This window comes from Gallinula chloropus (assembly GCF_964237585.1).
Source record: "Gallinula chloropus genome assembly, chromosome: 1".
In the NCBI taxonomy this organism is placed as follows: domain Eukaryota; kingdom Metazoa; phylum Chordata; class Aves; order Gruiformes; family Rallidae; genus Gallinula; species Gallinula chloropus.
The window spans coordinates 106,135,274-106,279,452 of NC_140085.1; positions in this window are offsets into that span (position 1 = coordinate 106,135,274).

Here is a 144,179-nt window from a genome sequence, read left to right on the forward strand (position 1 = left end):
ACCAAAAGTCAGTCCTTGTACTGCTAAGTAATTGGCTGTGAACTCAGTTGAGGAAGTAGGTTGTTCACAAGGGTCTGTTTCTGGCAAAACCACCTTCCTGCTTCTCCAGAATTTTCTTTCTTTTTAATTTTTTTTTTCCTGGGGGAAATTAATTAAAAATGCTGAAATATTTGAAGGCCTCCTGGAAACGTTTAACTAAAAATCATAAAACCCAAAATAGAAAAAATAGGAAAAAAATAATAATTAAAACCCCTACCAAATATGAAGCATGTGCTGACATTCAGGTGTGATTTTCTTTCTCTAGAAATACAAAATGTTGCTGGCACGTGCAAGCACAAATCATAGGTAAATTGCTGTTAATAATGAAGTGCTCTGCAAAACTACAATAGTTCCAGTAAATGTCAGAACACATCTGCCCTATTTAAAAATTAACCATATCATTAAAGTTATATTACTAGTTAATTTCTGAAAATGTTTAATTATTAGAGAATTATCTTTCCAGTTTCTAGGGAAGAATTAGAAATATTGTGCTCCTGTGTTTAAATCTTCCTCTGCCAAGCACTTTAAAGTTATAAGAGGTGTATTTTTCAAGTTTTTTGGGAGATATAAATAAAATAGTTTTTATTATCACACTATAAAGTCAATGAACCTTGTGGCATGGCAGATTTTACCCAATCTCGTGAAGTATCTTGAAAGAGGTTCATTTTTCCCCTACTTTCTACGAGAGCTGAGACTAAAGGAAAGCTGCCACTTGTGACAGCAGCAAATCTGGCCCCAGAGTGTTCCTTGAGAAGAGCCTTGCATTTGGTTTCATCCTCCTCCACATCATGTGTCTCTCTGGTTCTGGCACCGGCTGAGTGTAACAAGCCACTTCTAAATTAGACATGATTAACACAGCCAAACTAACCTAACTTTAGCCTTATTACCTGTCCTTAAATGCTTGCAGATTCAAGTTACATGAGGTTTCAGTTTGTTATAGCAGCCTGTAGTTTAATTGGCACGATTCTCAAATCTGCAACAGCCAAAGCCAGAAGCATTAGAAGCGAGTGCTTAGGGGGGTTTCTATGAGCTTTATTTTATGATTTCCCATAAACATTCCTCTAATAGGTCTCCAATCCACAACACTTTTTTTTTCCAAGAGACCTGCTTATCAGCAGATGCAGAAAGATGGTTATATCGAGTCAGACCAACCACAATCCAAGTAAATCAAGTCCTTTCAGAGCCAGCCAGGTATTATAGTAAAATTTTACTTGTCTATCTGTATAAATACATTCAAACAGTTAATTGCCTAATTTAATGCATGTAGTAAACAGACATTACTCGCAACTGACAGCACCAGGTGGACTGAACATTCCTCATTCAAACCAGACATACAGCATAAAACTGAAATGCAGAAATAAGCGTAAAAGAAGAGATAGCGTGGAGGAAAAAAAAATGCAGTGTCCACTTTCTGTACCAGATTGTCCTCCTAATTCATCCCAGCTTAATCAACCTGCCAACTTGCTTTGGAAACAAACCAGCAGTCACATACCCAGAGCTCTGCTTATCTGGCGTACAGGTGTCCTTGTTTGCATATTTTACTTATCCACTGATTCACTCTGGTGTCAGAGGGTGTGCACTGGAGGAATATAAAAAATCCTCATTGCACAGAAGGAAAATATTCTGTCTGTTGTCAAGACCGACTGCAGCTGCAGGTCAGAGGGATAGAAGCTGTTTTAAACTATTCACTGTAAGCTTTGTGAATAATGAAGTGACCTTAGTGACAAGTTCCTGAAAGCATCCGACAGAGTTATGCAGCTGTACTACACTGGCTGGGATGTTGCATTTTGAGGTACAGTGAAAGAAGAAAATCAGGTTCTCCAGCAGTGTTTGAAGGAGAAGATAACAGCCCCCCACCGTACATCACCAAAACATATAGGGAGACTGAGACATGCACATTACTATGGATGATCAGTAAAGTAGTAACCACAAGAAAACCATGGTTAAAATAACAAGGATAATTCCTAGCTAAGCAGAAAGGCAGTAACTATTTACCATAAATGCTACAGAAACAAATCCTACCTGGAAATAGAGCTAAATTTTCATAAGATGAAAGATTTTGAATGACTCAGAACCTCATTTGACCACAACGGGGCATTAGCTCAACCCACAGGAACAGATCAGCAAATGTTTCAGTTCACGGGTGGCATTTGCACAACAGATGTAAATCCCATATACCCGTTAGAGAAGAAAACAAAGGGTTGATTAATTTGAGATAATCATCATCATGACCATCATCCTCATAATCCCAGATTTATACAATCTCACCTAGAAACCAGGATTCTTACTTCAAGCTAAGTGACCTAAACAGGTCATGTCTTAAGATAGAGCTGGAGAACAAACTTTAATTTTGTCTTGTTACAAGTGAGAAACATGGGCTCCTATGAAGGTGTTTTGGTTATCATACATTAGTGGTACAGGTGGTTCTTTATTTGTGCTTGTTACGTTCTGAAAGAGATGGCTGTCTTTCCTTTCAGTCCAATAAAATTATAAGTACTCAAAGAACAAAAAATTAAATATTTTTCAAAATAATTGTTATAAGAAAGTTCTTATTAAAAACTGGTGATCAAATATTTCTCAAACAATTATATTCAGTTAAATTCATAGATCTCTAAAACATATAATTAAAGGTTCATAACCTGATAGTCACTCACACATTTGTCAGAAGTTTCTAATTTAATTCATGTAACTACTGCTTAAGAAGAAAGTCCAAAACATTTTCAAGGTTGTGATAAATAAAACTTCTAGCAGACAACACTCCAATACATAGTTCTAGCTTTTCAGAACTCAGCCGAGTGCTCCACTGGAGCAAAGGCAGTTTTCTTTGGCAGAACGGGCTGTTCAAGCCACAGCCTACTGAACTGGTTGTTAACATGCCACCAGCCTCCCATACCCCTCGTCATGCTTCCAGGAGCTTCTTGGCACGGTCATGCTCTTCCCAGCCATGCACTCATCACAAACAGCAGCTGCCTGCACCAGGATGGAAGTGCACAGGCACTTTCAGTACAATCTGGAGTAGGAACCACAGGTGACATGGTGGGGGAAACATTTTGTGTTTTGTCTGAAAGTTTTCCATACTTTCTTGCAGCAGGTCATTGACATTAAAAATCAGGCAACTGAGGGCAGGATTTGAAATTAAAGGGTTTGAATAGTTGGATTATTCTTTTTTAAATGCGTTTTTTTCTTAAACAAGCCCTTCCAAGTAGGAGTGTGACTCTGGCTGGGATGTCTCTACACTTCTACAATACAGAAAATATAACACCATGACCTCTTGGAATACAAAAATCAGTTATTAAATTTCTTGAACTTTTGAAATGGCTTGGATGGGTGCCCTTACTCCCGGAAACAGGCAGCCAATGTTTTACCCAGAAATTCTCTATACGCCTGTTGCCTGTCCACATCCTGTGACCCCTAGATTGGGAGCCATCTCCTATTATAGTATGCTACTTAAATAAGCAAGGAGTTACTGCCTTGTGTGTGAGGTTCCCTTACTTCTGAAAGAGGCCTCAGGAAAATTAATATATATAAGCTTTACTAAAGATCCACTTGAGTGACATAGGTTGGCCATGCAACAGAAATTGAGGGTGTAGAAATGGGGTACAGCAAAGAATACAGCTAGGCAAACAATGTACCTTCAAGAAGTAACATGCTTCCAAGACTGCATAAAAGAAGCAGAAATTAATTGCAATAGGAAACTGAAGGGAAAGCAAAGGGAAAGAAGGGCTGGACAACAATTTTTAATGATTTTTTCAACTAATTTGGAGGCTAATAGTAAGAAAAATATAAAACCAGCTTGAATCATAGAAAAACGATGCCTGGAAAGATATAATCCTTCATGTAGATGAGGACTTCTGCTATAAAATCAGCATATTTAAGTTTGAACAGCATAGTAGAAAATGAGGTCAGCTTGGCATGTTCAGTAGCAATCTGTCTCGTAGGCAGTCTGCAATTTGGAAAAAGCTACTCTGAACCTACTTTAGTTTAAGACTCAACTTTATTCCACTTGTTTCTAAGACAAGACCCAAACTGCCTTATTTCATTTCTAATCCAAACCACAGAGCTGTTCTGCCAGTATGAAGAGAGTTAGGAAAAAGCCTAATTTATATTCAGGTTTTCCTGCATACCTGCCAATGTGGTTATAAAATATTCACATGCGCATACACACATGTACAGATATCTACTGTTTATACACAGACATATGGTCTCTGTGTCTGTGCAGCTGTGCACACACAGACACATCTCTCAGGAGTACTCTATGTGTCTAACAATGGCTGTGCAGTTAGCTTTTTAGTTTCATAGTTACATTGAAAGATACTTCTTATTTAAAATGATACTTGGGATGTAGGTCTGCTATAAAACATGAAGTGTTATTATGATGTGATCATTTGGGATTTTTTCTTTGTGTTTTCATTATGTTTTCCCTTGTACTATTTTGTTATATTGCAATTTTGTTTAACCCGAAATTAATTTTTTTGCCTAAATCTGAAAAAAAAATCTTATTTTATAATTGAAATTCATCTTGTACACATCCTGCTCAGTTTCTTCACAAATGCAGTGACTTGCTGGAAGCCACTAAGTTAAAAGGAATCCCATATTGGGCTAAAACTAGAGCAGAGGTCGATGTCTATTACGGTTGATGGCTGAAGTAACTGAGGCTTGGGTTCTGGATGTTCAATATTGCTTGGCAGTCTCTTGGTGGGAAGGAAGGCACAAAAAGGACGAGCAAAACTGTTTCCTTCCATTTGCTCAGTTTATGCAATACTGAATTTTCCAACTGTAACTATGGAAGAAAAGAGTGTTTTGACTTCAGAGACGATTTACTTGTAGGCAATAGAAAGGGAACGCTGCAAACTACCTACTTTCTTTTCTTTTTTTGGGTAATGAGCCAAAACACTATTTAAACAGATCCAAGATGGTTTCCACCCTTTCAGAGTGCATAACCAAGCTCACAGATCCTTACCCTCTCACTTGATGGGATAAACTTAGGAGAAAATGTAAGTACCGTTCCAGTTAAAACCAATCTCTCCTCTGTAAATATAGACTTGCTTTAACAAAGGCTTCTTTCAATAATATAAATAATGATAAAAATAATGGAGTTGCCGATGCTGACTTGGTTCAATATCCGGGACAAGTAACCCCTCAGGTAAAGCCAGTAAGCCTTCTGAAGTCAGCTATTACATTATTAAACTCATCACTCATAAAATGCTTTATTCCATTTATTACTTATGACAGCATGCAGCCCACCTTCGCACCTCAAGCTGGTGATCTAGCATCAAGTGTTCTGTAATAGTGTTTAAGCGCAAGGGATTTAGTTTGCTTTACTTAGCCTGTCAGAGTCTTCTACATGATTCCCCATCCCCAGCTGCGTACATGGATTGAAAACCCTTCCATATGGCTTGGAGAATAAACTGTTATCTTTGTACTTCCCAATATGCCACTTGAGAATATCTTGTTTTAAAGTTGTAGTTGCTAAAGAACTTGGTTTTTTTTTTAAAGAAAACTGACTTATATAAAGGCTGTCATTTTCTGGGGCAATATTCCCCCTTGCCATGCTGAGGAGCATCAGACTGATACTGAACGTAGCCTGAGAAAGGGCAGGCAATTTGCTTCCGAAGTTTCTGTCTAGTTAGCTTTTCTAAAAACCCACCTAAAGACATTTATGCTCCAAACCTTAAGGAAGTTACGTGGTTTGCACTAGGCATGAGTTCGAGTAGGACTCTGTGAATTTCTCTGGTCAGGAACTAACAGAAAGAAAACCACTCCTTTAGGGGAAGATTTAGTAGGTGATCCAACCTGCTCATGGCAGAAGAAATGCTTTGCTTGATTTCCCTCCATGCATCTCTGTTCCTGGGAGACAGCCCAAGGGCGTCAGGCCAGCAAGATTATCGGTAATCTCCTTCTTTGTGATAACAGTGATGAATCACCATCCAACGGTTTTGCTGGGGTTTATAAAGGAGTTTTTATGACAGGGAATCCCTGGCAGCCAAAGCGGCCACCAGTGCATCAGCTCTCTTCCTTTGTTCTCCTTGACTCCGGGCTCACCACATGACATATTTTAGAAAGAGAACTTCAATGGGAAACACAAATGGGAGGCAAATGACAGTAATTATTTTGTGGTACTCATTAAATTCTTAGCCACAAAGGAAGTGGTGATATATTGAAAAGTTTTCAAAGAAAGTATGTGGATGTACAGCCCTGCAAAACACGTGGAAAGAACTGTTCAGCCAGAAGACAGTGACTTTGGTCTAGTAAACTCATATATGATTTGCAGGCAAAGCTTTTGCTCTCTAAATCTGCAAAACCAGAATTTCTACAGACACTATCTTTCTTAGGTGAATGAAAGGTTTAAGAAAATGCTGGCAGGGAATGTACATGGAGGGAGAGGTTGCAGAAGGTTAGTATCTCTAATATGCATCCTGTGCAGGTTTGAAGCAGAGAATAAAATTTTTTAAAACGAGACTTTCTCAAAACTGTGACAGTGGCAAAGACAATGAAATTAAAACGGGTTTGCAAGTGTTTCCTTCAGCACTCAAAGCAGAATATTTTATTGCAATTTCGATTATATTTCAAGGTTTAAAAGACTGTTAAAATATGCTAATTGAGACATTCAGAACAACAAAAGTTTCAATTGTGAAATCTCCCTTACTTAGAGTAAAGCAATATTTGGTTTCTTCTGATGTGGGTTTAGATAGTTAATATCAAACACCAAATTAAACGTCAGTAATCCTTTAGGAACCTATTTTAGCCACACTTTTTTAATCGAGGTTTTCAATGGGATCTTAAGGTCTATTTGTTCCCGGAATATAATGGGAATTGTACAAATCGCATGCATTTTCAGGCAGAATTCATTATAGGGATTTCATTTATGCTTATTTAAGCTAGATTTTTAAATGCTTCATATGAAGATTTTGGTTCTAAGAAAGGGCATAGAAGAAATAAGGGACTGTGCACGTTAAAGGCTATTCAGCTGTAGCCTTCAGAAAAACAGCAGCCAAACAAAATCCCATCAAAAAATTCCTCATAAGCTAAACCCCAAGAAACAACATAGATTTTGAAACATTTTCCTGAAAAGTGGCAGCAAGGCAAATGTGGGTTTTATTCTGTAAAATATGACTCGCTTAATGATCAATGTTTTAAGCAGGATATCCCTATTGGATGATGATTCATTAGTGTTAGCTCAGGGAAGGAGGTTATTGATAATTTGATACTGCACATCCACTATCCTAATCATTATTGTCAGAAAGTCTATTAAAGATCACAGGTCATGGATCTAAAATTAAGTATGCCATAAAAAAAAAAAAAAAAAAGCAAGGGACAAGGACAGACATTCTTATAGATTTAAGGACAGCACTAAAATGCATCATATCAATTAATTTTGCTAAGAATTTTTTTTATAAAATATAGCTACTATCTTCAGTGAAGCATTTCTTGTGTAAATGAACTGGAGGTGGAAGTCTGAATATTAAGTCCCCCACAACTCTGACTGTGTTTTTGCCCTGCAGTATCTGAATCTGCCTTCAAAGTGTATTTCTCCTACAGGTATACCGGAGCAGTCAACAAGGAATTAAGGTATGCTGCTTTTTTTCTCTTTCGGTGTTGAAGTACTCTAGGTTTTGAACAACTTCTCTGACTTTTTTCAATATTTATCTAAATGAGGAGTTGAGAACTGCATGGCTAAATGGCATTTTGGATTCATCACCGTGAAAAGAGATGCTGTTGTCAGTGCAAGGGAAGGGACTTGTACACCATGTTCCAGGCTGCGTGAAGGAGAGCTTCACCCTAAGGACTGGCTAGCTGTACCAGATTTTAGCTTGGTTGCTGCAAGGACAAGCCAAATCACAATCTCGCTTTATGTAGTGACCTTAGCCTGGGCCAGCAGACTGTCAGCAGGCCTGTAATGCTCCCCGAAGTGACTTGGCAGTGACTGTTTCAAAAATCCTACTGATATTGGGCACATGTAACATATATATGACTTTCTTGTAACTTTCAAAACTGGATGATATGGCTCAATTGAAGTAAGCCATTTGATTTTGTATATTCTGAAGAAAGGAAGACATTGGTATGTTGGGCATCACTGAAATGCTCCCCAAAATTCCTTTGTAAGGTTGAAGGCAAAACCAAAAATAAGGTGTTATCATTCTCTTTTAAACAAAATAAAACATTGAAACAATACAAATTACGGTGTCTTTTGGTGTCTATTAAGACAGAGATGACAAAGGAAAGAAAACCATGCCTTACACCAGCCTAAAACCCAGAAGATTACTCTCTTTGTCTTCATGTTCCAGCTATTAACATATATCGCTTATTTAACCCACTTAGTATGGGGCTCAAACAGATACCACACCCTTTTCCACAAGCTGAACTCATGGAGGACAACATGTTCTACTAGCGTGGCTATGAAAGATTTTATATGCCCTTCCTTCTTAGGATTCCCCATGGTTTACTCTCAAGTCCAAATCTCCTTGTACCCCGCCTTTCCACTATTCCCCTATTTCCTGATCTCTCTCCTTTAACATCCAGGAAGAGGTTTGAGCTCTCGCCTCACTGGCTCTTTTGGAAAAGCGTGGATGGCCACCTGCCCAGAGAGATGGAGGAACTGGATGCTAAGCCAGGTTTGGCCAGGCTGTGACCAGATTGACTGTTCTGAGGCTGAGGGACTGGCTGAAGAGGTGACAGTGCTGATGCTTCAGAACCAGGCATTTTCACATCACAGCCCTAAGCTTCTACATAAGCATATAAAAATTACAGATGTTGCACAGTCGCGTGGCTGGCATTAAAGACGGCAGCTGTTGTCTGAGTGCAGAGGAGGTGGTAAGCAATTTGCTTTGCGTATTAATGTGCTTGAGCATGAACAAATGCAGTCTTTGAAGGGAACTGTGGTGAGTTTCAACCACAGAGAAGGCCTAACCACAAAAATGCAAATAAGTTCTAGTGTATTTCATCATCCACTGGTATAAAAAATGTGTTACAGCATCCTGGTTTTCTTGTATTTGGTGAGATAAAGTAGCCCAAGCACCTGCCAATAGCCAGCAGCAAAGCTAAAGGAAGTTGATGGGTGCAGGGGCAGAAGAAACACAGGGAGATTCAAGCACATGCTGAAGGAAGAGCTGGAGAGGTAGAAGTAATGGGGAGACCAGCACTTCTCATTTTAGTAGCAGCAAGCTATGAAATCAAGCCTCAGTGACTGCAGTCATGTCTTAGGGGCTGACAGGACACGACTAGCTTCTATGTCTGGCTTGTACTGGAGTCATCAGATGCAACTCTCTGGGCTATGGTTGCAAACATCCATTTGGCTAAGGAGCTATAGGTTATGACATTATTAGGAAATGCCCATTGAAGCCACACATAGCCAGTTTTGCCGAGGTCTGTTGTAATACTAGGAGATGGTGACAGGACCCAAGCTGAACCCCACAGACATTGTGGATCTGGGGGGTGTTGCGAGCCCACAGGGTATCATGGTCAACTGATGTTGGACCTAGATGTGTAAATAATGCCATACAAAAAAGGTCTTGTTTCTCCTATCAATGTGCTTTAGAAGCACTGTGGAAACTAGGCTACAGTCTCTGCTGCTGTTTTCTTCCACTTCAGTGTCACAAAGGTTATTGTTCTTCAACAGGATGGCAGCCTCCAGCACTGACTCGGGAATGCCAACTGTAATTAAAGACTTGGAAAAAACAATGCATTTAATGGCTTATTCAGGGTGACAAGTGTTGTCTTACCTTGGGAATGTCTATGAGCCTAATAGGTGTAGCTTTCCATTTGGCTTTCCCTTGCTGCATCACTCGACATTAGCTTTCTTTTGCAGGTTTTCAAGACCAATGTTTAAGATACGCATTTGGTAATCTTGTCTTGAAATCATAATAAAATGTCACACTAATTTATTCGCTGGGAATATTTTACTAGCTCCTTGTATTAGTTCCCCTCAAAGCTAATTTAGATGCTTGTTGCCTGTGTATTCCGCATCTGTCTGTATTAATAATTGTGCAAGTGTCTGAACAAATTAAGACATTTTACAGCATTTAAACATCCCAAAGATCTTACATTTTCCGTGAAAGTGGAGAGGTTGTACTATAATTTATGGATGTTTTCCCATTAATCTCTGAATTGTTTTGGCAGCTAATGCCTAACAGCAGCAGCTACCTGGCAAGGACAGAATATCTGTCAGACCATGAAGGGTGCTTGCATTCACTGGAGAGATAAATGAGAACGCCGAAAAAGAGTTAAGCCCAGAGAAGGAAGCTCATCCTCAGACAGACTTGCCAAGCCTGTTTCATTATAGCTTATAGCTTTCATTATAGCTTAGCGAATGCTGTTAAGTATTCTGTCAAAATAAACTTACTTTTCCAGACAAGTAGCACTGCAAAACCCTAAGGTGTCACCGCTAACACTTTAACTTGTTTACTGGGGTTTTTCTGCCTATAAAATACAGATGTTATAACAGAAAATCCAAGTTTTCTTACAATGCATTTTCTAATCCAAAACATATATGGGTGCTTTTATAATTTGTACTTATTCTGTTCAGTCCTAATGAAATGACAGATTATTTCTTAAGGTGTGTTATTTATAAAGCAGCATTTTCTTCCTTCTTTTGGAGGGCAGGAAAGTACAGGTCTTTCAATTTCCTATGGTTCCGATAATGTTAGTCTCCAGAATCATAGATCACCACTGGGGATGTTTCTGCAACTTAAATGACAACTTCTTTAATTTCTAAAAAAAAAAAGAATATTAGTGTCTATGTTTCTTTCAGAAGAAAAAAATGAAAATAAAATCAGAAGTCTGTCTTAAAAATACAATTTTTTTGTACCTACTTATTTAAAATGTATTCTTTTAGCTTCTTACCTACTTGCTCAAAGTATTTTCTATTAGTTAACTATTGATAGAAATAGAGAAGATTAAAACTTGGAGAAATACTTAAAAATATTCTCTTACAGAGAAAGGAGAAAAGGGAAAACAGAAACCATAACAGGTTTAAATTATGGATTTTTTTTCTTTCTTTACAAATTATTAAAATTTGACATGAGAAAATGAAACCTTCCATCTCTGCATATTACACTTATGATGAGAACTGACTTAAAGACCTTCAGTTCTAATTCTTCAGAAGACGACATAACACCTCCAAAGCTTCAGGAAGTCTGCATGCAAGATTTAGTATCATGCTGGACAGATGATGGCCAAACATTATTCAGGCCTACTTGGAAGTAAGGAAGCATGTTTCCTGCTTCCACTGTCTTGTTTATTTATGGTAATGATTTACACTGGAGGGAAAATAAGACCACAGGTTCTACTCATACGAATCTTTGTGTACGCCACTGTGCATATTTGCAATTGCATTTTCCCAACCATAGTCAACTGGGCTTTAAATGTAATATAATGCACTGAGGCCAGCAGCCTTCAGAGATTCCCTCTCCATACCCATGTATTTACAATCCATATGCTTAATTGGATTTCACTTAACAACTGTATTAATGGACTTAGTTGCTAAACATTTATACATCATGTAACTGTTATTTCATTATATGCTAAATGAAGCTTAGTTGTAAAACTCAGATCTTTAATCCACGATCAACTCTTCTAGCTCAACAGAGGTGTTATTCACACTGTTTCCTCTTAGGATCATCCTGAGATCTGCCTACAGACCTAACAGCCCTTTTTCTCCCTCCTCACTTCCAAGGGATTCAGATGCTTTTTTTGCTCACCACAAGTCAGTGAAAGTTTTATTGCTCACCACACATTCACCAGCAACATCTACTAATAGGCAAGTCCAGTATTGCCTTTTCCCTCACACATATTTGCAACAGTAATGTGGCCTTTCGAACTGATGAATAGGCATAATAAAATCACCAGCAGAGAATGAACTAGTTGACCTAAGAGATCTTTTTCGTCTCTAATTTTAATGGGAAAAAAATACAAAAAGCACATTAACCTCATCTACAATGTTCTCTGTCAAATAATGATCCTGTTATAAGGTCATTACAGAAAATATTGAGATACATTGTAATACTGTTTACAAAATTATGCAATAAACTCTTTGCATTTGCAAGTTATATTGAACAGTGAACTATATAGAAGTATTTGTATTTAAACTGTTCACTTGAGAAGGCTCTATGAACATACTAAGTGCTTTGAAAGCCATTACAAAAATCACTCCCATTATACACCATGCAGTAACGTGAGACCTATCAAAATCAAGTATAGGCTTTTTCCAAAAATGATTGTAAACAAAAGTACAGAATGCCACTGAAGCTTATTTTAGTTAATATTTTGGGGATTAAAAAACCCCACCACCTATACAGATCAAACAATGGTCCTTAAAAGAAAAATAAAAAAGCAATCATTGAATTGCATCCTGTGAGAGGAAATTGGGCCAAAATTGATCTGGATAGCCAAATTTATTACTACATGCAGTGAATGTACAATAAAATGTGATTAGAGCAAGTGTGCCATCAGTCCCTTTTGCAAGATCAAGCACAGAATAGCACAGCCTTGATGAAAGGAATCGATAGCATTGAAAGCAAAATTGGAGAGCTGTCAAATCATCTTAATTCCTATTTTCTGAATGAGTGGAGTGAGATTGCTTGATGCACATGCTAATAACCAAATTAGTGTGCTTTTGAGTTAGTACAGAGTCAAGCTTCTATAAGACTTAAATAATATTGCTGAAAAAGAAGAAAATATCCCCAACCTACATGAAGAGGAGATACCACAAAACACATATGTTTCACTCTGAAATCTTAATTAACAGAGCTGCATTTCTCCTAATTTTGTAGACATTAAGACGTGTAATCTACAACTTCACATCTCTTAATAGGCATGTTGACTAGCAATCTTTGCTCTCCCGTGACTGGAAATATCATCTACTCAACAGACACACAACCATATATGCACAACACACATAGCAAGAATTGACCTATGAGTCTCCTTGAAATCCATCACTCAAAATTGAATAATAAAGATTTCCTAGGAGATATTTTTCACAAAAGTTCATCACAAAGGGTTGAGGGTAGTTTCAAGGTCATCTTAAGCCAGGCTAAAACTAAATTTCCCTCAAGTTCTGCCTCCCCCTGATGTTTCCTCCCAACTTCCCTCATGCCCAGCAATTCAACTGTTGATGTGGCCAAAAACTGTGGGGATGAGGTGACAGGGAGGTAAAGGTTATGTAGTCATGTGTCACCCACCACACCTAGAGGAAAAATTCAAGACAAACTCATAAATCTGCAGATTCTTCAGCAGCAATCTGAAATCTATTCTGATTATATTTGTATCACATTTAGAAGCCTTTCAGTGGCTCCCGTAGCAGATGCTCAGCTTCATACCGTGTGTATGCAGAACCCTACTGAAGTTCTGCGTGGGGAAGCTCAGAGGAGCAGAGTGTCTCAGCAGCTACAGGTTAATTAATGAAGTTCAAACTTCCCTCTGACATTTTTAAAGGCATATTTGAAATATCATGGCTCCCTTTCCAGCTTTGAGTACTGCTGTATTTTCACAAGTACAAGCTTTGAGACGTATATTCTTTAAGTATAAAGAAATCAGCTGTGGTTGCAGCACAGAAAAGGGTCAGGACAAAACAAAGGAAACAAAGGACAAAACATTTCAGCAGAGGGTCTCTGCTTCTCCCATTTTCCTCAGAATGTCAGCACCAGAACTGCCATCCAGCACCAATATTGCATTATTCTCCACTCAGCAAGTTAAACATGAGCCAGCAGTGTGCCCAGGCAGCCAGGAGGACCAACTGCATCCTGTGGTGCATCAAACAGAGCATTGCCAGCCTGTCCAGGAAAGGGTTTTTTTCCAATGTACTCTGTGCTGGTGCGGCCTCACCTCGAGTACTGGGTGCAGTTTTGGGCACAACAGCACAAGAGGGACATAAAAATATTGAAGAGTGTCCAGAGGAGGGCAACGAGGATGGTGAAGGGTCTGGAGGGGAAGTCTTATGAGGAGAGGCTGGAGTCCCTTGGTTAGTACAGCCTGGAGAAGAGGAGACTGAGGGGAGACCTCACCACAGTCTGTGGCTTCCTGACAAGGGGGAGCGAAGGGGCAGGTGCTGATCTCTTCTCTTTGGTGATCAGTGGTAGAACCTGAGAGAATAGCTGAAGCTGCAACAGGGGAGGTTTAGGCTGGATGTTAGGAAGAGGCTACTGAGAGGGTGGTCAGGTGCTGGAACAGGCTCCCCAGGGAAGGGGTCAGACCACCCAGCTTGGCTGACCTCAAGAAGCGTCTGGATGATGTTCTCAGTCACATGCTCTGACTTGGCTGGCCCTGTGTGGAGCCAAGAGTTGGACTCAGTGATCCTGATGGGTCCCTTCCAACTCAGGATATTCTATCATTCTATGATTCTTAAGCAAACAAACAAATGAATCATACAGTTACAAGGGCACAGCAGTAAAGGGTGCTTTATAGGTACTTTATATATGTAATTAGTAAAAAAGGCAGCAAATAAACCAATGGTTCAGGAGAAATAAATAATACTAAAGCTTTAACTGCATGTGCTATTTTTTACTATTTCTTTTACCAATGGACTTTGAGAAAATTTCTCTTCATACAGAAACTGACTTATGTAGAATTAAAACAAAATTCCTAAATGGTGTTTCTACCCATATGGTAGAGGAAATATCAGAGCACTAAGCATAGTAACAGTCCAGCACAGGTGGATAACATCGTCAACACTGGTTTTCTCATGATGAAGCCAGTAAATGGGCAGAGTATCACAATGTATGAGACAGTGCTGCTGTACTGCAAACCTGGAAAATTATAAAAAAATTACAGGGCACCTTCAGTTTTAACATTCAGTTTTGGCCACCAGCATGAAGACTCTGATGTTTACTGTGAGCCAAGCACTTGTTTTTAATTTGTGGTTCCTCTGTAATAATAGATCACTGGGTATGGTTAATAATATAAGGCATTAGCCTAAATGCTTGCTAGCTGAGTGAACATGGTGTTCGGATTTTTAGCCTGTCAGGAGGCAAAGCAATTTATTTTATCTATCTATCTATCTATTTCTAAATAAGATACAGGTGTGAGCAGCCTCACATTTGTTGGATTTCTAGTACAGCTGTGCACTTGTGACCTGTTCAGCTGCCCTTACAGGAGCATCTAGTGAGAATACCAACTTGCCAACTGTCAGGGTGCATTTTGTACTCTGTTTTGCACATAAAAGAAAATTATCTTGCATAGCATTAGTTATTTGTATCCCCTTTTGTCCAAGTCCTTCCATAACAGTGCTACCAAATGGTGGTGAGACATATAAAAACCTGCACCAGTAAGTTCTCCATCCCACTTGAAGTTTTCACAGAAGCAGGTATTTCTTCTTCTCTTAGTTCCACTAGGTGTGCTTGATGTCAATACAGTGCAAATTGCTTCTCCAAAGACTTGGGGTGATAGGACTCCAAGTCTGAGCTATTAATAACCACTCTTGGGTCCCACTCAGGGTCCATGAGTATATGGGAAAGCTCTAACCAGCTTCCAAACTACGAGCCTCTGGGGTTTCACAGTCTCTGTATGGATGAAGTAATTTAAACCAGATGTTACACAGATCATGCTTAGCCAGGAATATGTTTTCTGTACCATGATGAGAAAAAACCTACTACATAATCCTGAGAATTCCTTGAGTAATGATTTTAGCAATTGAATTGACCCAGTGGATCAAACTTTAAATCTGCTAGAAAGCTCACATGACAAGAATATAACATCTTCCCTGCTTTCTGCTGGCCATATCAAATATATCTGGTGAGCTACCTAAAACACAGCATCACTGCTTGGGTAACCTCTCATTACTGAAGAACTATGGACACTGGTCTTCCAAAACAACAAGTAGGTGTGACTCCCTGTAGCACAACTTCAAGTGGAAGAGCTTATCATGGTCATTAACTGACATCTGTTCGGATTCTGTCTCCCTTATTAACACAGCTCTTAGTTTAATATGTCTATTATCAGTTTTAAAAGTTTTTTATCTTAAAATTTTACAAATACATAGACATGTAAGCAGATAGCTTTTAACTGCCATGATGTTCTTTTGCTCCCTTAAGTTCAGTTAAAAATGACTTTTGTCAGTATTGTCATTAGACCCATGAAGTCATTCAGAGTCTTCACTAATTTAATAATAAAGTACTTGTCTGAACTCCAGATTTAAAGCATTTCACAATGAAAGGGATAGGTAGAGCACACTCTGTTGTACGGAGTCAAGTTTTAATCCTGTGGTCAAACCTTATGGAATCAAAAAGTTCCTTGACTGCATCTCCCACAATAGCTGAAAAGAAGGTTTACCTTGTAGTAGTCACTGACAGTACAAAAGTAGTGCACCCTTTAAGTATGCGCATATTTATTGCAGCAGACTTATACTGATGTCTGCAAAAGCACTGATATGCACACTACAGGTCTCAACATATAGGCAAGATAATCACACACGTTTGCATATAGGCAATGACAAATACAAATGTTCTCTCTAACTAGCTCACTATGTGTAGCTTAAGGTCAGTAAAAGAAAAAAATCCTTAAAAGTTCCAAAATCAACTGATACAGTTAACACAGAGGTGGTAGAACCTCTGTCCATTTTAATGGTATTTGGCTGTTCTGCTGGTGTATCAGAAATAGAAATAGTATCAATTTTTGCAAGTTCACCGTGTTCTTATCCGCAGGCAAAATGTTCTCCTCCGCAGGCAAAACCAGCCGCTCTGGGAAAGTAACTTTAGGTTCCAATTGTTTACATGGAGAACTGCTGGAGCCCTGGGGGAAAGGTTCATTTTCCTCAGTTGGCTTGCAAAAGAATCCAAGGGAAGTCTGCAATAATTTACATCATGCCATGTTCTCTGGTGGCAGAGTTTCAGTCTGGCCTCACAGTCCTGTGTTTGCAATATTATACCTTTTCTGTGGTTGTGGTCCAAACTATGTCTGTGCTTACATGGTTTCAACAATGCTCACCATGCTCTGATTTATCTTTTTTTTATTTTTTTGCATTGCAGAGTCCAGGTCGATCAGCTGAGGTGATAGCCTTCTGTAATACTATGCCTGACTGGAACAGTAAGCCTTCTCCAGCGATGGAAGAAACCGTTTCATCTGAGTTCTAATACCTAACAATTTCTTCTGTATTTTCACACTTACATGTGACAATTGATTCTTTTAAAGATGCTACCTGATATTTGTTAACTCACAGGTTTTTGTAGCTTTTTCACCAGTTTTTTTCCATACAGGTGAAACTGGTGACATTCAGTTCCAACATTTACCTTAGGTCCCCAAAAGTTCTTCTGAGCTGGGAACAAAGCACCGTATTTCATATCAGCATTGGGAACAATACCAAACTCATGCATGTATTCTTCCTCTCAAAAAACTCATTAATTATGGGCATATACTTTTGAAAAACATGTTTATTCATAAAGTTAAATAAGAGACCTTAAGCTCACTCAAGTTTTGGAAAGCATGCAGCCGAGCCCAGCCTCAGAAGAAACACTCTCATTGCCAGTCAAGTGTGCACAGATAGAAAATGAGCTCTCAGAGCTCCTAAGGACAGAGGAGCGGGAAGGGCAGAGCACAGCAGCAGCTAGAGGCACAGCAAAAGCAACTCCTAGATCAGGATTCCTGACTCCTCCTTTCTTTCAGAGCATCCAAGAGGCACTGTCAGCTATCCGATAGAAATAATAGACCCGAATGCATGTTGTGTTAAAAAAACCTGAAAACACATCTGGCCTTTTAAACATCCCCACTGACTTTGACAGATTTTGCATTAGCTATGATACTATTACTTTGCCTTGGTTCTTATGTGGGGCTGATAAACACAGTTTATCAAGTTATCATTACCGTGCTTGGAATATAAGGTAAGTAACGCATGGCTTGTTCTGCAAGCTGCTTCAAGCGACTTGTTCGGGAACAACTAGGGGCAGAATTGAGAACTCTGTTTATTCTTGTCTTAGTCCACCTTAGTTATCAATTCAGTACCTTACTCACTGAAAACACAGCTTCATTATCTGAAGGCCCTGTCTTCTTAGCATCTCCTGGCAAGACTTCTGCTCTGAGACTCCAGGGAGAGGCTGCTTTGTCCCATCTGCATTACTGATAAACCTACTGAGTGTTCAGAAACTGATGCAAGCTACTGAAACTAACACTTTTGCTGCAACATGAGGATATTGAAACCAATTGCAATAACAATAAGCAGAATATCAGTATGAAACAAGTCACAGTGGCTGTATTTAAGATTTTAACATTTCAAAAGGAAGAGCAGATTCTGATACTGGATTCAAGTATGTATGCAAAAATAATACAGAAATGCAGAATATTGAAAGATTTACAGGTCAGAGTTTTTTACTAGTTTACTTCTTAAATCACTTCCCCCTTCCTTCCCCACCTCTGAAAAAGCTTTAGGAAGCTCCAGTTGTCTGTTCTCACCAAACCTGTCCACCTATCTGTGCACTACATAAGCATGCACTTAGAAATACCATCTTACCCTGGTAATACTGTTAATCTAAATGCTCAATGGAATTCACAACAAGGGGAAAAAAAATCTCAAATGTGTAAACGTTTTGCATTCTTTCAGCCAATATTCTGAACTGCTTTAATTACCACACCTGCCTGATGTCTTGCCAAGCTTTGCTCTGACGCTGCGGTTTATTGTTACACAGATTTTATGTAGGTATTACAGTGACAACACCCAAAGTTAAAATGACCACTTACATTGTCATTCTAAGAGACAGCTAATAATATGGTGTTCTGATAAAAATGGCTCAGTGGGATTAAAATGCCCATACCCAAAATAAACAGATACTATCCTGATTTTCTTTTGTACTCATTCTTCAGTAGCATGCTCTTGAAAGCAAGTAACTCTTTAAATGAGACCGTTAGTAATGCACACATCTGTGAATATCATTATTCACTGAGTTTCCTTTGCTTCATTGTCAGGACAAAGATCTGGGATCAGCCTGGCTTCTCTTCCTTAGTAATTTTATGAAAGATTTGAATTGCACAAAGTACACTGGAAGAAGAAAACTATTTTGAAGCAACTGAAGAAATGGACTTGACTTTCATAGTGAAGATCTAACTTCATGAAATGAGAGCACTAAAAATATCATGCCGTGGTTTTCATTCTTGCAGTTATTCAAGGCAGATATTATGGAAATCTTGACAGACATTGTAATTTCATTATCTAAAGTCTCATGTGTGTAAGCCAGCCGCCTTGCTATTGAGGTTAAGCTACATAACTGAGAAAGCAGCTATTCACATATAATAATATTTATTTTCACCGTTCTTTTTCCTTGTATTTATCATCATAATATCATTTTTCTTTCCTGCCTGCTCTTCGCCTCACTGTTTGCACTTGGGATTATAAAGTAGGGGATGTCTTAGGACAGAGATTGTGTTTATATTTAGTGAGTTTGGGCAGTAATAAGTCCTACAGCTTAATAATGCTGTGATGTGGTTTTTGGTAATCTTTTCTTTGGTTTTCTGTATCAGCCCAGTCCAGCTAAGATTAGACGTTCTTCGCAAAAACAAGGGCTATTATGTCTCCACTGTCACCCTCACCAAAAATAATTCATAACTTAATGCTGCTGTTAATTGGTGAACGTTCTAAAATATATCAGGACAAGTTTATATAGGAGGCATTAATTGGGATCTGTCCCATATGGGAGCCGTCTCGGGCCTGCACGAAGAGAGAGACAAATGAAAAGGCTTCTTTCCCGTTCAAAACGTGACCTCTCTGGGCTTACTTGGGCTCTTGATATAACAGGCACTGAACTAGCTAATTAGCTTGGCACCATTTCAGACAGCTGGATTAGAGTCAGTGATAAAGTGCAGCAGAAGGCACCTCTTGGCACAGGTCCCTGTAACTCATCCCGCCAGCCTGGAAATCCAGCAGAGGAGAGGGGTCCGCCAGGCTGGGGCTGGCGGCTCCTTCCGAGTCCGCAGAAACCGTGCCATTTGTCAAAGCTGCATTTGACTATACGTGCTTATACTGCAAGCACACAGCAATATGCCTAACATACCTAAGTCACAGGACTGGGCCAAGCTACTGTAAGTTACTCCCCCCATGGGCAAATACTCTGTCACTCTTTTGCAAACCAAAAGCCAAATTACAACCCACAGACTTGGTTGCAATGCGTACCCTTTTAACTAAAACTCTCTCCAGGTACGCTTACTTTACACCACGGAATATGAATTTTGCGTGGATGGGCTTGAAACTACATGGGAAACATGCTTAAGGGTTTAAGCCCCTGAAGTGGTGTGGCTACCCGGCGTTGCAGGGAAATGTTTCAAAACAAGGGGAATATAGTACTTGGGTAACACAGCAGCATGAGATGTCTCTATATCAGACAGGAATAAATTATAGGAATGTTCAGAAAATGGTTTGCTGATTAAAAGAAATCAAATTTTCAACCATCATAATCTCTTTGCTGACTTCACTGTTGTGTGTTGCCTTGCAGGGATAATAATTGAGAGAGTATTTTTTTAAACAATGCTTTAAATTTAACTACAGCAAGACCTTCGGCTAAGCAGCGGTCACATGTGGCATCTTTGTGCATTTTACAAGATTTTTATTAATTTAAAATAGTCTTGAATGTTACTAGAGAAATATGGTACAATATCAACAGAGTAGGAAGTAGCTTATTTGGTTATTTCATACGACTGAGTCTACTTTGACATTCTCATGTTCATATACACTTTCTAATAAAACCCAGGCAGCTTCCTATTCCCTTTTTCTCTTTCACACTCCTCCCACTCTATGGCCTCCTTTGAAAAATAATATTAGTATGAGCGAGTATATTTGCAGATAGAGTGCATACAATAGCGAGAACATTGAAGAGTATATTCCTACACCGGGGAAGATAGTTTTTAACCTAACTTTGCTATTTATATGGTCCCTGAAATACATCTTGGAATACAACTGTGGCAGGCTTGAATCATTTCCCATCCATATTACAATCTATATGATGTGAAGGGATTCATGGAGCTTTCTTTTCTGCTCTCATTACAATCTTTGTCACTAAGAATGAAGTATCCAAATTTTAATGCCTCATATATTTTGTCAGCTGTAGTGGTGTGCTATACTACTTTGACCTTTTTGATTGGCCTGCCATTTCGGTTCTTCCTATTTACAGCTTCATTAACCTGTGGGGGAGAGGTGGACCGGCTAACCAATCAACGGACGGTGTACTGAAAAGGTCAACGTAGTCCAATGTATTTACAATCCCTTCACAAACCACACGCGAGTTGAAGATGTAGAGTTCCCCGTTTGGGCTGGCAAAGTTACAGCAATAGGAAAAATGAAATTACATTAATTCAGTCCGAGTCCCAGACAGTAGGAAAATGAAAGGAAGCAGAAAAAAACCTTCTAGCTCAATTTCAGAGAAATACTGTATTTGTCAACTTGCAGTTCTTAGCAGAAAACATTTGATCTCGACTAGATGACACTACCCAGATAAGTGAAATCTACAATTATTACTATTTTGAATTAGTCTTTAAGTCAACTCTAAAAAACATTTCATTGTCTGTTTAATATAATCCTGGGAAGAAAGAATGAGAACTGAACTAGCTCTGTTGCACAGAGAGCTTTTTAAACAGGAAATATCTGAAGTTTGCCAACATTCTTTTCTATAGACTTCACTAAACATCATCTTCCATATGAGAAAACATTAGTAATAGTTATGCAATTAGTGACATTTTAAGATAAATAATTCAAAACTGGTTCATAAAACAAACTTCTATTTAGACCACAAAGAGATAGGACAAAATTTAGACTAAACATGGAGTTAGATAGCAGAGGGCACTGTGCTATAGGAGGCTCTGTCTTTCAGATAAGAAGAAAAACTAAACTAATGGCCACTTATGATCACTGAGGCTGTTTAGGCATGTTAATCTGAGCAACCTGGCCACATTCCAGCCTCTGTAATTACAGGTCTCTCAGCATACCTAATTTTCCCTAAACCTAATTGTTTTGGGGCAGCGGTGGGTGAGGGGGAAGGTAGCCTCCCTTACTAAGTACCCGGGCGTTCCTACATGAAGCAGAACTGCGTATCTGTGGTGAAAAGGCAAAGAAATCAGTTTACATGCAGTGGATTGAACAGAGGTTATAAAACTACTTGGGAAAGTAACATACAGTGGAGAAACTTTAAAAAGCAAGATTTCTACCACATTCTTATGAATGAATAAATAATGCCAGGTCCAACTAATATTTTGTCTGTCTTTCTTGAAAAAGGCTACCAGAACAAAAACAAAAAAACCCAACAAAAACCCCAAATCAAACAAAGCAAACAAAAAAAAATCATTAAAGAAGTGGATTAAATAGGAAATAATTAATTTGTCTGTTTAGGTTTGTAAGGTTGGCATTGTGTTTTATTTTATTTCTCCTATACACTTTAATTCTTTTGGCACACCTTCTTCAGTCTTCTCAGTTTCCCACATTCACTCATGGTACATGTCCACTGGCTGTTGCCATTTACTTATTTACCTTTTATCCTTTATTTAAATTAAAGCAGCATTTAGAAAGCAACTAATTTCACAGCCATGTTATATATATATTATATATATGTATAACAAAAGATTGCAAGGTCTGAGGAGCAGGGATATAAAGACAGACATTTCTATCACCAAAGCATTAACTGAAAGATCTCCTTAGAATTACACAAGATGCTTGTGGCACAGGCAGAAAATAGCACAGGCCTCCTGAATGCCTATGCAGGCTGATAAAAACAGCAGTATCGGCCATAAAAGCTCTGCTAATGCTTCCATCTCTAAGCAAGAGAAATTTTTAATCTCAAAAATAAAAGCATAAATAAAATTGAAATTGCTAAAAAATGGCAGAGCAGTAAGCAAAAATAAAGTATGAATTAATTTCAATATTAATGGTACCGTGGGAGGCTATACACCTGCTCCACTGCACTTAATAGCTACACTTGGACTATAGACACGTGATCTTACGCACCTGAAGAACTCAGTGAGTTCAAATGCTTATACTTATCTTCCTGTGAAACACAGAAAGAATACTGAGATCCCACCCACTTTGATACTGTTTATTGTACTTCTAATACAATGATTATATCTTTTCTCCAAAAAAAACACCCACCCTTTCAAAAGGGAGTTTCAGATTCATTGATTGCAAAAGAACATGCATGAAGTGAAGAAGCAGAACACAATAAAAATGACTGGCCTTAGGAGAGGGAGACTATCAATGCAAACTATAAATAAACAAAATCTTAGATTGTATTGACATATCCCTTAGATACACACGCACACCCCAGGATTTGAAAAAAATCTTGCCAATGCATAATTTCCTTCAATGTGTTAGTCACACAAAATGGTTCTGAGAAGTGTTATACTAAGTGGTCATTTTCCCTTTTTTTAACCACAACATGAAACCATAAAATTAATTAGATCCTATTGCTAATCAGAGGGATCTTCTCCAAAGATAGACTCTAACATACTGGTAACTTAGGAATGTGTTAAATTTCTGTAGGCCCGTAATTTTTATTGGCTTCCTCTACATAAACATCTAATAGTAAAAAAAAAAGTAAATCAACACAGTTTTATTGAAGTCTGTGTTGATTTAAACCATCTGAAGTTAAGTCTCAGTACTGAGAAGATATTATTTATTATTGCAAGAAAAGCATATGTATAATCTAGGATATTTTATCTTTAGAGGCTTGGCTGGAAATGTTGTTCTTGGGTGCATGAAGAAAACTAAACATGAACATTTTGAACATGAAAAAATTTCCTCAGCTTTTATGACCTCTGAAGAAAAAAATCTGATTGATTTATGTAATTTAGTTCTACACCCATGGTTTTATTTGTGTTGTTGCTTATCAAACATGCTCTCTTCCTTTATAAACTAAGCCAAACCTTTGCTTGGTTTTTTTTTTTCTATATTGTATTAGCTGATGCCATCATAATTAAGATTTCTTTAATTCCCTTGTTCATTATCTTCATTGAGTCCTAGAAATGTCTTGGATAGATCAGAAACTCCTGAACCTACCCACCTGTCTTGACTCTAAATAGTAGACAGCAACAGTGGACTCAGGCAAAGCCAAGAAAAAAATAATCAAACTAACCAATCAAAACAAAGCAAAGCAAAAGGAATTCTAATTGTTAATAAAGACAAATTTTTGCTCAGCAAAAAGGAGGTAGCCAATTGCAAAGCACACCACAGTGGGCTTTGTGGGTTTTTTCTTACTACTGCAGTCCTGAAGGCTTTGAATAGCCATACAAGTATTTAATATCTTTTCAGGACAAAGATCAAATTGAAAAGAAAAAACCAAAACATTCCAGGAAAATTAGTATTGCAAACAAACATTTAGGAATGCAGTTCTATCCTGGTACTGTGTACCCACTTGATACAAGAAGAGATTTTAGAAAGATGAAAATTGAGTTTCCTTTATTGTTAGGAAGCTTATATGTTAAGGGACACAAATATTTTCCCCCCACATTATAATAATAGTAATAATAATAAAGGTAGTTGAACTGGCTCTTGATTTAAATTAATATTGCAATAGCTACAACTGGCAAAACTCTTGTTCTGACTACATCAACAAAGGTATCACTACCTGACAGCAGCACTAGCACAACTTTATGCCCACAGTAACTTGTAGAGTCTGCAGAACCATGTACCACAAAGCAAAATTCTGTAGAAGTTCTTAGTTTGTGGTTTGGGTACAAAGGGGCACCCGTTCCCATTCACATACTCCCAATGCCTTGGCCAGAGAAGGGTAAGCACTACAGTTAACTGGGTCGCAGTTTTCTTAGGATGTACTTGACGACACCCATACTGACAGATGAGCTGGAAATCACATTTCCAGACAGATACATGTCAAGTTAACATTTTTTTACAGGCATATAGTTAGTTATATATTTTATATTTGCATATGGTTATTATATATATGTGTATAAATATTTGTAGGCATACACAGGTACAGACTTCATCTGAGGCTGCTCTGAAAGGTAGAGAGTCCTAAGTGAAACAGCTAGATAAAATTATTTCATTCTTTTTGATATAACTTCGCCACCCCCCCCCCCTCCCCCAGAAAGTTTCAGCTTAGTATGTGGGATTTTTCAGGTCAAATATATCTTTTAAAATAAGAAAGAACAAAAATAATGCCACTGCTCTTCCTTCTTCCTTTCCATTCCCCAATTCCATAACTGTCCGGTAAAGCCTGAGATATATAACCCAAGTCAAATAATGTAAAATATTTGTTTGATAAGCCACAGATGTAGGAAACCAAAATTTAAGGTCCCCCCACTCCTTTTTCTTTACAGTAAGTGTCTCCATCACAGAACTGGAGTCAGTAAGTTTATTTCACTTTGCCATCCACCAGAAAAGACCCAATACAGCCTGTAGCCTGCTGGCAACAGATTCCCCCAATCTGAAATACAGAAGATGAGGTTCACATTCATACCTCAAGTTAGGTATGCACAGGGACCTGGACATGACTTACCCAACACAGGTACCTGCCAACTCTCCTTCTGCATCATCTTCTTCCCTACACCATCCCTTGGAGTTGCCAAAACATAAATAAATGCTAAATACTACCATGTATCTAAAAGGTTTAGAGAGGTCAAAGCTTTTAAAATGAATTGCAATGTAGGTAAATTGCAGCTTTTTTAGGGGAGGGCTGTTTCTCACAAATCACTGTTTCTGAGGCTTCAGGAAGTATATCAGAGCTGGAGGGACTCAGGTACCTCAGACAGACAGTTTTTGGTGTTACTTGCTCATTCTGGTGAAACAACAGTTTTCCCTGAAGACAATTTCTCATATTTAAGAAGAAATTAACATAGTCTACAAACAGAGAGCTACTGAGAAAAGATGTTTTCCTAGACCATGCAGGTGACTGAAAGAAGTTTTGAAGCATGGGTTCCATTAAACCAATATACTGAGTTAAAATGAAGCTCCCTTCATATTTTATGAGCATCCCAAAAGCAAGGCCAGGAACACTGTTCACTCATTGGACATATAACACAAATAGACATGGGCATTCAGATTTCAAAGTTGGAGAAACACTATACAGAAACCATTGCCATAAAATTTCATTTATTTTCTATACATACATGAACATGGGAGATTAATTTAAAAATACAGTCTTAAAGCTGACCTTGTAAGAAGTAGTCAATTGACCATTTGAATCAGGCCAGAACTTAAGAGCCATTTCACTTGCTTAATTGCAAAGATCCACATCCTTGATACATTTTTTTCAAAAGGAAAATCTAAAGTACTTTTCAGAAAACAATAGGCTTCATTCTGTTTGCAAATGCTTATAGATAGCTTCATAACACCTGTGACATCTATATGACTTTTTTTCATGTTGAGGGAAATGAAGTAGAGTTTGCTAAAGCAATCAACTGAATATCAGACAAAAATGAGCTTTCAAAATGAGAACCATTTCCCTAGGAATGAGTAAGTAGAGAGGTATCTGCAGCCCCTTTCCCTCCATAGGTATGAACTGAGACTGGAAAATGCCAAAGGAATGAGTATATTGCACCCATGAAGTGCAAAAGACAATACACAGTCTGTGTGTGATTCCCCACTAGGAAGACTGCACACATATCCATAGGCTTGTGTATTTATGCACGCACACACAGCCACTCCACAGTATACACACGGAATAACTTAACAAAAAGGAGGTGAACCTAAAACTGTAAAAATTCGGCATAAAAGGTAAACAGAGCAATTGTGGAAATGAAGTCTGCGATAGATCTCAGGTAACATAGGCATGCCTACAATAGCAAGCAGAGTGCTCAGCAGGAAAGGACTTGCACAACAAAGCGGTGGTTGCCAAGGGCCCAAAGCACACACTGGAAGCATTTGAGGGCATGCAACTAAGGTGAGCTCTAGTCTGGTCCTGTGGACCTTCTGGGGCTCCTGAAAGGAGCTCAGTTCATGTGCTCCAAGACCGCTTTGCAAAGCGAGCTGAAAGACAGTAATCAAGGCAATGCAGAGATTTTTTTTTTGCCGAAGGGAAACCTCTGCTGTGAACTGAAATGCTACTGCTGGCACAGCACTGTATTCTGGGTTGTGTGGGGAAGAGAAAGAGCAGATGCTCATCTCTCTTCCACAGGGATGATGGAGTTAGTTAACAGGCTTCCCAAACAGCCATTGTCACATTCTTTCCATTTCAATCAAGTATATTTAGTTGACATTATGCTTGCAAAATGCAATTTAGACCTACCGCACTGTAGAATACTAAACTATTGCATTTATCCTTCCGTGAAGAGTTGAGTGCAACCTGAGTGCAGCGGTTCAGTAGGTGAGCTTTCAGAAAGGCAACAGAAGTAGAACGCATTAGTATCACTTGTTAAAAAACCAAAAACATTAAGACATTTTGGAGTCATTTTCATACAATCCACAGCAAAATAAACTGCTGCGGGAGTTTTTCTTAACTGAAACATTTCACCAGTTCCCATTCCTTGGGAAACAATTTTTGTTTGACAAAATGAAGCATAGCCACCGCTTACATGGTTTGTCTCTAGGCCAAAGAACGATACCTCTATGCTGAGTGGGCACGGGACTTTACATAGTTGATGATTAAACGATAATGGCAGCATTTCAACAATAGCAACGTTAGCTGCTTGTGAGAGATGCGGAGATCACGCTGGATCATGGTAAGGGTTCCCAAAAGATGAAAAGCATTTTCCTCGTACTTCCTCTCCATCACAGAGATGAAGTGAGAGATCACTTAGCCTCTGTGTCTTGCCACTTTTATGTTAACTTTTGTCAGCATTTCTTATTGATTTTGCTGTTACTTGCTCCCTTTATTTTTTTACACATCTCCTTGAAAGGGCACATATTATTTGGGATTTCTTAAAAGGTAGAGTCCGGGCATTAATAACAGCATGTCTGAAGCAGCCAAGTTATTGTTAGAGAGTATTTTTACATCAAAATACCATAAAAAGTGAACCCCCAGGGGTTCAGCTGTAGTTTCTATTGTATTTCACTTCTTTACTTTTTATGTCCATTTGAATTTGAAAATCAAATAAAGTTTTACAGAAACAGGAGAATAAATACTGCATAAATGCTGCACATGAAGGGCAACATGAATTTGCATCACTTGCATTTGCAAATAAATTCATGAGAGTGCTGTAGCTCACAGAGGACAAGATGGTGGTCATAATATCCAAAACCATATGAAAAAAGTTGTGTCATAACATGAATACAAAAAGTGCATTGCATTTCATTTTAAAACCTTTTGGGGCTTAAAACCCAATATATATAATAATGCTCCACAGATAATTTTCTTGCTGAGGCTACCCATGAAACAATAGAGATTTGCAAAAAAACTTCGTGAAGATGGCAGCAAAGGATGTGGAAAAACCTCTCCATAGTTCATTCACTCTCTAAGGAAAGAAAGTCTAATTGCGAGACATTTGCCACCACTTCCTTCACAGTCAGCAAAACTTGTCTCTCAAGCAAAGAAGCAAACCCAGGAGTCAGCAGCAGAACTCACTTTCATATTCATATTAATAGTGTCTTGGAATAAATTCAATTGCAACATCAAATTTCTCTGCTTTACTCTTTGGTAGCTGAATAAAAACATGCTGAGATCTAGGCTTCATACAAAACTTCATGAAAGGCAAAGAAATAAAGATAATCATCTGAGAATTAATAGACGTCCCCAGTGATGCCTTACAAAGGCAAATAATGACTAAGCCACTTATTTATGTGCTGTTTGTGATTTTACACTGCAAACAAATGTGAACTTATAGAAAAAAAGATTATGATGGAGCAATAAACTGACAGGGAAATTTTTTTCAGTGTAATCATGCTGTACGCAGCAGGGAGATATTATATGCCCAGATTACACAGTTATTTCTAGTGCCTCCTGCCCCACCAAGTGGACTAATAGTGTTATTTTTTATCATAAATTTGTATATTCTCTTTCTTTCAGGACTAAATGAAGTATATGTTCCCATAGCAACAAAAGCTAATTCTTTCCAAATTTAGCCCTGAGCTTTTAGCATTGAATTCCATGTAAGCTTACTTTCATATGGATCTTTGAAATGTGCTATTACACAGGCAGTTTTAATCTGCAAAGCTAAAACATGGGGGGTGGGGGTGGGAAGGGGCGGCAATCAGTAATCTACACATGGCATAATATGCACATACATAAATGTACCATAAATTTCAATTTCTTAATCCTTTACATCGTCTGAAAAAAATCTTTTTATCATGTCTGCTGCTGCTTTTTGCAAAATTTTTTGTTCCACAACATAACTATGCTTGTTAGACAGTTTACAGTTTTCTAAGAGAGCCTTGCAAAATGTGATATACAGTGCATTCCAGCCTTCTAACAATAGATACAGGGAATATTTAGTTTAGACGAGCAATTAAATACTGTTTCATCACATGAAACTAATATGACTAGAGGAGACTTCCAAGGACAAGAGCAACAGGACTAAAACAAATGTCAACTCATGCTCCAAAACTGTAAGGAAAAACTTACCGAACTGTTTCTAGGGTGGGGAGAGTTCCAGGTATATAAAAACTGTCCTCAATTCAATTCATCAGGAATCTTGAGCACTAATTCATGTCTCCTTTTTAAAAAGGAAGACACCACATCAACTCCACCCCTGTTTGCCCCCAAAGTGAGTTAGATTTCTTTCCTTCGTAGGTGAAGGTGTCCCTTCACTCTCCTTATAGGAGGTTATTGCATGGTTTGTCCTTTCCCACCTATGGTTTCATTCCAAGTTTTCAAAGACTATGTTGCCCCTTTAATACAAATTGCTGAATTCTTATCTGCATTTCTACTGCCTTGTTATATGATTTTAAAATAGCTCACAAAAAGGCTAAAGATTAGGCTCAAAAGTAACTTTAATTTAGGACTACAAAATTGGAGAACAAATTATCCTTGTAGAAGCTGAAATTAAGGTTAAACTGTACTAAATCCCAAGTTTTTAGCTACGAGGGTCTCACTCATTTCCATAAATTTTCACTACATTCCTAGCAGATAAAGCTAAAGTCCAGCTATCACCACCTTGTATGAGTGAGTTTTATAATACATCAGTATACCACAGTGTTTGTATTAAAATTTCACGATTTCTCAGAAAAATCATCTCCATTTAGTTTGTAATGCCCATCCTTTCCAGGGACAACAGAATTCACTACACTTCTATCTAATGACCTCTGTCCATTGATACTTGAAATATTATTGATCCTATAAAGCATTAGTATATTTAAAAAATTAAACACTGAAATATATATTCAAATACAATATGAAAGTATCTGCTATATATTCTGATATCGGTGCAATTATGGCTGAAGTAGCTGGACATTAACAACCAGTATCCTTTGTTTTGCTTTTATTGAGACTTTGTTTGGCTTTTGCTTCATTTGGCCCAACTGAAGAAGCAACAGATTTAGTAAAAACACAAAAACTGCAGAACAGCAGTAGATATGGTGACATACGTAGCTGCATGCAACCAGGAAAAGACAAAATAGCACAGTCCACAGGAGAAAAACACTAGCAGCAGGCTGCTTCATAAAATTCTCTGAAATCCCAAAAACATTATTTTCCTTATTAGGAGGAAGAGTAGGACCATAGCCTAGTCAGCATAAAATACGGAGCAGGATTCCCACCGCAATGCATTCTGTCTACAAAGATGATATTTTTCCAGAAAAGCATGATATCTAAGTAAATTTGCAGAACTGCAGTCCTTTATGAGGTTCTGAGACTTTCCACAGGAAAAGTTATTGCAGTTCTGCAGAAGCAAAACACATCCCTTTAAGATGTTTCTATATTGCATGCCTCTTACCCTAAAATGAAGATACTGATTGGAGGCTCACCCTATTAAAAATAATTGCTGAGATGTTTAGAAAAATACTTTAGATCACAGAAATACTTGTTTTTAAAAAAAAATTCTTTCCTGCTCTTTCTCAAGATATGAGTATTTTCATCTCCCTAATTATGAGTACTGCATTCAAGTGACAGCTGCCAAAAATGTACATCATTCATGCCCTCACAGTCCAAAACATTAGGAAGGATGGGCCCAGTTCTGGTCTGAAACACCTAGATAAATCCACCATAAATCACATAGCAAGGCTCCAATGTTTTTTTTACAAGGTATTCCTCAATATATGCTTGCACTTCAAAGACTGATATGGGTATATATGCAGTATAAGCCTGGAAGACATCCAAGGTGTTATTTGATTTTTAAAAGTCATCACTAAGTCAGTCTCACAGAATTATGCAATTACACCAGGAATGGCCATTGCAAAGCATCAGCTGCTTTAGCACACACTACTATAATCTTTCTTACATAGTACAAGGCAGAAAATCCTGAAATAGGGGGTGTTATATACTGGAAGTATTTTTGAAGAGTTGGCAATTTTTTAAGACCTTAAAATCAGTATAATCCAAACTATTTCCCTGGTTACATTTCAGCTCCTCTGAGACGATTAAACTTTCCAGACAAACCATACAGAATCATGGAGATATACTGCTGAAGCCTTTCACATTTTTACTCCTTTTTCAACATTCAGTCCTGAATTATGCATTTAATGTGAACTCAGAAACTCTTTAAATATCTCATCATCTTTTATTTAGAGATAGCTTAACATGAGAAGTCCTGTTAGGAGGATTTGTTTTACATTTTTAAAGAGCAATATTTCCTTTACAGCCAAGCCTTAAGTGGTCTTACTTAAAAGCAGCCTTAGCTTCTTTCAGGAGATTTTATTGGATTTGCACTAGTAGTAGTAAAAGCTATTTCTAAATGTCTAAATCAGGACCAATACATTGTGTTCATCAGTGTTTACCCCAATGTTAATAATTCTTCAATCTGAAAAAACCCCAGAAAATAGACCCCCCGAAACCCCAACAATGCACATAAACATTTATTTGTATGGATTTCTCTTTCTTTCTATATATAATGTTTCCAGAGATGATCAATAGCGCAATTTCCTGCCAACCCAGAAGGCTAATTACCCCTCATTTTCAGAGGCTGTCAAGGCAGAAGTATTAAAGTGTTCTGAAAATAAGTCACAGAGACTCATTAAAAAGCCCTGGAGTATGTTTCTTTGCCTTTTCCTTAGGAAAATTGGCATATCAGTGTGGTTTATATGAAGAAGTTGGGTGGTAGCACCCGTGAAATTCAAGCGGCTGTGGTGCAAAGGCTGAAAAGGCTCACTATTTGGCTGAAAGGGGATGTCTTATCATCATGAATATATTTTGGTTTGTGTACTTGTAATTAATTTCTCTTTGCTTGAAATGGGTATTTCAGAAGTGGCTTTCTATGGCAGGGTCAATGTCCCTTCCATGCACATATTCAGGATATTCCTTCCCACACTACTTTTATTTAAGAGTAGAAGAGTTTACCTATAGGACTATTTCTTAGTGCCTCATAAGCATGGAGAAAAATAAGACTGTTTATCCCTTCTGTAGTCAAATCATATTGAATGCATATGCTCATCACATCATCCCCTCAAATCAGATGGCCTGTGCTGAGCTGTGGGTTTTTTCAAAGAAATCTCCACCACCTGTGCAAGCTCTCATGCACTGGAAATGCTGGGCATGGCTAGAGTAGCATCCAGCAGATTTTTCTGGCCTTCTTTGCTAAGTATCCTTAAGAGAAACGGTTGTCCTCTGAAAGCACCTGCTTAGCATTTACTTAAATGTGTGTCGGTTATCCCATCCTTAGAAGAAAAAAGGTGGGTGGTCTGATGGAAGAAAGGTGTTTTACAAAAGGGATTTGGCAAGGAACAGGTGAGGAGGAGGTTGGTAAGGCAAAGGAAAGAAAAAAAAAGACAAATGATGTTTGCAAAGGAAAGAAGTAAAAGCTTTTAATAGGCTATTAAAAAAAAAAAAAAACAAAAAGAAAAAGAAATAAAAACCTGTATCATTGAATCCATGATTTTTTGGCATTCTGCTGTAAATTCCCAAGGAAGGAGGTTTTTTAGGTTTTCCTTGAAGATCATAAACAAGAGATAAAAGATAGTGGAGGAGAAATGTTCACCACTGGCAGCTGAGGACTTTAATGCATCTTGGATTCTTGTAGAGCTGCTTCTGGCACACATTTTTTCTTTATGCCACATACATAGTCATGCAGGCATTTAATCTGCTGGATTAAATGAATTACAGGTTCTTATGATACAGGTTCCCATTGCTCTGTAATAGGGGGCATTTGCTGCACTGCTACTGGAGAGATGATGGCAGGTTTAGACAGTGCTAAGGCACAGTCTAAATCTACTGGGTACATATTAGGAAGCAAACTAGAAATGCTATCAAAAAAAAAAAACCCAAAACCACCCCCCCAAAAAAATTTACAACATCAGATATCTTGCATAGCTTTCCTACAGACCTTTATTTTGCTCAGATGCGTAGCCCATTGCAATGCAGCAAAAGGCAAGGTTTACCTGGATAAGCAAGGTGGGAGATCTCTATCACTATGGGTCTTTCAGAGGAAACATTTGACAAATTGGCAGGAGAAAAGTTTGAAGGAAAACTCATGGGGGTTGATGGGAGAATGCTGCTATGGATTTTCTCACAAGAGTATCAACATGAATTTTCCATTTCCATCTTGGTTGAATCCAGCAGAGATCCTTGTTGTATCTGACATTTCAGAGGCTCCTCAGTGTAGTGGGAACAGCCCACATAAATAAGATGGAAATTTCATGTAACATTAACTATTTAAGACAGTATTATTGCTGTCAAATCACATATTTATTAGAAATGGATCAGTGGAAATGAAATCCTTCTATTTTTCTCATTTTATCCATCTCATAATTTCTAATTAAGTGAAGCCTGTATCTCAATTGCTCTGCTTTTTGGAATTAAAGAATTGCAGTTCCAATGATAGGCTCTTCCCTCATCTCAAAATCCAAGCCATTTAATTTGCTTAATATACTTAATATGATAATACTTAAAATTGTAATTTAAAAATAGTAACATAGCCCTTTCTTTTATAATGTGTTCTGAAACTAAGCATACAACACTTTTGTGAAATTTTTTTCTAAACTGCTTGAAACTTCCAATATCTGGCTTGTATATAATGTCAAGAGTCCATGAGGATGTGTACAAACATCTTCTAGATCTGTTGTGTGATATATCTATTTTTTTCTAAATCATAGGGTAGATTTTACTAAGAAATAAAACCTGACCTTTGAATTACACTGTATTTTAAATACAGAGAGATAGCTGAGGGGAACAGTTAGAGACCAGCAGGTATTATGGAGAAAATCTTCTGCCCTGATATCAAAGCAATGCCATGCTCCACATCTTCACATCAAGCAGGTTAAAACGCAAATATCTGAAAATAGCTCCAGTCTCACCAAGTGACCCAAAATCACCTTCAAATAGATTTTTTTTTAATATTGCCATAAGATGCTCTTCCTGGAGAGCTTTTTAAAAAGTAGGCTCTCAGCAACTTCAACAGCTTCCTTTGAAAGACCAGCCTATGTACAGCACTCGACTTCAAAGAATTTGCAGTTACATTTACATTGAGCAGAGTTCAATAGAATATGCCTCGTCCAAAATTCAATAGGATTTTACTTGATTGTTTTTACTGATAAGCTTCATTTAAAAAATAGAGATTTTAAGATTTCCAAGCATGCGAACATCTTTGAAAGCAAAACAAAAAAGTTTTCTCTAGTCAGATTTTTTAAATCGCTACTTAAAAGGGAACTAATCATATGATAATGGAATATGGTGAAATACTAAATATTCTGAGTGACATTGTTCTTAGCCAAGGAGAAAGTATGACACGTCCATTAAATAGCAAAGTATCAAACTGAGTATCCAGTACTTGAAGGAAATTTGAGGGTTTCTGAAGTACACATTAGGTGACAGCTTTCCTGAAGAAAAAAATAAGTAACCTTACATAATGAATGTTTTAGAATAAAGTTCATCTGTTGAAAAAATAATATGTCCATTTTTGAGCAACAATTATTACTTTTTCTGGAAAAGACCTAAAGTCTCAATTCCCATTAAAAAAAACCAACAACACAAACTCAAACAAAAAAACCCCAATCTTCTAACTAGAAGTTTAAGTTTTGTACTTTTCAGAGAGACATGCCTGTTTTCAGCAAAGGCCCTCCTAAAGAGCCCCATGAAGCAGTTCCTGCACACCTCTGGTTAACTACTATTTCAATATCAGGTTTAGGGTTCCTGTTTGGCATGCACTTATATGTGTTGAGATAAATTTAAAATTACAAAGTGTGCCAGCAATGCCAATCACCTGCACAAAGAGAAATACAAGAAGCTAAATAGATGATCTTTGAGTTAAGCCACATTGCCTGCCCATTTGCAGTCAGATAAAAAGCACAGAGCAGAGGAAGATTTACTGTGATATGCTATACCTGTAATATTGGCATAGGTGTTAACAGTCAGATGACACCTCAGACCGTCAGTCCCAATACAGCAGCATACAATATAAAGTGTAGGGTTGACAGAAGTAAGACCTTCTGAAATCTAACAGTAGCAATCATTTGGGGGACAGGAAATGGTCCTTTAAGTAGTGATGTACCAAGGGGGACTCATGCTTCGGGGTTTTATTTTTGTAAGTGAAAGTTGGTTCACCATTGACCCAGCTAGCCTACTTGAGTTTGGATATAGTGAACCACTTCTCAGCAGTACCAAACACAGTGAGAGCACTTCAAAACACACTTCCAAAGACACCGCTATTCAGGTCAGAGGGAAATGCACTAGAACCACTAGAACTGACATGTACAGAATGCTGGTGAGTTTGTCACATTGTACCTGCTGTAGAACAAGTTGTTCCAAAGATGAAACCATGTTCTGCTGGTTTGTGAAACAGTTTTGGAAAAAGAAGGGGGGGAAAAAAGCCTTAAAAAAATCACAGAATCATTGAATTGTCTTGGTTGGAAGAGACCTTTCAGATCAAGACCAACCATCCACCTAACCTGCCAAAACCACCATTAAACCATGTCCCTAAGCACCGTATTTACCCATCTTTTAAATACCTCCAGCGATGGCAACTCCACCACCTCCTTGGGCAGTTGGTTCCAAAGCCTAACAACCCTCTCTGTGAAGAAGTTTTTCCTAGCATCCAATCAAAACCGCCTCTGGTGTAACTTGACACCATCTCCTCTTGTCCTATCGCTTGTCACTAGGGAGAAGAGGTCAGCCCCCATCTCTCCACAACCTCTCTTCAGGCAGTTGTAAAGGGCGATTATGTCTCCCTTGATTCTCCTTTTCTCCAGACTAAACAGCCCCGGTTCCCTCAGATGCTCCACATAACATTTGTCTTCCAGTCCCCTCACTAGACTCATTGTCCTTCTCTGGACATATTCCAGCACCTCAAGAAAGAGCAATCAATGGTATAATTCTCCAGCAATTTCAAATATATATATACACTTATATATAAATATTATATAAAAATGTATATATAAAATGTATATATAAAATGTATATGTAAATTGTTATAAATATATATATATAAATAATAATATATTCTTATGTGAGTATAAAGTGTAAAGATATGAGGGAATGGTATCTGTGGAAAGGTAAAGCTTAGCACCAGTACTAAGTATCATAGCAATTCATGAGATTATAAATTACTGTACACGAGAGCCAGCCAAATCCAAGTCCCATGTGGTCAGGATGAGATGATGTTAGGTTAAAGTTATTCCTGGTTGGCACCTGTTCATCCTCTGTGGACAAGGTAAGCCTGTGAGTGACTGCTGTGGCCCGCACATTGCTGATCCTCAGCTGGCCAGCTAAGGATGTGACCAGAAGCAACACAGACCCCATGTTGCCTGGCTAACATACCCATCCCAGGTAAGCATCAAGGCTCTACCCATGCTCAGTTTATAAGATTTATGTAACACTGAAATGCAAAACCGCTGTGGATGAATTAATCCTCAAACTAAATTTGATAGCTTGAAACACTTTTCTACATTTTTCCAAGCTTCTTATCCAGTTGGGGGGGGAAATTAAAAAGAAAGAATCACAGAATGATAGGAAAGAATATGAAAAGAAGTATTCTGTCACCTTATCCATTTTTTACGTGTGTTAGAAGGTTCCCAAAAGAAAGGCTACAAAATTTGAAATATTTCATGGTTGTTTTTCTCCATGTTAAAAAATATTTGGTTTGTATTAAAAACACAGCAGTTAAATCTGACGTAAATTGATGAGGCATTTTTGTGCTGTTCAGTAAAACTTGCTATTTGCCATAATTTATAATACATATTTTTCCCTTAAGATTGCAGTAGAAAGAAAAAAAATTAATAAAATATTTACAGCCAGTAAAAATCTAGTGACAAAACCTAGTGACAACAAAACAAAGTCACTTTTGTAGCAATGCAAAATTTCTTTTCCAAGGAAAAAACCACAACAACCCATTATTTAAAACTATACATTTACAATGTGTAACACACTTCTGGCAAACATATGGGCTCTGATTGTCAAACATATGCCATAAATTCATAGGCAGAGTCAGGGCAAATCATTTGACCTTTTTGTGGCTCAGACAATCCAGCTGTAAAATTAGATGAAAGCAGAACTGAAAAACAGATGCTGCTGCATTTAATTTGAGCTTTCTTGGACAAACACCACCTTAAGAGAGCAGAATTAATGTCTTGTATGAACCGTAATACTTTATTTGATGCTTACTGGCATAATCTGTATATTAAAATAAAAATATGAAAGATTCCGCAAGCCTGCTGCAGCTATAATATTCATTTTCCTAATTTATAAATTCTTTACATGTATCCAAAGACAGGCAGTAGCTACCTGGAGAACTGAGCTTTCTGGCCTTTGGCAAGGAAGGTTTGCCTGGAGTGAGTTGGGTAAAGTCTAAACCATCTGTCACATCCACTCTGGACACACAAGAGCTTAGAGAGGCATCCAGAGAGAAGGCCAGACCAAAGCACATGACATATGCACTGATCGAGTTCATTTTCTAGGCAGTCAGCCACCCCAGAACTCTGGTTGGAATTAGAAATTCCTCCTTCCCCTCATCAAGGCATAGCAAAATCTACTTCTTGCTCATAGCTGGGTTGCCAGCTTCTGCTGGGCTCCTGCATGTTGGCAGCTGATAATATAGTCAGTGCACCGCAACATCCTACCCAGCAGGCCCTGCCTTCCCTGCTAGGAGGAGTCAGGCACTCCTATGCTGCCAGGGGTGCGCACTGCTTGAGCTGCATCTGTGCAATCCCAGGTGGTGGAGCCCTTGAAAACCTTAAAGCCAGAGCTGGCTCTCCAGCAGGCAGAACGTGAGCAGCCGCAGTTGCAGGCGCCCATGTGGGAATATGAATTTCCATCTTGATGGTTTTGGACTTGCTAAGTTTGTATTGGGAAAGAATTTAAAAATCATGAAGACCATTTACAAAAACGGTGGGGGGGGGGGGGGAGGGGGAAATCCACACCAGAACACACACCCACAATCCAAGCCTGCTTACTCCAAGATGAATTTGGGAATATACACTGCTCTTATCAGTACCATATTTATGAATATGGTGGAGGCTGTTGACAAGTGGTGTCCCCCAGAGGTCTGTCTTGGGACCAGTGCTCTTTAACATCTTTATCAATGACATCCATGATGGAATTGAGTGCACCCTCAGCAAGTTTGTGGATGACACCAAACTGAGTGGTGTGGTTGACAACAGAAGGAAAGGAAGCCATCCAGAGGGATCTTGACAGGCTGGAAAGATGGGCCCAGGTGAATCTAATGACGTTCAACACTGCCAAGTGTCAGGTGTTGCACTTGGGCCGGAAGAATCCCAGATATAGATACAGACTGGGAGAAGAGCTCCTGGAGAGCAGAGCCCTGCTGAGAAGGAATTGGGTGTCATGGTACATGAGAAACTTAACATGAGCCAGCAGTGTGCTCCTGTGGCTCGGAAGGCCAATGGTATCCTGGGCTCCATCAGAAGAGGAGTGGCCAGCAGGGACAGGGAAGTGATTGTTTCTCTCTTCTCTGCCCTCGTGAGGCCCCATCTGGAGTCCTGTGTCCAGATCTGGGGCCCCCAATATAAGAAAGATGTGAAACTCTTGGAGAGGGTTCAGAGGAGGCCACGAAGACGATTAGAGGGCTGGAGCACCTCCCCTATGAAGAGAGGCTGAAGGAGCTGGGCTTGTTCAGCCTAAAGAAGAGAAGGCTGCGGGGGGACCTCATTGCAGCCTTCCAGTCCCTGAAGGGAGCATACAAACAGGAGGGGAATCAACTTTTTAAAAGGGCAGACAATGGCAGGACAAGGCGGAATGGATTAAAACTAAAGGAAGGAAGGTTTAGATTAGATATTAGGGGGAAGTATTTTACAGAGAGAGTGGTGAGGTGCTGGAACAGGCTGCCCAGAGAGCTGGTGGATGCCCCATCCCTGGAAGTGTTCAAGGCCAGGTTGGATGGGGCCTTGGGCAACTTTGTGTAGATCCAGGCCTGGAGGGTGGTGGCCCTGCCTGTGGCAGGGGGGTTGGAACTCTATGATCCTTGGGGTGCCTTCAAACCCAGACCATTCTATGATTCTGAGTCTAAGCATATCTGAATTTGCACCTCTTCTGTTGACCTCACTTTTAGAAAGTTTCAGTTTGATTACTTTCAATATCATAATTTAGAACAAGCAAATAAACACCCCCCCCGACCCCCCTGAAAAGCTGCATCTAAAGAATAGTGAAATGAAGTGATTTTATTTTTTTTTATCCCTTTCCATCTATTGACTACCTAAAGTACTCAATTAATTCAGCCAGAGCTTGAGGCCATGTTTGCCTCATTTTTTCAACCTAAAAAACTAGTCCCTGCTTAGTAAGTGAATTGCCTTTCCCTTCCCCAGAGGCAGAAGGTGCTTCCTTAAGCCGGACAGCCACAAAACAGGTTCTGATGTTGCTGTAGATATTTCAGAACAATAAGTACAGCAGTACAGGGTCTTCACTGATGACTCTGAATCTAGGACGTATAATAATTAAACACAACGTAAACAAGTTTCAACTCTTCTTTTTGTCCTTTTTTTTTTAAAATAATGCTGTTGGACTGTCTTGACAAGTGCAATTGTTATTAAAAATAATACGGAAAGTAATTGGTGTACTATGTTTTTCAGTGAGAGGAATGCAAATAAATTCTTCCTAAATATATTAACCCTGTTTTTTCCCTACAGGATTAAAGCTGATGGAAATACATTTCTCCCATAAACACCTCTTCATACCTTTGGAGCTGTTTATGAGGAGGGGCTTACTATATTAATTATCCTGTCATGCTGAAATTTAATTCATGTAGTAATACCCAATATCATGTCCTAACAGCACATTATATTTTCAGATAAAGATTCTTTATTATTATTTCAAAAAGCCCCTTTATTTTTAACAAATTTGCATGAGTTCTTGTCATTTTATCTGATTTGGTTCTTTCATGGAACTAATCCATCACTTGGTTGCTAAGATAGCTTTTGCAATTGAACACTGCTTTGCTTGGGAATGTATGCATATTTCATATCTTCTTGAAAACAGAGTTTAAAGAATAATGTGAATTCCCTAGAAAGCAAGCCAGAGAGAGATGAAGCCAAATTCTTTGTTACTAAATGTCACAGTTTGATCAAAAAATAAAATAAAGGGAGGAAAATTGCAAGCTATATAACAGTAACCAACTGCACTAGAAGGACAAAGAACACATTACATTCCACTGGTGACACGAAATACTAGGCATTTGTTCTTGCCTGTTTGGATTATATAAACTCTCACAAACCAACTTTTTATCAGTTTTGATTAAACGTGATCTAACACTAGATGTATACAAAGATACTTTTTAGAGAATGAACAAGCAAAATGACAGCATTACTTATTTTGAAGAGAAAGAAGACTGCAGGAGGTTCAAGGATTAAACCCACCCTTAATTCCCAAACACTTTGAACACAGTGGATAGTTAATATTTGCATGTTTTGAGCTGTCTGTGAATTTTAATTAAACGTGAATGTTTATTTTAAATGGAGTGGAACTTCACTTGATGTTCCAACACAATCCTAAACTCTTAAACATCAGGTTAAATGTCTCAAGTAGTTCAAGGGTTCTCTAAGTAGAGAACAATAGCATTTCATTTCTTTGTAGCAATACCTCAGTAGCAGAGACAGCCTGTTCAAATAAGAGACACACTAGAGCAATGACAGAATGTCACACGATACGGAGCTGTGTTTTTTGGAGGGCAATTCTTGGATTCTCAGCTCCAGCTCAACCACTTCAGCCTTGGTATCTTAGTTCAAATATTTATCTGGACACAGCTTCTTTGTGTAACAGTCATTTCTGAGACACTATTTAAAGCCCTTCCCCAAAAAATTTAACAACCTCAGCAAAAAAGTTTAAGTCCCAAAAGAGGTCACACTGTTAAGTCATATTCTTGGAGGGCCAAGAAACAGCTTGCAGCTGAGAAGCTGCCGAAAAAGAAGTGTGCCATAGCAAAATATGGATTAGTTACACAGAGTATATGATCATAAGGAAGCAAGTGTAGAGCTTGCCTACATAATTCTCTCCATCAGACATTACAAAATAGCTTATGTGCAAGGCAGGGAATGACTCTTGCAATTGTGTCTTCCAGGGTAGGGTAGAAAACAGGCTAAAAAGGGATGAAGTTAATAAAGTGTAACATCCTTCAAAAGGTTTTAGTCTTTTCCTTTGTGGTTAAGATCTGTTTTGCACTTGCAACCTCTTACCTAGTTGAATGACTGTGCCTGAGAAGCTAAAGGTTTGTGTGACAAGGTTTTTACAGCTGCAGGGATACAAGGGTGGCTTCTGTGAGAAGCTGCTACACACTTCCTCCATGTCTGAAAGACCCAAAGACAGCAGGCTCCAAGACAGACTTGCCACTGGGCATGGCTGGGCCCATCAGCAACCTGGGATAACGTAGTTAAGAAGGGGGAAAAAATCCAAGGAGCAGTTTTGGCAGCCAGAGAGAAGTTTGGGGGGAGGTGTTCTAAGATTTGGTTTTGTTTCTCAGTACTCTCCTTGGGTTTGGTAATAAATTAAGTTATCTTTCCCCAAGATGAGTCTGTTTTGTCCATGACCGTAATGGGTGAATAATCTCTACTTGTCCTTATCTCAACCCTTGAGCCTTTTGTTATATTTTCTCTCCCCTGTCTGGTTGAGGAGGGAAGATACAGAGTGGCTTTGGTGGGCATCTGGCCTCCAGTCAAGGTTAAAGCACCATGCTAATGTAGAACAGACTAGGGCCATCACCTTCAGATGCATTTTGGCTGTTGGTTTATCCGCAACAGCAAAACCCACCCAGAAAATGTGAGAAATTTAGTTAAGACTCTAAAGCTGCCATGTGGAGTGGAGTATTCAATAATGCTTATTGGAAAGTGGTAGTCATCTATACAGAGCATGTCCAGGTACTCCTTTCTGCTAGAGAAGGCAGCAAGGGGTTACATAGCACTTCAGTACCGTCAAGGCTCTGTGTTTGCAGCAAGATGCATGTGGGTATCCTGTGTTGTATGGAAGAGAACCATGAAAAATATTTTCTGTCAGAACTTTTTCAATGTAAAATTTGAAGTGATCGTGGTTAATGCATTTCTTAATCTTGAAAAAGTTAGCCAATAAGCAGCCAAAAAAAAAAAAAATCCCCCAAATCAGTAACATGTCCCAGAATGTAATTGGATTAAGAGTGCAAGTAATTTACTGCTTTCATAGTCTAAGGCAGAGACCTGCAGCTGATCTTGGATGTCCACACAGGAGAGAAGAATACACAAGAAAAGGTGGAGACTAAGGAAAACCTTGGAAAAATAACTTTTTATATTATTTGCAAGATTCCTTCAGGAGCCTCTGGAAAAAATTCCAGCTAAGTTGCAGATAAAATTCAAACTCTTTAATTTCATAGGACCATGCTAAGTTTTTTGCATATCCCTAGCTCTTTCTCCCCACTAAATTTTTAGGGAATCTGTTAATTGATATTAATTACGAAAGTTATCCTCACAATATGTTACTGTACAGTATCACTTTTGTTTTCCTGAAGTGTGTTAGTGTACAATATTACACGCATTTTTCAGCCACCAAATCAAAAGAATAAAAAAGAAGCAGACTTACTTTAATGGCCAACAGTTAATACTGGTTTGGGTCACCCTTTACACAAATATGAAGACAAGGCAAAAAAAAATACAAAGTTCAAAAATCTTTAATTCAAAGTTATTGTTGATTTCCAATTATATGAATAATTGATAACGTATTTTTTAAAAAATCAGTATCAGTTCATAAAGGAAATGCAGATCAAAGTCTTCCTACATTAATAAAATATTGAGCCCTATAATACCCCTGAACTGAGCACAGTTTTGTCGGGAAGATAAGTTAATTGGTATTCTGACCTTTCACTTTTAGTGCTGACCTGAGGCTAACAAGAAGGACAGTCGTTCTGGAAGTAAGTATGCAACAAGATCTTAAATTTTTTATCGTCTCAGTCACTTGCTTTCTTAGTCAAATAGCCTGCAACAGAATTAAGCCCATCCGTGGCTATCTAGTGCACTGAGGCAATGTCAAGGGCACGGGGCGGGGGGGGGGGGGGGGGGAGGAAGTTGGTTTTTTTTGTTGTTCAATTTGCTGCTGTTTGTTTTGCTGAGACCTGACTGATCTCACTGAAAACTGTTCCATTTATCCAGATACGACAAAGTTCAAAGACCGTATACACGCGAGGGGTGGCAATCAGTCAGTAGAGGAGAGTTTTCTGCCCAATCGATACCCCTGGCCCCATCCAGTATGCACCGACAAGCAGGATAAGCGTCATCTCCCCTTCCCCCATTCCCCATTAAACGTACTGGCAAAATGTCACATACTGCACACTCCAGAGATGGAAATGTTATCACAGCACAGGTCAGTAAACTATTGATGGGACTAAGCTATGTCTACTGATGTTCAGGGGAAGATGTGTGGCAGTTAGATCTAGCAAGGGGGTTATTTTGTATGCCAAACACAACTCTCTTCTATTCATTGTCTTTTTGGTTCCCTTTACCATGCTTCAATGTCAAAGCTTCAGCAAACTTGGGATCATATTGTAGGGATGTCTGCAGCACATGTTTAAAAAAAAAGAGAAGGTGGGTTTTGTATGCTGCGGTGTCGTAAAAAATTAACTTGAAGTTTGGCACTCCTTAAAGTGTCAGAGCCTTCATACTGCTGTAATTTCATCACGTACACAAATGATGACTTGCAGTGACTAGATAGCCAAGTTTACTAACGTTCTAATTATGTCACTGTGAATTAAATGTATGGTAGTTTAAATTGCTTTGATAATGCCCGTAGGGTGACTACTAGCAATGAGAGCAATATCAGGTCAGACATTTGGGTCACAGTGTGTCAACCTTTCCTAATAAAGTTGGACTTCTTTCATCTGATTTTAGCTTTGTCATAGCATAAGTTTTAGATCATATGTTCAATTTGTTTCAGGGAGGAAAAAAAATCAAAACCATTGAGAGTATCCAAGTAGTATAGCATTATATACTGTATATTTTAATGAAGGCTATTTCTCCCTCTACATATGTCTGATTCTGCATGCATATGTTCAGTGTACTGATCAAATATGGATACAAACCACTTGAAACTGCAGACTTCGAGACCACACTACCACTGCAACGCCCCAACAGGCTTGCAGCAAGACGCCGTAATCTCCCTATGGAGTTGACTACGAGTTTCCATTTTAACTAATCAAGGGCTAGTTAAAATGGAAACTCATATTCTTGCTCACATTGCTTTGACAAAGAAAGTAAAAATCATTCTGACCTATTTCTGAAAAATGAGTTGTTACTGAGTACCTCCTGTGCACTAATGAATAATACAATATGGGTAGTCATGGGACAATCTATATTATCCTTGTAGATATTACAAAGCCCAATCACCATATGCCACAAGGAATTCTGTTCCTTCCAAAACCCACTCTTCAGGGCAAAGTGATTTCAACACCCTCCTCATCAACTAACTTTTCTGCAAATGAACCAGCTTGGACTTCTAAAATATATGCTACCTACAGTATATAGCTCTTACATTTTTTAAAATGTGTGTTTGTAGGCACATGTGCATGCATATGCATATACACGTAGTCACTTTGTATGCAAGCTTTTTTTACTATATATTTGAGACAAAAGCTAGAAGAAAAAAAGAAACAAAACCAAACACTTTATCACTTTATCATGTATTTCCACTGATTAATGAAATTTAGCCTCCAAGGCCATTCACCTGCACACCAAAATGATCAGGGACTCCATAAAGAGGTTTCAGGGATGAGGATTTTGCTCTGTGCAAACACACAAATGACTATTGTTACTATATCTGCTAATGAAAAGATAACAACAGATGGTATTCTCCAGGCAGATGCAAGAGAACTATGCCTCCTCAGCTAATAGAACATAAGCCAACTTGAAACCAGAAGTTCTGTGAAAGTGTAAGTGCAATTCTTAGCTCGAAATAATAAGCCTTCTGGATATTCAGAATATATCCATTTTGGCTGCACTGGGATTGCCACACAGCTTTTACAAGTGTCCTGCCACTCCTTCTATGGCTGAAGCTGAGGTTGTGTCTACTTGCAGTCTCCCATATGGATACCGATCCTAAAGTTGTTTAGCTACACCCGTGATGGCAAACCAAGCATGCCTGTAATAGGATGTAGTGATACCCATTGTTGGCACTCTCTTGACACAAGTTTAGCCCATACCAACTACTTTCATCCAGAAAATACTTAGGGACATTTTGGGGGATTATCATGGATCAAGAACCACTCTCAACCAGCAGAAGAGACCAAGCCACTCTCTTTAGGAGAAGGGGACAAGAAAGGAAAGGAGAGAAATTAAGCATGTGCAATAAGCTGTGCTCTGAGTTTTATCTGCAGGGCCAGATGACAAGATTTTCTCCATTTATTTGCTACAATGGACTTAGCCTCTGAGGTCAACCTTCCAGACTCTGACAAAGGACTTACAGTGACAGTATAAAGAATATGAAGATTCAGCAGTACAACAACCTGCTTCCTTCTAAATACAATATTTGAAACAGTTAATGAAGTGAACACCCACAAAACTATGCCAAAGGAAATAAATAAGAAACAGGTATGTGAGAAAGGATCTGGTCATTATTTTGCTCCTGGATCCCAAATGTACCTTATTTTGATGCTCTGGCTCTGAATCTCACATTTCAGCTACTATCCTGCATAAGGTGAGACTTACAAAATGACCCATTGGAAAAGAAACAATCGAGTGGGTTTATTGACTTTGAACAGATGGTTAAAAGAGGCATCATGAAGAAATTTAAATGTTCAAAAGAATATTGATTAAATGTAAACCAGATATTTTTGAAGTGTTCAGATAGCCCAGAGTAATTTTTTAGGGAACACGGAGAAAATAAATTCAATCAGAATATATATCACATGGAAAGAGTGGGAAACATTAAACTCAATTCATGTAGAAGTAGGCAAAAAAAACAAGTGACACAGGAAATTTGCTGACTTGGTGGAATTTGATAATAGTAAATTTGCCTACTGCCAGACTTCACCTTCTGAAATCTAGTGCTCCGATCCAGAACATAAATTCTTCTGCATGTGCAGTCAGATGGCAATTGTAAGAAGCCTAGATAGTGTGAAGAAAATTGTGCAGATGTACTTTTACAAAGAAAAGCTGAAGGTTATGCTGGAAAGCAAAGAAGTGGCCTTTTCTGTGGTTCAAATGTTTTTTTTTAAAGTTATATTCTTGATGTGTTCAACCATTGTTCCCCCCCATCTACTTCATTGGAGTGTCTGAATCTCTTCCTCTATGTGAATGCCTCATATATCTGGCTAAATTACATTCTGGAATAGGTATGTGTTTTTTCTTCAGAGTGACTGCAAATTTTCCTTTGGATTTACTACATTTTTTTGTTTATAATTTACATACATTAATGATAAAATAAAATAAGAAAGAGGGTGTTATCAAAATATTTCCAAGAGAGAGTTTGTTCAGATACCCTGGAATAGGGTACACATCACTTTTAGATGGAGAAGAGGGAGTTATGTGTGGTTTACAAAAGAAATAAACACAAACTACAAAGCCTCACCAAAAAACAACAAATGTATTGCAAAATTTCCTTGGGCAAAATAAAAAAGATGGAAGTTACAGTTTCTGTATTCAGTCCTGGACCACAAATAGACTGAAGACTGTTTAGAAATGAATTATCCTGGATTTACATCTTTGAAGCCTCTACTGTACAATGACCGTAAGCTGTTACATACATAGGGGAACTCCAATGATAAACAAGTTAATTTATCATGTTCTGCCTTCAAGCTACATGTTTTTTATGCTTCCTTTAATAACTTCAAAGTAGACCTAGGCAATGAGGTTACTTGTACAGGTAAATTCCTTGAGACTTGCAGGAAAGAGCCTCGAAGGCAGGGAGGGAAAGAAACTACAATAAAGGAGTTCTGAACTTGCTGTAATTGTCCATCACTTGGTGTGATGCAATTATGATTGTTAAGAAGATTTGGCTGGCATTTATTTTGGGTCTAAGTGGTGCAAATTTGCATCTTGCTTAGGGACCACCTCAAAATAATTTCAGTGAATATTTGGTATCACACTGCTCCATGCCCCTTGTTTCATATCAGAGTCCTGCACAGGGCTGCAAAAACCAGGATACAATTTATACACTTGCCATCTGTGCAGGGTATGACTATCATAAAAAATGCACAAACACCTTCTGGGGTGAGATTTCTTGGCACTTATTACATAAGAGATACATATTTAAATGCACACTTTAATCTATACGGGTCTAATGCAGAGCTGCTGGAAGTCACTTAAGTAGTAATCATGTATTTTGCCAGGCCCTTGTGCTTAGCTACGCGTTTGTCCAGTCCAGTGATTTTGAGACTCAAATCCCAGCCAGGTCATTCTGCTCACTGCCTGCTTTTCATTAGTAACTATCAGGGCAAAGTGTTTAGGAAACAAAAGAAGAAACCAAACCAAAATGAGACCACTCTACGAATACAAACCCCTCAAACAACACCAACCGCTGCCAGCAAAAAAAGCCCACAACCCCTACATCCTAAGAATAAGACCCAGAGTACAAATAAATAAGTATAAATAAATGTCAGCACTGATTACGTGAATACTGTAAATTCTGGAGCTAACCAGAAAAGAAAACCAACCAACAAACAAACAACCCTAAAATCCTGGGAATTCCAATATGTCACAGGCTCGAGATTTGCATTTTTTAGAGTAAATGTGAAGGGATCTGATGAGGCAGCATCTCTTGCACAACCTCCCAAAAAAAAACCCCTACTGCTACACCAGACTATTTATTGTCCAGACAGAGCATTGCTGTCTGGTTAGGGTGGGACAGCTCCAGTGTCAGGAAGTAGAGTGTCTTACATAATTAATAGATAAATTGTCTTTGATAACACGCCAAGAAAATAATAACTTTGCTACAGCAAAATGTAAAACTCTGACAAAGAGAGGCATCTATCTGTTTCCACAAGTCCCGTGGTGATTAGTTTGGCCCTAATTAACAGTAGCTTTCTAAAGTGAGAGATAATTGCTGGCACATATAATGCAGATTTCAATAGCTAAAACGAGCAATAACGAACATTCACTTTGAAGCTTGCCTGACAGAGTGCTTAGACTACAAAAAGTTTAAAAAGTACCTTGAATATAGCTGATAAATGAGATTCCTTTACTGTCCCACACTTTCCATCAGTATTTAAGCACTATAACTTTTAATGCTTCAGGTCTGGAGCTATCTCTCTTAAAGTCAGAGATTTATGGCGAGTGAGAAATGTCCGTATTAAAAAGGTAAAAGGAGATTCAGATTATATCCTTTTCTGACCATTATAATTAATAGCTGGATCTTCAGTTGTAACTAATTGAACAGAGGTCAGTGTGTTGCCATGGTAATGTCCTAGCCAAGCAATTTTACCCATTTTCCAGTCTACTGCCCCTTTGCATAACTGCAAGTTATAAAATGTTTTAATTGCAAGATTTGCAAATGATGCAACATCTGGGCTACACATTTACATATAAAGGAAGAAGATTAATGGGATTATTAACATATCTGTGCAAACCCTTGAAGTGCTGAATATAATTACTGAATACCAGCATTTTCACTGATTGCCTGTGTGACATGTTAGAAATCCATACAATTCCAGAATAAAATTGCAGATTTTCTTCCTCTATGACAGTAATATTTAGGAGAAATGTCATTCTCTAGCTGCCTTGGAATAATAGAGGAATATCCTTAGTCACTTTACCATCCAAAACTTTTTTATTTGTGCTACTGTTTCATTTGATTGATTAGAAAAAAAATCAGGTTAGTGAATTCTTAAAATTCTGATTACCTATTTTTACATCACTGTAAAACCAACTAATAGCAAGCAACCAGCTTTCCACTCTGGGTAGATATAAACATATTTTTAAAAATGTAATTTATTTCTTACTAATAAAAATCAAATTGTTCCCTGAAAAAGTCACCACTGTTAACTCATCCAGGTTATTGATAAATATATTGAATAGGTAAACTTAATAGGTGAATATAGACTATAGGTAAATTTAGAGAAATTTCTTAAAAGTTTGAGGTGCCCTCAGATTTACTAAGTTATCATGAACTACTCTTGTCTCAGTACAATATATTTGGGAGAGACATACAATCTCTCTGTTCCCCACATCTATCAAATAACCTCCTTTCACCATTCTGAGAAGCCTTCTCCCTTTCACATATTTATTTGATGAAAATTCCAGGATATAGTAAATAACATATTTTTCCTAGATTTTCAAAAGGAATGACTTAATAACTTCTGGATCCTAGAGAATAATGGAATATTCTAAAGTTTTCTGAAATGCTGACTCAAAATTGTCCCACTCATGCAGATCTTAGTCATGAAGTTTGGAGATATCCTAGATTTCAACATATTGGTACCACCCCTGGTTGCAATATTTTGGTACCACAATGGGTTTTATTAAATCCAGATAGTGCACTTCCCTCCCCTCCTCCGCTTCCCCCCCCCCCCCCAGTCCTTGGTAACACAGCCCTAATATAATCTTCAAAATCACCTGACATTTATTTGAGTACTTACAAAGTTCAGGAAGATAAATTAAGATGAAAATCAGGTAAAAAAAATTAAGGTGTTACCAATTAAGCTAATAAAGAAGAATTACAATTCTAAGACTAACTGTGAAAATAGTGATAAAATAATTCCCAAAATATGTAGGAGCTAGGTAGTGTGATGTAAAAAATCCTGTACATATGTAGCTGTGTTCAGATAATGATGGAAGTGCACAATCTTAAAAATCTCATGGTGGAAGAAATGTGTGCCTGTGAGCAGCCTCCATCTTTTCTCTGCGATTGTACACCAAGTCTAAATGCTGCTGCTGCATGTAGATTATATGAGTTTTATTTACAATGTATATCAAGAAACATAAGTGTTCTTAATTTTCTACATTAAAAAGTAAAATGTGGTGTCTGTCCTAAATTCCACTTTGAATATGACCAGATCAGATACATCCTCTTCCAACTCAAAGATCTTTCCAAGATATGTCCCAGAAGATGGGACAAATGTGGCAGATGAAAAACAAAAAACAAACCCCAAAACCCCAAAGCAAAACAAAAATCCCTGAAGCAAAAGAAACCTAACTTCAAGGCCTGATTCTTTACACTGTGTCTCTCTGAGGGTGCTACAGAAACGCATTCTTACACAGAACCCAAAGCAAAATACAGACAATAATTCTCCTGATAATGCATTATTTCATGTTTAAATTAGAAACTAGAATCCTATTCAAAAAGCAAGAGTCCAGATCCCATTCTGATGTGCGTGTGGTCCAGTACCTGAAGGGACCCTGGAGAGAGAGTGTTTACTACAGCTTGTAGTACAGGGGTTAACGGTTTTGAACTGAAAGAGGGTTTCATTTTTCTGAAAATAAGTCTCTTCAGAAAAAAATAGATTATATATTAGGATTAAATTCTCCACTATGAGGGTGGTGAGGCACTGGCACAGGCTGCCCGGAGAAGCTGTGGCTGCTCCCTCCCTGGCAGTGTTCAAGGCCAGTTTGATGGGGCTTTGGGCAACCCAGGCTCATGGAAGGTGTCCCTGCCCATGGCGGGGGTGGGGGTTAGAGTTGATGGTCTTTGAGGTCCCTTCCAACCCAAACCAGCCTGTGATTCTATGTCGATAATAAAAAATCTTTCCACTGAGAAAGTGATGGACTGAGTACTTTCTGCCTAATTCCACCTCAGTGTGAGGATTTTGGCACATTCTCTATCCTGCCAATTATCATGTCAGAAATCATTATATGATCTAAAAAATTGTTTATAATCAAAAGTGTTGCCAAATTAAACCAAAAAAAGAAAAAGGGAGGGAAACAAGAGAAATAGTACAAACATCTGCACTACACGCTCCTGTCCTTTAAGTTTCTAAAGATTGCTGAGACGTGCGGAAAACAGGCTTGTGTTACCTGAAGCTTGGCATCTAATAATTGAAGCACCAAAATAAAGCCTGGAACAAGTGTGGCTTAAATACTTTTATCCAGTAGTCCCCACACACAAAACATTGCCTTCTCACTAAAAATGAAGTTTTACTTGTTTATCTTTATTTGAATGCAGTGTAGGTTGATTTACTAGTTTCGGTTAAATAAGAAACTTACATGGGGATATGGGGCTGGGCAGGGTATAGAAATGATGTATGCATGAGGCTGATATTATTTAAATAGCTTTTATGTTCCTCACATTGCTTTTGAAGCTGTTTTAAAATAAATTAATCCTAATCTTAAACGCACAAGATTTTCTAGATAATATTATCTTTCATAGATTATTTTTTCATGTTGTTTTACAATGTTTTATTACAGGAATTATAACAAAAAAAAAGAATGATTAATAAAATATCACTATTCTCCCAGTGGCATTTCTGGCCTCATCAAAAGTGTCATTTTTTTTGCATAATAGATTGACTCACACTTCAAGTGTGAAGCAACACTTGAAATTATCCATGCACATACTGATACATGTCCATATGTTTTTCCATCATTTTTCAAACAATAAGACAAGGGCAAAAAAATTATAATCTAGGAAACCTTCTAGAGTAATTCTTAGACGTGTAACAAATGTTTGTTCCACATCATTTAATATCACTAGATAATAAGCAGCATACAAAGGATTTAGCAGCATGCTGCAAGTTTTTTTTTTAAATGTATGAAGTAAAAGATGCAAGAAAGTTAATAGTTTTTCTCCCTCTGCAATTTAGTCTTTGGGTTCTTTCTGATGCATTAGGAATTGGTGGTTATATACTTCATACTACTTAGCATGAATTGAAAGTGACAGGATAAAGAAGTCCAGAAAAAAAGGATAAAAATATCTAGCCCATCATCTACTACAAATACTTCAGTGAAGCAATAGATGCAGGCTGGCTTTAGACTCTAATAAGAATGGAAAATAATCTTGCCTAGATACATTTACCAAATACCATCCTTGCCAGGTATCTAATAGGCGAGGTGTGATATTTAAAGATTTAGCAGTAAACATATAAAAAAGCCAATTCTAGCATACATTTACCAAAAGAACACCTGGAAGTACAATATCATGAAAAATATACTCCAAACACACTTTATTATTAAGCAGACTATTTCAAGAGAACAGAAGCAAACCAAGATTAAAATTAAATAGTAAATTAAAAGTTGAGAACATGGTCCATACATCAGTGTCCTGTGCATAAATTGGGAAAATTCATTTACTCTTAAGAGGCCACACAACAGATTATAATGCTTCTTTAACCCCATTTCTCATCCTGGCTTCCCGGAAGAGCGTTTGCTAATTACAGTTCACAGTTCAACAGCTTGGCTGATTTGCCGTGAGACCGTGGGCACGGGTTGTCACAGACACTGCAAGGGAACCCATTAGGGAGCAGCTCGAGGCGCACCCTTCCACTCGAGGTGGGTTGGAGGAAACCCACACTCTGGTCATGCGTGGGTCTGAAGGTGACATGGCTGCCCCAACCCCCTGCCCACGGCCTCCCCTTTTTCACTTCCAGTGCTTGCAGAAGCCCAGCACCGCTCTCCTGAGGGCTGCAGCACTGAGATGAGGCGGAGCTGCACCTTTAGTATGTTTTTAAACTCCTCCTACAACCCTTCCCACAGTGCTTTAACTAAGCTTCTGATTGTGCCCTATCTCCTCTGATGACTTCATTCTCTAGGACACTCAGGCCAGAAAATTCAAATTTCACCTGTGCTGGTGTATAAATCTCATAAAGCAGCATGCACTTCCTATGCTGCATAATTCTGTAGGAAAAAAAGTTGCTGCAGGTGTTCATAATTCTTTTGTCAAAATAAGAGTCCCCACAAAATTAGAAAAAAATATTTGGCAGTGTTTTGAGGGTAGTATAGACTGGGTAACAAGTTAGAAGGGCTCAGAAAGGAAGGTGAGAAAAAAATCTCAGTGTTTAAACACTAGAAATGGAAATAGCTGAGAAAAAAATATCTGAAAACATTGCGTAATGCAAGAATGATGATTTTTTAAATTATTATTATTATTTCTTCCAGCAGTTTGTCCATTCCTGTTCAGTTATTTCGCAGGGAAAGAACCAGCTACCACCAAAAACACAGGCAAAAAGGTTCACATCTAGCAGCTGAAAAAATTCACTATGGTTCTCATGCATGGGCACCTGCTCTGGTATGCAGTTGTGAATGTTAACTGATGAGAAAAAAAAAAACAGGGAATAAACTGCACATAAGACTTTTGTAGTCACACCAGGATGGGCAGCAGCAATATCCTCTGATTTCTGACTGAAAAGAAGGAGAACTATGAGATCTTTCTGAAAAATGTTAGCTCTTTATATTTAAGACTGACTGTATGTCATCTGAATAGTCATTTACTGGAAAACTGTCAGCCTTGATTCAAGATTTTCCAGAAGCTTACTGAGAATAGGTCATGTAGAATACAAGCAGTCATGCATTTAAAAAAAAGACAAAAAAAAAAAAAGAAAAAAAAAGAGAAAAAGAAATGGAACACAAAGGAAACCAGAAAATGCATGTCCTGCTTCTCAGTAAGACCACTTACTTGAAGTATTGTGCTGAGGAATATGCAAGAGCAAACTGCAGATTTGAAATATCAGAATATTTAGGGATTTTTAGTTTCTGTGCATTGTGAGGTTACAATGACTGTTATCCTTATACTCTGAAATTGGCCTATATATAATTGTCCCTTTGCTATAGAAAACAACAAAACACACTCAGTAAAACAGATTAAGAAAGATTATACAGATCTCACAGTCAAGAAAAGTCTCATGAACCCTAAATTTGGCCACAAAATACAGGCCTTTACATGACCTAAGCCATAGGTATTTGAAATTTACGCATGATTTCTATTCTGGGGAAAATAGCAATTTTTATACTCCTTGAAGGAGAAAATCATGCAAGTCGTGAAAAATCTATCCTGGATTTTCAGAAAACCAAAACCAAAAACAAAACAAAAACCCCATACCACACAATATTTATGTAGTCTAGTAATCCCCAATATTTTAAGTTTGGGGACTTAAAAATCATCAGTTATCAAATTCTTAGATTTTTCACCGCAGTACGAGGCTGGATTTCATGTGGCCTTCAGTCTCCTGTTCTAAAACTAGTTTAATTTTGGCTAAAATGGCAGAGCTACAATGAAACCATAGAGCATGTGTATTTGATCCAGAACAGTGCTGTTATAATCTCATTTGTCACTGGGTGTACCAGCACAGGTGTGTTCACATGCTCATGCTTGTATGTATGCCAAGTAAAGGAACTTCTCTACGTAACTAGTTTGTTAGGTATGTAAAGGAGTCATTAACAAGCAACACGAAGCCACATCCACATCAGAGTGACAATTGCCTCTCTGGTCAGTGCAGCATTTCATCTCTCACAACAGATGATATGGGTAATATAGTGGGAACTGTTATCCATTATTATGAAATGTTTTTGTGTACATAGTAGTTTAGACTTCTTTTTAAATTGATGGAGGCTTTTACAAGGAGGCAAGCAAACTGATCTTGTGCCTATGGAAGTGCCTGTTTATCCCTGTTGACTAGATGCAGATTTTAGGTAGCTAGCTCAAACTCGGTTGTAGGCTCGTAAAAGGAAGTAAGAGGATTCCCAGCCAAGACACTTCAATATAGGCAGCTTTACCATGCACTTTTTCTACTCCACGGTGTATATTAAAGTATGGTCATGCTCCTTTCCCTAAAGGTAGAGTGCAAAATTAGTTTGTTTTAAATCCCTAGTGAGACTCCAGTTACACGTAATTAAAGTTCACGTTATAATCTCATAAACGATAATGAACTTGGAAGGCAGAAGAAAATTAAGCAATATTGGGAATGCAATAATCAGACTGCTTGTAAAATTTATGACATGGAATAGAAAAAAATAATAGGATATAGTGTGGCGTCAGGAGTTCAAAAAAAATTGGAACATCACAAACCATCTTTTTAGGAGGAGAAGAAAGATGTGGGTTTAATTCTCATATCATGCAGCACTGAACAAACAGTAAACAGAAATATGACCTCAACAAAATGACTACACCTGGACAGTGCAGTGCAGTACTCTGCACAACAGATAATTTCTGTATCATTACAAAATATCTAGGGTAGGAGTTCTTATTAAAAATGGCTACAGTATTTTCATTTTTTTTCTTGTTGGGTGTTGGTTTGGTTTAGTTTTGTTGTTTGCTTGTTTCTTTTTTTAGTGATTATTCAGAAGCTGAATCCGCAATATCACCAGATGAGAGATCACTCACATCACCTTTAGTTGAGGATAATTCTGCACTCAAGTGCAGTAATGTATTATACTTTACAACTGCAATGAACATATTCTCAAAACAGTTAGAGCTTCTGCACTCCTTATTTGAATAAGAACTCACTCTTGAAAGGCATCTTAGTGCCTTTCATTGGATGCAATTATATTTGATATCTGATCGACTTCGTCTTTCTCAAACACAGTTTCTAGTTACTGTACCTCAACAGTGTATCTACAGACTTCTTTTCCAGTGTGGATTAAAACATTTCAGTTTTAACGTATTTTAAATTCCTTTAAGAGATCCATTACAGATGGTGATGAATGTTGCTTTTTTTCCCTCTACACCTTGTATTATTCAAATACTGTACTGTGAGAGAAAACATTTGACTTCTTGTTTCCTACTTACAGGCTGATAATTAAGTCATGACCCAGACTTCAGTAAATATTTTTCTCCAACATAAGAACTGGGATCTGTCTCTAACCACTCTATTACATCTCACAAGACTTGAGCATTTCACACCTGGAGAGAGCTGATGGAACAACTCTCTCCACGGCAAAAACCTCCATTAGCTATTACAGCGAAAGTTTACCAAGCAGACTCAGGATCACCGAGAAGCATTACCTTCCAGTCTGAGAACAAGTAAGCTTACAAGCCTCCCAGCTTTGTTTGCCATCTATTTTCTGACTTTAGAAAACAGATACTGCAACCTGTATGATAAGGTTCAAGAACAGCTACTGTTGACCTTAATGGAAAAGAACAGAGGAAATATGTTGTTAGCCAAAGGAAAAGTGAACTGTGTCACATGTAGGTTTTAATATTTAATGAATCTATATGGCTGCAATCCATTATGTGACAATTTAATTATATGACAAAAAAAGTTTGATAAATAATATTGTGGTAGGACATCTAATTCATTATTTAACAAAAAAATCAATACTTTCATAAATCATATTTCTACACACACGCACACATGCCCCCCTCCACACACAAGCTTGGTTCCAGTAGGCAAAAATCCAGACTCCACAGGACATTTATTTTCTGGTCAAGACAAGCTTGAACTGAAGTTTAATCAGGCCTGAATGGGAATAAATTATATTTGCTTTTTTTAAACTGGTAGATCAGAAATAGTTGCTGCTAGATATTTTCCCTCTGATAGCTTTCTGAAAGTCTTGTACAACTAGAAGGACTGTCTCTTGTATTTAAAAGACAAAGATGAAATGCCAAATTCCACTACTCTTAATCACATGAAACTGCTTTTTAGTCAATGGGATCACTGAGGCGAACAGCCAGGCAGGCAAATAAGTGTTTTCAGGATTAGTGCTCCAGTTTAGACAACATTACAATCAATAACAGGCAACAAAGGAAGCCCTCCTGAAGAAAGAACCATGGTAATGATTTACAGTAAAGGACTGCTTTTTTTCCTCTACAAACCATTCAGATAAAAGCAGCATCAGGGGAGTCATCCCTGTGGCATATCAAAATTTTGACACGAGAAAACGGAAAGAAGGAAGTGAGCCAGGAGGAGCACTAGTGAGATGCCAGGCATGTGGCAAGGGAGAAGTGGATGCACCACAGAGTGCAGTGAAGTGCAAAGTCCTGCATTCAGGAACAAAGATTAGGTGGAAAAGAGTGAAGGGAATGTATGAAAGGAAATTGGGGCTGAGGCATGTGAAGAAGGATGGGCAATTACCAGTTTCCTGAGATCACTGCCTGTGGTTCACATAATTCACTTATTAAGATTGGGTAGAACAAATGCATCTTCTCCAAGAACCCAAATTCTCCACACATTTCTGTATGTTTTATGTTAGTATCTGTTGGTTTGTCACACTGCTCCTGACGTTTTGCAGCTCCAGCCCATGTGGCATGACTCAGTGTCTTCAAGTTATGCAAAACCATCCTAATTCAATTCAGCAAAATGATAGCCTTGATATTTAAGCCCCATTCTGGTCTGTAGCTCTACTTGCTGCCATCTTTGAACTTGAATACTGACTGTTCACACACTGGTATTTCCAGGAAATTTGCTTCTTAATAGTTTTTAAAAATTGACCACTTTCTTACAGTTGTCGGTCTACTATTTATGTCAAGTATTTATCATAGATTTTATGTCAAGTATTTATCATACATTTTAGGGCTGCCTAACATACTGAAAGGTTTCTTTCATTCTGACAGTATTATTGCTTTAATGGTTGTTTGTCACAGTAGTTTTGTCACTTTTTTTTTTCCCTCCTGCAAATGTAGTTGTTACCCAGCTCTTGGCCAAGGGACCTAATTCTTCTCTCCTGAATTTATGCAATTATGTTTTCATTATGTTGAATCTTTGCTTTGGCTGCCTGGGATTGCAGAATGCCACTCAGTGTTAAGGCTTTGTGCTTTTTCAATGTGAGTTCAAGGAATTTTTGTGGGTCCATGTAAAAATAAATTGATGGGCAAAGCTCTTCTCTCCTGAGGTTTTCTGAGGAAGTTATTAATGATATAAAAATATAAATATTATATATATTATATATATAGATGTGCATCTATACATACATACATCTAAACAAGCCAAGTTCCAAATACCAGAAGAAAAAAAAATATAGCATCATTATTTCTTGGTGCACAAATTCTGAATTTGAGATTTGCTAGCAATATTCTTCTGAAAATTGGAAACTCTAGAAAATAATTTTGCTGTTGAAAGCAAAATTATTCTCACTCACCACCATATATCTGATTAAGTCTTTTCCCCTCTATCCTGAGCTATCCATAAAGACATCTGCATTTTGAACTATTAAGTTGCTTTTGTAGGATAGCGTCTTACATTAGCCTTAAAGTAGCCCAACTGGAGTACTACCTTAGTACTGTGAGGATTTTGAACTATTACAGCAGGGGTTGGTCACTGTTGCCTTGATAAGGATATTAATTTGTCTAAGTTGCTACAGTTTGCTGCAGGCCTGTTTGGTTGAACTGCATGCAGAAATGATAGAGAAATGCCTGTTTGCAGTCAGGATTGCTGGTTTATCCCACGGTGCCCACACCTTCTCTGCTGGGAACAACAACAGAGGTGTGCATTACCATGGCTGGGAGTGACCCTCCTCTAGCTTGTAGTGGTCACTTTAAAAGCAACTTGTGCTGCTGTTACAGGGTACAAAAAGTTACATAAAAGGTTTTTTTTTTCTTTTTTTAGTTGATTACAAATACCAGAGGAAAACACTTTCTTAGATACAGTTAGGTTGCTAGGTTGGTTTTTTTTTTTTTTTTTTTTTTAATGAAAGCATTTGTATTTGGAAATACCAAAGCACTTCAATTTTATTTCCTGAATATTTAAAATAAATATTTTCCCAAACTTCGGGCATGAGATTTTTGTTTTAACTTTTTTTACCTATTTTAAATTGGGTAATACATGTTTTCAGTTTGTTCTTGAATTCTCTTTTATGGTTTAAAATGTTTTAAACAAGATAATAAAAAAAAATCATTGGAAGTTTATTGCAGTGAAATATTTGCTTCACTAAGTATATTTTTGTTTCTTTATAATCACTGTTTTTCTTCTGTTTGTAAACAGTTTGCTTTGATTATTTCCTTGTTTATTCATTACTGAATCTTGATCAGCTAAATTGCACAGTTCCCAGTATCTGGCTGCATCTCTATAGTTTAATTAGAAAAAACAAGAATTATCCAGAGACAAAGGTGGTATGAGAGTCTGCCATTTAAACTGTATCTGACATCCATAATTAAAAAGTTTTAATCTCTTTTCCATTAAAACAAAAGATGCAGGAAGGCTGGTTTTACTTGTGAAGAAATCATCCTACGTGCTTGGTATGCCATGATGAGTTTAGTTCTGCTTCTCCACTCTCATGAACAACATAGGATGTTGTGCATATTAGGGAAAAGTCTAAACTTACAAAACTAAAGCATGAGTTTGCTGTATTTCTATAGCTTTGAAAGGATTATCATATTGGGGAGCATATTGTAAGAAGTCACACATCACGTTCATAACATCCCTACAGGTGCATGCAACTGAATATGCTTCGGTAACATATTTCACACTGATAGAAGCCATTTCCTTTTGCACCTTGTCTTGCTCAAAGTAATTATCAACAAACACCCTAACACTCCTTTGCATATGTACTATGATATTAAAAATTAAATTAATTAGCACCCGGATAACTAATGATGAATTCCCCCACTAGAACAATGGCACAGCTGCACTGCATTCTTGAAGAGGGACAGCAGCGATTCTCCTGTGATCCGAGTGTTAGTGATTGATAAAGAAAAAGAAAGGACAAAGATTATCATCAGGCTGCTTGACTGAACCACGAATGGCAGTACTAAAGGCACAAGACTCCTTTGTTAGGCTAGGCATGAAAGCATGTTGAGCCAAACATCACCTGAAAAAAAGACAATGCCAACAGGCATGTTTTTCCATACACCTCCTGTACTAGCCACAGAATTTACATGTCAAAGAGAACAAATTACTAAGTTACCCTGGCAGTGTAGATTTTATAAGAAAAAGAAAAAAATTAAAAAGAGCAAAACATTAAATACAGTCAGATCTTTCAGAAACTGAAAAGGCAAATTCAAATTCTAAAGTCTCTTTCCCAGGGAAGAAACTTATCCGACCACATAAGCTTCACCAGTCAATCGGTATTCAAAATACCAAAAACATTTACTGAATTGAACACCCTGAGCTACTAGAGCTTTGTACTTACTTCTGGAGGTGAGCTGAACTTGGCAGAAGCCCCAATTCCATTGACATACATAAGACACAAGGCACAAAGGCCTAAATATTTTTCCTGTGAAAACTGTAGGTGATGTTAACCAACAGGATGTGCCCAGAGCTCCACTGGGTGAAGGCTAGCTCTCCCCCAAGTTGTATACAACCCTGTGACAGTTGCATGTAAGAGGTGGTGCCCGCTTCTCCCTTATACAAATATTGCGGATGGAGACACACAAGATGGGCATGAGCAGCAGCCAGAGGGAGTCTTAGAGTGGCAAGATGGCCCTGTTTTGCCTAGGGGCTGTGGAATAACCAGATAGGCACAGTTTCTGTACAGAACCTTGAGCCCACAGTGCCTGCAGTAAGACACTTTGCTTCATTATCCATGAAATGAATATTGAAGTTGACACCCCAAAACATGATACTGAGCTAAAAGGAGTACATGCTAACCATATACAACTACAGTACTTGAGTCTCCACCCAAATCATGTTAAACGTCACCCTTGGGAGGGGACAGCTAAGGCTAGGCTATGAAGGATATTGAGGAAGTTAACCCTGGGTGGTGAGAGAAGAAATTGAAGACCACGAAAAGGTGGCCAACGGGCTGTGCTCCTTCTCCTTTACCCAAGACAAGGAATCCCTCTTGGTAAGCAATTGTCATTTCTCTGCTTGGTTAGAATACCCAGGATAGTATTTTGCTAGCATTATAATTATAATCGTATATTAGTGCTATTGCAGTAAGAGCACTTATCAACAGCAATTCCAAACTTCTTGTATGTGTTGCTTTAATAAACTTTCTATCTATTTCAAATGTTGACTCTGACATGTGGCTATAAATATATAATCCTTTAGACATAAACTGTTGACCAAGTCTGGGACTAAGTTTGGACCTAGCCACACCTAGACTCCTCTCTGAGAATTTTAGAAAGCAAGGGGGTCCTCTCTGAACCTTGTGACTCAACAGAAGGGACTCCCTCAGCCCCACGTTAGACTCCCTCACCTTTTACATGATTTACCCATACTATCAGTATGCATGATCAGTGAAGAAAAGTGCTACTTTAAGAAATGTTATGTCTATCTGTAGTTTCTGATTAGGAATGTATATTTTTCTGGGTTTGGCTATTGGATTTGCTGATCTCCTCTGAGTACATGTCGATCAGTCTAGTTGGGTATAGGTAAACAAGGGTTGCCTTCCCTCTCTCTCTATAGGGGATATAACTAGGGCTCTATCCTTACCTCAGATTTGAATAATCTGAGGTAATTCTGCATTATACTAAATACAGACAGAGGTCATTACTGTCTGATGAAAGTTTGTATTGACATCACATTGGCCAAAAGGGCAACTAGAAATAAAATATCAAAACCCTTCTGGTGTATTTGAATGGTGCTCCACTAATCATCTAGAACAACTTCAGAAACTATGTACTGACTTCAAGCATCCTAAGTCTGTGTGTGTCTGTGGGTTGTCTAATAAAATACTCATCTCTTTCAAAGCAGACCTAATTCTCTTAGAGAGGAACTGGGTATGCAGCATAAGAGAAACTAATGTGTCCCTGTACAGAAAGGCAACAAAGTCCAGAACCTCAAAGCTTATTCCAAGAAAGAGTTGAGCAGGCCCTTATCAGCCTGTGATAAGGCGACTGTACTGTATGACAATTTTTCTAACCACTGTTTCTGGATGTTGCATTTCTAGGTGACTTAATCTCATTATCACTTTTTTGACTCATTTCCGTAGAAATATAATTTTTCATTCTTAAGAGAGAACCTTTTTTTTCACTGTAATGTTTTGCTTCTTATTTTTAACGTTTGAAAACCTTTCCCTTGCTAGCTAAAAGATAACATAAACCTTGCCTGCCTGCTCCTACACAGAGACACAATACAGGAGTTTAACATCAAATAGCTGATAAAGTGAAGGCCAACTGTTCCAAATACTCTATCATATCTATATCTGTTTAAGTTAACAGGTTTGGAGAAAACATTCAATTTGTAGGCTTAGCATGTGAATATTCATTTGTATTCTGAATGGACAGTCTGGGTGCATTTCATTATTTCCTGGGCTAAATATTTATTGTGCTTAATTTGACTAAGAGGCATATTTGGAAAATTCTGTTTCTATTTATCAGCTTTTGAAACAATCTGTGGACATAAATATACTGCAAATTTAACAAGGCAAAAATTGCTGCTTTTACTCAGTTCTGTGTCCGTGAGATGGGACTAAGGTGCAGTGAGAGAATATGCTGAATTTGCTTCAAAGAAAAGTATTGGAAAGATGGAGATGTGTTTGTGTGTACTGGTGTCTCCACCTTTGGATGCTGTGGTACTGAGGAACATATCAGTACTCAACAGAAAAATCAGAGCAACAGATACATAATGGTGTTCAAAGGCAGTAACTCAAAACCGTAGCTCATGTTTGATACTTCATTTAAGACCGGTCCTCAGCAATATCGTATCACAGCCCTGATAATAAAATGATATTGAACTTGTCTCTGTCTCTTTTTTAAGGACTGGGAATATAGATCTGCTTTCCAACAGTTAATGCTTTATTATCTTATCTACTACTTGTCCCTTACTGCCTTGCTCTTAATTCTTCAACTTGCTTTGCCATAAGGAATAGATGAGAAATAGCATATGGAAACATTATTTATGTCACAAAAATTTAGTAGTAATGAAATAAAATATAAAACTAATTAAAATTTTGCTTATGATGATAAGACATTTTATTTTGGTAATTTCTTTTAGGCTGTTACAGCAGGATTAGGAATGGTAAAAGCAACAGTGTTTCAATTAACTTCACTGAGATTGCAAAGGACACTAGATATTTAATTTGGGATTTAAGTCTTCTATGTGCAGCTGACAAGCTGACCAATATGAAGGCCTTTCATGAAAATTACTGTATGTATCAAAGTTTTAAATTATTCATATGGAGAAATGAAATGATCAACAAAACCACTGGATAATTAATGAAGTTGTCATCTTGACAAGACTAATAATAAGCTTCTCCTTGATAAATCATCAGTGATTCCTCTGCTATAATCACAAAAGCAATTCTATGGTATGTTTACTAGCTAGTGGAATAGGAATACTAAAACTTAAAAGCACTTCATTGAGTTTTGCTGATAGTTCAATGATTCTACATGATTTCACATAACTGGTTACTAAGTCAGAAGGTAGCTGGTATGGATGTGAATTCACCAAACACTGTCACAGTACATATATGGAAAACATTTTTTTTTCCTGATAATATTTTTAGGAAAAATACTAAGAATAACAAGAAGCAGCACCAGCAGTAATAAGATGCTTATACCTAGTAAATCTAGTACCACTGAAATGGGTGAATGATCTGTGGGTGGTTTATTCTTTAATTAAAGTTTCTGTTGGTTTAATCACACAGCATCACAGTAATAATGCCATACTGGATAAATGAAGACAAAGGACATTAGCATAAGGCTATGGGAAGTCAGATGCTGCAACACAACCCGGTCAGAACTCATCTGTATCGCTTGGAGTCCCCATGTCCCCCACTCCTACTTGCAATGGCAATGACTTGAATTTCCTTTATATCTTTTGCAAAATATGTCATGCAAAGGCATTAGCACCTATACAAAGACTCTTGACAGTCAGGGGGGCTGACACTGTGTAAAAACTCCACCTTCTTATTAGCACCTGCAATAAGCAGAAACAGTTGAAAAAAACCCAAAAATATTGTTGGCTCACTTTGCAGATGCATCAACACTGGTGATGCAAGAGAGTTACATTTTCCTTCCTGTCTTAATGCAAGAACTGCCAGTTGAATAAGGGAAGGTGATTTGTCTCTGATATTAAATGTATTAATTTAAAAAATTATTATAAAAACCCAAAGACTGTCACAGATCAGTGGCAAACAGAAAACTGTTGGAAAATTAGCTAAGAAATCCTCAATAAGGTTTTATTATTTTGTATGTGTGTGTGTGTTAACAAAAGCTGTACACATTTAGTTTGCAAAGGCCTCATATCTGTATTTCCTCGGAGCTCCTGGAATAAACATCTGTTGAAGATCCAAACTTCCCTCACAACAAAGATGTACGACACTCTATCATTCAGACATTGCCTTCTCTGTTTTTATTTCTCACACTCGTATTCAGAGTAATATCACGGTATTTATTTGTGGTTCTGCTTTCCTAATAGCCTGTGCAGCATGTGCAACTGGATAATTATAAACGATCTCTTGAAGTCCCTTCCAACCCCTACAATTCTGTGATTCTCTGATTCTTTACAGTAAGAACCAGCTCCCTGAAAAAGTTCGGCTGTGACCTCATTTTGTCAAAATACTGAAAAAATCGACCTCAAAACTTCTTACTACATCATTCCAACCTGTATAATGTAAGTAGGATTGGAATATACTGTACTGTTCTTCTCCCCCATTCCTTTGTAAACTGCTCTTTGTTCACACTCAAACAGCGTTGGCAGTTTCCCATATGCACAGAGTGCAGTTGTGTACTTTATTAGTAGCTCTGCAGGGTAATTAACCAAGTCAGTGTAGCTGCCTGCCCTTCCCTGACTCCAGACCACCTGTCTGGGGCTGCTAGGACACCTCATCCTGCCAGAGCAGTAGGGAGCCTGAGCCCCTTCCCAAGGTGAAGGACACATGGCTTTGCTGGTAGGAAACATCACCCTAAAGAGCTGCACTCTGGGGTCAGCAGCAGCCTGTGGGGCTCAGCATGATCTTCTGCTCCTGCCCACTGGCACTGGCACAGCAGAGCCCAGCTGGTATGGCCACCAGCTGCCTCCTCCCCTTGCAGGTTTCAGTCCTCAGTTGCACTGTGCCTCTTGGTGTTCATCACAGGGAACTGAAATACTGCTGCAGCTCAGAGCAGTTCTGACATTGGATGGCAATGCAATGTCCACTTCAGGTGCACGGGGCTGATGCATGCCAAAACCCACATGGCACCCTTTTGATTTCAATGGAGAGACAATACACAAACAATGCAGTAGTGGATCGAGCTCTGCATCTTTAAACAACAAAGGAAAAGAAATAGGGAATGGTCCCAATACACTATTAGTTGACAACAGTCACATATTTTCACACAAAATCTGAAAACTATAAACTCTCTGGGCATGAGTATTTCCATTTTGGTAATGGAGGCATTTCTTGTTATCAATAGGAGGGCTTGGAGAGGAAAAGCACCATATTCTAAACATTTCCCAAGACAAAAAAAAAAAAAAATGCAACCTGTTGTTTAAAGATGTCTTGCTAAAAATGCAGCTTTATGTCTTTCTCATTGATTAAAGTCATGCCAAGATTTTAACTCCTTACACTAAACCACCTAAGACGAAGTCAGAACTGCAGAACCTATAGTAGTATCACTACAGGCACTCCAGACGCTCTCTGTGCTGTCCCAGGAACATCTGCTACTTTCTTCTGGGTAAAAATATGTTGTTTGTAACTTGTCTTCTGTCTACCCAGAGGCAGTGAACATTTTCCATTCCTTTTTAACTCTTACATGGCAAGTTTCAAGGCCTTTCCTAGTCCACACCAATAGCTGCACCATAGTGTGCTCACTAACTGTGTAAGCAGTCTCAGAGTTCCATGGATCTAAGCGTGGTTTATTGATGATGCATGCAGGAAAATACTAGGCAGACTTTTTTTCAAGAGTCACACAGAAAATTCATGGTTTGTTACAAGGGACATCCCAAACCCATTCTGGGTGCTCTTGGAGGCTGAAGGAAAATCAGCTTCCAACCAAGAGCGGCTCTTGCTGGGGAAAGAAGCAACAAGAAGGCTGCTGCTGCACACACACAAGTGGGGTCTCTGTGCCAGGCCCCTAGCAGTGCTTTGGGAATAGGGATAGGAGCACAGATGCAGTTAGCTTCTTACCTGGGAAGCTGCCATGTACAGATTAACAGCTACAATCTCACCATACTGAAAAGAAGTAATTTGGTCCCTGCTTTATGGAGAACATCCTGTTCCTTATCGGCCCAGCTTTTATTCTCACTACTGGATCTGAGATTTGGGCTTTGAAATGAGCCTATTGTTGGATTCTAAAGCAACCTATATATTCAAGGGGGTTTTTTACAAGTATACTGTAAAAATACTGTTGGGTACATGCATTTATGATGCTCATTCTTCCAAAACTTAAATATGCAACTTATAATTAAGCTTAAATGCATTAAACTTATAATGCATTTAGAGGGAAGTAAAAGAGTCTTGGCAACATCATCAGGTTGGTTCTTCTTTGTGGTATCAGGCCAACTGATTGCAATTGAAAAGCAGTTAATGCACCTTTTGCTTGAGTATTTCTCTGTTTGTGAAAACATATTCTAAGCATGTATGTTAAAAGTGATAACTTGGCATTGCAGTGGCAAATCTGGTTTCATATCATTTGGATCCCAGATTTCACAATACCGTACGCTCCGCTCTTACAAAAAGCCAAAGGCAGTGTTTTTGTCAAGTGAGAAGGAATGATATGCTGAGAGACAGACGGTGGAGAATGCATAGCTGGCTGATTTTTTTTTTGGAGATAGACTGCAGGGATTAGGGTACGAGGGTTGCTTTTTTTCCCAAAGTGCAGAGAGCTAACAAACCCCGCCATTTCAAGTTTTCTTTATTTCTTATACAAAATAATAGTTTCCTGATTGCCATGAGACAGCACGCTAAAGTGTGAAAATACTGTAGCAGCTGTGGTGGCAACACATGTCATTTCTGTGCATACGCTGAGATTTTTCTCATGAGACTCTTAAACATATGCAATGAAGCATTCAATACACACGGTTAATATCTAACAGCAATTCCTGCATGTATTTGTGTACTATACTGCCAGTGTCTGGAATGACTGCCAGCTTTTACAAATAAAAGATAGGTATGACAACATCCTGCTAGAATGCCATTTCCTAATCAAAATAGAGGGACAGATTTTGTTCTTATAGTCATTGTTTAGCATTCCTTACAGAGGAAGTAATTAATAGGACCAGGCAGGAGGAGGACTGTCTCACGGGATGCACAATCCTTTTGTAGCTTGATTCAATTATTTTTTTCTGTTTCTAGCTATAATTCTTCAGTAAATTCTCTCCCTTCTCTTCCTCGTGTTTTTTTATCAACTGAAGAAATGATAAGAGATGCAAGAATGAAGCAAAATGACAATGACATTGTCAGCGCGACTGTAAACTTTCTGTTGAAAATCTGTCCTTCTGCGCGTTAAGTCAATTCCTGCTGGAAAAGGGCAGCTGATCCTTGGCGTTATTCAGCAAGCTCCATTTGTATGTTCTTTCACTGGAACACATGCTGCTGTGATGGATGATTAAAATCATACAAACCCTAGTGTTGTCCCTAGACTCAAATTCTGCTTTTGTTCTTCAGCTTCCAGAGGATTTCAGGACAAAACCAGAACAGTTGTGTCAGAAAGAAATAAATGCTAAACCAGGTGCTGAGTGCCACGCTCCCTTGAACAGGTGAAAGAGAGGATGTGGGGTAGCCGCATGGGTCACAGCTCAACGTGAGACACACTGAAGCTCTTGGGGACTAACCATGTCACTGAACTCAGGATTTGGCTCTAGCATCACAGGCTTTTAACTGTTTGTTTTTTTTTTTTTTTTTAGAAATCTAATGGTAACCTCTGCTTTGTGCCAAACTATTTTCTGATTTAAAAAAAAAAATCAGATCTAGCATATAAAATGAAAAATAAACCTTTGTACCTTAACGTTTCTTTTTCTGTCTCTACTCAGAGGTTTTGCTCTTTAAAGTCATATTCTCATGCCTGTGCCTTCACTTCTCATACAGTTAAACCTGAGCCTGTAATCTATTTAACTTCAGATTATTTTAAAACAGGTAGAAAATTATCACTGGCTTGAGTTTGTGTGCCACCATGTATTTCAATCTACTTTGCAGTTAAGATTAAATCCCTTTCATTGTCTTAAATAATTCAATAGTATTCTTTCCTCTTCTTTTTAGGAAAACAAACCAAAAAAAAGTATTAAAACATAGTAATTAAAAAAGCCTCATAAAATGCCTCTGTGTCAAAGAACAAACAAATAAATTCTAAACCTAAAAATAATGTACTGTAATGGGACTGAGCTGTCATTATTCTGATTTAAATTTGTAAAAATCATGTTATATTAATATATATCTTGCTGAATTGGTGCCAGTCCATTCACACCACAAAGCATACAGACATCCTGGTCACACTTTCAGTACACTCTATAGATACACATATTTCATGTGAATGAAAAAATCAAAATTTTATAATTCACAACAAATGAACTGTGGATGCTCATGATAAGAAAACCATATTTGAGTGTTTTTATAAAATGCTTTAATACTTGGCATTAATGTTGCAAGTGGGAGCACACAACAGAATCCTGTGTGACTGTTTTGAGAATGACCAAAATCACAAAGGCTTTGAGTAAAGTGACTTGCAAGAGTGTTCACTGCTGGCTGGTTCAGACTGTAAGTCAGCAGTAAAATCACAGTGAATATCATTATTATAGCCATACTTAATAAAAAAAAATACTTCTTTTATTCTCTAGCATGCCTGCCAGCCATCTGTGAATTGATGGAGGCTATTGAAAAAAAGAGAGGGGAAAACTGAGCTGTCTGTGAAAGCCCATCTTAAAAAGCCATGAAAATAATAGGCCAAATTTTGGTTCTGTCTCATTTTGGACCTTGAAAAGCCCCCTTGGTTTCAGTGGAGCTACACTGACTTTCATCTGCTACGCATCCATTCCTTAGTATACACAAAACTTCTGTAACTCATCTGCATTCCTGGCTTTTAAAGCTGAAACAGTTTAAGAAAAACCACAATGAAATCCAAATGAAAGACATCCTGCTGAAACCACTGAAAGTGCAATTAATAGTTTACCTTAAAACTGTTTATTTTAAAAAATATAAATGTTATTCTTAATTTTGATTATAAAGTTGGATTTGTATAACAATACATGTTCTAACACATTTGCTAATACATCTGCCTAGATATCTGTTTTAATCATTTTTTTTATTATTGTTATTTGTAGATGAATCATAGATAGAAAAGGGTTTTGACTAAAGCCTGGAATTTTACCCATGCATTTTTGGGGGTTTAGTGTGCAGTTACAGAATCAAATAATATTCTTCCTTGGCTTTTCAGTCTGGGAAGAAAATAAAACATTTCAATGTAAGGTTTGAAAAACATCACAATCAAAACAGTGGTTTTGTAATTATTCTGTGTATTTTACTGGCAGGCTACATTTCTGAAGGGTTTGTGAGGAATGCAACTCAATGACAAACTGAGCCCTGTCAATGAAAAATCAATTATTTTGATTGGATTTTTAAAAGGTAGTTCCATATGGTACCATTGCACACCACTTATGAGGCTTGAAATGCACCAGAGCACAGCATTTCCCATTTAGCAAGCCAGGAATATATCTTGTGGACTGTAGAAAAGTATTTCACCGCATATGCAACTACGGTTTTCAGCTGGGAGAAAGAGGATCATTGATCTGATTCACAGCCATCTCTTTGGAATGGTTCCATCCTTCATGAAAGGTTCTTCCCCAAGTCTGCACATCACCTGGAACTCACATGAGCTCCCAAATCACAGTCGTAATTCTGCACACACATGCATAAGTGCTAATTTTCCTGTCAGCAACGCTATCAAAATAATTGATTATTCATAGCCAGATTTTTCACTGGCACACACTGGACATGACCTGTGTAAGTTTTTGCAGGAAGAAGATGAAGGTGTAAATAGTTTGCAGAAGGATACATTTCCTTTTTGACAGAGATTTAAGATTAAGGATAAGCTGAGTCCACATAAAAAAAGAGAAGAGGGCTAATGAAGGTCAAACTCTGAAATACCCAGCCTGAAGTATATATAGGAATTGATATAAGAAGATGTCATTTGTCATTTGTATTTGATAGTCGATAAAGGACTAGCATTCAGATTCTGTAATTCACTGTCTCCAGATCCTAGATACTGGTGCAATAAAACTTGAAAGTATTAAAATATATGTAAATGTGGCCTTATTGTCTTTTTAAGTATTGCACCCTTGAAGTTCACATTTTCAAGTTCACTGTAATCATTAGAAGAAGATAGTTACTGAAAGTATAGATTTTCACATTGCAACAAGCCCTCAGAGACTTCAGGAAAATACCAGGTTCTGCAAGACTTATTACAGAACCACTGGAACCTGGCTTGTAAAAGAAACTTGCAGAACAAAGTCTGATCCCCTGTTATTTCAGGTGGCCATATCATAGAATCTGTTCAAAAATAGGATTTATCTCTATCTTAAAACTAATTAACTTTTTGCCTCCGTGACTCTCAGTGGGAGACTCTATCTTCCAGCATCTTGTGACTGCCAGTGAAACACTTCCTCGTCTTCAAAATGTTTATCTGCAGCCATCTTATACCTATAGTATACTTCTCTAGTGATATTTTCTCTTAACTTTTTTCCCATTTTGTTTTTCCTGCTGTGGCAGTTACAGACAGCAATGCTAAAGCCTCTTTCCTATTTTTCTTCTATTTTGTCTAAGAAAAAATCCTTTATTTTCCTCTCTTGTAGTATCTGCTATCACTAGTCACTCTAGTAGTTTTATTCTGCATCTCCCCAGTTCTGAGTTTCCTTGTGTTGAAACTGGGTGAAGAGGACTGCAGCGTGTTCCAGTGAGAGCCTGCCAGTGTGTCCTGGTTCTGGTCAGGATAGCGTTAAATTCATTTGTAACAGCGGATGGAATGCTGTGTTTGAGAGTAAAATGGGAGTAGTGCTGATAACACCCTGATGTTTCTAGTTGCTGTCAGACAGTCAAGGACTTTCTCAGCTCTTCATGAGAAAGGAGGGGCGAAGCCAGGACAGGTGACCCAACTGACCAAAGAGAGTATTCCACGCCAATTACGTCCTGCCCAGGATATCGGGGGGCTGACGGGAGGAAGGCCTGGGGTGGCTCCGGGACGCGCGGTTCTTGGGGGACGGTCGGGTTCTGGGACGGCTCTGGGTGGCACGGCCTGAGTTGTGGGTTCGGTGAGAAACTGCATTGTGTATCAACAGCTTCATATATTTTTGCTTTGAAGTCCTGTTAGTATTGTTACATTGTATCTTTCTGTTATCTTAGTAAACTATCCTTATCCCAACCCACGGGCCTCTTAATTTCTTGATTTTGGGGTTATTTGCCCCTTCCTCTTCCTTTTCCCTTCCCTTACTTCTCATCCCCACCCTCTTCCATTTAACCTGCTCTTTTCCTTTAAGGAGCAGGCAGCTGCGTGGATCTTGGCCCTCAGCCGGGTGAAACCACGACACAGTGCTCTGCACAATGGCAGAAATACCTCTCTACTAATATGGTACCTAGTCACATCCTAGGCTCACAGTTTTCATTCTCAGGGCTACATCGTACTGGTGGCACAAATATTCTCATACTGCTCAGAAGAACCAGAGTTCTCTTCCTCAGATACGTCCTTCTTTTTGTGGATCATGCAGGTCTTTCCGCATAACAACTTTGTCAACAGCAAATTTTGCCAGTACTTTCCTATTTTTAAAGCTGAAAATATAATTTTAAATAATGCTGATCCTAATTTCTGAAGAACCCCACTAATGACTGTATGAATCTTCTAATTTACCCATTAATATTTGCTTTTCATTCAGTTTCTAACTGCTTTACAACTGCTCTGCTAAGTCTTTGTCTTCTCTTGCTTCACTAATTAAGTTATACCCAGTGCTTTAGTGAGTCCAAATAAAGGATGCACGCATGCAATAGAACCTATTTATAAAAGCATTACATACAATATACCCAGATAATTTTGATCTCCTTTTCCCCTTAATGTTTTGTTTTTCATATTTTTAATCTATATTTGTTCCAGAACCTTAAGTATATTGTGATGCAAGCAGCATCCCTGTTTACTTTCACATCTCTCCTGTTGAGGTCTTTATTCATGGTTCATCTGCTCACAGAAGTTAACTTCCTTTGTCGTTCAAATTTTGTGTCTCTGACAATATTTACCCCTCCATTTAATTTTGGACGAGTTAACCCTTTCTCAATTAGATGCCACTGTGGCAACAGTCAAAGAAAATAAAACATTTAAAAAATAAAACCTGTAGAACTGACTGACAATTCACTAAAAAAAAACGCTGGCTGCCACTTGCAAGCATAACTGTTACCATTACTTTTAATAGTAGTGGTACACAATGGATTTCAGGAAAGTTAAGATATTTCACTGATGTTGGAATGAAGCAGTTCCAAATACGTATCTTACTAATAACACAACAGATGATTCATGCCTGTATTCAGATTTGCCCTGTGAAAAACACCAAAAACTCTCCTCCCACTATACTTCCCCAAAACAATCTTGATGTTAAAGAGATTCTGTTTTATTCATCCTTCCCATTACTCCACAATAAATAATGATTTAAATTTTTACTCCAACATATTATTTCTGTCTTCCTTGACAGCACATCATGTACCATATCTTTATGTTCCCCAAACATATCTCTACCACAGCATGACTGGGGCAAATCTGACTTTTTCTGGACCTCAGCTAAGATCTCTTTTGGAATGCTTATAAACACAATTCAGCCAGACAACAACCCTTGGCTGTTTTTTTTCATTAAAAAAAAAAAAGTTACCCTCTGAACAGAAGAATTAATGAAGCCCCATTACTTAAGATTTTTGTCTTTTATGTTACCTCCATTCCCTTATTGCCTACCTCTTGAGGGCCAGAAACCAACTAAAAAGTACCGGACCCAGAATGGCACAGATAAATTAGCAAGACAACGTCCCATACCCATCACATCCCATTCACTAGTTCACTCAAGAGTGTGGACATAACAGTCCTTCTACAGCAAGTCGACCTCACCCTTCTGATCCCACCTGAAATCCTGCATCCTAAATTTTGGCCTTTTGTTTTTCAGGCTTTGATCACAACATGTTTCTGGTAAGTTCTTCTGACCCAGTTTTCTACTGGAAATAAGAAGAGCACTTCAACTCTGTTTTATTTATCCAGCTACTGATCTAGTAAATTTAGCACTTGCTTTGTATTTTATCTATCTTACACTCATTTTCTCTTCTTGGATCTTAAACTAGATGAAGAGATTACACAGTCACTGCTGAATACCTCCTCTCTTTCCTTAAATTAAAGCTCTTATCAACATCGCAGAATTTGGCAGTAATGCTAAATCTTTAGACATCCATCACAAATTATCAGTTTAATCAGAGATTAAGAGAACTATCTTGTAAGAGAATACAGTGCCACTGGGATTTACCAGCAAGAATTAATTATATTACAAATTGTGTTAAATGACATTGGGAGTCCTAAACTTCATATTTCTGTGTTGAACAAAAAAAAAAAAAAGTAACAGCAAAAGATTATGTTCTTAAAAACTCTCAAGTGAATAAGAAGAAATAGCAAGCTCAGAAACATGTTAGAAGAGAACATACCAGGACTGACCGTCTCTGAAAGTTACTTTCTGAATGATCTCTGGAGCACGTTTCCTACTCAAAGTAGAGTTAAGTAAATGTCATCTAGAAAATGGAACCGTTACAGAAAGACATTATACATACAGTGAGACAGATGCATATCAGTTGATAATACTACACTCCTATTTAGAGCTTCAGAGTTGAGATCTCCCATGCAAGCTAAAGGAGTGCAGCAAGGACCTCTCATTTAGTGTATGGACACCAGAATGACTTCAGTGAAGACAACCTCATTGCTAGCATCAGCTTTTCACTGACCTTCCCAATGATTCCTTAGGAGTGCTAATACAGGTGAAAGAAAGGTTTCCTTCTAGGTATCTTCTGAGGAAGAAAAGTGAGCTGTTTAAGGACTGTCTCATTTAAAGATGCTTACTTCCAGACCCCAGGATTACTGCAAGAGTGCCACACTATACTGAGAAGCTAATATGACCTTATTTTAATTTGCTATGAAAGAGGAAAACATGCACTGACTTTTGAGGTATGCTGCTATCTTAGAAGACATAGAGAAATGTAAGTTCAAACATTGCCTATAATTATGCAAAATATGAAAAGCAGGCTGGAAAAAAAATGGAAGGGAAATCTGGAATTTTATGCTGAAACCTGATTGCTTGATATATTTTGAAAATGAACTGTAGGTCCATAGACCATACTGGACCCAAGATATAAAACTGTAGTTAGTAATAAATAACTGTTCATGTGAAAAGATTTGTCCCTCATCAAGGGTGCCACCACAGCTTCACTGTTCACTGTGGTAACTGGAGTTGATATGAAGATCATGTAGCTTGTATGTTTTCAGACTCTTCCATATCCTGATATATGTTGCAGCATACCTACCACAACCTAATTCTCAATTGTTTCTTAAATTTTACAGTCTAAAGGGGAGGAAAATTGTCACATTATATTTAAAACTGACTGAGACATATGTGATTTAATCTGCACAACAACTGCTACCAAATGATTCTTGCTAAATAGGGAAGACATTTATTCTGTCCCATTCAATATTCATATATACTACAAAGTTGCTAATATAATGATACTACAAATGTTACGCTTGAGTATTTCAGGCCATGTTATAAGTGGAAACCATTTTAAGCCATTGGGTGCAAAAAGAAGAAAGAAAGAACACAAAATCTCAATTAGTGTTTAATTATTGTAAAATTAAATCATTAAAACAGGGTGGCATGATCATCTTATAAATAGATTTTGCTTTGCTTTCATAAAATCATAGGATGGTTTGGGTTAGAAGGGACCTCAAAGATCATCTAGTTCAAATTCCCCCTGCCATGGGCAGGGACACCCTCTACTAGACGAAGCTGCCCAAAGCCCCACCCAACCTGGCTTTCAACAACTCCAGGAAGAGAGCAGCAACAATCTCTCTGTGCAACCTGTTTCAGTGCCTCACCACCCTCACAGTAGTAATTTTCTTCCTTATACCTAATCCAAATCTCCCCTCTTTTATTTTAAGGCCATTACCCCTTGTACTATCACTACACTCCCTGATAAACAGTCCCTCTCCAGTTTTCCTGTAGGCCCCTTCAGGCCTCAATAAGGTCTCCCCCCAGCCTTCTCCAAGCTGAGAAGAGAACTCTCAGCCTGTCTTCATAGGACAGGTGCTTCATCTCTCTGAACATCTTTGTGACCTTCCTCTGGACTCACTCCAACAGGTCCATGTCTTTCTTGTACCTGCACCAGGGACCCCAGAGCTGAATGCAGTACTCAAGGCAGGGTCTCAGGAAAGCAGAGTAGAGGGGTGGAATCACTTCCCCTGACCTGCTCTTCACGTAGTTTTTGATGCAGCCCAGGATACAGTTGGCTTTCTAGGCTGCACCCTCAAGTCCTGAAAGTTAATTCTAAATTCATATATTTATTGCAAATGACTTCTATTTACATACTTACTTAGAATTCCAGTTAAACTGTGCTCTGGAAAACACTGTGGAAAATGCACCCTCTACTGGCTCTGAAAAACATTTTATGTTTTTGGAAGTGTTCTAAATTTTTTTATCTGAAAAAATGTATTTTTCATTCTTAAAGTCTTTTAATTCCTATCCAGAGAGGAGGCAGAAAATTAAAGACTTTGCTTATAAAAATGTTTTCTTGTAAAAGAGTATTTAAAGAGATTAAACATATTATAATTTCTGAAAGGACATGAAACAGAAGAAAGTATTTTAAGAGTATAAAGTACATTGTTTTAAAGAAGTACTTCATATTGGTGCAAAAGGGTATGTAACTCATATCTTATTAATATAACATAATGACAATGACCATGAATATAGATAGAGAAGATAAATGCCTCCTGTATCTATAATAGGCAGCAAACTTTGCTTTGATTCAGCATACCCAAGGAGAGTATCACAGGATTATACAGTCAAAGGAGAAGAGAGAGAGTGTGTGTGTGTGTATTGGAGAATCTCAATCTGATTCCTGAGGTATAGGTGTGACCATTCTGCACTTTCTTGTTTCACCATGACTAGACAGATTGTACAGGTTGTATGTGTCCTGTTTTCTCCCCAGCCTATTGTTTCGGAAATGGAGCTATTTTCATTACCTGGTGGCATAAATAAGACAGCCAGGTGTATCCATTGCGCTGAGTAATGGGAATGCTTTGTAGCTGTAGGTTCACCTATTTATTGCCTGCTTGTTTCCCATCACTGTGCACGCCCCTTGTGAAATCTATATGCAATGTACAGGCACCTGAGGTATTTCCCTTTCTGGGTGGTCACTTCAGCACAGAGATGACAGGTCTGAACCCCTTGCAACCAAGTAGGGATCCTGTCAAAAGGAGTACTCCAACGCCAGTGGGAATTTTCTTTTTCGAAGATGCCTGGGACTTATCCTGGAGCAACTCCCCCTATTTAATAAGTGGTAGCTAAGAAAAGATGCCAAGAGGAATCACAGACATAAGTAACCCCTGCTGAAATAAATGGCCAGACTGACTTATGTCACTCTAGAGAACTGTCATGTTATGACTGTACCCTCCTCAATGGGCTGTGCAGCTAAAGATACTGTCTAATGATGTGTTACCACATAATGATAATGGTCTTCATGGAGCTTCTCTTTAATGATGTTACTTTATAATGATAATGGTCTTCTTGGAGATAGACTATAACTTTAATATCACAACCCCACTGAGGAAGCTATACTCAAAACATTACCACTCCTGTCCATGACCTCTGTTAGCAGCCCATTAGTCAGCGGGTAGTCATCAGAAGGCAGAAAGAGTCTTCATACAGAAAAATAAAATTCAAGTGAGAGGGCATAAGCCTTCTCAGATGATGGGGAAAAATATTCAGCTAAAGAAAGATGCATACATATGTGTGTGTTTGTATATATGTATATATATAGGACATCTTGTGATTCCTCCACTATGCGTGCTTGTTCTTCCTCAAAAAGTATTTAAGAAATCTTAAGGGTCTTTTGCAACAGCAACACATTAGGTGGTGCAGCTGAGACATGAGAGCAAATTAGTATGAGCCTCACAGGAGACTTGACCTTTTGTCTGTTGGAAAATCATAAGAAGCCTTTTGTGCTGGTTTCTGTTCTCCTCTGCTCAGTGAATATTTTGGCAATACGTGGGGCAAGGCTCAATAGTTCCTAGCACCTTTTATAGATAGCTAGCCTCAAAACACACAAAAGAATTGTAATTAGCAGAAGTTTTAGCCAGTATGATACCAAGATAGATTGCATAGTCCACAAAGACTCCCAAGTGTGTTTAATTCAACATGATGCCTGTCCTATCATTATCTTACAAATAAATAAAAAGAAGATCCAGATCAAGGACAAAACCCCCAAACATAACCTACAAACAAACAAAAACCCCTCCATTCAAGTCAGAACAGTTAACTAGACTAAGTGTTACAATTGAGCTTTTCCTAAAACCTAACTTCAAGACTGAAATGTATCCAAGTCACCCCTATACCCAAACTTTTTATCTTCTAATGTTTGTAGAGATATCAGATACACTTTGATAATAAACTGAAAAAAATATTATAGTTTCTGAAAAAGTATTTGATGACATTTCTGTCCCAACCACACACAGGAAAAAAAAAAGGAAAATGTACTTATAATAAATGACCTGAAGAACATAAAAAGTGACCATATTTTAAAAAACATATTTGTTTTCTCAAAGTAAACAGCAAGTCTCCTTATTAGAAAATACATACTTATGCATTTTACTGTATAGAAAATGTACCACAAATTAGTTTCATATGAGAGAAGACAATTCATATCTCCCTTAAAATAAATATTACAGCATACTTTAATTTGAAACTGAAAAGATGGGCACTGGAAACCAATGGAATGGGCAAAGACACAATCACTAAATGACCTACTTTAAAAAAATTTTAGGCAAAACGAAAATAAACTTGGCATCAGGGAACATCTGCTCCATACTCACAGTACACCCTTCTCTGTAAGTTTGGACATAGCTTACTTGGATAGAATTAATTTATCTTAAATTTAGACATACACACCATAAACATCTAGACCTGAAATAGTCATCCTCAGAGAGAAATAGGCACAAACTGCTACCTGTATCTATGAATCACATAGAATCACAGAAGGGTAGGGGTTGGAAGGGACCTCTGGAGATCATCTAGTCCAACACCCTCGCTAAAGCAGGATCACCTAGAGCACATTGCACATGATTGTGTCCAGGAGGGTCTTGAATATCTCCAGAGAAGGAAACTCCACAACCTCCCTGGGCAGCCTGTGCCAGTGCTCTGTCACCCTCACAGTTTAGGTTTTTTTCCCGTGTTCAGATGGAAATTCCTGTGTTCCCTTGTCCCTTGTCCTATCACTGAGCTCCACTGAGAAGTCTGGTCCCTTCCTTTGAACATCCATCCTTTAGATATAAGTATTGATGAGATCTCTCTCAGTCTTCTCTTCTCCAGGCTAAAAAGCCTCAGGTCTCTCAGCCTTTCCTCATACAAGAGTGATACCATTGGCCTTCTTAGCCACATGGGTCATGGAGAGTTTGTTGTCCACCAGGACTCCCAGATCCCTCTCCACAGAGCTGCCTCTCAGTTATATTACTCTTTGCCCATTTCTCCAGTCTGTCAAGCTCTCACTGACCAGCAGTGCAGTCTTCTGGCATGTTGGCCACTACTCCCAGTTTTGTATCATCAGCAAGTCTGATGATGATACACTCTGTTCCCTCATCCAGGTCATTGATGAAGATGTTGAATAAGACTAGACTAAGCACTTGACCCTTGGGGCACACCATTAGCTACAGGCCTCCATACAGACTCTGTGCTGCTTATCACAACACTACAGGCTCTGCCAGTCAGCCAGTTCTCAATGACCCCCACCATCCAGCAATGCAACCCACACTTCCTAACTTTATTTACAGGGATGCTATGAGAGACGGTGTCAAAATCCTTGCTGAAGTCAAGGTAGACAACATCCACTGCTCTCCCTTTATTTACTCAGCTACTCATGCCATCGCAGAATGCTATCAGATTGGTCAGGCATGATTTCCCCTTGATGAATTCATCTTGACCATTATAAATAACCACCTTCTCCTCCATATGCTTATTAATAACACCAAGAATAAGCTGTATAAGATGTTTGTATTGGGACTCACATGATAAATACAATGTAATTGCATGCTTGATCACATAGCAAAGCAGAAAGAAAGGGGAATCTTATCACAAGTAGATGGTAATTTTCATTTTCTAACTGATTCATAAATATCTATTTAATATAGAATGAGAGAAAATGCAGGAGTTTCCCCTGGAACAGACAAAGATTGCGAAACCCAGTTTCTGGAGAGATCATAAAGCCTCACTGTCCCTAGATTTCGTCATGATGCCCATATTAAGATTAAAGTTGGTGTTAAAAACTTTGAAGAAGGAATTCCAGATTGACTTCCCCACCAATATAGTCTACATACTCCAGTTTTATTTTTATTTTCCTAAAATGTCCTCCATTTTTTTTTTTTGGGGGGGGGGGAGGTTCCCACTTGAAACTCGCCTTTCTTTAGTTATCTCCTTGAACTTCTTCATGCTTCATCAGTGTCAATTCCATCCTTACTTTTATTTATCCTTTTTCTTCATCCATTTATCTTCCTGTATTTAAAAGACAATCCATAGTATATGCAAACTACTTAAATACAGCAAGCATGCCGGGAAAACCCCCCACAACAAACCCTACTCAGGAAGAAATGGGTATTTCCATTCTTTCTAAAGTTAATCTGTTTTATTCACAATAAATTCACTTGATGCTTCATATCCTTTCCTGTTAATACATAAAATCAAGTGAGAGGCTAAGAACTTCAGTGTACTAAAATCCTCTTCATGCAACTTCCTCTAAAAGTTTCAAATAGACTGGAGAATTAAGTCCCAGCTAGCTATAACCTTAAGGCTGTCCAATGACTGTGGATTTGACAGTTAGAAAACCATCATTATTACTTGTAAACTGAGAAAATCAGGAATTACTGATAAGTAATAGCTGCATATAATTTAATTTTTATATATTCACTCTTCTGAATTTAATATGATTTCAATTATGATGCCAAACATGAAACTATACCATTTTGCACAGCCAAAGCCACTGAAATATAAGCTGACTGTAACAAATCAGCATTATTTATTCCAAAAGTTCAGTATTTCTGTAATGTAGAAAGTTTAATTTAGACACCCACAGAAGCAAATAAAATCTATCTTAACTATTTTATTTTTTTCTCCTGCTCTTGGTCTCTCACTGTATAATCATATCATTCTATCAGAGACATTCTCCAATATTCACTGTAAATGACTCAGGAAAAGCACTCTAAAGGGGATTTCATTATCTAGATAGCTGATTTTCTAAAATTTAACAAAATGCCATAATCAGAGAATGAGATATCAAGTTTCTAAACTACATGTTGATTCTGAAGAACTATCACTGCAGTGATTTAATGCCAACTAATTTTGACAGATTTTTGGAGATTTTACGAGACATCATAAGCAGTTCTGCATAAAATATATCACACTTCTTGCACTGCAAAAACGAGCTTTCATTGCTGTAAGCAAATAGGTTCTAAATTAGTGATTGGGGGAGTAAGATTCTTTTCTTATCCTGTTGCCTCCCAGTGCCTATTTTAATGCACATCACCAGAGGGAGCTACATTTTGCAGAATTCCAGAGATGCGTTGGTGATCTCGGAAACATTTTATCCGCGTCTCAAAATACTTTCAGTGTTTCTTGAGCAGAACAGAGGTTCAGTCTTTTTCTCCATCAGGTCAGAGTCAATATGTGCTCAAGGATATGAAGGGCACAACAGCTTTTCACATAGTTTTAAGGTCAGACAGACATTCATACGGCAGTAATAGCAGTTATTAAGACCAGTGAAAAAAGTAGGACTTTAAGGATACCTTTATAACGTAGTGGCAATTAGCTTTTCCAGAGAGCAAGCTGAGTCACTGAAAGGTGCATATTTTTAATGTTCATGAGGGGGTGAGGGGAGCCTGTAGCCACCTGCTCTTCTTGCTTGCCCACTGCAGCAGAAAGAGCATCTGGCCAGGGCTGCTGCAGGAAGTCCAAGGAGCTCTTTTCCCTCCTACTTGCCAGGACTGCCTCTCCTGTAGGACTCTGCAGGCACATGAAAGTCACGAGCTCATGCTGCCCATCCCTGAAGATGGACAGTCAGACAAGTAGAGTTGCAGTCAGCACTTCCCTAACTTCTCTAGATGCAACATAGCCACAGCAAGGGAAGGTAGGGCAGAAAGACCCTTTTTGTTTAAGGGTGGATCCACTTCCCCTTCCTACTCTGTGAACAACTTAGCTTTCATATTTTGTCCTGTTAGTCAGAAGGACTCCAAAAGGATTTTCCAATAAAGCACTGCTTCATCATCACCCTGATACTTTGGGACAAGCGACCTTCTGCAGCCAGACAAGTGAGGCAGAGGAACAGCACCGAGCTGGGAAAGCTAAAGCAGGTTAGACACAGTGGAACTGGAAAGGTAGGGCAAAATTAGTTGTTTGGCAGCACATAAACATAGATAATGTTTCTTGATATGCTTTTATTTTTGCAGGCCACCAGGGCTGCTGGAAATACAAGTCTTATTGTGTTAGCATATTTACAATGGTTACAGATAACCCACTAATGTTAAAACTAAACTAAATTTTGAATACATTAATGTAAGGAAATCTGTGTTATTTATATTAATTTTTAACCTTTCAACCAGGCATAATGTTCTATGATTTTTATAGTAAGGAATGTCATTACTCTTTTTTTTTTTCCTTGTTTCTATGTATTGGTTTATATTTTAGTATAACAAATACAACTCATTCCAGAACATCTTCACACAGTAGAGTCATTGCAACATCGCTGTCTAGATCCTGAATCCAACAAGTACCTGTATAGTACAAATCAAGGCTTTGGTCCACAGATGTTCCAAATCTAGGTAACTTCTTCTGAGGCCTCAGACAGAACCCCCTTTCTTTACCTTCACATACCCTTTCTCGGGTTATGTATTGCAAAAATGATTATTTAACTTAAGCCCCTTTCCACTATTAGCCCCCACCTTAGAGTGCCTACTCTCCTTAGAGTGACTAAACATTTTGAGTCTTATGCTTTGCTGGTTTACCCTCAAGATTGATTAGATCTCACTAGAAGTTGAGAAGAACCAATAAATTCTCTCACACAACTCTCCATTGGGGTTAATTGTCACTACACAAACATGAAGAGAAGCTATTTTACTCCCAAATACAAGAACAGACCCTTGCCTCACAGTGACTGAAACCTGCTTTTCCTCTTTTTCTGCTATATATGCTATAATTTTATTCTTGGTATTTTTGTTTCACGCCATGTGACTGACAGGAATAAAACATATGCAACTTGCCAGAAATCAACACAAATACACTCAGATAAAATTGGCATAGAGCACTGGAAAATCAAATCCCACGAATAGGCATAAGTTCCCATATGATAGACTAGAAGCAGGTTCCAAAGAAAATCAACAGCTTCAACTATGTCCGAATATTGCAGCCTCTCAGGGTTATGGAAGTGCAAAGTTAGCATTCATCTTGTTGCAGCCCCTTTACATCATGTGTAGAACAGCTGAGTGCATCCTTCACAAAAGACTAGCACACATCTTGAAACTCTGGGAACAAGAATGTTTCTGAAAGGTTATCTAAATTAACTTTGTCTCTGATTTCCCCTCAATAAAACCCATGGAAGACAGGACTACAAAAAAGATATCGCATTTGCACATGTTCCCTATAATTAAAAAAGTACATTACTGGAGACACTATATTTTATGGAAAATACTATGTAGTCTCTATGAACTTTTTCAGAAAGATGAGCTCCACAGGCATCATGCTCGGTATCTTCAAGTTAGACTTGTACACAAGGTAGGAGTAATGCTTGAAACCCTCTGTTTACGGTCCTATAACGTTACCAGCTCTGCAGTACTATCTTGAGGTCTTCAGTGAGCTGTGAGCTCTTTTGGACAGAAAAATATGTGCTAAAAAAGAGCAGGTCAGAAACTTCTTGCTACGAAAACTAACAGTAATATTCTTAAAAGCCCCCTGGGAAAAATTTTAAATTTTAATCTAAAATTTGCACAAATACAGACAAAGACTTTTTCCCTCACAGATGGAAAGAATTAAACCAAGGAAATCAAACTAAGCCAACAATTAAAACAGCGTTAGCAGTAAATTAACAGTTTGTTCAGTAATGAAAACCATCAATTGCCAACTGTAATGAAATGCATTATTAAAAACATAACGAGGGTGTAAATACACAATGCTGCATAAAGATATAATCTGAAGGAGTTACCCAGGGTGGGAAATAATTAACCTAGAGCAACAGCAGTAACGCAAAACAAGTGGGACCTACCATGTGTTGTAGACCAGAGGAAAAAGGGACACATGCTGACCTTTTTTCTATATACTGTCCCTTTGATTGCAAGAAGATGTGTATTTTTGGGGTAGCTCACACAAAAGCGGACAATCCAGATACTACAGGCAGTGAGTGAATGATAATGACTAAACCTTTCGTAGAATCATAGAATCTCCACCAAGAATTCAAACTGTGGAACAGAGGCCAAGAAACAAGCGTTTCCCCAGCTGTCCTGTGTTCTGCAGACCATGATGTCTTCCACTCTAGCAGAGTCCCCAACCTCATCAATTCCTTTTTTTTGTCTCACGGGACTAACATTTTCCACTCTGAGAAGGTTTCAGATGGAGGGTAGACATGCCCTTCCTTTATTCATCTGAGCTCTTCAAAATACACATCCCCTTTCCTTTCCCATCCTCTATAGAATCCAATTAGATCACTGCAACAAAAACCTATCAATTAAAGCAGATCATCAAGCAGCACTATATAACATCCCATTGTAGCCACGTCGATATAATCATGATGATGCTAAGGCCTGTGCCCTTTCCATAGGAGTGGATGTTGAAAGGAGATACAGGGAAGGAAGCAGTGTAGGGAGGTAGCACGCTAGTCTCACTTAGATAGACTACCTGAACCAGGTAGTGATGTTAACAGGTCACAGAGTGAACACAAAAAGAGAGCCAGCTTGAAGTTAAAAGGAAGATTAGGAGGAGGGAGGACAGAAATATGAGACAAACTGTCTGAAGTGAGGAACAGTACCTAGGGGAAATGAAAATAAAAAGAGAGTAAATGAGAATCTCAAAGAGTGAAATGCTGAATTTAAAGTAGCAAAGATGGTAAATTCAAACAATGAAGACTATAACAACACCCTTTGGCTGGACTCTTTATATATATGCAAATTGAGATCGTTAGATATAGGGTAACAAAGATGTAATTAAGAACACAGGTCTGTAAGGAAGTGTAGGTTTTCATTAGTGAGGATAAGTCACAACCTGGTTTATACTGAATTGTTGTCCTAAGGATGATCTACTAAGCCTAGATTTGAAAGACAATAGTGGAAAATGAAGCAGTGAAGTGTCACATTGAACCTAGATAAGCAATTTCCCACTAAACACCAAAGGGTAATTGTAAAGCCTACAGATACCTTCAGCCTGAAGCCAGCTAAGAAATAAGAGGTAGGGAGGAGTGGGAAGGGGGAAAAAACACTTTAGAAGTTATGCTACCTGAAATAGGGACAGGTGGGCAGCTTCACAAGCAGACTGTGTCACCCAAATATTAAGAGCTTTTGGGAGGTGGGAAGAAAATGAAACTCCATGTAGCTTGCCACTACCAGTATCCCAGGTGCACAGTCTTAGTTAAACACAGATTATTAAAGGCATGCTTTGTCTAAATAAATAGTGTAATGTCCAAGTAACCTTTGGTAAGGCAAGGTATTAACTGCTGGCTAGAGGGAAGAGTAAGGCAGGTGTTCCCATTGAATTAAGCTGCTGATGCAATCCTAATTAGCACCCAGATGCAGAAACCATGTAGAAGACTGGACTGTGTGATCCCATGCAGCATGAAGGAAGCAGTCCAGAGATACTAGCAAGTTCAAAGTCCCTGCTCCTGAATAATCCTGAGAGCAGATGTACCTTCTACACAAATTCAGATTCGCATCTATACAAACGTGCTGTTCTACTGATTCCCTTACTACACAGAACCATCTCAGCCTCAATAATTTTAATCCCAAGAGATAAAGCAAAGGTTCAGTGTATGACAATATGTTCTAATACATGCTTAAGCTGCATTGGCAACTTGCCCACCACAGAGGGGTCATTAATAATCTATGACAACAAAGGGGTAATATTGTATAGTTTCAAAGGGATGTATTTCAAAAATGCTTCATATTATTTATGCACAGATATAGACAAGCCACTAGTTAGTACAGTTAATAAACCATTACAAGTTAGCTTTAAATGAGTGGGATTTCTAAATCCAACATTATTTATTAGGCAATATAATTTTTTCTAGGCATTTATCCATCAAACATGGCACACTTATTGCATGCATTATGCAAAGTGTCAAATTAAACTATTGCTTATAAAAATAAACATTAGTTACTGAAATGATCCAAATGCTTGCTTAGAATGATATTTGGGGTAGCTAATAAATATCTTTAACAAACCTTTTGCATAGAGAACATGGGAAGGCAGGTAAGAAAAAATATTGGGGTCTCACCTGCTCACTAGTCCTTTCTTCGAGTAAACAGTAAGGTAGAGAATTAAAGTCTCATGGGAGCTAATAAACCAAAGACCACATTAGCTATTATGGCATCTGTCTTACAACAGGAAAAAGAACATAGTAACAAGCAAAATGACCTCTGCAGCAATTAGGGTGCAGAAAGTCATGAATGGGGAATGGAGTATCTCTTTGGTTTCATTCCACACCATTATTTGACTTGAATTTTGCCACTGTCTTCAGCCAGAGCAGGCTCAGTCTCTGTAAATGCCCAGTCATTAGGAACCGAGACCTGCAAAATGCTGGGAATGATTCATCCCCCCAGGATTTAGCTAGAAATAAAGACAGTCAGTGACCTCATGACTTTTCAGGGAGAGACGAGGATTAAGCCTTTGAAATATGGGTTAGAGGAGAGGCAAATTACTGTATATTCATAGCAGAAATGTTATCTTCCTACAAGCTAGGCACTGCGGTACACGTGTTAGTTTGGCTTTTGCTGCCAGAGAAAACTACAAATGCAAAGTCAGATATGCAAATTCTTTGAACACTAAAAGTTGACTTAATCACCTTGGACATGGTGGTGGAACACTGCCCACATCCAGGGTGGTGGGGGATAGAGGCTGAATAGCAGGGAGAACTGACTGTAATGGGAGCCCTCCTGCTTCCTTGCCGTTGTGGTGCTATCCAGTGGTGTCTGCCAGTGCCAGGCTTGCCACAGCGAGCACTAGTTTTCAGTCGGTTTACCTTTATCCTCCTGAAAGGATTAAATTGCACACCTACTGGCCTTGACCCTAATCCACAAGCCTACCTGATGTTCTAGGTCTGGGTACCCATCACATTTCACTCTGAAGCTCGGCAACTATGTGGGAAAAAAGATGTGAAACTTCTGGTTCAGCAGGGACCAGGTAGGGAAGTCAAGCCTGATTTGGTGGCATTAAAAGAAAAAAAAAAGAAAAAAAGAAAAGAGGCCTTGAAATTAATATCCTGTTCTGAAAATTTTGGCTGTATTTTCTCGTCACACTGGGACAAGGAGAAGGAATTTCTCATATCACATTAAGCTTACAGAGGATATTAAATTGAAGTATAACAAATGAACAAAAATGAAATGGGTAACTGCAGGCATAAGCTGAGGAATGTACACAGTGAGTTTATTGCATATAAACCATTTGCTACTGTGATTATTAAATATATTTAGCTCCATTTAAAACAAACAAAAGTACTTACGCTAGGAAATTGTATAGTCTGTGATCCAGGAAAAAATTGGTTTTCTTTGAAGACATATCAGTTATAGAAATAGTACACAGTCACTTTACTTGATAAAAACATACCAAATTGTATGGCAGTGGGGAACTTTTTTTCACTAAGTTCAATTTTTTTTATTTGAAAATAAGTAATAATAGAACGAATGAACAAGCAATGAGTTTTACAACACAAGAAAAAAGGAATATTCTACTGCCAAAAGAGTTATAAATATGCTCCTTTAAAACAACAAAGTAATAGACCAAGCACAATCTGGGGTAGTGCACCAGTATAGTCAGCTAAACATGCAAAGCTTCGACAGTAGGGACTGTAATTTTGTGACTGTTTCTAAGACAGCTGTCAAACTGCTGACTAGCAGAATGTGATCCAATATTGCATCAGGACTGAAAATGTGTTGGCTTAAATTTGTGGAAGTATTTGCACAACCGTATTTGCAATTTCTGCTCTTAGCCGTTTCATGTGCAACCACATTAACTGAAAAAGAAAATAATCTAACCCTTCTTTATATGCAGATTTCTGTAAGCCTCTGAAAGGACTTAAACGATACAGTAGTATACAGTAAACAGGCTTGGATACAAGCTAAGGAAGAGGTATAGTAAGTATTTCTGGTCCAGTATCTCAAATTCCAGAACAGCATCTGGTCTACATAAGATTACCTGTTACGTTCTTTATTGTGCTGGTCTTTAGATTAAGTAATTGGCTCTTAGACTGAAAATAGAAATAACCTTTGATTTCCTGGCAGTTATCCTGCTTTAAACATAATCTGGGAGTAGTTAATGAAGATACACATTTCGTATTGATAGAAAGTCATATAAAAAAAAAAAAAAATCCGGAACATATTGAAAGACTCAATGGATATGCATATTTGAAAGAGAGCACATTGATTTAGCCACAGTTCTCATTAAAATTAGCTTCGGGCAGGCTCCTAAAAATCATTGCATACTATAGGAAAATCACTGTAAATCACTCAGGCAGAGCAAGGTCCTACAGTCAAATAGGTATTCCCGAGATCACTAAAGAAAACTAAATACTAGTTTGAAAATTTGAAAAAGGGTTGCTCCACTGACAGTGTAATTCTATTGATTTTGCTCAAGCTACGTGAACTTACACCATTTGAAGATCTTTGCCACAATGATGAGCTTCCTTTCCAGGAAGACATGTGAGGAATTGTGTGAGGTTATGAATATATTATTAATATGCAAGTCAAGTGAAATTTGATTAAGGTTACTAAAAGGAATATTCTTTACACAAACCAAAATGACAGAAAGCCCTGCCTTACTATCACTATTCCTCAAGTGAGAACCGGATTTCTGTGTAAAATATTTCTCAGGGATTATCTCAAATCCCTGTTTTCTTGCATATAGCTGCCAGGAAATCTGTGCTCCACCATTCTACCCTTATTTATTGAATCTAATGCAATGCAGAGCACTACTATAGAGCCAGGCTTCATATTTTAGAAAGCTACAGGCAGTTCAGCAGACAACGTACACTGTATGAGAATGCAAATACCACACAAAGCAGACAAAAAAGGGAAGAAATTACTTCCATCCTACCTCAGAGCTTTATTACTTTAGAAAAAAAAAGTGTACTGTAGAGAAAATATTCCAAAACCTCCACCAATTGTACCATGCTTTTATGGGTCTTTGTTCTTGCTGTGGGTTTTGGCGGGTTTGTTTTAGGGTTTTTTTTTTGGTTTGGGTTGTTGGGGGCTTTTTTAGGGGTGGGAGTTGTTTGTTTGTTGGGGTTTTTTTCCTGTAAAAATTTTCAAGAACATTAAAAACAAAGACAGCTGTTTTTCACAGAGGTTGAGACATATAAAAGAGGTTCTAGTACCACAATACACCAGGAATACAGCTAATAATTAAGAAGTTTTGCTTCATTCTTACTGATGTTTGTCTCAACCCAATTTAATTTTACCTAAAGAAAGATTTTCTGTGAACAATACCACAGAATACGTATTTGTTTTTTATAATTAAAAAAGTAATAGAAATAAATAGTCTATAGATGAAAAAAGGCAAAACAAGGGTCAACAATATTTGCTAATAGCAAATAATTTTCAAATAATAGCAAATCACTATTACTAGCAAATACTTATTAACTGTTGAAAACCAAAAAATATCCTTATATTCAGTTAGTAGCATATATAACCTATCTCTTATCTGCTGTAATTTCCCTACAAATTGCTTCTTTTCTCATGCCAGAGACTTTTTCAGACAGTACACACAGACTTTTTCAAAAGAATTTAAAATACAAATATAATATTTCCCTCTCCATTTAAATAGCAGCTGCAACTAAAGATTGCTCTTTAAATCACTGGCCCAAAATGACACTTGGCCATTTAGAGTGCACAGGGCACGGGGCTGCCTGGGAGAACATTAATGAACTGCACATGGCTTCATGTCAAATATGATTTCAAATACTTGTTTTACAGGCAGAAACTTGGGGCCTGATAGTTTCATATACTGAAGCAATGTGGATAGGTGTGAAAACCTCTGGCATCCTCGAAAATTGTGTTCAGTGGGGGAGAAAAAGTCTTAGCTCTACTGTTCTGGTGGTTCAACTTGAGGGCTGTATGAGAAGTTCAGTGCAGGTGAGTCTAACTTTGACAAGACCTTGGCTGCTATGACCTTGCTTTCCTCATAGAAAAAAATAATTCCTCACTCCTAGGCGGCATTTGTTGGGTCTTTGAGAAGGCAGTACCTGCAGAGAATCTGATCCTTTGGCTGTTGTCTTTCTTAGCATCAAAAGGGTTTGGTGATATTCCTGCAGGACATCACAGAATCACTGAACGTTAGGGGTTGGAAGGGACCTTGAAGGATCATCTAGTCCAACCTCCCTGCCAAAGCAGGATCATCTAGATTAGGTCACAGAAGAACTTGTCCAGGTGAGTTTTGAATGTCTCCAGAGAAGGAGACTCCACAGCCGCTCTTGGCAGTCTGTGCCAGTGCTCTGTCACCCTCACAGGGAAAAAGTTCCTCTTTATATTCACATGGAACTTATATTCACATGGAACTTTCTGTGCTCCAGCTTGCACCCATTGCCCCACGTCCTGTCATTGGACAGCACTGAGAAGAGCCTGGCTCCATCCTCCTGACTGTCACCCTTTACATATTTATAAACATTAATAGGGTCAGCCCTCAGTCTCCTCTTCATGTTTGCTCTAAACCCCTTTTGACTCACCATGGGAACTTCACTTTCAGAGAAATCCTTAGATGACTTAGAGCTACTCTCCTAGTCACAACCAGCACATCAACATCATGGTCATACTATGATTTCTAAGTCATACTAATTTCTAATTTTCTAAATCATACTGATGCCACATTGGTGACACCGTTCTTATTCACTGCTTTGCCTAGCCAAGCAGCAGACCAAACCATCTTTCTTTGCTACTTCTCTTTCCATGGCAAGTATCTTTCCCTGCGTTTTAGGTAGTGGCAGAAGGCATGCTGTGCTCCTTTCCCTGTCCCTTCTCGCTCCCAACACCCTGTCAGGAACAGGCATTTTACAGACATATGGATTTTCTGAGAGCTGGTAGATCCTGGAAGATTTTTTCTAGTCCAGGTTCAGACCAGAAGGGGAATATATTGAGAGAAAGGCGCGCTAGCAGAGTGCGAAAATCAGCAAGGCTTTAATGTTACAGATCAGTGGCACCAGAGTGGAGCAAACTAGATTTTTTTTACCTTTATTTTTTAAATTCTGCAGTTATGTCTCAATAGAATTTTATTTTCACCTAGCAAATAAGAAAATTAGCTCTTATTTTTATCACGAGGAGACTTATTTATTCTAGGTATGTAAACAGGACTTGGAAGTATTACACATTGTCTTCCAGTCTTGCTATACGATTTTATTTTCTTTTTTATATATATTTACATTTTACCATTCCAATAAAATTTGAGATTCTATCAAATTTCTTTTGTTCAGATGACCTGGTTCACATTCAAGGCTATATCTGCAGTTTAAGAATGAAAACATTTTGCTAGAAAACCTGGGTTTATCTTTTGGGCAGGTGACTTGAATTTGGAGTAATGTTTTTGTCACTCTAAAGATGAACTACCAAAAATCTATCTTTCACCGGATTATTTGAAACAAGGCTTTCCAGTGTGTAATACATTCATAAAGGTAGGGAAGCCTTGCAGGCCTACCTGTCTTACTATAAATTGTTGTTGAATCATTAAAAATATAGGTGTTCCAATTTCAGGGTCTCAAAGAATTTTTTTTTACTTCAGTATCATATGCTAACCTGTAACTGTGTTCCCTTTTGACTTTTGCCCCCTGCATTTGCTCATTGCAACCTAGACATTTTTGATGATCTAGGCAGGAATTAAATATAAATAAATAAATAAATAAATAAAGGGGGGGGGGGGGGTAGCAACTATGGAAAATATCACTCATGTCTCTTATCTTTTTTCATTTTTATTTAAACACCTTAATGTGCCTAAAGGTTACAGGCTTAAAGCTATGTCAGGTTTCTAACACTACTACATTTGTGTAGTATTTTTGTATTATTATTACACATCTTGATGTAAACCTGGCAAGACGATACCAGTGCTCTTTACCCAGCCGACACAAGATATGCATGTTTAAGTGCTGTCTATGACCTTAAATACCTTTACAAAGATAACTCTGAAATGACCTACTGTGGTATGTAGAGAGCTGCCTTCTATCTCACCTTCAACCTTTAGAGGGCAGTGCTCCCTTTGGTTACTTAGGGATGTTTTAGAAGGGCAGGATGCTTCCATTACCCAAGGAAAATGAAAGAAGTAACAAAAGACATTTCAAGGGAGGAGAAAATACCTTGCTTTGCTGACTATGGGGAAGGAAACCGCATGTGACACACACCGGATGAAGCCTTTACACTCTGAAGGGCAAGAGGCACTGGAGGTCTTGTCAGCATGGCTTTGACAATGACACTAGTGGCTGCAGAGAGGAGGGTAACCACAACTGAAAGAGCAGAGGAAAGTAGTCAAAGATGAAGCATATTATACTCCTGCTCCAGTTCTGCCTCATTTTTATGCAGGAATTAAAACCATGTCAAGGCCAGCACAGCTTCTATCGAAGGTATCAGCATGCCACAGAGAATCAATACTGTCTACAGAGTTACTGCTGTTTTCCTGCAATGATTTGCAAATTTGCCAAAGCCTGTCTGGGAGTGCTATGGAGGACAACAGTGTAGGATGAGTAGTGGAAGGCCAAGAATTCATCTAGTGAAAGAACAATGATCTCATTTTTATCTATTTTACCTTCCAATACTAACAGTAAATTTTATGAATAACCTTTCATGCAGGATTGAATTTATTATTTAAAACAAATCAAACACAAACAAGTGCCAAAAACGTGAGTAGAAAACTTGCACTGACCCACTTAGATACTCTGAAGTCCTGAGAAGTAAAAATGCTCTGGAAAATACTTGAACTTGCATTGGGTCTGGCTGAGGTGGAGTTCATTTTCCCCACAGCAGCCCTCACAGTGCTGGTAACACACCAGGGCTTTGGGCACTGCTGAGCAGTACTGGCATTGCACCAGGGCTCTCTCTCCAATATTGTCCCCACCCTTACAAGTAGGCTGGGGGTGGGCAAGATCTTGGGAGAGGACACAGCCAGCACAGCTGACCCAAACTGACCTATCTGTATGGGACCTATCCATATGGATAGATATTCCATACCATATGACATCTGCTCAGCAGTAAAAGCTAACAGAAAGGAGAAGGAAGTGGAGTCATCATCTATTTACATTTGTCTTCCAGAGCAACTGCTACATGTACGGAAGCCCTGCTTCCTGGGAAGTGGCTGGACATCATCTGCTGATGGGAAGTAGAGAATAAATCTTTCAATTTTCCTTTGCTTCCACATGTGACATTTACTTTTGCTTTATTAAACTGTTTTTTTTCCATCTTTTTTTTCCAGCCCTCCCCATCCTGCCATGGAGGGGAAGGACAGAGTGGTGGGCACCTGGCATCCAGCTAAGGTCAACCCACCACAGAAATGAAACTTGAAAATGTGATCTCTTTCCTTCTCCTGGCTGGTGAAGGACTGCACCTGCATGTTTTGCTTATTTCCTGTTGTGTATTTCCCTACTTAAAAGAAGTGACATCGTGAGGCAGTCCCACACATGCCAGAGAATTTCCAACAGTAGAGCTGCTCTATCCAAAATGGGTCTGTTGGGAGAAAATTTCCATTTCTCTCTCCACGTAGCTTCCCTTCTCCAATGAAATCACTGAATGGAGACTTAGTCTTACAATGCCAAGACTATGCCTGAATGCCAGCTCTGGTGCTGGGCTCCCCAGTACAAGAGAGACCAACACATTCTGGAGCAAGTCTAGGGCAGTGTCACAAAGATGATTAAGGGACTGGATCCTACAAGGAGATGTTTAGAGAGGTGAGGCTGCCCAGCCTTGAGCAGAGAAGGCTCAGGGGATCTGATCCATGTACAAATACCCAACTGGTGTGTAAAAAAGAGGGAGCCAGGCTCTTGCCAATGATGCCCAGTGGCAGAACAAGAGGTGATGGGCACTAACTGAAATACAGGAAACTCCATGCCCAGCACCCTGCCCAGCCCTGGACCCTGCTGAGCTGGGCACCACCCCACCTGAACTTCACCCCATGCCTGTCTTGGTCTGGGGGCTGCCTTCCAATCCAAGCTCAGGGCCTGCAGCAGTAACTTGGTATGCCAAACCTGGTCACAGTCTATGGCCTGGCCCAGCTCACCTCTCTGGGGGCTGCAAGACAAGGCTGGTCAGGGAGGGAGAGCACTGCACTGCATGTTGACATCGTCTTTCTTTAAGTACTATCTGACCAACAATCTTCCTCATTTGAACAACATTTTATGCCCTGTTCAGGTTACTCTTAAAATTGTTTCAATTGTGTCTTCAGATACAACAAAAAGACAGAACATCACAAAGTTTATGCTTTGTCCTTACGATTGTTCCCACTGACGCCACACATGCATTAAACCCTGTTTTTGCAATGGGTTCATCACAAGTAGAATCTGGTTGACACTTTTGGATTTGACAGCAACTATACTACATGGCCAATGCTGCAGAGTTTAACTTATAAATGTAACTTAGTAACTTTAATGATTTTCCACAGAATTCAGATAACACTATGATCTTTCTTTTACTAGTAAATAATTAGCACACAAATCTGTCCCTTTTCCTATCACTCACGAACACAAACTAGATAAGATACTTTAGAGACACAACAAGAGGCCACAAACTTTGCTGCTAAAATGGTTTTTTGACATCACTGGTTTATTTTCCCAGAGACATCATGGTCGTGAATGTGATGTTCTGTGCCTGGTGTTCCAGATTGAGGGGGGGTCCACAGGACACATATTCTGTCTTTCAACATCTGAGATGGTTATCTAAACCTACTACATATACAGTGGAGAGGAACCAGCAGTTCTGGAGTGTTTGTTCCAGGAGAGGAGGAACTGCATCAGCAGGTGCCCAGATACTATTTTTTCTATAAGAAGTATAGAATTTTAGCATTTTGGATTTGGATGAGCGTTAAATCTACTTGTTTTTTCCTAATTCTTTAGAAGATTTTTGTGTTTTATTTGTTCTAATAGACTTTGTTCAAAACAAGTGAAAGTGAGGCAGCATGTTTCAACTCACGGTGCATTTTAACTTGTTTTACTCATTGACAGAACATTGAAAACAATCCATTTATTCATTAGTGTGTGCCAAAAATAACTCAGCAGTTTCTCTTTTGCTTCTATTCATAGATTTCCTCATTCCATGTTAATCACTTCTTTCAGCACTTGGCACCTTGCAAAAGAAATTTAGAACATCTCAAATTATTAGTTGTTTACTGCATTCTCAAAATAAAAATGAAAACATAATACCAGTATCACTGTGCAGCAAGTCCTGTGTAATGAGATTGGGGCATTTGAATCATCTGTAATGTACCCTGCCATTTTGATAAATATCGTAAATGTTAAAGTAATTTCAAGCTATGGCAACACACGCACATAGATGCATATTCAGATGTGTGAAGACAAGGGTTATTTTAAGCATTTCTTGCTTAAATGTAGAGTTGGAAAGTCTTAATTACCATTCTAAATTAGCATGATAATAGTTGAATTTGGTTTGCTTAATGTATCTCTTGATTGAGCCTCAAAGGTATATCCATTTGTAAATTTTTAGGATTCCACTCCATTATTAAATGACTGACATTTCAATAAGAGGCTGAAATACTAAGCCATAGCAAAAATGGAAACAAAAATGGTAACACTGACTTGCAGAATAAATCCTGTCCCCAAGGTCTTTTTGAAGAGTACTGCAGTTGTTATCTCCCGAATTGTTTATTGAACAGGTTTTAATAGTAATGAAACAAATGAAATCCCACAGACAGTATCCTATTTCACACAAATACGGAAAAAAATTATATGAAAATTTCTGGTGTCATAGTTTATGGTGATCTTGTCCTGGATAAACTCATAAACACTTTATTCTGTCATTCAGTTTATGTGTTACTGTCTCACATTTGGATTGATGGTTGACAGCAATGATGTATAAATTATGCATGCCAATTTACTGAACACCATTAAACCCAAAGAGTATGGGTAATTTCAATAATTATACATATAAATAGTATTATTAGCTCTGTCAAACTCAGTACCTGGATAGCATGTCAGTATATAATATCCATGAGGGATTCAAAAGGTTCAGGATTTCACATGAAGCTGATGGCTGGAGAAGTTCCAGCTTCCATTTCTACGCAGCTTATATCTGTAATCTGCAACCAGACATCATGCTTAAGATTCAGAAAAGCTTTGATGTTGGCTGATCTGTCCAGATTCATGCTGTATTTTCAGAGGGAATAAGGTAGAAACTAAAAAAATAATTACTTCTAGCAAATGCTGCACCGGTGGCATTTATATTACAACTGTCCAAGGACTGGACAACCATTTTCTCTGGTTTATTGCCGCTTTCTTTCAGCTACTTCTTATCTCACAAAGCTCCTCTCAAGTAATATGCCTGGAAATGGATATTTTCCAGTTCGGGAGGAAAACCTCCACTGTCTTACTATTGACCAGCTTTACTTCAGTGCTGTCTAAAGGCCCCGGTGTGGTGGATGTGGCACAAGCACATAACAAGCGACAGCCATAGGAAACTTCTATTTTAAAGAGAGAAGGCAGGCAACGAATTGGACAAACGCCTGCCACATTTCCATTTTCTTCAATTAGTTCGGTGTCTGGGGTGCTTTAGATGCACTGCCCAGGCAAAGCAGCAGGGTCAGCCCACGCAGGTGCAATTTAAACATTTGTCTGGAATTTCTGGAATGTCTGACAGATGCTGCTGCGAAACGACTGGACGTCTACTTTCAAAAGCAGTAGGCAGCAACGAAAGTGGTAGAAGCGGCAGGTATGCCAAATTATTGTTTTAATTTTAAAACTTAATAACTCAGACACAGGGAGATTAAGCCATTATTTTTTCACTCTGAGTAAATCAGCCTGGCCACTGGAAATAATAGTACAAAACAGGTTTAATGTAAGTAATATTGTGGTTATTAATCTCAGACTTAAAAATGATATATCCTCTGCAGTCATAATACTTGAGGAGTGTTCTATACATCCTGATTGCATATTTATATAAAATGCTTTTACCCAGGCAGCACTCTGATTTTCCCTTACAATATCCTTTAGAATTCCATCAAAACAATTTTTTACATTATTCACTAAAAAAAAAAAAAAGCAGGGCTTTCGCCTTTATATTTGCCATTGCTAGCAATGCCTTATGTTCATCTTCATTTGTTTTAAGACAACTTGCAGGTAACAAGAATAATTCAAATTAAGGATTATAACACATTAAGGATGAAAAGAGAAGGGATGTATTATGGAAAGCAACATAAACTGTAGCCTATAAAGGGAAGGTAAATTATATTTTAAAATATAATGGCCACCTACGCTGTGTTACAAAACAGCAACCAAGTGGGAAGACATTCTGCATTACTTACAGATTCTCAGCAACTCTTGCACTAGTAGGAAAGTACCAGGGAAGCACAGGCAACTTTCTTTTTTGTCCCTACAGTTTATAAATGACCCTTTTAGAAAAACAGAGAGGACTGCTCCCTTTTTGTGACCCTGAACCAAAAGCACAGTAGTCAATGAAGCAGATTGACATCCTTTTCCTTCTTGAGAGTAGCCCTTCACATCATCACCTAAAGTGTTACCCAGATATCCCATGCACTGGGAAGCTCTGGAAAGCACTGAGCTCTCAAATCACCTACAGGTGATCTCTCTCTACTGCTTCTTAAGCAGACAGCATAATATCTGTCTTCTCTTCCTTTTTCTGTCCTTAGTTTGCTAAATCCTTGGCTGGGTTAAACTGCCAGACAGAAAATGTTAATGAATAAAAACAAAGCAAAGGTTACCACCTACTGTCGTCTGATAGCCACCAGTGACAATGACTACACCAAATGCCACCATGCACTTGCACCATGGCTATACCATGCACAGCTGAATTAAATCAGGGAAGCTCTATAGCCACCAGAGCGGTGCTGAATTACACGAGTCACAGATTGGGCCCTGCTTTTTGGATTTTGGCCTGTGTCACATCACACATTCTGACCAAGATGGATTGCACTTGCAGAGCCACCTGTGAGATCTACTTTAGAAGGTCAAAAGTAATTCAAGGTAAAGTTTCTGCATCTGAAGGGTCTCTTTGGAATGTGCTAAAGTGCCAGGTTAGAAGCAGTTAGAGACACTGTCACCAAGCTGTGCCCTACCTCCCCTGCCTGAGGATGCCTTCCAACACTGTTTTTGACCAATAGCAAGCTCTAAAAAGCAGTGCTGTAACCAGGAAACACTTCCATGTTGTAACCAGGAAACACTTCTATCTCTACATTTATTGTGCAGAGGTTATTATTTAGAACTGCAAAAGGAACAAACTTGAACAGATTGCATGCAAACCCTCCTGTTTATAACTGTAGCCGCTTATATATATGTGCAAACCAGAGCCAGTCAAGTCTGGGGCAAATAAATTGGGGAAATTGCAAAAAAAATACCATATTATACAATCAGCTTTGGGATTGGGCAGATCAGGCAGAGAGGACAGTGTAGTATCTTTTGTCCAATTTGTTTTCTTCCTGCTTGCAATTTTACTTATTTTGCAATTTCATTTATTTTGCAATGTAATTATTTTACGTTTTTTAGAACTATCAGTCTTTAGAAAATTTCTTTGTGGAACTGAAAAGTTAGAAGAAAAAAATTAAACACACATACACAGATTATTCAGGGTGCTGGTTTAATTTTTTATAGGGTGGGGACTTTGCAATGAACCTCTGTGGACAATTGAACTCTGCAGGACTATTTCAGCTCTTTGAGATAAAATCCACAAGAGAAACAACCCTAAAAGAACAGTTTGGGAGGGCAGGGAATAACACTTTCTCTGAGTTCCTAGTTTTTCAGGGAGCTGGGCTCCAATTAATAGCTCAGTGGTTATCAATGGGCTTTTAGCATTTCCAGCGGTTGGGATATGCAGCCCTGTACCTTGTGGGCCAACAGTACAAGCTGTACTATGGGGATCCAAAGGTGGGCAGCGAAAAGCCCCACTTCATGTTCTCAGGCTGGTGCTGCAGTAGGGGTTGAAGACCTCTCCCATGCCACCAGCCACAGAGATTCAAACCAGACCTTTCAACCTGTGCACATCATGTGCCTGTCAAGAGTTTCATACACTTACAGAATACTTAGTCTAAGTGTTTATGTATGCATTAGTATATCTGTATATGTATACATGTTTATAAGGCAGGCAAATAGATTTGGCTGAGTGAAATTTCTTTAGATACAAGAAAATCAGTATGTGCAAATATAGCAGCTAAACTCCAAGTCTACCCAGCAGACAACATTAATTTTAAAATTAATTATTTTTTAACTTTTGATTACTTTATAATTCTTGTAGGTGAGAGGTAGTATTTGGTATGGAAAGACCAAAAACCTGCCTATTATTCCCAGTTATCAGTTGCAGACTTATGTGGACAAAATAAAAATAATAAAGTGAGGCAGCAAAAATCCCATTTAGAAAAATGGAGAAACTGTAAAAAGTCAACTACCTAGCAAATAGGGGAAAACTGATAAGGAAAGAAGTACCTGCAAACTTTTGAGAGAGTAAAAAACAAATTTAAAGATATAAGAAAATTGCCTGCTTTTCTGATGCTAACAAACATCCTGAAATATTGCAGAGGTCATTTCAGGCAGGTACTAAGCACACTTAATTTTCATAGGAAGTGAAGACACAATCAGATTCTAATCCAAAAGAGTCAGTAAGCAGTTACGCTGGGTAAGCAATGAATATAGATTAGGTTCCTTTATTAAAAAATACGTATACTTCATTTGACTTGAAGGGGTTTCCCTTGTCTAGTTGCTCTCAAGAACATGAAGTCCTAAAGAAAACTTAGTATTCGAGTTCCGCTTCATTTCTGAAAGCAAATTGGAATTTACATTATTGATGAGAATCACTTCCTCATTTATGTCCTAAATTAAAATCCAGTAGAGCAAAAATTATATTTTCCTTCCTGTGGCAATTTTTCACTATTTCTTACAACTCACGGGTCAGAGCTTACTCCAAACTTGTTGAGTCCCACTGGCACAAGAGCCACTTTGAACTAAATCAGTTCTAGATTTGGCCCGGTTTCTTGAATTTTGTCTTCTAATGAGCAGTTGGGCAGGAGAAGAAAATTCCAATTTGTTTGCTGTCTTACTAGCAGTTAATCTTTATTAGCTAATCTTTATTAGTTAATCTTTATAATCTCACTAGCAGTTAGTCTTTATGTAGATTCACAGGACAGTGGAATGAGAAAGAGAAACTAGGCCAAAGTGAAACATAAGGACAATGTATTGCTGAAGAAATCTGAGTAATGAAATAATAATTGTCTCAGAAGGGAATAAAAGGAGTTTCTCTCACTAAAAATCCAACATGCTTTTCTAGCCAAACATGAACTAATTCAAAATACTGGGGTGATGGAAGAATCCCCGACGTTTTGAGGATGTCTTTGGATCTAGATCTATAGCAGAGGTAGTCCAGAGACATCTGTTTGGACTTAGAGCAGAAATTCGGTAAAGTGGAAGGTTTTTCAGGTGAAGCTTTGTCAGTGGGTCCCGGTATTCTGACTTTGAGGTCTGGATGTGAACAGAAATTACTGTAACACTGGAAATTCTCTAATCCAAGAGATTTATTTAGGATCCATTCAAATTATCTCTCATCTAAAATCAAAGGAGTAATTAAAACTGAAGCAGGAAACACATAGGAAAGCTTTTCATAAACTAGTTCCACAAAAACGAATTCCACAAAGAGCCACAAACAAGCAGCATATATAGTGCATCATAAATGACCTGTGAATGACTGAATGAGCTGACCCACTTAAACTAAGAGCAAAGACCTGAATTATGCATCCTATTTTATTAAGCAGAAAGTTATCCAATGCTCCTATATACTCATTGCTGCAGGACATCAACTCTATAACCCTTTTACCTTCTACTCTTTGACAACACACAGACTCTCTGATTTGCCCGACAGACTTATTCAACCTCCGTACCCCATGCCAAATCCTAAGCAAGTATGGGAACCTCAGGTTATCACAGAGAACAACTTGCTATTTTTCTGCAGCAGGTTGTCTGTCTAACAGCCATGCCACCCCTTCCACATGAATCTGCCTCACTACTTGTGTTTGCTCTATTCCGTTAGGTTTGTTTTCTGTTACCAGCATTACCTCCTCCAGGGTCTATCAATCTGTTATCTCCTTGCACAACCTTGCTATGCCTTCTTTTACGATACAACCTTCACAAATATTACCATCTGCCTGAGTTCATTTCCCATTCATCTAGAAGACATTTATAAAAATGCTTGATTTCTTGTAGTCTTAAACTTGGTCTTCCTTTGTCCTTGAAGAAACAGGTGGCATCTATATCTTTCTGAACATCTGGAAGTATCCAAGACCACATGATCATACCATAATCAGACGAGTGAATTATCATAACAGCCATCATGATGTCAAGATGCACTTCCCACTCCACGTTTTTTGTTACCATTTTGGCACAACAGATTATAACCAACTTGATGTACATTCTTGTCTGACTACATGTCAGTATTTTTCCCTACCTTGTCCCTCATTCATAACCTCTTCAGGTATAGGCCTCTGTTTAACTGTACATTAACATATGAGATCCTGTTTTGACCTTTTTGTTCCCGGATATGAAACAAAAAAAAGTTAAATCTCCTGCACAAGTGTGAAATAATGGCAGTGACTGCAATGAAAGAGGAAGTTAAACACAGCTGAAACCCTAGTGATATATGAAAAGATAAAAACTGCCTAACTACAGACCAAACCAATTTCATGTGAAGTTACCTCATGGAATAAAACCTGACCTCTCTGAACCCACATATTGGACCTGAACCGAATAGCTTTGAAGAAAGGTGAATGAGACTTCACATGAGGTCTTGCCTCATGCACCAAAGAAAGAGCACTAGGGGGAAAAATAAGTCAATTCAACAGTCTTAAGCAAAGTGGATGATAGCTATGCAGCTGCAGGCAAATCAGGGGTTAAAGCTGTCTCCAATAGCCAGAGGCTCCACAGCTGCTGCGGGTGTCTAATTGACAGGTTCTTCTTTAACATCCAGATTTATCCAGACCAGGGAGAATGCACCTTTTTCCTCTGGGGAGAAAGCATCCACATTTTTTTGTGCTTATATGTGCATACACACATATATATGCACACATATGCCAGAGGTAGCCTTGAGCGTGAAGCTGAAAGACAGTTTTATCCTACTAATGGATCTCTTCCTGACTTGGGTTTTTCCATTGGTTTCTTTCCTTTCCACAACTGGGATAATATTTGCCACTCAGCATGTCCCAAAAGACTGCATCTCGGTTTTTGGCTAATTTTCACAAGAATTGGGGAGAAGACACAGCCGGGACAGGTGACTCAAACTAACCAAAGGGGTATTCCATACCATATGACATCATGCTCAGTATATAAAGGAGACTAGGTTGGGAAGAGTTGTGGCTTCAGGACAGGCTGAGTGTCTGGTCATTGAGTGAGCAAATTGCATTGTGTACCACCTGCTTGTACGTTCCAAGTATTGTTATTTTCCTCTTCTCTTACTGTCCCAGCAAACTGGCCTTATCCCAAACTCCAAATCTTACCTTTTTCTTCTGATTCTCCTCCCCATCTCACTGGGTGCAAGGGATGTGAGCAAGCAGCTGCATGGGGCTGAACCGCAACAGTGCTTTTCAGTGACCAGTGCTTTGAGCCCCATCTCAAAGGGCTGTGATAATGACATATCTGACTAGAGTGTGTTAAAAGTTGTTATACACATTTATTATAATAGGTAAATAGTCACTGTTCACAATGGTATATTGTTTGTTCACGTAGTTGTTATGTACATCCTCTATGTATTTTCTGTGGCACCGTTTATCTCCGCTGGGAGAGGGAACGGGATTCTCATTTTGCTGTACTACATAATATTGACTTACGATATGGTAACATGATATGGTCATGAGGTTAAGCTGGTATGTGGCATTGCTGTCATGTCCATACCTCAGAAAACATCTCACAAAACTGATTAATCACATTCACTTTATGGGCAAGATGGGGAGATACTTTCTCTTGCTCTTTCACCTCCCCTTTTTCCTTCAGGCTACTACAGCAGCTTTGAGAATTTTGAATATCCTTGGGATGTTCAAGCCAGCTTATTACTATGTCTCCTGAACATGTTTTAAGTCCTGTTCAGGGTATCAAAAAACTGTTTTAAGAATATCACCCAGAGATGTGTCCTGAGGCTGAATAGCTATGAGTGACACGGCATGTGGGAGAACATAGGCAGGTATCTAGAGACCTTCTCACTTCCAATGGTTTGAACTTCACTTCTGAACAAGTACAGGACCCTGATAGAATATATGAAAGGAAAATGCTGTGGCTATTCCTAAGAGGCAAAACTCACAGAGTTGTGCTGGGCCCTGGACTGTATCTACCAAACCCTTCTCAACAGCAGCCAGCACCATCAAGGAAGAAGAGAAGGAAAACAGACTGACAGGCACTGTGGCTACTCACACTCTGGCAACAGGCACTGCAGCTGAACCAAAACAACAAACCATGATATTATCAGTGGCCCCTATACAAAAGAAGAAATACACACACAAAATCTCTTCAGTCAGGGATGACAACAAACCAAGACCATCATAAGAAGGAGGAAGAGGTAAAAACCAGAGATAACCACTTGATCTTTGTCCCTGAGGAAGGTGTGAGATATGCAAAAATATTTCAGCCGCCATCTAGGTGAGCACATTATCACCTGGCTGCTCTGATGCTGGGATAACAGGGCCAATAGCCTGGAAGCCAAGCAGCTGGGATCCCTGTCCAGGGATGAGCACATTGACAAGGTGATTGGGAAAGAGACACAAACTCTCAACCTCTGGAGGCAACTTCTGTCAAACATGAGGGAAAGGCATCCCTTCAGTGAAGATGATGTATGTCAGACAGACAAGTATGGAGATAGGTACCTAATACCTGAGCGAATTAGCTGTGCAGGACATGGTTTATTATGACCCAGACAACACCCTGTTGCTCACAGATCCAGATGAAGTCCAATGTAGCCAGCCCATGTGGTGGAAGCATGTACAGGGCACAAATGATCTCTCCCTGTCCTTGTCCCTACACACGAGCTTTTTATTAGATCTTCTCCCCACTGTGTAGCTGAGGAGGGGCACTGAGGGAGTGGGTTTGGTGGGCATCTGAAGTCCATCCAGGGTCAACAGAGAACAATTCATCAACTGGAGAGCCAAGGAGTGGCTACTCTGGTACACACTCAAGAGAAATCTGGCAGAGAAAGTACATTAGAAGCAATATAATAGCACCAATGGTCTCAACTATTTTCTTTTTCTTGGGAAAAGCTATAAAAAGAACTCCCTGTGCGGCTGCAAAGTATATGTAAGAAACTGCCAGGGCCGTGGAAAGGTCCTACTTCAGATTGCTCAGGTGCCCTCTGCAGATATACACCTTGGAGCTATTATCCTTTACATGGAAGTAGTGAAAGCAAGGTTAATTTAGCCCTTTTTCTTTTTAAACTGAATTCAAAGTAGCTGCTAGTCACTACCCAAATAGTGTTTGCACTTCAAGATCAGCATAAGGGGGAAAAAAAAAGAAAAAAAAAAGGAAAAAACCCTCACAAAAGGATAGCCTGAGAACAGAAAATATCCTCAGAAACAGTAAAGACTAATAGAAACACTTGTTAGAATTTTGCAATCGGGACCAAAATCGACCTGAGAGAATACTTTTAACTGACTCTGAACTGTTGTAGAACAGTTTACTTGATTTAGAAAAGAAATTGAATCCCAGATGACACAAAACCTGCTATAAATGTTTATATCCTGGAAAAGGGAAAACTTTTTCCTGCAGGGCTTGAATCAGTGTTTTCAATTCCCTTCCTCCCATACATCCGCCTGTCATAGCAGGCAGCATGTAGCAGCTCTCTCTCTCCTCTGAAAATTCCCTCCCAAGAAAAACTACAGTTGAGATTTACTCTGGGCAAGGAAGAACTTTTCACCTCCAGGAAAACAAGGTTTACTGTTGGTTTCTGTTATGAACATGAGATTTTCAATTTGGCTGGAAAAGGAAGGAGCGGCTTGGAAAGAGTACTTAATATGCAAGAAATTACAGATGGAAAATACTTATTAGATCATTTAGCTCACTCATTTTCTAGTGCAAGATTGTTCTCTACGGCAACATAACAGTGATACTATTAAAGTTACCCACTTAGTCTCACTAGCCAGAGCTTATCGTTCCAGGGAGTGTTAGCACTGGCAGGAAAAATTGTTCCCTCAGTCACTTTTATCATCTGCTTTCCAAAGCAGACATAGAAAAGGGTCGAACCATTGTGGTATTATATAGTGGTGCTACAAAATCAAGGAAGATGGTCTTGCTTTTTGAACTGCATTTTTAACATGGTGCAAAAAGCCCCTTGAGGTCACCACAAGTAGATGTTCACCAGCCCAGCTCTTGCATCAGCTGAGCTGCTGCCTGACCAACTCCACTCTCCAGAAACAGAAAGTGGTGCAGTGACACTGGCTGTATTTTGAGATTATATGTCTGGAGAGGACTCTTTGCCCTCCCAAAACTAGACAAAGAGAGTTTTCCTCTTAAATGCATAAAAGTTGGATATTTCTCAGGCAAAACGATGTTCAGAATGCTATTTTTCATGACTGAGTACAGATGTAACCCCACAGTATATTTACAATAGATTAGGAACTTTGTTATGAATCTTGCGGTTTACCTCTAACTTAAAATAGTATTAATTGCTTTTCTGGCTTCTGGTTATTTGTTACATATTGTTATGAGATTTAAATTAATCTACATATTTTTTTCCACTTAGACTGTACAGACCTAATTAATTTTGTAGATCAGATACAGCAACTGAGTTACATAAGGGGAGAAGCCTGTGTAACATCTCAATATGAAAAACAAACACAAACGAGAAACATCTCAGCACTTTGCTGTTAATGAGAAATCCTCTCCTAATCTTCAGTAAAAACCTGAGCAACATAAAAAACTGCTTCAGGGTTTTATGAGACTCATGGCAGAGCATCGCACGGCACCATAGTAAACCTGATTCATCTTGACCTCTCCTTTCACGACTACATAGGAAAAGACATTCTAATAAAACTCCAGCACATACCCATACTAATTCTGCATGCTTTCTGAAGCAATATGCAGAGATGCTTCAGATAGCTGCTGAAAGATTAAAACCGATACATCAATTACATTTCAAGAGTATATGTGCTCACATTCTTGAATCTTTTGCCTTTTGTGTTGCATTAAGAGATTTATAGCACTGATAAAGTATTCTTTCACTCCAGTAACATCTTGTGTATGTTAAATGGGAGACATGATCACTGTACTTTTTGTATAGCCTTGTAAGAGAGGAGCAAGTATTGAGTGATGCCAGTATCAGTGTGAAGTAATTAATGGACATACATGTTCCTACCCTTCATATGCAACCCTGACAGATCTGTATTACTCTTTATATTAGCAGGTTTATTTAGTTCTCATTTTGAGGTGATACTCAAGGTGCAATGACAGGCAGGAGTTCTGTTTCCTGGTATATCCTTGGTCCTTATCTTGGCCTCAGGGCTCCAGCTCCTTCACTCAAGCTTCTCTGCTTCTCTGCTCCGGTTAAAAACAAAGACTAGAAATAGCAAATCAGTTCATACAGAACTAAATTGTGAGTGCAGGCATTTACCATCGCCTCCAGCAAAAGACCAAAACATTCAGCGTGACCCTATGCTTCTTTCTCACCCTCTTGCAGCTAGTGAGCTGTTTTGCTGCCACGTACACAGCCTGCAGGCATCGAGCAAAGAGATTTTCAACAGATCTAGAGGCTTCATCCTTCCTCCTTCAGCAGCTCTAAGGGAATCCTACAGACTCTCCCTTGCTCAAGAAAGGCTGACACAAAGAGCATAAGTAGAGAAGCGGGGGCAGGAGGGGCTACAAGCATCAAATACTCCCTCCACAGAACAGAAAGTGCACGAATAGCAAGGAAACAAAAGTGGAGTATAATAACCCACCATCAAAATGTCAAAGGAGTACGTAGGGCTCAGATGACTTTATATCAGATCATGTAGGCAACTGGCAACCTAGAAATACCCAGGAAGCACAAAGGGAATGGGAGTGCTATAAACTCTACAAATTGGCACATAGTCTCAAGATACACTCACAGCTCCTTTCACACAGAGAGAGGTTCTCCAAGATAATTGCAGGTACCACATCTCCCACTTGCTTCTCACGCTGTATTAGAAAAAGTCAGGATTTCAGAAACAGTCCAAGTGTTCATATGAAATATCTCACAGAACCTTTTTTTCAAGTCTTACTGCTCCTGCACTTAAAGCCAAAGTGAACTGAGCTTTTATCCATCGAATCATGTTCTTCACAGTGATTGACTCAGAGTTAATCCATCTTTTCAGTATATATCTCTGCATACCTTAGAGAAATAGCACACACACTAATTCCCTATCAACAGGACCATAGCTAAATTGCTGTCATCCAATAATCCACATTTACAGGCTTTTCATGGGTTCCGGGAAGCCTGTAAATCAAACATTTTAAGCATACAATGGGCTCCATATTAGTTTTGCCCTTGCATCATTAGCTTTTCCACTCTTGCAGTCAGACCAGTGACCTAGAAAAGACTAAGTGAGAAAATCACAGAAGAAACAAAATTAGGTGAGGTGAGAGAAAGAAAAAAGTTTACAATCTTTACTAATAGGAAGGTCTTGAAAGTATGTGTGCCCTCTTGTCTTTGGAAGTTCAAGAAAGAAGGCCAACACTAAAAAAAACACATAATCCCTTGCCAAAACTATTAAACGATTGAGAACAGAGACAAAATGGTAGCTTCCAAGTCAGATGAAGACCACAAAGTTGGTAAGTATTCTGTGCAATGGCATAACCATCTTTTCTACCATGATGGCAAAATGTTCTGTCGTGGAAGCAGAGCGAGAGGACCAAACAGTTGTCCTTCTGCCAAAGCCATGCCTAGCAGTGAGGTCTTCCTTGAAACAGGAGACAAGAAGGATTTTCACCACACTTAAAGTGGGTTCTTCCTCCTTTCCTGATCACCAAATGCCAGCAGATGCATTCTGAAGACTCTAATCACCTAAATAAAGGGAAAGAAGGAACAGGCCTCCTTTCCAGCTCTTCAAAACTGAAAAATCACTGGATCTCCACAGCATTACTTTCATGTCCCTCACCATGGCTGACAGTGCTCACATCAAGCTGGCCCTGTGAGACCTGTTTAATTTTTTATCCCTCTCTGCAGCAGAACAATAATGGGTGACAGCTTCTGGGGAGCAGATTCTTGTGTTCACCCATTAAGAATGACATGGGGTAGGATGCTGTAATTCTCTCAGCACGACGCATTTCATAAATTCCACCTTCTAATTATCTAAACCCATTGAATTATAGAGCAACTACATTAAAGGCACAAATTGTTATGTAGTCGAGCTTTGCAAGCTTAAGGGGCTATAAAGATATATAAATTTTATTGGAAAAATAGATCTATGTGAGACTATGACACTACTTTATACGCCATGCTATTTGGACCTGAAATGATAAAATACATCAGTCGTGTACTGCATTTCCATTGTGTAGCAATTATTTTGTCTCTCCCCCGTATATCCTCATTCTCTGATCTGTAAAAATCCTATTGAATTCTATCAATGTCATTTGGATTGTTTGATCTTAAATTCATTTTATGACATGAGCAAATTTACATTCTGCTCTTCATCCCATCTTATAAGTAATTTCTAAGAAATGATAGTGGTTCTAAAACTAATCCCTGCAGTTCAGTCATTAATGTATTTCCTTATTTGAGGATGTTACATTAATTGTAACACTCTGTCTCCTTTTTGCCAAGGACCTTTTTTTGTTTCCTTTTCTTTCACTTAAATCCTAAAATGGTTTCTGGGCATCTTCTTTAAGTACTGCTGAGAATTTCTTGGGAAGACACAAATATTGTCAACTGCAAACTCTTAATAACAATGGAAATTTAAAACAGCTTTTTTCAGGTGAGAAGACTGTCAGTCTACCCTTTTACATCTTTTCCATCAGATTTTTTTTTTTTAATGCTGAAATCAAGTAAAACAGTCAAGAGTCCTTGTTAGTCACTCCTCAAAAAAGACCAGAAATTAGCCTCAGTTGTCTGTTACATGCATCCTCGATCTCTTAGCAGGGAATTCCTTTCTTGAAGAATGTTAGAGAGATAAGAAAAAAGGGCATGTTTGTTTGTTTGCTTCCCTGGTAGCATTTAGCTCCAATTCCAAAATCTTTACGTCTGCATGGAAACCTACTGAGGTCCATAGGACTGCATGTGGCTAGAAGTATTCTGTCATATGGAGGCAGTTTATGTTGAGTTCTTTTAGAAGAATTTGATATTGACACTTGGTGAACCTTTCTTTGCTGGCCAGAAAACTCCCTCAAATTTAGACATTTCAGCATACTGGGCTGAGAGGTATGAAAGCTGTTTTTGACAAGAGGAGGTTTGAAAGCTGGACCAGGTCCCATGTTGTGTTCTAGGACAGAGAGAAAGTTGTCAGAGATGGAAAAGGTAGAGTATTTCCAACCATCCACAGGTAAATTTGACACTGGATGACATGAAACTGACTGATCATTCCTTATTGAAAACCACCACAATAAAAAAAAAAAAACAAAACTCTCTTCCCTGCAACGCAAGGGATGCTGATCCAAACAAACCTCACTCCTGTGGCTTGAATATGCATTGTGTCACCCACCCCGCATGGCACAAATAGCGTTAAAAAAGGCCTTAGTGAAGCTTCCATCAAACTAGCAGTACAGCAAGGCAAATCCCTTTCAGAAAACAGTTGGGATATGACCCAAAGAGTGACAACATCCCCCTCAGAGGCCTGGAGGATGGTGTTTCCAATATGGGTGTATTTTCCCTGTGTTACAGCTTCACGGAAATCAACAGTGTTACACTGAATGGATGTTAGCGTGATGTTTGGTATGGGTATTCTTAATTTTTCTTTTTACCTTCTGTAAGCTGTCTCGGTGGGACACCTTTTTAGCTCCACATAATGGGAAGTTTTGTAAGACAATGCTAATAATGAGAGGAGATTGTCATATCTGAATGAACATCAGTATGTAGTTTGAAATGCGCGCCTGCTTTGACCACAGCTTTCATGTTGCACGTGGTGCTCTTTATGATGAACTGCCTTCCATCTTAGGGTTTTTTTCTCTTTCTGTTTCTTTTCTTTCCCGCTGTGGAGTGTTTTTTATTCATTACTGGTGGAAGGCTTGTCCTCATTTTATTTTTTCCTCCTGCTGAGGTGCAGTAAAATAAATTAGTTTAATACATTTTATAAAGGTAGTTGATTTAATTTTCCCTTTGGTATGTCTGAAGATGCAACTGCTTTAATAAATTGGTATTAAGATAGTTGGGTTTAAATGTTTCATGATTTTCTACCTGCTGTGGAAGATGCCAAGTACCTTAGTCAAATATTTTTAGAAGTGCTGGAATCAATTTTTTTCCCTCGTATTGCTGCCCTGAAGACACACATTTGGCACACTAAGGATTTATTTCTTGAAAATATGAGAAAACAGTGTAACCCAGTTGGTTTGATTGCTTTGATTCTAAGCTGTTCAGAGCTTAGAAATAAATTTCAACTGGGAAATACAGTCATTCTCTCAGAAATGAAGCTTTTCACATCGGAATATCTATATCTATGCCTAGTTACAATTTTTGTAAAGGTTTTTGCTGGTTTTACCTATAGGAGTGTTACGTACATCTAGATCAATAAAAGTTTGACACAAAGAAGTATATAGAAATCAAAGTCCCATCTCAATGGGGATTTACATGCTTAGAGCAGAAAATCAAGCAATTCAGGTCTGAAAGCTTTTTAGCTGTCTAGGCAAAATCTTGTAGTCACCCAGCTCTACGTAGCAGATGCTCACTTGCTGCTCAGAAATACCCACAGCAAGCAATATTTTCAGTGACAGCACTGCTATGAACAAAATAGCTACAGTAAGTCAGATACCCATCTGGGATAAATAGTCATAGCTTCCTGGCTTTAACATCTCTATGAACAATTAGCTACTATGAGTGTTTGTGCTGGAGGGAGAAGCAAGGGTGCCACAAGTGTTCTACACAGAAATTAATGATTTTTACAAGGTGGCACAGGAGAAATATTTTTAAATATATGAAAAGCAGATGAATAAAAAAAAATGTATGGTGTCCTTGAATATTTTTATCTCATGTTCTCAGATCTGTGTATATTCAGAATAAAAGACACAAAGGTAGCACAGAGAGTTGTATGCTTCCTTTTGACTAAACAGGAGTATGTTCTGCATCAATGGCCACATTACAGGTCTTTCTGAGGCGGAAATAAAGCCATTCATGTGGGAAAAACATAGTATGGGAGCTTATGTATATAATATTTATGTTCAAGCTGATCTACAGACAACATACTCCAGTGACGATCTAACTGATGTTGGCAGTCTGCATCCATGCTCCACCAGCATTTAAAAATTGAAATCTGTAAAAAAGAGTCCACGAAGAACTAAAACCAAGCAGATAAAAAAAAAAAAAGACAGAAACATATTTTGGTTCTGTCACTATTTTTTTCAATATTCTAAGACAATGTAAAATACCAGAGGAGACTATAAACCAAAACCCTGATAGAAAAATCCTAGAATGGAATTTTCCTTGAGAAATAATAGAGAAAGTTTAATCATACATGGATTAGCATGCAAAGTCATCAACTAATTATTTATTTGGCTCTTCTTCCAACAATCAAATCTAAGACACTTATATGTATTTACAATTGGATGATGGCTACCTAGAAATCCTAGCCATGAATCAATTGGGATGCAGTCTGAGGTACAAGCAGCAATTAACTGCATCATCAGGGTTCAGCTGTCATGCTTTTGTTGATTCCACATTTATATATATATATTTTATAAATAATAGATGCAATTATATTAAAATGCTAAATCATGGTGAAACACTAAAGACCAGACGGTGATAAATATTATTCATATATAGGCACGCAAACATTATGGGATGATTCTAAACTCTCTGTACTTAATGGTTTTACAATCAGCCATGTTTGTTTATACCAAAAAAATAATTCTAGCTCTGTGTGTGCAAACATACAAATGTCATATGCTTATGTACTTGTTTTAAATTCTACAGGAAAAAGACATCCCTTGCCAAAGGATATAGGAGGGCATAACGACTTAGCAGTTATGTCAGTTACGGCTTTAGAGAAGATATTTCTTTCCTGAACGTGATTTCTCCTCCACACTAACGATCTCCTGAGACACTTCTCTGCTGCCAATACCAAAAAGTCATAAAGTTGAAAAGTACACTCCAGATTTTTCTACGCCATCTGTCACACAGACCCTTTTCTTGACCTTCCCTCAGTGTCATGAGAAATATATTGCACTGGTGTTTTAAAAGAAACTGAACACCCAGGCTGTACTGTCAATGTTTTTAGCTTCCTTAGCTTTTCAAGGGTGAGCATTTGGCCCATCATTGCTACCATCTTCACTAAGGACATCCCTGAATACTCCCACAGCGTGATCCTCCTGTGAGGAGAGAGGCAGGCTCTGTGTCTCCAGGGAGGAGGAGGTACAGTCTCCTGCAGGATGATCAGGTGTGGACTCCGGTGGCTTTAAAATTCTGCCGTATTTGTGTACAGGGAAGAAAACTGTTAACATAAGCAGAGGATAAATACCATTATACTCAATTAAAAGCAGATAAATATAATTTGCCATCATTAAGTTTAACCCCAACTGTCTAACAAAAATAGATAATTTTTAGCAGCAGTAATGCATGCTGTCTCCAGCTGGAAATGCACCTCTGAGGTCTCAACTCTTCACCTCTTCCCTGTTTCATCCTTCCCTCCACCATTTGTCACATACAATAAGGGAAAAGAAATTGCTTTCTGCCTTCTAGAGGTGACCAAAAGAAGCCTCTGAAGCATGTAATTAACACAATCTATTAATGGCACAAAAAGTGCACTGCAGTGCAATGCAGAAGCACTAGCTTCCCCCTCAGCAGTCACATTGCCACTACTTCCTAACAAGATAACACAAAGATAAGAATCCCAAGCAGCAACCCCCATCCAGCCTCATTATGTACTCAGCCTCTTCCACTGGTGAGTCAAACAGACCTCACTCAGAAATTCAGCATTTATGATAATGCTTGCATTGGAAGAATAGCTATGATAACATCAAGATGGTAAAAAATATAATTTTAAATCTCAGTGTATAATATAATTTATTTCTCATAATAGCAGGTTGTTTGGGGTTTTTTTAAGCACTGTATTTTTCAGCTGGTTTTTTGGTAAGAGTCATTAACAATTGCTTATCCCTGGGCTTTAGCTGTGGCTTTATGACTGGCCTGAAATTTAGTTTTAAAATGTATAAGCAGCATAACTAAAAATAATTTAAAAAAAAATGTCATCTGGGAAACCGACATCCAAGGTACACTTTACTGAAGACCAGATAGTTCAGTTTTTCCTTTTGTGAATCTAAGAAAAATTACCGATTATGTTTTATAATCTGTTCTTTTCTCTAAAGACAGTTAAGGTCTTTTTAGATAAATGTTTTAATGTAGAACAAAAATACTTTAGCTGAACAACAAAAAACATGCAAATTAATTTGGCATTAGCAAAGTTTTTGGCACCAAGGTCATTAAATGGGTTTTTTTGGTTTTGTTTTGGTATTCTTTTTTTTTTAATGTGCAAGTGCAAAGCTGAATCACAAGTAGTCTTCTTTTGTTTGCCCCAGATTTAAAAATAGGGTACTTTAAGTGGTACATCTGATTGTTTGCTCTGTAATTCACTGGTCACTTTTCATTCTCTGGAGGACGGAGCCAGGGCTCTTCTCAGTGATGGCCAGCGATAGGACAAGGGGCAACAGGTGCAAGCTGGAGCACAGGAAGTTCCATGTGAATATAAGGAGAAACTTTTTCACTGTGAGGGTGACAGAGCACTAGAACAGACTGCCCAGACAGGTTGTGTAGAGTTTTCTTCTCTGAAGACATTCAAAACACACCTGGACATGTTCATGTGACCTAATCTAGGTGATCCTGCTCTGGCAGGGAGGATGGACTAGATGATGTCCATGTTACAGTCACCTTAATAAAATACCTTGAATTCTAGGTTATTTTAGTTTTATTTTAGAATAAGATTTTGATCTCAATGGAGTTATAGCAGCTATGAGAATTAAAGCACATTAAGGCCCTTAGGAATAGGTAGCTAGGATGGTGTGTGCCTTAATCACTATGAAAATTGTTGTGGACTCTGAATTAAAACAATGGGTACTGGTTATGGACCTTGAGTCAAAAAAATAGGCACCAGGAGAAAGTGGTTGTGGTTTTGGAAGATCAGCCAAAGATGAAATGCGTATGTGCAAGGATGGGGTTCAATCAGCAGACACAGTGAGGAAGACTATTGATGATCACCAGAGCACCCCCACTCAACTTAACAACACATGCACTGGGGACATTTGTGTATGATAATGACTTCCAGGAAATAACATAAACATGCTAATCATTACCCTCCCCTCTTTGTATTTAAAACAATCAGCAAAGTTAACCAATGATTTTTATAGAATAGGAATATAAATGAAGTGAAGTAACTGAAAGCCAGTCATTGCAAAGGTCAAATTAAGAAGTGAGCATTCTGTGAAATTTTAAACGATGACTTGTGGGTGACTTGTACTTGTGGGTGAACATGTCTTTGGTGGAGCTGTCCCCCGTGGTCCCCAGCACTGGAAAAAAGAAGTGCCTGCTTATCTGCTTGGTGTCGATAAGTTCTTCAAGATATGACCGCTAACATCCAGAGGTCCCTTCTAACACCTAACACTCTGTGATTCTATTCTGTCATTGCTACTAGTGTCAGGTAGTGTAAGTTTAAAACGAGTAATATTCTTGCATAATTCAAAATGCAGTTCCACTTAGTTTTTATCTTTAGCAGTGATTGAAGCAGAAAAGTAAAGAATCTAAACTGCAAAGCTTATCACTGGTTCTTTTTGCTCAAAGACTCAGTACTCACACTTAGGTTATGACAACCGGAGAATCAGAAGCAAATTATAATATTCATAGCCAGGTCCAATTTAAAATATGCATCCTACTGTGTCATCACTTTTTGTAAAGATTTATAAGAAAACATTTGTTTATGAAACAAAATAATTGACTTTGTCATCTACCTTCTTAATCCACTGGAAATAATTACATAAAATACTGGAAGAACATCAGAAAGTCTTTCTACCGGACTTTGTGCACCACTTTAGGAGTACTGTGAGCACAGATCAGTGACCATTTACTTAAATGTCATTTGTGGGGGATGCTCAAAGGTAGTGTCTAAACCAGCAACTATATGAACATTCATAAAGTTGATAGATAAAGAAATAATGAAATACAATGCATATGCAAGATGACTTGTTATTCTTTTTATTAGTATCTAACTCTGTTATTTATTAGGCCAATGTATTTGTCTCATTTTTTCAATCCTCTTTTCCTCTTAAGATTACTGTTCAGCAACAAGAAGCTGGCCAGGACTCACACCTGATGACTAACAGACAATATATGATATTATCAGTCTTGTTACTTAGCCATCATCTCCCCTATTCCTCACTGTTCTGGCACAGAAAATACTTCCTCACACAAGGTTTGACACTGCACAAGCAGTAAAGGAGCTCACAAAAAGTTAGTAGTTTTCTCAGCACAGTAACTCTACAATGGAAATGTTCATCTTTTATTCATTAGTTTTTAAACAACCTCATCTATAACCCTGTAATTCCTCTACCTGGGTGTTTCCTATCTACCCATGCTCTTCCATTTGTCTTTGGATCATAACAGAAGCGCGACCCTTGACTTGAGCAGGGTTGCACAGGCTATATAAATCACAGAGAGGTGCAATTTGTGGATTTGCTTCCTTCCAGGGCAGTTAAGGCTGCTTTCCCCAGGCAGGCAGGCAGGCAAGCAGGCAGGCAAGCAAGCAGGCAGTGAGGCTGGCCGGCATGGAGGATGGCAAGATGGCAGGCAGGCAGGTCTGCATCTCCCTTCCTTCAGCCTCTCCCCGCCCCAGGCAGAAACAACCCGAAGATGAATTCCCTGCTTAACATACAGAGATAGGGAAATTTTCTGCTAATTACAGTGGTTAGAATTCCTAATGGTAGGAGGGGGGGTTGTCTCCCGAGCACTCCCCGTTCCACAGGCAATTCTCTTAGGTTGTTAAGTTTCCCTACTCTTTTTCGGAAAAATTCTTAACAAAATTACTAGCAGCCTTTATCAAGCTGATATTGTAATTACTTTTGGGAAACAAATGGTATCTGAGGAAAAAGAAAACCACACTTCCATGCTTAATTTAGTAATGGGAAATTTAGAGAGAGAGGGAGCTCTTAATAAATTCTCATCTCTTTCACAAGTGGGATGAAATAGGCCACTAAAAGCTTCGTTTGAGAGGTTAATATTAACAAGCAGAGCTCTGACCTTAAATCCTGCTGCCTTTACTATTACGAGTCCTGAAAAAGTCTGACCACTCCCAGAAATCTGAGGTAGTGTATGTGCTCCCTGTCCTCTTCCAGCCTTTCACTGCATGACCGTCTTCTCCCTCTCTCCACAGAAGTAAATTACTTCTCTTTTTATGTAGAAGCTCCCAATAAGGCTGAAAAATTGTTACAGACAATGAATAAAAAGAACAGAGCCTGAACTCCTGTCCTAACCTTGCCTTGGTTTCTCATGCTAATTGTAAGGAGTGTGAGGAATTAATTCTTTGTTTTCTCACATGCTTGGACAACACAATGAGGAAAACTCCAGTTATTCTTGAAAGTCAGGCCTATGAGAAAGAAAGGCAGCATTCCACTACAAAGCCTAACAGAAGAATTCTGCCTGACCATGCATCACCGGAGCAGAAAAACTATCAATCTCTCCTTCCCTTCCTTCAGCTTTGAAAACCTGTATAGCCTGTGATACACAAAACTTGCAAGAATTTCCACAGCCTCCAACCTTCCATACTTCTTAACACAGAAAGAAACAGAGGTTTACATCGTTATGGTGGTATTATTATTATTATTATTATTATTATTCCAGTTTGAACTGCAAACTCTTGAGTAGTTGGTGCTCACCACAATAACAGATGAAGTATAAGAAAATGCAGGCTTCCTACAAGGTGTTGCACTTTATAAATTGTAAGCTTATTGACTGGCAATTATATGTTTAGAGCTGGTCTGAGTAGAACCTTAAGCCTTCTCCCATGGACATTGACACTGGTTCCCATTTCTTTAACATGAACACAGCCCAGCACTGAGGATTTTTTTACAAAGCCCATTCACAGATTAATTCTGGACGTGGGTACGTAAGAATTCCATGAAGATGTATTCCATCAGAATACAATCATGTCACTCATGCAAGCTTAGCAACACTAAAATCAACTGAAGCTGTAAGCCCTCCCATTTGACAAAGATGATGCTAAATAAGTGCCAAATACCAGTTCCTAGTCTTTCCTGGCATATATTTAAAATTCTGACCTCATCAGAGCTATGCTGATTCACAACAGCTGGGGGACTGGCATTTTCTAGTTTTAAGAGTTACACAGGGACATCTCTGGTAACGACAACTGCATCTCACTGGTAGTGCTAAAATTAAAGTGGGACCACATACGAGCTCTGGGAAAGTATTGACCTTACATCTGCAAGTTCACACTCTTAAAAAAATGCTTTAAAATGTGTCAGAAAATGACAATTCTGTATTCTAACATTTTCCAGAGATCCTTCTTAATGGAGCTAGGATACAATTAAACAATTAAAAAGAACAACAGAAATTACAAGTAATAAACTGCCCAATTTTAGGGGATCATCATATTCAGTGCAAAATGTTCCTTTTCATTATAAACCATCCATTAATTATTGAACGTGTTGCTTTTCTTAACATAGGAAGATAACTAGTCTTAGTTTAGTAGGCTGTTAGATAATTATTAAAAAAAAAAAAAAAAGTCAAAGCACCTGTATTGAAAGTCTGAGGCCAAAATCCTGTACTTAGATATCTATACTGGGAAAAAAAAGCACTTTTGTAGTCACAAAATGTATGTAGGGCAATAAAGTGGAGCATAGGAAATTGAACTGCAGGAGAGAAAGAGAGATTTTAAGAGCTATTGTTGTCAACATATACTGCAGCTCTAAGTACTGACAGGTGAATTTCTGGAAACTTGGTTAGAATACACAGTAAATCTAAAGGCTTAGTCAAAGATTTCCTGAAGCCTTTTGTCTGCACAAGGGCTTGAAATTCTTATACAATTTCCTCTTCTACTTGATCTGAACAGTGTGAGGTGATTCAGGAGTGGTTTCCATAACCATTATGGTTTTATAACATATATATATAATATCTGTATGTAGCTGGAAGTATAGAAATGTTCAAAATAGATTTTTTTTTAATTTAAAAAGTTGGACTTATGTATGTTTTTATTCACTAAACATTTCAATGATAAATCTGTTATTGCCTTTGAATAACAATCTTTTAAACAATAACATTTTTGAAACTCTCCAAATTTTTTTCTTTAGAAATTTTCTGGAATGCCTTTGGTATAAATGAAAATAAGCATCTAAATGCTTATCCTTGCCTAAAGGGATGAGATTATCTTAAAAATAATTACGAATTTTTAATCAGAAATACTTTTGGTGCAATCTATCATTTTAGTAACTGTAGTTTTATGGCACTATATCATCATTATTGTTGAACATGGTCAGGGTAACATCAGGGCAAACGATTCTGACATTATTTTCCAATTCCAAATTATGATTACTGTTAAAAGTACTTAAAAATCACATCTTATATTTTATGTTATTAGAAGAATATTGTCAGAATTAACAACTTGGAAATAAAGGAGCTGAACAGAAGCCTCTGTATTACTTCTGCATTGTTTAGTTCTAGTGTGGTGGTATTAATGGTATTAATATATTCCAGGCCCCAAAAACTATTTCAGTGAAAAATTTTTCCTAACATCAAGAAGCTGTGCCAGGGCAGGTTCAGATTAGATATTAGAAAAACATTTTTTACTGAAAGAGTTGTCAGGGCCTGGAACAGGCTGCCCAGAGACGTGGTTGAGTCACCTTCCCTGGATGTCTTTAAAAAAGGGGTAGATGAGGTACTTAGGGATATGGTTTAGTTTAGGATGGGATTGGTTGGACTTGATGATCTCCAAAGGTCATTTCCAACCTTGTGATTCTGTGATTCTATGATTAATCTGAACCTGCCCTGGCGCAGTTTGAGGCTGTTTCCCCTTGTCCTATCTTCTGTCACTTGACTGAAGAGACCACCTCCCACCTCTCTACAACCTCCTTTCAGGTAGTTGTAGGAGGTGATAAGGTCTCCTCTCAGCCTCCTTTTCTCCAGGCTAAACATCCCCAGCTCCCTCAGCCATTCCTCATATAATTTGCCTTGCAGCCTCTTCACCAGCCTGGTTGCCCTTCTCTGGACATGAGGACCTCAATGTCCTTCTTATGGTGAGGAGCCCAGAACTGGACACAGTACTCAAGGTGTGGCCTCACCAATGCCGAGTACAGGGGCACAATCACCTCCCTAGACCTACTGGCCACACTATTTTTGATATAAGCCAGGATGCCATTTGGCTTCCTGGCTTCCTGGGCACACTGCTGGCTCATATTCACCCTGCAGTCAACCAACACCCCCAGATCCTTCTCTGCCTGACAGCTCTCCAGCCAGTTTCCCCCAAGCATGGGGTTGTTATGTCCCCTGTGCAGCACTCTACACTTCGCATTATTAAACCTCATCCCATTGGTCTCAGCCCATCAGTCCAGTCTCAACCCATCAGTTCTCTTTGAAGAGCCTCCCTACTCTCAGGCAGATTGACACTTCCTCCCATCATAGTCATCTACAAATTCACTGAGGGAGCATTCAATCCCTACATCAAGGTCATTGATAAAGATGTTGAACAAAACTGGCCCCAGGACTGAGCCCTGGGGACGCCACTCATGACCGGCCTCCTGCTGGGTTTAGCTCCATTTAGTACCACCCTTTGGGCCTGGCCATCCAGCCAGTTTTTAACCAAGCAGAGGGTCCACTTGTCCAGGCCAGTGGCAGCCAGTTTCTCAATCAGAATGCTGTGAGAAACCGTGTCAAAGGCTTTACTGAAGTCCAAGTAGACCACATCCACAGCCTTTCCATTAAGTGGGTCACCTTGTCATAGAAGGTGATCAGGTTAGATTGACAGGATTTACCTTTTGTAAACCCATGCTGACTAGGTCTGATCCCCTGGCCGTCATGCATGAGAGAAAAGTGTCACTGGTCACTGATGAGAGAAAAGTGTCTCCAAGAGGCATTACACAGTACACAGTAGACTCTAAGGTATCCTCCTGTAGATGACAAAGACATCCTGTTCCACCTAAGTGATATTGCTAAAGACTATTAATCATAGACTTCTGTCCACAGTTATGAGAGTACGGTGTTATTAACAAATGTGTTAAGATTAGTATTTTAAATATGCCACATTTCTATTTGCCAATTATTGTTGAATCCCCAATAAATATTATTTTCTTTCTCCCTACTCCAGTACTATACATTAAAATACTCCCACAACTGAATTGAGAGAGGAGAACCCAGAGGTGCCTACAGAGCCAAATAAGGTGCTTCCTTCTGACTTTAATGGCATTGGTATCACCCATCAATACAAGTGACTTTGCATGCATTTAGTACAGGGATCTATTATAAAATGGGATCCAATTGCTTTAATGCTAGGATTTTATTCCCTGGTACTAAAAATATTTGCAATTATCAAATTATCATAAAATATAATTATTCTTAAGATGAAGTTTAAAATAGGTGCACATTTTAGTTAGTAGTGATAGATGATTTTCCCAAACAGTCTGGTAAACTGGTAATAGCAGACAAGTAGTAGCAAATCAAAGACATCTGGTTTATGTTCACTTCAGGCACTTTTAACACTGAGAAATGGAGAAAAGGTGATTGATTTCCAGAATATGAAATGCTATTAAGGAGATTCTGATCTTTGTCATGTGACTTATTTCGCATGACATTAAAACAAATAATCCAATCATACTGGAGCTGTAACAGCAATCATGTGATGTCCATCATAGTAGATGTGAGGTTCCTATCCCCATAGCAACATCTGTAGTGCTTATGCTAATCACTTCAAATTAACCTTGATATGAAAAAACGCCCTAGGGATAATACTGTTGTTGTGGCAGTTCAGATGAGTAGCATGATTTTCTAATAAAACTCCATGGCAAAAATAAGGGTGATAATGAGATGTCCTGTTAGGACTTTTTTTTTTTTTTAATATGCTTTGGTTAAACCAAGACATTAGTACTAGAATCAGGATAATTATAAGTATCATAGATAATGAGCTGTCTTATTGATTACTGCCCTTTCATAACCCACTGTGGTTAGAGTGTCTACACAAACTGAACACTTTAAAAGGTAGGAAGCTGATGTGATATCTAAAAACACACTTTATATTTTAAAAGCTCACCTCTTCTTAAGTGATAGTAAAATAAGATTAAAGTGTCTACCAGTTTCCTTTGGTGAGCTGCACTCAATGAGAACACTACAGTCCAATTCTGTGGGACGTCAGTTGAGCATAAGTCTCCATATTTTGAGTGGAACTTCAACAGAAATAAGTTGTTAGTTTAGAAGACCCAAGTATAAACTGCTAAGGTGCTTGTTAACATGCATATGTGTCAAGGGTATTGAGTACAAGAACGATTCTTGGAGACCAAGTTCAAAATGGTTTCAAATACTGAAATTCAAGGTACACAGATGGGCACGAGGTAATAAAAATTATCTGGGATTGAATCCAAATTTATTCAGGTGTCTTTTAACCATCTTAAACTGAACTGTTTGTTTGTTTGTTTGTTTGTTGTTTTTGGGGGGTGGGGGGTGTTGTTTTTTTTTTCCCAGTCAAGTCCTGCAGCACACTGGCTGTTCTTTGGAAGACTGTCAGGGCCAGGCCCAAGCCCTGTACATGGCTGAGCTGCGCCCCATCCTCCACCCAAGCCCAACTTCTGGGCTGCTTTCCCTGGTTTTTTCTTTCCTGCATTATACTTTAGTGTTTATTTTACATGCATTTATTGTTACTACATAAAATTTAGAGGCTGTATTTCACAGTAGCTTTTAAAAGATGGTGCTGTGGTACCCTACTGCCTTCTTTTATGGCAATGATTTTTAATTAGAGAAGGAAAGTAGCAGTGTCATTTATCTACCAGAGTAATAGTTACTTTTTTTTTTCTTCTACAAGAAAGCATAGATACATTAAAAAACCAGCTGGCTATTAGGTTAACAAGACAGTCCAATATAAGGCAGGCAAGTATAACAATTACGGCAATCCAAAGTTAAAATTTTTCCTGTTTTGGTTCTTCTTCCATATCACTAGCCTTGGAGCAAGCGAGGCTATTTAATGACTTCTATTTCTAACCCAATAATTCCATCCTGTGGAATTAAAATTGATTTTCTGTTAGCACATGAAGATCCAGTGTTGGCTCTCTTCTCTCTGATGTAAAGCCAAGCAAACGCTGCGTAGCTTCTCCATAAACTTTAGTGGACTTTAACACCTAAACATGCACCAGCGACAATGACAGAGAACACGGACCGCATCATTTTGACTGTCAGGAGGGAATCTTAGTGCAAGAAAGCAGTGCCAAAGCCTTTTTATATTCTAGCTACCAAGAAAGCAAAGAGGCACACTGTGAGCTGGAGTTATTTGTTGTTAACGAACCATCTCTGTAGCTTAAAACACAAACTTCTGCGGTGAAATTACACCATCGGCCGCAACACCCTGTGGCTGCTGCTGGAGTAAACCTGAACTGCTGTGCCAACAAGCTACTGAAATGGCTGAAGACACAGGGCCATAACACCTTCAAAATTCTACTTTTTCTTTTTTGTAGGGGTTGGAAGGGACCTCAAGAGATCAAGTCCAACCTTCCGCCCCCCCCCCCCCCCCGCCAAAGCAGGTTCCTCAGGACAGATCACACAGGTAGGCATCCAGATGAGTCTTGAATATCTCCAGAGATGGAGACTCCACAACCCCCTGGGCAGCCTGTCCCAGGGCTCTGTCACCCTCACTGTGAAAACGTTCTTTTGCATATTGGTGCAGAACTTTCTGTGCTCCAACTTGCAGCCATTGCCCCTCGTCCAGTCCCCACAGATCACTGAAAAGAGGCTGGCCATTTCCCCATGTCCCACATTTCAGATATTTATAAACATTAATAAGATTCCCTCTCAGCCTTCTTTTCTCCAGGCTGAACTGTCCCAGTTCATTCAGCCTTTCCTGGTAGGGGTGATGTTCCAGGCCTCTAATCATCTTCATAGCCCTCCGCTGGACTCTCTCCAGAAGATTCCTGTCTCTTTTATACCAGGGAGCCCAGAATTGGACACAATAAATATATCTCAACTCCTAAGCTCTCAGTATATATTTTCTCCCCTGTCAAGCTGAAAAGGGGAGCGATAGAGCAGCTTTGGTGGGCACACAGCCTCCAGCCAGGGTCAAACCACCAGAGTCATGCAAGGAGCTGCAACAAACCAAGTTCTCCACCATTATAGCATTACCAGAGTATAAGGGGTTTTCATTCATGTGCAGCTCAGCTAGGAATCACTTTTTGTAAGGCAGAGTGGTTGTACAGTGATATTTTGCACCATTATAAAGAACTAACAACAATCTTCCACATTTTACTCACAACCGCATGGAACTAGCCCACATGCCTGGACAGCATTCACATACGGAGCTGATAGCAACTGCTGGCATCAGATGTGGATTTTTCAATTAAAAGGACTATATCTTTTTATTTCTTAAGAATGTCTAAAATTCATGAACTGAAATTTAGATAAGGTTTCACTGTTTTCATGTACAGAAAAAAAACCACCATAGGTTTTGGTTAGATTCCATTTCCTGAATATGTAAAAATGAAAAAAAAAAATGTTTGGCCTTATCTGGCTCATCTTCTATTTCCTAGGGAAAAAAATACAAAGCCCAACACATATTTATATCTACTAGAATAATTACTCATTTTAGAAGGAAAATTTCAAAAGTTCAGCTTTGATTCTTAACACATACAAATAAAAGATCATACACTTGATATATAAAGTCAAGCTCTGAGATTTAAACTGTAAGCTGCTTGGATCCAAGAACTGATTACATTTATCTGTAAAGCACCAGACATACTTCCCATGTTCTACAAACATCAACATAGTAATGGGATCTTTTGGAGGACTTACAAGAATGGTTTTGTTTTGTTATTTTTTTCCCTATCAGCTTAAGACAAATGAAAGCTAGAATAACTGAATTGCTTCCAGATAACAAAGTGCATGTTCTCAAAACAAAACATGCACATTTGGATAAAATGCTTTTTAAAACCTAAAGGATTGGGTTTATTTGTTTGGTTGTTTGGGTTGAGGGGTTTTTTAAATAAAATGCTTCCAATGATTTGAACTGCTATTTCTTTCATATGGTGACCAATTCCAGTCCTACAGAAGATTGTGGCAAAATGTCTTGTAACTCTGAATGGGGCCAGATCTAAATGAGATAAAGAGTAACTGTCATATTTGGCAAGATTAGAATTGTGTGGATGCCGATACGATTTGTAAAATAAAAACAAATCAACTGCTTGTTCTTAATGTGCATCAGCTTTTTGTAGCATTTTTACTTCTCCAAGCATACAAAGCAGTGTTCTTCCCTCCTTGTTCATTACCTACAACATGCACTCTCTGATAGATGACCTTTTAAAAATATTGATAATGCCACCATGGCCACTGCGACCTGCTAGAGGGACTGCCTAATTTGACAGGAGTGAGAGATTTGCCATGGCTGACACAGTAAATAAATTTTGTGAGAAGAACGTGAGTGTATGTTTACTTTGGCTTCAGGCAGAGTCTTGTATTTCAAGTGCATGCTATGTGAAGCAATGCTCAGTATCTTCAGTGGGGATTTTATTGTCAAGTCCTTCCTGAGACTACCATGCCCTTGGAAAATATACCTGTGCCTCAAACAAGTGCTAGAGACAAGGTGCAGATTATTAAACAAAAGAAATTTTGGAAAAGCCACTTCTAACTCGTCTGAGTGAGTTGGATGCTGTCACTGTTTTTTGCTGGGTGGTCAGGGAACTGCTGACAGGTCAACGCGTAAGAGGCATTAGTGTTTCCAAAAGATGGTGTGTAGGAGAAAACCTCACTGTGTGCATTGTTAGCAGCAGAGCGAGAGAAAAGTAAATGTAGGTGAAAAAGTAGGACAGGAGTAAATGTAGGTGAAAAAATAGGACAGGAAACCATAGGAAACAATTTTGCACTGATAGAACTAATGAAAATTAGCCAGTCAGGTTTCCTTTTATGTTTTGCTTCTGTTTTTCTTACTACCATGAAAGCTACACAGGCTGGTAACTCATTGCTCCTGATACAGATGAAATGGGTGGTTAATAATCTCTCAAGAGTATCCAGCGACCAAAGTAGATAATTTGTCAAGACAGCTAGCACAATTTTCAATAAATACATACAACAGAAGATAAAATCTTGGAAGCTTCTATACACAAAGGGAATCATTTCAATTTAAGTGCATCTTACAAACCCTCTCCTGAAATGGGACTAATTCAAACTGAGAGAGCAGAAGTTTCAGATCATTACAGTAAGAGAGATGAAATACAAGAGATTAGCCTCGGCCTTACTTCACAAACCTCCATCTTGACAAGTACTGGCCAGATCACTTCTACATGCTCTTGCTTCCTTCAGTAAGCATTACTGCATCAGCTCTGCACCACCCAAGGCTAATCTTTTGGACAGATGAAGCTTTTTCAGTTAATATGTACCAATAAAACCGTTCAAAGTCACACTCAGCACTAGAAAATCTGTTGAGGATTTTATTCCTAGATCAAACAAATTGATATTGCATGGCAATTATTTATGCTTTCTTCTGAACCCTGCATGATGCATAGTAATCACATATGCTATTGCTCAGTATCTTGTCACTGAAGTTAGTCAGCAAAAGGATGGGTCAGAAATAGTACAGCTGGAGTTGAAAACATATTTGCCTGTGTCACCTTCACACCATATGTATAATTCTATTGTTATTTATTCCACTTTTCTCGTTCTTGATACACTCCTTTCTGCAGATGCTAGAATTACTGTCAGAAGAGCAGTGCACCAGGTCCTTATGCTCTCCAGCCTCTCCCAGCATCAACAAATGACAGCGGTTACTAAGTACAAGGCAGAATGTTAATTTTATCCCTAATAGGAGCTCCAGCACATGTGTTTCTTTAGCGTCACTTTTCTACAGATGCAGTGATCAAAAGAGAATTGTGATTTCTAAGACTAACTTCCTTTCTTAAAGAAAATCAACCAGGAAGGCAGATGATGAGATTATCAAAGGAACAAATAATTAGGTCTCTAAAATGCTGGAATTATTTAACTTTGATATGCCAGTGTGGTCAAAATAAGGGCCATTTGTAGGACAAAAATACAATTTTAAGTTGTTATTCACTGAAAAAAATGTTCTTGTGGCAAATCCTTTTTTGTTATCATTCTTGATAACCTAACCCCAAAAGCTTTTTCAATTTTTTTATTAAAAATTGTTAATTATCTCTATAAAAAAAAAAAAATTCAAACATATTCAAAGCAGCAATATGAACCCCCTGCCATGCTGCTGTGTATCACTTACTTGCTTTTGAGTACTTCATAGCAATGTATTTACCCATAGTATTTAGGGGTATGTGTCTCAGTAAGATTTTTGCCTCAGTCTTCACCAGCAAAGTTGTCCAGCCACAACACTCAAATCCCAGAAGGCAAAGGCAGGGACTGGGAGAGTGAAGAAACATTCTCTGTAGCAGACGATCAGGTTCAAGACCATCTAAGGTGCACAAGTCCGTGAGACCTGAAAAGATGCATCAGTGAGTCCTAAGGCAGATGAAACTGCTAAACCACTGTCTATCAGATTTGGGAGTCATGTCAGTCTGAGGAAGTTCTCACTGCCTGGAAAAGCAGACACATAACCCGCATTTTTAAAAAGGGGAAAAAGGAAGACCCGGGAAACTACAGGCTGATCAGTCTCACCTCTATGCCCAGAAAGATGATGGAACAGATCCTTCTGGAAACTATGCTCAGGCAAATGGAAAATAAGGAAGTGATCAGTGACAGTCAACATGGCTTCACTAAGAGCAAATCATGCCTAAAAAATTGTCAGCATTGGTAGATAAGGGAAGAACAACTGATGTCATCTATCTGGATTCCTGTAAAGCATTTGACATTGTCCCACACAACAGTCTTCTCTCTAAATTGGAGACACATGGATCTGAGGGACAGACCACTCAGTGGATAAGGAATTGACTGAGTTGCATTCAGAGAGTTACTCTCAATGGCTCAATGTCCAATTGGAGATCAGTGAGAAGTGGCATTCCTCATGGGGCACTGTTGAGATCATCACTGTTTTAATATCTTTGTCAGACACATGGATAGTGGCATCAAGTGCACCCTCAGCAAGTTTACTGATGACATCAAGCTGTGTAGTGCAGTCGATACGCTGGAGGGAAGGGAAGGGATCAAGAAGGACCTTGAAAAGCTTGCAGGGTGGGCCCATGTGAACTGCATGAAATTCCACAAGGCAAAGTATAAGGTCCTACACAGGGGTTGGGACTGTCCCAAGCACAAGTACAGCCTGTGCAGCCAATGGATTGAGAGCAGTCCTGAGAAGGACTTGGGGGTGTTGGCTGATGAAAAGCTCAACATGAGCCATCAATACGCACTTGCAGCACGGGAAGCCAACTGCATCTTTGGCTGCATCACACTGAGGGTCAAGGGAAGTGGTTCTGCCCCTCTGCTCTCCTGAGATCCCACCTAGAGTACTGCGTCCAGCTCTGGGGCCCCTGGTACATGAAAGACATGGAGCTGTTGGAAGGGGTCCAGAGCAAGGCCACAAAGATGATCAGAGTGCTGGTTCACCTCTCCTGTGAAAGCAGGCTGGGGGAGTTAGGTTTGTTCAGCCTGGAGAAGAGAAGGCTTCGGGGAGACCTTCTAGCAGCTGAAGGGACTTACAAGAAGGATGGAGAGGGACTGTTAACACAGGCATGGAGTGATAGGACAAAGAGCAATGGCCTTAAACTAAAGGTGGAGAGATTTAGATATTAGGAAGAAATACTTCCCTGTGAGGGCGGTGAGGTGCTGGCACAGGCTGCCCAGAGAAGCTGCAGCTGCCCCCTCCCTGGCAGTGTTCAGGGCCAGGCTGGATGGGGCTTTGGGCAACCTGGGCTAGTGGAGGGTGTCCCTGTCCACGGCAGGGTGGTGGAACTAGATGGGCTTTAAGGTGCCCATCATTCTGTGATGCTATGATTTTTTGTGGGGTTTTTTAGAGTTGCCCAATTGGAGAACTCTTTATGAACTTTTTCTTAGAATTTTTGAGTTTATTGTCAGAAAAGACACAGTACAACATAAGTACCTCATGGATATCACTCTCTAATAAACAAAGCCTACTAAATCTATACACATATGCATACAGATTTGAAGGTGAACAAGAAAGGGTCGGCATGTTTTCCTACATCTTTGGGATGTTTCAATTAAAGAAAAAAATCAGGACTGCTCATTAGCATTGGAGCAATTGGATTTATAATTTTCCCGAAATATTAACATTAAGCCATTGTAAGAATATTTGAGGTAATATAAACCATAGTTCTCATTAGAATGCTATTTCATATGGTAATAGAATAATGAAAAATAACATATTCTTTGGACAGCATTTTCTAAAGGATTCAGCAGTGGTCTGACTAGGTGACTTTGAGAGAAGGTAGTTAGGTCGAAACTTTGAAAAACAGGGTCCTTACACTGCCTCACAACAGCATGAAGGAAACAAAATCCTGCTTCATCTGATGGGAATTTCACTGTAGATTTCAGCAGAAACAGCATAGTCCAGTTACTTTGAGGGAAATAATGAGACAAATATATGAAAACTATTTATTCACTGCTTTTCTTCAGAGGAGTCTGAGAAAAGCAGGGCAGAGAGTATTGGAGACTGGAGATCTTACTGAATGGAATGATTTAAGAAAGCAGATGTGCTACTTTTTTCAGACTTATATTTATTTGCTGGTTTACTGTTTTTTTTTTTTTCATATAGGGAGAAAAAACATGAGAAGGAGGACAAGAAGTATTTGAATCATTGATTTAGAGTCATTTTTACCTCCCTACAGACAGGCACTTCAGGCAGACTCAGGGTGCCTGAATAAAAAGTGTCACAGGGAAGGATGTGATGAGAAGAATAATGAAGACCACTTCAGGAATATTTTACTGTTGGCTATTTGACTGCAAAAAACTCTGACCACAGTCTGCCAGAAAAGGATTGATAAAACTGCTAAGTAGCAGAAGAGAAAGTTTTGCTGAAAAGGAGAACTATACCTGGAACTACTGGGAAAGCACATTTTTGGGAAAAAGAAATCAAAGCCTGTGAAAAAACAACACATCCTGACTCACATTTAAATTTCCATCATGCTCCTCAAGGAAAAGATGCTCCTTAAGGGGGAGAAAGAAATTGGTCTGCCCCACTGAGAGTCAGCCTTTGATTTTGCATGTCACCCAGGCACAGTCACCTGTGTGTGACACAGCCACCTGCCCAGGAGCAGGTCTCCAAGGGCAGCTAGGAAAGAAGATAGTCCAACAGGACAGGGCTCAGGAACTCCAACAGGACAGGGCTCAGGAACAACCCCACTAACACAGGCCAGTGATGTCTAGGAAGCCCAGAGGTACAGTCCTGTTGAGGTTATCAGGCAGGGGCAGGGATTGTGAAGTGACACTGTCACTTTTATCAGAGAGCTCGTTAAAGCTGTGATAATCTGTTACTCACTGACAAGATAATTATTTGCATAAAGTAGGTTTTCTACCAGCATACCATGAGAAGGGCAAAAATCAGTTTTATAAAGAAGGACTCCAGGGACATCTAACTAAACTATGAAAGCTTCTAGAAATTGCCAGTTCCCAAAGGAAGAAAGCATTTATGCTGCAGCAAATCCAGGCCTGCTCACCCCTCCACTCCTTTGCTGAGAGGGCAAAGTAAGAGTGATCAGGTGGGGCTCCTGATCTTTACTACTCCACATCAGCAACATAGATGTAAGGAGAAGGAGACTGTATATCAAATCCTCTAATGCTTGATAGTATGCAGTAAATTAATTGACTGTTAATTAACTGATAAGAAATGTGAACACATTTTTTTTTTAAAGTACACAGTAATCAATAGACACCAGCAGCTCCTAGTATCTCAACCTCATTTCAGATAAGGTGGATCCCAACACTCTTTCCCCTCAAAAAATAGGTTGAGTTGGACTAAGTAATTTTCACACATTATATATCTACAGTATGATCCATTATGAATTTAAGAAAAAGCAAAAGGCACAGTTTGCTTCTGTAGATCCTTACTGAAACATTATCTGAACTTTTTATGCAGTAGTGAAGTATCATCTTCTTACTTGGCAAAAAAGAATTTAAAAATTGCTAACCAAACACTGTGTCATATAGACTCACTTTCATCTTCTACTTCAGAGATAACGGGACCATTCTCGATTTCTCTTAAAGAAGAACTGGCCAAGGTTAGGTATTTCACTCTTACGCTCCCAATTTGGAATAAAAAGTCCCTGTAGAAAGGCTTTTCTAAAAGTTCAGAAAGCTTGCATGTCACAATATTTTGCTCTGAATTGGGTTAGTACCACTTATTGAAAATCAAGAGTTTGGTGCTCATATGTTTCTTCATATGCTAGGCACCTTGATCAAATGACATCTCCTATGCTGCATCACCTTATGGAGGATTAATTTTCGTCAGCCAGAGGACAGATGTAGCATAGTCAGATACCTTATGCAGAATCATATGGACATGAACCTCCTAAATCACAGCTCACTGGAAACACCCTGGCAGCTCAAACAAGTCGAATTTACAAGTGAAACTGACTCAGATAGAACTTTTAAGTTCAGTGCATGCAGAAGAAAACAAAGCAACTATGCCAAAATGGACAATTTTCCATAGAAAGTATCAATTTAAAAAGGAAACCACATCTCTACAGTAGAAAAACACAAGTTCTGATTAGCTTTACTGATGACATGAAAAATAAAGCTATTTCTTCACCACCAATATATATCTGCATCCTAGATGATACAAGTGCTACTGACCTCTTTATACAGTCCATGTTTCTACTTAGATTACAGAACAAAGTTTACTGATGAGTTTTATTTCCTAGTCATGGATTATAATTATGGTACCAGGTGTTCCCATTTCTCCTCTTCTTTGAGGAAGGACAACTTCACATGGCTGTTATTATAAATGATCAATTAGCCTTTTTGTTTACTGGTTGCTAACTTGAGTTTGAGAAATCACTTGGAAATATCCAAGCAGAATCATAAAAAATAAATTACTACCCACAGTAGTGAGGCTACTTTCACAATTGTAACCTACTAATTACAAATATCTATAAGACTGCAAAAGTATTAAACTGTCAAACCAACAATAGTAATTTGTTTAGTTAATATAGCACCTGAATTCTTGATCTATGAAAACACTTCAGCTTGGAACATACTTTGCTGGACAAACTCCAGTTGAAAATTACAGAATATATTTTAGCAGACTCACTCACTCTACGTCCAAGAACAAATTAAATGTTTCTTTCTTTTTTTTTTTTCCTTCAGCTATATGTGCTTATCACTTATCTTCTTTATAGGATTATACTATTTTCTCATTCATATTATACTCTTATTTCTCTCTTCCTTAAATTCAGAGTGCCAACTCCACATCTACCTTCTGGCCATGACCCTAAATGTCCACTTCAGATCCCTGGAATATCTGTAATGCAAAACCACTCTGGCTCTAACGCCTTTTATCCCTTTTGACCCAAAGACCTACCTAATGATTATGGAATCATCAAGAAGTGAGTTTAACCCATCTTACAGCTATTCTAAGACACCATGCAAGAGTTTGGGAATACAAATATTTGAGTATTTATAAATATATAAATAGATAAAATAGATAAATAAATAAATAAGACAATGTAATAATAAATAATAGAGGCCATTTACATATGTTTAGTAGCAACCACGGTTAAAATAAAATTAAGAGAAGAAATCATATTCTTCCCTCCCTCTTTCCAATGGCAACATGACAGGACAACCATATGTCTTCTTCTCAACTCTGGGCATCCCTTGGACCAAGAAGAATTTTCAGTGAAATGAAAGACAAACTGTCCTTGCTTCCCTCATGCATGACTGGAGGGAAACCTCCAGTAAAGTCAGCAGAGGGTTCTCCATTGCCTCAGTGGATGACAGATGCAAAATGGTTACACTTTTTTTTTTGTTACTGTAGCAACAGTTTATTTTATATGTGTTTATTTTATATATAAATATATATATGTATGTATGGGAGGAAGAAGAGAGATATTCAAAATTTTGGAGTAAAGCTAATGATTTGGGATGCTGCTGCTATCTGACTTAATTTTGCTTTAATACAAATTTAAACTGAATCTCAGAAATACCAGGAAAAAAAAAGCTTTGATCTCAAAGCATGCTAGATGCCCTCACTGCCTTTACTGATTTTTAATGAAATTGTTTTTCCATACTTTAGACATTCTTTAAATTATATGATTTTAACGTAGGGGTTTAATACTGGACTTCCTGTTTTAAAAAACCTCTGTGTCAAAATCGTATGTGGACTTCCAAGTTTGTTGTCATGATTTTCAAAAACATTAACCACACACTTATTCACCTTGGAACCAGAGGGCAAAGTCAGAACCAGCTGTGAATAACAGCATTTATGAGAAACAGACCATTTATTTATATGCCTAGAAATAGATGGCAATTTAAATTGAACGTAGGTACCAACATTTGAAAACATTGGCCCTGGATCACAAACATGAAAAAGACTCTAGGGATGCCATTAACTGAATTGACCTCTTGTGTGCATAATTGGCACTAAGGCCAAAAAAGCCAACAACTGTACCTTTGGAAATTTAATTTAGTAAGGACAGTATATGATGGTTTTGTTATGAACCTCTGATTATTATGAAAACACTGATTGCACGTCCTGTTTCCTTAGAAACTAACCAAAAGGTGACATGTTCTGTTGACTTTCTATTATATATTCATAACATCAGCTTTCAATTCTATGTCATAAAGAATTTATGTAGGACATTAATCATGCAAGGCCATTAAATTGTTATCTCATTTCAGTGATAATTGTTTACTGCTATAAATGGTTCATGTTTTGTTCCAACAGTTGGACTGTGACTAAAACGTATCCTCAGAGCAGAGTTGGCAAAGAAGATTAACTTCTTCAGACAGAAGGGGCTATGAAAGAAGCTGGGCATCTTGTTATTGCACATGAGAAAATATGACACATAAACCCTGTGTAATTTGGTCACCAAGCGGACCAAATGACCAGTGGTCATAAGAAACCTAACCTGTGTCTAGCTACGTGCATCTGACCAAGAGTCTTAGAATTTTGCAAGATCCTAATGTTAATAATGCACCTGGCCCATTCCCAAAATATAATGAAGAGGGTATAAAACATGTTCCTTTTTATAATTGCTTAAAACAATGCAGCACGTAAGCTGAAAGGTAATAAAACTGAGCTATGAAATATACATGCAATTATGAGGAAAATACAGGTTGCAAGAAAAATGCCAAGCATTTACAGAAAGGAGTGTTCATAAAACCCAGCAAACCTGCCCCCCAGCATAACTCAGCTAATCAGAGCTGTGCTGTGCAATGCAGTGATTTGTCACCTGCTTTTAGATTTCCCTATTGACTCTGGTGTGGAATAAGAATGGGATCAATTTAAAGCAGTCCTTTAATCCCAAGGGTGCCATCACTAATGCTGCTGTCTGTTACTGCTTTCTAAATGGAACCCAACGATATATTTTTCTGTAGCAAAGTGTCTACTTTATGAGCATAATAAATAGCAATGGCCCTTTAATGACAACTTTAGCTTTGGCCATTATGGTACATTTTAAGTGCTTAAAAACACTAATGGGAGCTATACAGTGTTAATTATACTTAAGATATGAGTGCTGTACACAAGAACTACTGCAACATTAAGTAAAACACTTCTGCTAATCCTAATTATAGCCTGTATAGAAGAGATAAGAGAAATCAAGTGCTCCTTCTACAGCAAGTTCTTAAAATAGCAGAGACAGGAAGAACAAATTGGCTAGGAAAACACTGGAAGCACCTTCTAGCACAGGACGTGCTCTTTATTTACACCATTTATATAAGCAGCTAGTTGCATGAGTTCTGCTATGCAGAAGCGTGTGTGTGTGTGTATCTATATATATATATATATATCTCCTGGCCATTTAATCAGCACTGTACCTGGCTAATCTGTGTCCTGTCAAAGCCTGTTGGGCTCTGTATAAGCATGGATCAACACACAGACATTAATCTGAAAGAGCAGGCTGGAGAGTTGAAGAATACAGAGTTGAAAATGAAAGTCCAGATTCACCTTGACTGCCTCTACCTGTTTAACCCTGGTGCCTGAGGTAAGAGGGAAATTGCTAGGCCATGTTTATATCCATTGGATTTCTAAGGGTGACACAGATTTTCTCATAGCAGCTAAGCGTGCCATTTTATCTCCACAGACCACAGAGGAAATCTAAGGCGACTATGTTCCACTTTAGGCAACTCAATAAAATGCATAAAACTAGGAAAGGGATTAATTTGGCCTAACTGCTTGCAATAAACAGCGCTCACATCTTAGCTGAGTGTTTAAGCACAAAGAACTTCCCACTGGCTTGTACAAGTCAGGGACTGCACATTTTGACTTTCCTGAAGCATTTCAGCAGGGGCAGAGAAGGAGAAGAAATCAGAAAATCTGTTGAAATAATGCAAGTAAAATTAATTCAGGTAATGCCCACAAATACTTCAGACTTGAGCTCTAGTCCCAATGTTGTTCAAGTTAAACTGTCTGTATGGTAGCACTAGCCTTTGCTTGTCCAAGTTTATGGATTGCCCCTGCTTGATTCTCAAAGATACCTAAAATGAAAGACCAATTGCATGAGGAGTCCTGTGTTTACTCACCTGCTCCATCCTTCTCTGCACACCTTCTCCCCTACAGTTTGCAAGCCTGGAAACAGCTTGCTCTAGGCTGGTACACAATGAGTCCTAAAATTCTGTATCCGCCAGGAACGACAGAGTCAAATTTAACTACACAGGGTAGGTATAAGAAGGCAAAATCCTCCGGTACATGAACTTTGCTCGGTGTCAAAATTACAGAGGAAGAGAAGCATGACTGCATAGTGATTGTCTGGCATCATTACAGTTGGTAACATTTCTTGAAGGGTGGCACCTTAACAAAGTTTGCATGAGGTCTTTGTCCCTTTCCTAGAACTTATGACAACAGATCACAAACCAGTTCAACTCCTGAGGTAAACAACCACAGTGAATGTAATAGATAAGGGCAACTTAATTATCACTATATACTATGCAAACAATTCTAGATGCAAATAAAGCGGCTTCCATCTTCTGCAAGAAATAAACACCATTATTGGTAGAACTAGGAAAAAACCCCAAACATCTTCACTGAACCAGTGGTCATCCAGGGATGTTTAAGTAAATGATATAGCTGTACAGAGAAAATTATAAAGCAACCCTGTGTCAGATGGTTGTGAGCATCTCACAGAAATAATTGAAAAGCACAGAAAAGGAACATGTTCAGTGAAAGCACAGTTTGAAATCTATTTTCTTCTCCCACGTGATAAAGCCCAATGTTTTATCATTGGAACGCACTTATTTTCTGCCAGTTGAGGACTGAGTTGACATCAGAAAGAATACAAACCTAGAAATTTCTTATTCTTCAAGTACTCTGAGCCTTCAGCTCAAGTCAACCGAGAGAGGAAGTGATAAGAGATTCAGCATACTGCTGAAGTACTGACCTACTAGCAGAACCCAAATTGTCCCTCTCTTTTTCAAGCAAATATAAGCTTCTGTTTTCTGTTCAAACTTTTGCTAACTGCATCTTACTTACTATGTCCATACCCAGCACGTGAAGTGTTATTTTCAGGGTAGTGATCCTTGTTAGTCTCCTCCTTTTACAACAGATTCCCTGAAGTTATCAGCAGTTCACTCATCGGTGTTAACTGGGACTTTGGTTCCCAAATTAAAAGACAGGAAAAAATAGTCCTCTGAATGCAACCATGTTGCTAAAAGCTAGGTCAGTTAGAGCTGAAGTTTTTATATACAAATGTTGCCAGCACTTGCTCAAAGGTAAATTACTGAAGCATTCTTAAATTTAACCATTGCTTAAATTACAACTTCAGATATGTGACGGGGAATGTGAAAGGAAGGAAAAAGGTGTCTTTAACTGATGGTGTCTAATTACTGTGGAAGTAGACTGTAATTTCCTATTTTGTGCATTTTTCTTACTGATCACACTGTTCCCACTCTGCCATTTCAGACAGCTATGTGACTGACTGATTGCAACATTATTCGTTTTAAGGAAAACATAGGCAGGGCCTACAAAAACAATGGTCATACACCTGACAGGTTCAAGGTGCCTGACACAAAGGCCATCTCCCCTTCCAACGAGACATGTCCTAACAGCATAACAACATGCAATAGGGGAAGAACCAGAAATGAAGCTGTTGTGAGGAGGACACTAAAGATGGATGCGTATTTTTGTTCTCAGTCTTGGTGATCATGATAGTGACCTTTTGGGTACAGCACAGAAAGTCTTAGAAAGGATGTGTTGCAAGTATTAATTAAAGCTTTTAGAACATTTTGAATACAAAGCCTTTTCAAGACAGAAAGCTCTAAAACCTGTTATTATTCTAAATAATAATGAAAGATGTTCCAATATCCTGCAGAAATTGTATTGTAGCAGCCTTGATTTAACACTGAAAAGCAATGCATGTGTTTAGCATCTTACAGATTTATTCACACAGAGTATTCAAAAGAAGTGTTCTTTGAAGAATCCTTATCAACTCCAAATGAGCCTCTGATAAACTACAAAACTGTAAAAGCTGTTCTTCCTTTGCCATGTTTATAATCTATTTTTCAAATATGCTTTCTTCCTCTTCAGACAGTAACAGATTTCCATTTTGTGCTTGAGCTACAGCACAAGGAAAGGTGCAAATGTTTTGACCACCGCAATTTGATATTCCACACTGTCTTGACAAGATGTCAGAAATCATCCTCATAATTTGTAATCCATCCAGGGCTATTTTTGTAAAACCTTTTTGACACATAGTTTGTTATTGGTCTAGCACTTTCTTTGGTACTATTTCTACAAGACTGTCAATATTTATTTCACCATGGTTAGGTAACTCTTCTTATAAATATGGAGAATGTATGCCCATTCCCTAAATCGACATTGACAATCCATAATATTTAAATAGAATTAGCATCACCAATTTTCAGTGTAGAGAATATTCCGCAGGCTTGCTGCAGAATGCACAGGATTCAGAATAATTAGAATACAAAGCTACTCTTGCCATTTTGCCCCGCTATTTATATTAGAACTCATTACTACGCCATCATATTTCAGAAGTAGTGATGCAGAAGTTGGATTTGACAATGATTAAGGAATGAGCCAGCCAGCAAATTATCTGCAGGGACTCACAGACCTCTCTATAATATCTGCCCACCTGGGCATCACTCCAAGTAACTGCATTTTCATGTCACTCATGAGTGCTGCCCGCAAGTCGGAGTGCCAGCTGATCTGTATTGCAAACGATACAAATTGTTTCATTCATAAGAGACAGAATTCATCCCGATAAAGTCAAAGGCAGCGAGGGAGCAGGGATAGTCCCAGCCTCCATCTGCAGCCCTGGCCCAGCTAAATGGGGCTGTGTGGTAAGATGGGGGCTGGGCTCTCTGGACCTTGCTTGCCTAGGATTACCCTTCTATGCAGGTGCTGAGAGATGCAAAAAATGTTGGCAAATCAAGGTAACAGACCAGACCACAGTGCTTCATCAGAAGTTTTAGATATTAGAAAGAAAAATTTCCCCATGAGGGTGGTGAGGGCCTGGCACTGGCTGTCTGGAGAATGTTTTTTTGGTGTCACTACCCTAGGAAAAAAAAAATTGAAATCCTTGCTCTTTTCTTTATCCTAGTTCATTTACTTCCTATTACACCATAACATTACAGGCTTGGTAAAAGTTAGTCTCATGCACAGTAGCACAGGAAGTCCTACTGCTAACATCTTTTAAACATACCCTTCCAGGAGAAGCCACTTCCTTTGAAATATAAAAGATGTGATCTCAAATTGCATAGAAGCAGTTCAATTACTCTGGCCAATTTCAGGCAGAGCATAGAGATTCATCTCTCTCTGCTCTACAATAATTCCTCTGTGTCAAAATGCTGGCACATTTATAGCCACAGATAGAACTGTTGATATGATGTACCTAGAGCGTGGATAAATAGAGGACTTCACTTTTCAGTGCTATCAATCTCACAAGGACTGTATTTACTTTACAATTTAATGAAAATAAAAATAATGGACTGAGACCTCTTTCCTCTAGTAAAAATTCTGTGAAATAGGCATAATAAGCCTATGAAGCATTAAGTGCTCTCAGTGTCTTCATCTGCCAGAGTCAATTGGAATTTCTGGAATCCAGCACTATGTGAAAATTTCATGGTATCTTAAGACGTGCATTCTCCACAAACAAACTCTAGGCTAAAGTCTTCCCCAAACAGACTGATCATTACTCATACTCCTCATCCTCTCTCAACCAGTGACACTCTCCTGCTCAGTATGTGCTGTTGAAATATTGTAGAAGTCAGTTTAAGATTTGGTGATAACATTTGAATGACACTTTTAGAAGGAATTATAACACAGCAGGCAACTATCCGCTGGGCTGACACCCTCTTTCCCTCTCTCTCTCTCCTTCAGACCTGGATCTTATCTTAAATTTTGCCTATTTTCCTGTTAAGGATGAGCGCAATTCTGGTGGAATGTAATCAGTAAAAATGTTAATAGAGATATAGAGTTAGTGATGTCACCATTTTTCAGCAGCCATAAAAAAAGAAAAAGGCATGTTATCTGCTCAAGCTATCATCTGGCTATAGTCAAAAGAAACAGCAAATAAAATAGATCTGAAATAAATCAAAATTTTCATTTTTTCAAAGTTTTAAGTGGCAAAAAAGGAGGATATATTTATCACTGCAACTTTCCTAAATGTAAATCAGAATCAAAGAATGGCTGGTGTTGGAAAGGCCCTCTGGAGGTCATCTCATCCAACTATCATGGTCAAGCAGGGCCACCCATAGCCAGGACAGATAGCTTTTGAATATCTCCAAAGACGGAGACTCCACAACCTCTCTGGGCAACCTGTGGAACACACTAGTGTTCCTTGATGCTCAGAGAGAACCTCTTGTGTTTTCACTTGTGCCCATTGCCTCTTGTCCTGTCACTGGGCACCACTGAAAAGAGCCTGGACCTGTCCTCTTTACCCATACAGCCTTGAGGTATTTATGAACATAAGTAAGATTTCCCCTGAACCTTCTGTTCTTTAAACTGGTCAGCATCCAGATCTCTGATCTTTTCCTCATATGACAGATGTTCCAGTCCCCAAATCCTCTCAGCTGCTTTTCATGGGGCTTCTCCCTTGTGCACTGCACACAGCACTCCAGGTGTATGTAATGGAGAGAGGAGGATCACATCCCTTGACCTGCTGGCAATATGCTGCCTAAGGCAGCCCAGGGGACCCCTTCTTTGCAGCAAGGGGTGGCTCACATTCAACTTGGTGTCCACCAGGACACCCAGAACTTTTTCTGCAAAGCTGCTTTCTAGTTGGGTGGCACCCAGCATTCACGGGTGCATGGGAAAGTTCCTCCCATTAGAAGTCTATGGGAAGTGGGTTCCCCTGTTTCTGTCTCATTAGAAGCAATGGAAGGTGCAGGACTTGGCACTTCCATTTCTTGAACTCCATAGGGTTCCATCAGAACATTTCTCTAGCCAGTTGAGGCCCCTCTGGATAATAGCCCGACATTCTGGCATATCTGCCACTCCTCAAGGTTTTGTGTCATCAGCAAACTTGCTGAGGGTACACTCTACCCCATCATCCAGATCACTAATGAAGATGTTAAATAGGACTGGACCCAGTACTGACCCCTGGAGTCCACCCCTGGTTACTGGACTTAACTATACCTTGTACCAGCACACTCTGGAATTGGCTTTTCAGCCAGTTTTCCATCCACCTCACTGATACATCAAGGTCTTGTCTATGAGGGTCTTAAGGGAGGCAGCATCAAAGTCCAGGAGCACAATATCTACCACTCAATGAATATATTTCTGTTAGCAAATGTGCTGCTGAAGTTGACTGTAGACTATTCCCTGCCCAGATGCCGAGGGAAAATACAACATTCTTGCCTATTGAAATTTCAATCTGGATTACATGGAATTGGCTGCTTGACAAAATTCATTTCCTAGAGTGAAGCTATAATGAAATCATTCTTTACAAACTAGTTGGACCTGCTCTTTCTCACTAAAAAAGGTAATTACAAGGCCTGGTAATTAATTGTTATTTCCATTCATACAAATGAAAATTACTGGGGTTTTCTTCCTCTTTTTACAATTTTACAAGTGGAATGCAGACGACTTTGTGTCTGAGAGGGATCAGAGGCATATACTTGCCAGAGGTCTCATCTTGTATAATATATTATCTATGTTCCAGCTAAGCTGCCTGCATTTTTCTCTGTTGGCATTTCATTTTCCCCGTCATGTCAGGATACACCACTGTGTCCAAAGAGCAACAGCAGCTTTCAAAAATTGGTTCAGTTACCCTTTCAACTCTCAAAAATATCTGATATCTGTATCGTATAACAAAGATCACAGATGATAGGCTTTTACTGTTACCTTGTTTACTCATTCATAGCCACAAAGACAATGAATTTATTCCTTTGTCTAGTCCCATCATGAGTCCCACAAGGGAAGTGACTGTTTCTTCTATAGAGGATAATTATTCACTGCTTGCTCTGTGTCCATGGTGGGTATTTTTTCTGTTCTATTACATACTACATCGTTGTGTCTTGTGGGATTGCTCTACTCCAGCTGTAGTATTAGCCTTGGAACAAAAAAATACCCATACAGTGCTTCTATCCTGGATAATACCTGGTTAATCTCTGGAAAAAAAGTACTGATAATACACTGTGCTGAAAGTGATGGAGCCATGAAGATCCCCAAGACTAAAGATAAATGAATATGCTATAAGAACAAGGTACTCTGAATCTTTGTTATGGACAGCACTTGAGAGAGATTATATGGTCCTAATTAAATGTTAATAAATATCATTAAATACAGACAGGAAAGCTAAAACAAGCAGAGTTTTTGATGCCTGCTCCCTTACTGAAGCATAGCAGTATATTTTGTTTCAGCTGCCCCCAGCAGTCTGTGGTCTGGGACATTCCTTCCAGACCTACAAAGGTAGGCCACATCATCAAAAGCACTGTTGATGTGTTTAAAGTTTAATGGGATTTTGGCTTCTAACTGATTAAGAGACACTTAAAAAAGGAATGGAAACACTGCAGCCATCTTTTCTATAATTTCCACACTGGTACTTTGTGTTTCACACAGCGGGTGGATTCTTCCCTTTATTGTTAACTGCAGGCATGTGCTGGAGGAAAAACATTTCCTTAACTTCTTATTCCAGGTCACCTCTGGGCAGTGTGGCTATCAGATAATTTTTCCTCTACTGAATTAAGCTGGATTTACATATGCACTTTATTTCTATGCATCACACACAACTACAGAAGTAATTCCGTATGCTCATATAGTAAAACCATCTTCTTAGTGGGAATAAAACTTTGACAAAGGCAGTTTTTCGAAAGGAACCACGGTAAAGCTGACCTGTGTGGGCACAGTACCAAGACAGAAACAGATCCTGTATCTGCTGGGCCAAGCAAGAGAGGACTACCATAATTCCTACATTTCAACAGTTTTGTTTGCTCTATGAACTCTGCTAAATAATTACCAGTAGTTATTGTGGAGAATGTATGAGTCTACAGATTGGACGGCTAGTGGATAATACTCATCTGTAATGGAGCTTAGGCAGTATTTTAATAAATCTGTAGTATGCAGAACCTGCACATTTCTGAAGAAAGAGAAGAAAACAATCAGCTGGCATATTGTCACAAGTCTGTTGAGGTGGAACTGAATGGAATGGTATAACCGTCATGCACTGGGCATACAGTGACAGGTTACAGACAGTTGATAAAATGAAATTTTAAATAAAGGAGCAACCTTGTTCTATTGTATCCTGCAATTAAAGCCATTAGGCAAAGGAAAAGCCATTTTGATTTCTACCTTTATGATTCTGGAATGTATCTCTTCATTGTGCTGATAAAATCTAATGTGTTATATATTTCACCATGACAAAATATAATTGATGTCATGAACGGTTTTAAATTATTGCTTGTATAATGTATGCTTTTAGCAGAACTGTATTTATTATTGTAAAATTTCTGAAACTTGTCCTAAATTACCATGAAATGCATCAGAGTGGAAGAAAAAGATTTGTCAATGACAGGACCAGTTATTTGAAAGATTTTAACTTTCAAGTCAATTTCACGATACTTTCAGCTCCTATATGCTTTTTTTTTATTTTTTTCCTTTTGGGGGGGTAAAAGGATTAAGGGGAGAGAAATACCCACTGCATTTATTAAGCTAGATAAAGCGAGCAATAAGCAGAATGTTTTATATAACAGCAATAAAAATTTAGATGCATCTAATAGCACGAAAACCCCATTCTTAAAGAACAGTAAGAGGCAGAAAAGATTTTCATCACTGATATCAACATAACAAAAAAGCAAGCCACTGCAAAACTAATTAGACATGCTATCTTCTACATTCATAGATATGGGAAGCAATGATGCACTACCACTCAAGCTTAAGCACTGGATCATTAACTGTGCAGGAATGTTACATGCATTTGTGTATACAAGATTAAATGCTATACGTTCTTGCAATGCTCCATATTCTGTCATTTTAGCCACTCTTTTATCTCTCTGTCACATTCAATGAACTGTAAATTTGATAGCATGTTTACAGATACTTTCCTTGCACTCACTAAATGATCAAAAGCCTGTATGATGATTTCCTTGGCCCCTCAGGATTAGAATGTAGAGTGTGCAATGCCTTAAAATGTGTTTGGATGGAATACCTAACTCAACATATTTTACACAGCTCTTTAGTCTCCCTTAGAGAGGAATACCCATACCTCCCAGACTGATTACTCTTGATTGTAATAAACAAAATCAGACCAAAATTCATCAAAGACCCTCATGAAAAAGTATTTCAGAGTGGCCTGGACTGAAAAAGCAAATGAGGGGAAAGAAGTAGAAAAGAGATAATGGCAAAATTCTTCCCCAAATCCTCTAAATGCATTGAGAAGTGACGTCTGCATTTTAGAGATGAATACCTGCATATTATATCCAGAGCATGAGGTCTAGTGACTTAATAACTCCAATAGTACAACACAGTATTGGTTTCCAGTTCAACAGAAGAAAAGAATCATCATCCATGACATGATCTACACAACCAAATGAAAAATATTTATGAAGCACATGAATTGAAGTATGTTTTACCGCCAATTCGAATGTTTTGCTGTCTCCTGAGCAACTCAGAAATACAAAATGACGCTGAACAGCTACACAGAGAGCAACTTGCCCTCGGGATATTGCCCAGGGGATTGAGATTGTTCTGTTACCACCGCACCTTTCCTGGGCTTTTTCACTTTGACCCAGGATATCCTGTGGACACAATCCAAAACAGACCTAGGATCACACTGCAGGGCCTCTCCAATAAGAGACAGTATTTCCAAATGAAGAGTCACAGGAAAACAACTGCCTAGCCCAGCCAAAACAGTGACAACTTTTGAGTGTGTGAAACACCATTTTTGGATACTGTTGTGTGAAACCAAGTACTTTTCTGCACAGATCACCTCTCTTCTCATTAGTAAATGATTACATGCCCAAACACAGCAATCCATTATCTGGAAAACTGATAGAGGAAGGTATTTACAGTACTTTAAGCTGCTTCTTAATCATATTTAAAGCTGGGAGTTAAAGACGCAGAATTATATCACCAGGCAGACTCACAGACCACTAGAGAAGTCTGCAGAGATCACATGGATCACCCGTGTTCTGTCAAAAAGCAAGAAAGGAGAGAATTTAGTGACCACTAAACTGAATTTAGCCTACCATGTGCACTGCAGAGTAATGAGAAATCTGTGAAACGCTAGGGAGTACAGCAGGAAATCATATCTGCCCAGTACAGGCTCACCATGTTAATAACAGGGCAGATATTATTTGCCGGGAAAACATTTACATGTTAATATTTTCACATGTACCAGAATATAAAACTGTTTAATTGTATTTAGGTTGGTAACAGAAAAGTAGCTCAATCCTGCCTGCAAATACAACTCACATCCTATCTTCAGCTATCTCTTCAATGAGCAAAATACAGTGTAATGCTATGTTTCTACACATTTAAGACATCTTTTTAATTTGTTCTTTCTGCTTAAAAAAAAATCTCGTTAATTCCTGTGAAATATATTTTTCAAGAATTTTCTCATTTTGAAAGATAATTGTCAGCATCAGTTACTATTTGTTATAATCAGTAAACTTTATGGGTTAACATAAGACAAGCTCCACGTCCCAAGGAGGCTATAGCTAAGGGTACAGATTTTCACTGAACAGCAGAGACTTATGATCCAT